General features: G+C 38.9%; 6 protein-coding genes across 10 annotated transcripts in view; 2 read left to right on the top strand and 4 right to left on the bottom strand.

Moving 5' to 3' along the window:
- Positions 1-18429, bottom strand: part of LOC121329964 (cell death regulator Aven-like) — a 74932-nt gene extending 56503 nt beyond the window's left edge. For 2 of the 3 annotated variants that reach the window (XR_005951828.1, XM_041276112.1), the window contains exons 1-2: positions 18225-18429; positions 12632-12808 (exon numbers count right to left, since the gene is read on the bottom strand). Coding sequence is in view for 2 of the 3 variants with exons in the window: in XM_041276112.1 (XP_041132046.1) it covers positions 12632-12808; positions 18225-18302 (255 nt within the window). In the remaining variant the exon portion in view is untranslated. Of the gene's footprint in view, positions 1-12631; positions 12809-16977 lie in introns of all 3 variants that reach the window. The other variant, XM_041276110.1, reaches the window with a different exon arrangement.
- The window catches only part of LOC121329963 (muscarinic acetylcholine receptor M5-like), a 30405-nt gene extending 6118 nt beyond the window's left edge, over positions 1-24287 (top strand). Inside the window, exon 2 of the mRNA XM_041276109.1 lies at positions 20238-24287. Coding sequence (XP_041132043.1) covers positions 20321-21889 — 1569 coding nt within the window. The 5' untranslated portion in view covers positions 20238-20320 and the 3' untranslated portion in view covers positions 21890-24287. The remainder of the gene's footprint in view (positions 1-20237) is intronic.
- A 1752-nt stretch (positions 24288-26039) lies between these two features.
- Positions 26040-29714, bottom strand: LOC121330338 (fibrinogen-like protein 1-like protein). The gene is made up of 2 exons (XM_041276790.1): positions 29568-29714; positions 26040-27935 (listed from the first exon to the last, which is right to left on the bottom strand). Exons 1-2 carry the CDS (start codon positions 29710-29712, stop codon positions 27241-27243), a joined length of 840 nt encoding a protein of 279 aa, XP_041132724.1. The 5' UTR covers positions 29713-29714; the 3' UTR covers positions 26040-27240.
- Positions 29715-32477: 2763 nt separating this feature from the next.
- Positions 32478-36151, bottom strand: LOC121330394 (ER membrane protein complex subunit 7-like). The gene is made up of 5 exons (XM_041276883.1): positions 35772-36151; positions 34591-34710; positions 33844-33982; positions 33251-33331; positions 32478-32879 (listed from the first exon to the last, which is right to left on the bottom strand). The coding sequence occupies exons 1-5, from the start codon at positions 35993-35995 to the stop codon at positions 32730-32732; spliced, it is 714 nt and encodes a 237-aa protein (XP_041132817.1). The 5' UTR covers positions 35996-36151; the 3' UTR covers positions 32478-32729.
- Positions 36152-39789: 3638 nt separating this feature from the next.
- On the bottom strand, positions 39790-50636 carry LOC121329811 (KATNB1-like protein 1). Of its 2 annotated transcripts, none has more exons than XM_041275682.1 (10): positions 50414-50636; positions 47465-47587; positions 46751-46791; positions 45204-45480; positions 43679-43794; positions 43455-43505; positions 43283-43372; positions 41991-42095; positions 41379-41472; positions 39790-40650 (listed from the first exon to the last, which is right to left on the bottom strand). In XM_041275682.1, the coding sequence occupies exons 2-10, from the start codon at positions 47579-47581 to the stop codon at positions 40618-40620; spliced, it is 924 nt and encodes a 307-aa protein (XP_041131616.1). In that variant the 5' UTR covers positions 47582-47587; positions 50414-50636; the 3' UTR covers positions 39790-40617. The 2 variants fall into 2 exon arrangements, with proteins under 2 accessions (XP_041131616.1, XP_041131615.1); XM_041275681.1 differs by having other exon boundaries at positions 39793-40650; positions 47465-47594; positions 50414-50634.
- On the top strand, positions 49820-97964 carry LOC121329810 (acid phosphatase type 7-like). 2 transcript variants are annotated; one of them, XM_041275679.1, is made up of 14 exons: positions 49820-50093; positions 56021-56172; positions 57843-58043; positions 59794-59976; positions 60193-60218; positions 63027-63124; positions 88496-88558; positions 89789-89903; positions 91038-91151; positions 91972-92038; positions 93008-93075; positions 93419-93490; positions 96695-96832; positions 97137-97964. In XM_041275679.1, exons 2-14 carry the CDS (start codon positions 56064-56066, stop codon positions 97200-97202), a joined length of 1320 nt encoding a protein of 439 aa, XP_041131613.1. In that variant the 5' UTR covers positions 49820-50093; positions 56021-56063; the 3' UTR covers positions 97203-97964. The 2 variants fall into 2 exon arrangements, with proteins under 2 accessions (XP_041131613.1, XP_041131614.1); XM_041275680.1 differs by lacking the exon at positions 49820-50093 and adding an exon at positions 55813-55893.
- Positions 97965-144179: the final 46215 nt, after the last annotated feature.

Raw genomic sequence — 144179 nt, 5'->3', positions numbered from 1 at the left:
TCCGCCCCTGGTCCGAGTGGATTTCCAGGGGAACCCCAAACCGGTAAACGAACCCCTTCAGTAACAGAGGTATTACTGCCTCGCCCTCTGTAAGGTGCCTGCTTGCGGGAACCGAGATCGCTACATTGGTATCAGAAGTGGACGCAGGTACCCCGGCACACACGACGACTGTATCCTGGTACCTCCGATGACTGTAGCCTGGTGAGCAAGTCCGGGTCGGACTTGAGGCTGGCAGGGGAGAGTGTAGCGTGCTCTTTTGTACAGCAGTATTGGCGCTATGCTTTAGTGCGAGAGGTCCCGGGTTCGCGCCCGCACTCCGCCTGTGTGTGGATTGCCTCGCCCTGTGTGAGGCGCCTGCCTGCGGGAACCAAGATCGCTACAATATATTATAAATCAATTCTAACATCAGACAGTGTTTCACCCCAAATTTTTCAGTGATTTGTAACAGTCACAAATCCACTTAGTGGAGAAAGTCAGTTATGCAGATTGCAAAAATGCAGAAATCAATACACACTTTAACATGAGGTTTCTAAGGCTACGCACACACACACTACAGTTGGCTCGACAACCGTATTTACAAACAGCACTCGCACACACTTTTCATTACTGAAATGAGTGCACTCCCTGTTTAAACAAACCACTGAACCCGGGCCATCATTACATGCCGATCGTGAGGTTTTGTGTGACAACATGGAGGCTGTGTTTTTGTTTATGCTTTTGGAAGAAAGTACTCTACGTAATCGATCGAGAGCTCGTCAAGCACAGCTATGCTCTTTTCTGCAAAACCAGCGGAAATGCTGTTTTGCTTTTTCTGCACTGCTAAATACAGTGGTGACGATCTGCAGTACCATGATGGTAGATCGAAACATTTGGGCAGTCTTCCTACCAGAAGGCTGGTGGGAACGACTCCAAATGACTAGAACAAAAATGTACGCATATTTAAGTAGTCATATATGTGTTTCTGTCATTTACTGAGACATTTCCTGGAGTGCCAGAACACACCGATGAGCTCTTCGGTATCGGTGGAAAAACGAGTTGTGGTCGCATATTGTTTTATTTAAGTTGCAAGACCAAAAATATATATTTGTTTCTTACAACAAAATATTATACTGCACTTTGATTAAATAAAAAAGTAGATGTATACACTGTTTACCATTGTTATTGTTAATCAACTTTGCTCATTAGGCACCTATATTTGTGCGGTTGTAATACACACACAGCTAGTGTGCATTAACTCATTGAATTGAATTCATAACCACACTCGATACTTGTTCCGAACAGGATTAACTAGTGTGGTTGTCACTGCCCTGTGTAACTTTACTGTGTCTGTGTATAGGCCTACAAACCATAATAAAACCAAAAAGGTGAACTCACAACCGCCTTTAGCCTGTGTGTGTAGGTAGCCTTAGTGTGCCCTTTGAATTACTATAATTCAATTAACCTTCGTGAGTCAAAGGGCTGTGAAAAGCAGGATGGTTTTCTACGGAGGACATTTAGGGGGACTGTGCATATCATTCAAAAAAAAAAAAAAAGAAAAAAGAAAAAAGTTATTTTTTTAAATTTAATAAGTCTGCCAATAATAAGAAATTATTGGAGACTATATTATTTGCAATTAAAATACCCTGTTGAAATGTAAATTTTATTTATGCATATGTTTAAAATTTGACATCAATATTCACATACTTAAAAGGATACATAAGGACCTTTTTTATTTTATTGTATTACATGTTCCCATGTGTTGCTACAACTGTTTACATAAGGTTTGTGCATTGTTTTAATTTTTATTTATTTATTTTTACATTTGGACCACTTTAACTTTTACACTGCATTCCCTGCCTCAAGATGGCTTCCCATGTACCTGCATGGACCTCTCAGAACTACAATTCCCATCATCCTCCCGCTCACTGGTAAATCCATCTGAGTTACATATATGAGCAAGAGGATGATGGGAAATGTAGTTCTGAGCAGCCCATGCAGGTACATAGGAAGCCATCTTGACACAGGGAATGAAAAGTGGTCAAAATTTTAAAAAAAGATTAAACAATATACACACCTTACATCAAAAGTTGTAGCAACACATGGGAACAAATAACACAATAAAAGTCCTTATGCACCCTTTAAGTACAGTGGTGTACTATACATCTGTTCATTATTCCCTTTACAAGTTTAATCTTTACATAAAGGATATATGGTACAGTCAAATACATATAAACAATCACATTGTAATGGTAGCTAAAAAAGTTTTAGTTTTTGTGTTTGTCCAAGAATGTCAATGCATTGCCTATTCATAAACAACAAAATGCATCATGCAACAATGCACTTTCACTTCCTGTTTTACAAGTAATAGGGTCCTACATGAGCCCAGAAAAAGTAACATGGATTCAGATGAGGTCTATTTATACTTCAAGCAGATCATAGATGTGAAAACTGGAAAATAAAGATAAATCAGAAAAACAGCAAGGGAACATGTGCTTCAGTTGATGTTGTAAAGAAAGCCGTGGTTAATACAGCTTGAAGCACCATGGCTGCAGAATGCCAGCGCTGTGTCTCCGATTTGAACTATAGCTGCCCAATCTTCCTTTCTGAAGGATTATCACTGACAACAACAACACAATACTAATGATTTAAGACAGATCAATGACTTGAAACAGGGCAAACGTTCAAATCCCGTTAGCTGCACAAAAGTGGAGACAAGGCTCTGTTTCCGCTTCAATTAAAACTTCAGCTTGATTGACTTCATTATATTACTGCTGTGGACTCACCCCTGGAGGCTTCACAGCACACGTTCCTGTTCACCTTAGCCAGGGTTTGTAGTACGAGGCATTAAAATGATGATTATTTTTTTTAAACTCAAGAAGGAATATTACGTCCATTATCTCCCCTACTATAGTTATTGTCTGCTACAAATAATGCAATGATTTAACCTTGGGCAGATGTACGATATGTTAATATATTCAATACCCTTAAGGAGGATGGCAGTGGATTCTTTTAGTTAAGGCTAGTTAATGGGATCATCTGATCATCTATTGTTGTGATGAAGGACTAACAGTTAAACTGTTGTATTACACAGTATTCCTTCAAATTTAAGACACACTTTAACCATTTTTTCCTTCATAAATAGGCTGCGTCTTAAATTCAAGTACAGTAATGTGTGTATTAAAATCAGCAACAAAAGACGTGACTATCTGAGTACACAAATAGCAACGTGACTGACTACCAAGAAAAGACAACAAAGACATCGGCCCAATTTCAAGTTTAAATGCTACACAGGCAGCCACATATAAAGAAGCGTCATTAGCTGCCTGAGGAATACCAAGAGAAGCTTTAACAACTTCATCATTTCTAACAAACAGAACCAACTCGGAAATCGGAAATGCTGATCAGACCCCCGTATTTTTTGACATGCCAAGCACTACCACAGTTCACAAACTGGAAGAAAAACTGTTCCAACTGCTGTGTTTGTAATACGGTCAATGCCGTTGTGATTGCTGGGTTGTCTGTTATGGTGTTGTGTCGATCAGTGTGTCGGTCAATCAAATGATAATTTTGGCAGCTGTATTTAGAGTTTCTTGTCTGAAATTTAGCATACATTCAAGCAAATTTTCTTTAAAAATAAAGACTCACTTTGGGGGGGAAAAAAGACAATCAATAGTACGTGTGTGTGTGTGTGTGTGTGTGTGTGTGTGTGTGTGTGTGTTAGGAAAGCAGTAGAGGCTTTACCTTCTAACAGCTCTGTGCTCACATTTCACAGGCTGTAGCTCCAAACCCCTTCTCTCCATGAACTCAAAATATGGGTGAAGGACCTAGATAAAAATTTAAGAACAGATGTGAGAGGAATGCAGTAATGTTCAATATTGCATAAACCTATGCAGAAAAACCTCTGCACTCTCATTTATATCCGCCATTACTCACCATATTACTCATTTTTGTTTCCACTACAATGCGAAGCATGTCAGTAGAGCGGAATAAAGCACTCCATTGCATTCGGAAAGATTAGTCATGAATACATACAGACCAGTCCAGATAGAGTCATTCATTTGCAATTTAGAAGCTTCTACATATTTATTTTTCACATAATATATAATATTTTCTATTTGCAATTTCCATTGCAATGACTGAGGAATGAATGTACAGTCTTTTAATTGTGAAGTATGAGTCAGAGAGAAAGAGAGGGAGCATGGTCTATCTACTGCAGAGATACAGCATGCTGCAGATCTGAATGTCCTGAAACCGTTGCCTGGAGACATAATAAGAACAGGCTTCCTTGTCATTACCTGATCATATCTATCATTTTAACTTTGCATTAACTGAATGTTTTTGTATGTCTATAGACTGTTTAATGTTCAATCTCTGCATTTGTTGTGAATGTTTTTTGTTTCTAAAACCTATACCAAGTCTTGCCGCTCATCAACATTGCAAGTCCCTTTTCATTTTGCAGTATACAGTTTTGTTTTGGGACAATTTATATTCTCAGTATCCTTGCCTCAGGAAGTCTGTTGCTGCTTCACTTCCTAGATCATTTCAATTGAGACCTATATAGCAAACGCAAGTAAACAACAGGTAAGACTTATGGAACTATTGTGTTAGCTGAAATCACTTTAATAGATTTTAACAGGTTAATTGAACAGAAATTACAAAGAATATATTCAGTTTGGAAGCAATTTCATTTAAAGAAAATCATTACACATTTTTGTGAAGCAACCCAGCTTTCTCCTTTCATGCATATTAAAGCAGCGTACATACTTTACTGCACAGCTGCATTCATGAATATGAGAAACTGAATCTACTTTCCATACTTCCATAATAAAAAGCTTTGTTTTATCAGGGAGGCATACTGCAAGCAATATTGAGGCTGGCTTATCTAGATGGAGCCAACCCTGTTGCATAGAGTAATCCGCTGTTTCCTACATATCTACCTGTTTATACCAGAGAGGAAAATGGAAAGATAAACATGACAGATCCACTTGCCACAAGATTGATTTATTTTTCACATAACACGTTTAAACAAAATCTATTGAAATGATAAGCGTCCCTGGTAAAGCTCTGTGGGTGCATCTCGACACTACTGGACCTCCACATGCCATTCAGCCTCTCCAAGGCAGATGGTGCCAGTTGAGGTGGAGGTTTTGTGATGTGAAGCACAGTAAAATGAGGGCTAAGCTGAGATTAAGTTGGTAACTGGCTCTTCGCAAATCTAAGCCTTGCTGCAAATTAGGGATGTAACAATTCTTTACACAGTCCATTATTAGGTGCTCATTTATCCTTAATATGCATCCTACAAGTATCCTAAAAGTATCAAGAAACATATTGTATCTCAACCTGAATATCGTTCTATGAATTGTATCAGCGACATCAGTGGCTCGTTACACCCCTACTGCACATAGGAGGCCAGAGCTGCTGTGTGGTTGATTTACTTTGCCCTCTAGCTTTGTGAGAAAATGCCAGAGACTGAGCAGAAGCTATGGGAAGAGAATTCAGAGGAAGAACCCGTAACTACAAATGGCATAAAATAAACAAGAACACAGCTTTCCAGGTATACCGTATATTTTTCATGATTTGGAGACAAGACGACAACAGCACGCATGGTTTTACCGAAAGCCCAAGGCACAATCTTATATAACTCTCCCAGGTCCTCCTAACACCTCAGTCCTGTTCTCACCGTCTTTACCACACCCAGATTGCCACTGACCATGGGCATCGATAACTTGGCCAGGATTCAACAAAGTTGGCAGACAAGAAAAAGCAAATAATCCACTAAACCCTCTAGCTGCAACCTCTGCGCAGGAGGTGGGAACCAACTTAAGCTGAGATCACCAAAGCAATTTTATTATAATCAGTTCAGACCCAGAGCTAGTGTATTTAGCAGAAGGTTCAAAATCTTCAGGGTACAGACTCCAAACCTTTCAGAACCAAATAATTAGACATTTATAATTAAAAAACGACAGCAGTTATAGACTAGGGTTAATATTTCTACTTCACTATCAATCTAATATGAAATCCGATTAGCTGTGCAAAAAATAGCTAAGGCGGTTTCTGAGGGCAAAAATTATAGCCAGAAGAAAATCTTTGGGACTCAACCAAATCCTTTGACGCACATTGTGTGCGCAACAATTCTGCAGCCCTGCTTTCACGGACAGATGATCACTATTACAGTGCCTTTTTTAGTTTATCAGGAAGCAATCTGTGAAACAGTAAGCTGTCTAGTGTGCAAACAGGCTCTGTCTTAAATACAAAATAAATAACAAGGCTCAGCTCTACCAGACATAAGACAAACACACTGCACCTAGCAACATCCTCTAATCCCCCCCAACCCCCGCACCTCCCCCAGTCTCATCACACTGATATCGCTAACTACTCTGGCTGCTGATCTGCCTTCCTCACGGCTCTGTCCCTGTGCTAGGTCTCAGTCAGGCATTTCCTTTAGGCGCTGTGCACATCTGCACAAATCTGTCTGCATCCCAAAAGGCAGATGCTCTCCAAGTACAGCCAACAACTGGATTGAACAAAATCACTAGTTCATAAAAATGATTTACATTGTCAGACCCTAAAAAGCTTTTGCACTTGGTCAAAACTGTCATGAAGATGGGATAATGGAAGACAGGGACAATAATTCACTCTATGAATTTAGATATATACTCATTTTGCAAACTTACTGAGTTTAATATGATTTTTGTTATTAAGCATGGGTCCACAGAATATTATTGGGCTAATCATTCAATTAAGAAAGGGCTGATATCAGTTTCATACGGTTGACAATATATATACATTCTTTAATGCAATTAAAGTTAATAATTTGCAAGTTCTTGTTAAATGTATAATGAAGGACATAAACATGGCTCATGTAGTTAATTTCTACAATGACATTAATAACATGAAGCTTCAAATAAAATATGCAGGGCAAGAATTGATTTCTTTTCATCAAGTTGCGTCATTTTTTTCCTGATAGGTCAGTTTAAATGTTAAAAAACTTGAAATGATGGAAATCCCAGTTTAGAATTGCAATCAGGATAAGATTTGTTGAATCTAAAAACAGGTAACAACAAGATCTCACTAATGTATGGGAGTAAAAGTAGGCTTTTTTTTTTTTCTTTCATATAAACTACAGAATTTGAAATCTCTCAAGAAAGAACTGTGGTAATGTTCTACTAAAATTGCCAACATTTATCAAATATCTGAATCCCAATATGTCTGTTTTCAATTGAGTACTAGGCATCAATTGAATCCCAGACCAAAATCTTTGCCAGAAACAGATCTTGAATACTTAATACACAATATGTTTTCTGGGTCAGTTTGAACTCCAAAAGCCCATAACTCTATTAGAAATGTACTTTTATAATCAGCAAGAGCACTATCTATCTGGATTCAAGTAACACAGCTTCACCTAAAAGCACCTGCAGTGCTTACTTAGAAAACACTAGGGGAGTTAAAAGACTGGGAGCTCCTGTATTTAAGAAACAAATTTAATATTGATTGAAAATCAATCCATGGTGGATGGTTCCCCACATTATGGGCACGGCTTTCACAGGATACAGGTGTAAATGTCTACCTCTGTTTTTACATTGAGAGGAAACTATCCTTTCTCAACATTATTATTCTCAAGTATATCACTAAAAAATCATGCAATTCAAACATAAAGATATAAAAATAATTAACATGCTATCAGAAACCTACCTGTTTGTTGAAAAATGAATTTTTAATCAAACAGAAATGTTGGGAAGTTACCATACAAATTTGGACACAGGCATTGGAATTAAATCCAGGCTTATGGCAGGGCTACCCAACAGAGAGCTCTTAAACTGTTACAGAACCCCCAGCAGTGTTTACAAGAAACATGTTATGTTAACTTTGCTGAATCCAGTGTCCATTTTTTTTTCAACATATTCCTGAAGGTTTTGTAAAAAAAGAGTGGCGTATTGTGGGAACAGAAAAACAGCATTGCTGCAGCAGGGAGCGTGGTCTTGATATCTTTAGAATTTTTTTTTTCTTTCTCCTGGCAAACATGCCACAGTAAATGCTAAGAAATGTATAGACCATTTAATTTATGATGTGTGATTAAAAATGTAAAAAGAGACAGCAATATGTTTAAAAATACTGTATAATATTGTGGTACAGACAACACAGGACACAGCAAATTATATATTTATTGCAAACTTTGCAGGGTGAGGGTGCTCTGTAACACTTTAAGCCACATGGGACTCAGAGGGCTCCACAACATGGAGCTTTTGATTTAGAGTTTTGATTTTTTAAGACTACAGGGGCAAATGGTAGTCTTTGATAGACACAAGTACAGTCAAAATGCAAAAGGCATGCTGTTGTGTTATAACATGCCACGTGTTTTGCAATCTGGTTAAAAAAATAAATATGTTTAGCAAAATGTCAGAACCATAATTGTTTTAATCCAAGCCAGGGTATGCCAGCTCATTGTGAAATGCAGGATAATGAACTCACATTTTTAAACTGCAAACACTCAAAACAATTTCTTGAAATAAACAAAGCTCTTATGAGTAACCGCCTGCTGTGGTGTACTGGGCCAGCACCAGCTTTCTACACTTCCCAGACAGAATGCTGTACATTCAGCCCATGGGGTACAGTTTTAAATATTGGGGGGGGGGGAGTAACTATAAAAACACAATGATAGTAGAGTAAAACTAAAAGTGAAATGTCTAAAATGCCCCACAAAATTGTGTCTCTGAGAAAATGGTTACATTTTCCCCCTACTTTAAAGAAAAATACTAATAGTGGGTGTGTTAAGTATATGAGCAGCTCAGTGAAAGAACACACTTAATGACACGTTAAGTTCCACTCCCTCTGAGCCGATCAGAGCTGCAGAGCAGATTTCATTGCTGATCAAAGTGTGTGGGAAAATTCCCGGTCTGAGCCACTCAGTTACTTAACATTTTAACACTGTCAAGCAGACAAACGTTTCATCAAACTTCCCAATAAGCTTCACTCAAGGATCTGAGTGCCCTCTATTGGTGACTCCATCTCGCAAGTTGTATTGCGCTGAGTGAGTGCATAACCTTCCTGTACTGTACTTGGCCTTAGTTTTACACTCTGTCTTCTGAAGAAGGCATGAGCTCCTGCTACTTAAATGTGCAAAATTGTCAAGCTATTTCCAGAAAACGTGCACACCATATGAATAATGGGCAAATGCTTTTCTTGTTAGCCACACAGCTGTACAGCTTGAAGGGCTTCCAGCAGGCTGTGCTTGCAGTCCCTGCTGACACAAGCAGCATGAACTCTCTGAATGGATAAGAAGGGGACTTCAGTGTCCTGTGTCTAAATCTACCACAGATTTAAAAATCAGCGACTTTTACTGGTGGTGCACATGCAACTGGCGTGTCTATTACATAGTGCTTGCACAGTGTACGGTAATCTAAAATTGCCTGTGGGATTCAGTGATTTCCTGTAAGTTGTAGAAACTTTACATTACATTTGCAAAATATTAAAAATGATTCAATGAATTACATAAACAGAAATTGTGCATTATGACACATGTCATTGTACCATTACAGTTTAAAACACTGCTTAATTGAGTGTACGTTTTCTACTGTATTGTAAAACTACTAGGATCCTCAGATAGTGCTCTTCTGACACTAACAACACTATCAGGTTACTGCCTGGTTGTCTGATTGAATACTGAACAGGAATCACATACAAGTGGGGCTGGAAAATCACTTTGTCAGCATTGCTGCTGTGGAGAAAACTCCATACAACAACCAACACAATCAGTGGTTTTCATCTCAAGTACCAGTGTTTCCAGCAAGGACCATCAGGAGCACACGTAACTATGTTCAATCTTAAACAGCTATTGTAAAATCGAGATCTACCCCATTACAATCAGGTTTGTTGTGTATGTTGCCTCATTCTGCTGAAAAATCAATCTAAGCAGCTGATGACTGCAACAAACTCAGCATGTTTTTATTTTTAATATTTTGCAAGTGTTGTGTATGGAATTGGTGACGGCACCTTTAATTGTATAGCTTTAAAATGGGAAATAGCATGCTGCAGCTCCCATGCTCAGTGTTAGTGAACTGAAGATCTGATCTGACAGCATGTCACACAGACAGCTCTTACGATTACACGCTACTGTTTATTGTTCAGTAACAAATTTTAATTGCAGAGTTCGTTCTGCAATATTTACAATATTAAATACACCACAGCAAGCACATTGTCATTTTAGATATTTTCATAAGCACAAACAGAGCTAAATTTACTGAAAGTAAAGCTGCAGTGCATTTCATTTTTAGTTCCCTTAAAAAAAAAATTCTCAGCAGTACACTTCCTAATTACAGTCCCAAATATTTCTGTTCTGTTTCACATTTCTTACAATGGATCAGTTTGAGAAATAAACATGTGTTTTCCCTGTCACAGCTGACCCTGCTTTAGTACAAAACTCACTTTACATTACTGTTTTTCATTGGTAACGGTACTCTTAAATTACCAAGCCTTTTTCTTTGGCTGAATCGAAATGATCAGCTCCTCATCTAACTGGGGAATCTGCTACATACTTAAATCATCCTTAAACTCTCGATGGTAAACAATGTAGCTAAATCTATGATATCTGGGATGCAGACAAAAAATACTGAGTCTATTCGTATAGACTCAAAAAATTTAGGCACGCTACAATTTGACTGGGGAAAGATAACTTTGGTTTATAGAAGTTCACAAAGATATTTTTTTTTCAGCTTGGTAGGGTAACCTTTTCACTTTTTTTTTTTTATGTTGAGCTTTTTGCCGCATTACAGTCCTTCATTAATTATTTTCTTTATTTTAAGTTTCCAGGGCATTTTGTTAATGGCTTGTGTGCAACAAACAAACCTTAAGTGTATTTTTATTTTTCACAACCGTACTTACACACATTTGGTCACCATCACAACTTGCAAGTAACTGGGGTTCCCGTATTCTGCTAGTGTTAATACCTCTCTGCACTTAGAAGCATTTGTATTTGATCAAATTGTTATCGTCCTTCTCGACTTCAGTTTATTAAAACATGATATGCGCTTTTTTTCTTTCTACACAGACCGATGTCATGTCACATTCATAAATATTGACACAACAGGAAGCATTTTTGTGCCTAACCCCGGAAAAAGTCAAAACAATTTTGTAGTCAGATTTGCAACCGTTTTAGTTGCAGTCTGGAGCCCTGCATCATAATTTCACATTTGACAATGATTCAGTGGTACAAAAAGATTGATAAATTATGATGGTGTGATTGAGGGAGCATTGTGGTTGAGGAATCATATCTTCACAAAGAACAACTGCTAAAGTGTACCACAGATCTAGATTACTGTTTTTCACTGCAATTTCACAAGCCCAAGATTAACAGTTGGTTACTTAGTTCGTACACTTACAAGCACCCATCATGTATTTTGTCTCGCTCAGCCCAGGTCAAAGCGTGTTGACCCACATCCTGATGTTGGTTGCTGCCGCCCCAGGTCATCCCAGGTACCTGGTTTCACAGAACACTGGATTGTGACCGGGGTAGCGAGAATCCGGGTCAGGACCAGGGTAGGAACACCAGTGTGAAAGGGGCTCGAGACTCAATGCACAGTTGCTCTTCTGCCTGTGTGGTTTTGAAGCCATCAACAACAGCAAGTCTGAAAACATGACTGATACTGAAAACAGTGCCAAGTCAATTGCTCAGTTGTAGTTATGTGCTGTCTGGTCACATGGGTATTGTACTGGAAGAGTTTAGACATGAATGGAGCATATGTTTATACAAAAATCAAATCTTTATCATTTATTTAATTATGTATTTTATATACAATTTTTTTTTTTTTTTTTTTTATTAACATTATGTTAATGGTATTCTAAAGGTTTTTAATGACTTTGTCTTCCACCGGATCAGTTTCCCCTAACGGAAGCTGGTCGACTTGGCTCATGAGTTGAGCAGAGTCCCTGTCATGCCCCTATTTCCATACGAGATCCCTGTGGAATGCTGACCCGCAGGCTGCTGCCAGCTCTGATTAACTGGCTCTCTTAAACATCATGTTAATGGATCTGGTGCTAACCATTTCCAACTCATACACTGAACATGCTTCTTATTTAGATTCTCTTCTTAAATGCATTTTATTTAGTGCTGGGATGAACTTCCAAACAAGTACATTCTGTTAGATGAATATTTTTATATTCTTCAATTTTAAAATACACTACCACAGCGGCTTGCACTCCGCTGTCCATATAAAATATAGTGTCCTTAAATTGCACAGACAGGGATTTCTTTTTGCTAGCAGTTTTATTTAGTTTTATTTATTCCAGCATTTATTTATTATGTGACATACAAAACTGATGGCAAGGAGAACTTAAGAAGGGTTTGGGCAAGTTTGAGAACTTCTGGTAAACACAAACGTGTTTTAGGGCTGTCATTAAAAAGAAATGGGGACCCTCACGTGATGATAATTTTAGTCCATCTGACATGCTCAACATGATACCTCCCTTTATTTTTATCCAATCTTCACCTTCACGTTTATCATACACTCATAGCCTCCTAAGAAATTTCTGATTGCAGTTGGCTATAATCACACTCTGTATGCTCGATTGTGTATGTAAGTTTGTCTCCATACTAACTCCTGGCAGAGTTTTGGTTTCTATACAAAACAGCAATGTTTCATGGTCTGGTTGTTCCTACCTGCAGAGCTGAGGAGGACACTGAAGTCTGCTCCTCGCTGTGACTGTCCACTCTCCCCAACTCCCTCCTTCTCACTGCCTCATACCAGTCCCATTTCGTAACCTGCTTCCTCCAAGAAAAGACGCTGGGCCCAAAATCTTCATCATCACTGTGTTTCACATCCACCTGTTCCTCAACCTTCACAACAGAGAACACCAGTTATACTCTGATCACGATCACTCATGGAAGTCACAAGTTTCCGTGTGTGTGTGTGTGTACACACAAAACATGGATTAAAACACTAGAAATTAGAATTAAGTATGTTATTTTAATGATCACTTTATATTGCCATTATATCTGCATGAATTTTTACTACAGACTAGGGTGTGTCTTATTTATGCTATAATGAGTCATGAGTGACTTATTTATGGTATGATGAGAAGTGTGATCAGTTTAGAGGAGATTTATCAGGGACCTGATTGTTCAAATTCTTGACACCTGGTCAATTCATAACTTACCTAAACAATGGAAGTTTCTGAAAGGACAGTGCAAGGCTCATGCAAGTTTCAGATATCGTTAAACAGTTGTGACCCAAATCAAAAGAAATCTAAAAGAAATACATTAAATATATATTGTCCAAATGTACTCTTCTGTTTACAGAGTCAGTATAAAGTTTTGATTAAGACAGATCCTATGTGGCTCATACAAGTATGCAGGATTAGCCACATCTAGTATTGGGCTGGGTACTCTTCTACCTTGTCATTTTAGAACACGATAATATATATATATATGAGTGTTCTTAGAACACTGTTTGGTAAATGGAAATCCCGAGTTTTAATTTCTGTTTTCCTTTCTGAGCTATAGCAGGAGTAAAACAAATGGTAATTTAATTCAAGCTTATGTCCCCATCTGCACTGTAAAGATGCCATTCTGACCGTCTCCAGCTGAGCGGACTGGCTGTGCCTTGCATGTGTTTTCTGAATCATCACCATTCTACCATCCTGAATATCACACCACTGAGACAACTGAAGGGATTACAGCCTACACTGAAGTGCACATCATTTCTAACCAATTCATACTGTACCACCTGCCAAAGCATTAAAAAAAAAAAAAAAAAAAAAAAATGCAGAAAATGTATACATTTAAAAGCAAAAATATTCACATTTCAGAGTTTGAGCTAACAGCTGACTGACAAGAGACATGAATGTACTTAAAATAAAAAGTGCTGTGTCACAAATATATATATATATATATATATATATATATACACACACACACACACACACACACACACACACATATATATATATATATATATATTAGTGTCTATAGAAAGTCCACACCCCCTTTCAAAATTTTCACATAGCCTAGAATTAAAATTATTATTATTTATTTTTTTTTATTTATCTACGCATCCCACCACACAACTTCCAAGTGAAAAAAATATTCTACAAATTTGTAGAAAATTAATTAATAAAAACTGAAATAGCTTGGTTGGATAAGTGTCCACCCCCCTTGTAACAGCAATCCTAAATTAGCTCAGGTGTAACCAATTGCCTTCAAAATCACACACCAAGTTAAGTGACCTCCACCTGTGTTAAATTGTAGTGATTCACATGATTTCAGGATAAATCCAGCAGTTCCTGTAGGTTCCCTCTGCTGGGTAGTGCATTTCAAAACAAAGACTCAACCATGAGCACCAAAGGGCTTTCAAAAGAACTCTGAGACAAAGTTGTTGAAAGGCAAAGATCAGGGGATGGGTATAAAAAAAAAAATATACCCAAAGGCCTTGAATATCCCTTGGAGCACAGTCAAGACGATTATTAATAAGTGGAAGATGTATAGCACCACCAAGACCCTGTCCAGATCAGGCCATCCCTCCAAACTGGATGACTAAGCAAGAAGGAGACTGATCAAGCTACCAAGAGGCCAATGGCAACTTTACAAGAGCTACAGGCTTTTATGGCCAAGACTGGTCAAAGTGTGCATGCGACAACAATATCCCAAGCACTCCACAAATCTGGCCTGTATGGTAGGGTGGCAAGCAGGAAGCCATTTCAGTCCATTAAAATTTCAAATTTAGTGAGCCGTCAAAAATCAGTGCTCAACCTGCTGTTTCCAGTTTGAATGGTTTCTTAATGTTTTTTGTAGTGACACAAGCTGCTATCTTCACATAGCCCAAGTACAGGTAGTAATGTATAACCAGACTCCCAGAACAAACCCGTCCTTAGTGATTTCACGTACACCAAGCACACCTGGTAAATGAGCTGTCAGAGAATAGCAGGTGTACGAAGAACTGCTTCCATGACTTCGAAGAAAAACCCTGGAAACTGCTGGTATTAATAACACATAGCACACCCCCAACAGAGTGGCATCTGTAACAGCTTACTGAGATGCTACTTATTGCAGTTTTGCAACGCTGTGCACCGACAGTGCAGGGTTACAAACAGTGTTCAATGCTGCTGCCTCAGTGCTGTTTGAAAAGTTAAGAGAACTCGTTCACGAATAAAGGAAAATTATATACATAATTACAATAATGTCTGTATATCCGGTTCGACTACTTTTTTTTTAATCTTGGTATTTGCTTTGGAGTTTAATTCACACAACACATACACTCTTACCAGGTGCCCCCTTTTCACTTATCCTTCCGCGAGGTGATGGGTGCCCCCGCCCACAATGCTCTTGCCTCCCCTCCCTCTGCCATGGGGTTCAGGTGCTCCGGTTTTGCTTCCAACGCCGCCGTGGTGATCTTGTTTCTGCTTGTCCCCGGCATTTCGCCTCCAGCCACCTCTCCCACCTCCCCTGCCAGACCCTCGCAGGGCCTAAAATTAACTTTTTGATGAACTTTACATGCGTTGCGACGTGTTTGCAATGTTCAATAATGGAACAAAAAATGGTTTTAAAAAAGCAACATTTATTAGAACAATGTCAGTGATCTGTACAAATAACAAGTTCTGTGATCTTGTAAAATGGTACAGTTCACAAAATCAAAAAGGATGAACTATTGGGTGCACCAACAACTTCAGCAAATCTAATTCAAGAAAAAAAAAAAGAGTCTTACGGTACACCATGTACAGGGCTGTGTTTCTTTATTATTATTTTTGCAATTTGTAGCTTTGAAGTTTAATTAGTTAATGACATGTACATTATAGTCATTGACTAGGTAATTCAGAGGAAGTATAATAACTAAAAACTAACAAAATAAATATTAAATAAAAGTAGAAACAATCATTCATAATAAACAAAATAAAATACACAATTTTTCCACTGTAGGACTAATATATAATGCCCTCTAAACTGTAATATTGCCATTTGCTAAATGAAATCACGCAATCTCCTCTTCAGACTCTTCTCCAAGGCAGTTAATCTCCTCTTGTTCGTCTTATGTTTCCATCCTGTTTTCATCACTACACTTTCTGCCATCCATAAATTCTGGTCTCCTGTACCGAAGGCTAGCAACATGCCACAGCTCAATTGCTGGGTTTGGGTCAAACTCTTACCTGTGGAGCTACAAGTTGAACCATGAGCAAGTCTGAGAGAGTATCACACTTCAGACTTGACCGCCAATCACTTTGCACTTGCTTCATTATATTGAAGCCTTGTTTGCATTCAGCTGTGGAAACTGGCAGGCACAGGACAAGATCCAGCAGTTACAGCAGGAGAGCACTGATTCCTGTGCATCCTATGTACCTCAGGCCAGGAGAGCTTCTCCAGTGCCTCTGGTGTGAATGTTGCTTGCTGGTAGATCCTGGACTTTAGAACAGTCCATTGATTAGGGATCTCATCTACATTGACCCCAGAGGAAGTCAATATTGGCCTGAAATGCTCCACAAGGCTTTTGATCGCTGAATCGCCAAAATCTGCAATGTTTGCTGCATTTGGCAAAGTTCTGAAGTCTACCACTTTTGTGGCACAAAAGACTACAGTGCCTACATCCTGGAACCGGTTATCCATGCTGCTTGTCAGACCACCTAACAGTTTGTCCTTTGATAATGCAAAGGAGCTTTCAGTGTCACAGTTTGACAAACTGACACCCTCAAAGTAAGTGTTGGCCATGACAACTTTCAACATGGGGCCAGGCCTGGATTTGTATTTTTGAATCATGGCCTGGGTGGATGGCAGTGCACTGTGAACCTCTGCCACGGTAATTGTTGTCTTTGGCAGCATCTGAGATAAATTGCTCAGGTGAGTTAGAGCATCATGCAGGAAACAGCTAAATTCTGTTCTAAAATCTGCTGCATACCCCGGTCACCTTCAGCATCTGGTAATTGAATCTAAAATGTAAACCAAGAAATCCATATAAAATTACTCATTAAACTGTCAATAAAAGAGAAAGTTAAAATACGATGGTTAAACTGAATATCTACCTGCTCTAGGTGCTGTACGAAGCCCTTGTACCCCCTCAGGAAATAGTCAAGGGCTCTCAGGAAGTGGGAAACCCACCTTGTGCCTCCCACTCGAGTGGGTACGAGCGGTTTCTGTCCAAGGACTCGGTAGCTGCTGATCATGTTTGCCCTGTTCAGTGGGCTGTTATGATAGAAGTAATATAAGCCCATCAAGAGCCCTTCCACTTTCTGGTACAGATTTGTTACCACGAAGCCTGCTGACAACACCACTCTTTGCCCCCATCATGACAGCGGCACCATCAGTACCACAAGCGACCAGCTTTTCTTTCCATAGTTCTTCATAGCCACTAGTGCCATCAACCATTCTCATGAGGGAACATATCGATTCCGATATATGTTTGGCATCTGCCTTTTTCACAGACTGAATGCCTACAAACTGCACTTGCACCTTCCCTGCTTGACTGAGTCACACATACAGCAGCTCCTCTTCCATGACTGCACTGTCTGTGGACCCATCTGACATCACTGACAAGAACTTTGCTGTTTCAATCTTTCCCTGCAGCTGCCTCCTCTCTACCTCTGCAATGTAGTGCATAAAGGCTGGTGCCTGCATGGCATTCCTATAGGTGCTCCCTAGATTTAGCCCTTTCTGTTCATCTAACCTACAGAGATCAAATTACTTACTATTAATTCATAATAGTGGAGGCACTCGCTTTGCTTCTGCACACTAATTGGACTAGCGGGTGCTGAGAGTCCAGCAGCACACAGACACAGACAGAAAGTAAAGAAAGCAAGAGGCAAGAGACAGAGAGAAAAGGGGAGAGAGGGACAGGCTCGCACTCAGCCGTTTACGCTCAAATTCGCTACCACCAGTCAATCTTAGATTGGTGTTACTGAAATGTCGTTACAGACTGACCGCGCCGCTTTGGATGACGTAAGCCCCTGCTGACAGACCCGGAAGACTGGCACACAGGCAGGGAAATGTGTTTAGCGCTACGGCGCATATTTAAAACACAAACATAAAAGAAAAGGCAGCAAACAAAACAAAAATACAGATAGTAATTACTATCTTTCTGGCTCTCAATCTCTCGCTCAAACTCCTAATCTCCCTCCTTACTCAATTGCAACTCGACCGCATACGCACGAGAATAATTAACAAATCAAAACATAAATCAAATAATAATAATGCTGCGGCTGTAAGCTAAAGGTAGATTTTTTTTTTTTTTTTTTTTTACACAATATGTTATAAAATTTAAAAGCCTACTTACTCGCACATTCAGACAATGTGTGAGAAAGGTCTCCCTGCTTTCTGCTGGCATGTACATTCCTGAACGTACCCGCCACATACACGATTTACCCGCAGTTGGCAGGTGCTAATTTTATGCCCTGCCCCCGGTTCCGACCTCTTGGCTCCATCAACATAGCAGTCAGCAGTCCTACCCCTTCCCACACTCATCTCTCACAGAGACAGAAGGAGCATATCCAGGGTTAAACTGTTGTAGTTCAGGCAGTGTCACAGTCAAAACAATCCTTCAAAACAACCACAACTGATATTTCTTTAATTCCTCCATACCGCAGGAATGGTTACACTCAGCGATATGGTTACACATATATATATATATATATATATATATATACATATATATATTATATCTATCTATCTATCTATCTATATATAATCGTAGATAGATAGATAGATATATAGATAGATAGATAGATATAGTTATTGTCTGTACACACAATAAAAACCATGTTCGTTTAAAGATACTAATAGTTGTATAAGGTCTGTACTACTACTACTGACAGTATTACTATATACTTTCTCAAAAATGAATAACATCTTGAACAGAAATGTTATCATTCATAGCGTGTATCTGTTTATTTTTTTACCATATACACTAACATTATTATGAAAATATGCCCTACGTGTCTTCCTGTTTTATTTTACTTGACAACCGACAGAAACAGAATTGTTTGACTTTCAACAGTTAATGACCTTTAATGCATGACAGAAGGAATACCTATGTTGCAAGGGTTGTAGGCTTCTATTTGTAGCATCATTTCCACTTTCAATATTCCTTATGCAGTCCTCAAATCTGGCAGTGTTCAGATATTTTAATTATTTTTAACTATAGTGTAACACACCAATCTGTTAGTCTTACCCCCGCCATGCAACGTGATTGCACTACCCCCCCCCCCTCCCCCCCCCCATAATATAATATAATTATTATGTGTCAAAACCAATATATACTATTTAATTCATTTATTTTCAATATGCGTGAAAGTGTTGGGGGTACTGCAAGCCGGAGAGCACGAACAGCTCCCTCTGCTGGTTACAATTTGTTATTCGTCAGGGTTTCTGAACAGCTGACAGAGCAAGTGTCAAGCCAGTATTGTGTTCTGTACAGACCATAAGAGGATATTCGTTTCTCTTATACTAATTAAAAATCTAAACTAATCAGCAGTAGGACATATGATTAATTTTAGATTATATATATCGTATATGATCTATCCTAGTATACATATATATATATATATATATATATTATTCATATATATATTATATATATATATATATATACACACACACACACACACACACACACACACACACACACACACACACACATAAAAATGTACTGTGACATAGTTAAAACAAACATGGTGATGTAGACAAAATAACCAACATTCATTGAACACTGACAGGACATGGAAAGTACAGATGTATATTGTTTCCTATTCTCCCTTTTGTTCAGAATTGTTTCTAATGCTTCAAATATTGTCAAAATCATGTATTAAGTATTTTGTCTGACTTAAGCTGCTTTTGGGAGCTTTTTTCTCCAGCAATACAGAGAGCGAGTCTATTACTTCTTATCTTTATATTGGGACTTGCTCACTTGTACTATATGTGTGTCTAAAATTCCGGTGCACGTGAGAAACCACAAGAAAGGCAAATATCCCAAAAAACTTTTACAGACCTGGGGGTGAGAATTGATCTCATGTGGTGAAGATTAGCCCAGCCTTTATGTAGTTTGCTAAAAACTAAACATACTGTAAAACAGGTTTATTGGGTTTTTTCAGCACTTGGGATCAGAAAGAAAGGATCCTTTGTGTATGTTGTTGTTTTTCAAATGGGATAATTAATTAATTTGTCATTAATTAATATGTAGACAGCTCTATAATGTGCACAAAAGGTTTCTATCCTGAGGGGTCCACACTAAAAGGAATATACTATATTTACAAGTTGTTTGACGATTATCTTTGTTTTTTCTTACATGTAGGCCCATAACACTGCACCATGACAAGATCTGGTGACTCCGTTTTCTAGGACGCTGCCTGCAGAGAACTCAAACCCTGCCTCATAATGGAGAACTTCACACTAGCCAGTAGCAATGCCTCTAGTCTTCAACATGTGAGCAGCTACAGTCTTTGGGAGATCATAACCATAGCAACCGCTTCTGCCATTGTGAGTCTGATAACAATAATTGGCAACATCCTTGTCATGGTATCATTTAAAGTCAACAGTCAGCTGAAGACAGTCAACAATTACTATTTGCTGAGCCTGGCTTTTGCTGACCTCATTATAGGTGTGTTCTCCATGAATCTCTATACCTCTTACATACTAATGGGATACTGGTCACTCGGGACCCTTGCCTGTGACCTGTGGCTAGCTCTGGATTACGTGGCCAGCAACGCCTCTGTAATGAATTTGTTAGTCATCAGCTTCGACAGATACTTTTCTATCACAAGACCTTTGACTTACAGGGCTAAACGTACACCAAAAAGGGCTGGCATCATGATCGGCCTTGCTTGGTTGGTGTCTTTTGTTTTATGGGCTCCTGCCATTATATGTTGGCAGTACTTTGTTGGAGAACGAACTGTGCCTCCCGGTGAATGTGAGATTCAGTTCTTCTCTGTGCCTGTCATAACCTTCGGCACCGCCATTGCGGCTTTCTACATTCCCGTATCTATCATGACGATATTGTACTGTCGTATCTACAAGGAGACTGAGAAACGCACCAAGGACCTGGCCGAACTTCAAGGCTCAAACTTCTCAGCTGACCCAAGGATTGCGAAACCTCAAAACCCTCTTCTCAAATCGTGTTTCAATTGTAAACGGCAGATGGATGCCAACCGGGATCAGAACGAAACCTCCTGGTCATCCTCTAGCAGAAGCACGGTCTTGAAAGAAGCCCTCGCACCTAACGTCAACGATGAGTGGTCCAAGAATGACCAGGCGACGTCCTTCAATAACTATCCATCTTCTGAAGATGACGACAGGCACAAGCCCATCTTCCAGGCTGCTCACAAGAACCAGATCAGCCGAGGCAGCCAAAACGAAAGCCCTGCAGACTCAGAGGGGAGAGACGACTTTGGTGAAGACCAGCCAAACTTGAGCTGCTACTTCACCTCGCCCGCCAAATACATCAACAATAAAAAAGGGGTTTCCTACAAATTCAAGCTGGTTGCTAAAGACATCAGCCCCCCTTTGAACAAAAACGGCTGTTCCCATCTGGCAGCCTCGTCTTGTTCCTCGGCAGAATCCATGGGACCCTTGGCTTCTAAAAACATCGATCCCAGCCTGAAGAACCAGATCACTAAGAGGAAACGGATGGTTCTTATAAAGGAGAAGAAAGCGGCACAGACTCTGAGTGCAATTCTCCTGGCGTTCATCCTCACCTGGACTCCTTACAACATCATGGTCTTAATTTCGACCTTCTCAGACTGCATCCCCACCTCCCTGTGGCATCTCGGTTACTGGCTTTGTTACGTCAACAGTACAATCAACCCCATCTGCTACGCCCTATGCAACAAGACCTTTCAGAAGACCTTTAAGCTGCTGCTGTTCTGTCAGTGGAATAAGAAGAAGAGGGCCGAGGAGAAGCTATATTGGAACAGCCAGAATCCCACTGCTAATAACAAACTGCTGTGAGTGGCCAGTCAAGACAGAACACAACGCACTTATTATAAATTGGGGTCGAATTGTCGCAGCAGTAGTACAAGGGAAAGGGATTATGCATCTGTTTATTGACTTTTTTGTATTTATTGATATGTATTTTTCTTAATTGTCTGCTGCAAAGGGAAGCAATTAGCTGTATTTGTCCAGATCTGTGGTTGACATTTAGTCTGCAGTACCATATCTGTACTGTAGGTCATTCGTGTGTTTGCAAACAGATAGATGACCATGGTCACCATTCTGAATCTTCCTAACCCTGGCCTGGGTTTATTCTGTTCATGGGCTGTAGTTGTGCATGAACAAAATGTACCCTGACCATGTGTGTAAATATGTATTTATTTTGTCTTGCACCCTCTATCATACACATGTAGGTTTTTCATTTAAAAAGCATTGTGATTGGCTGTTTACTAAGCAACGTCACTAAATCAATCATGCTTCTTACATCAAATTCATTGCAGCATCTTCTCTGTATAACTGCTCTGTTTTTCACCCTGGAAAGCCAGCGTAGCATGAGATACAGAAGCTGGCATGGGCTGGAGGAAGAATAGGTAAGGTTAGAACTCTGCAATTTAACATCATAAAAATTCAATGGCCAACAGCTGGCTTGAAAAATAAAATTGATAGTTAACAGTATGCCCTCCATAGAAAATATATAATTGAATCATTGTCTATAGTTGGTTTCTCTCTAGGCTAGGCAACCTGGCTTTAACACGGGTGATTTTTGTCCTCTAACATTACAACACAAAAGAAATGTGTCTTTAGATCTCAAATTTGTAACTTTTCCCATAGTATCAGGTTACCCAGCCAAGTTTGTGCCCAGAAAATGAGCCTTTGTTAGAGTGGAAAGTGACTGTCCACAACTCTTCCCCATATACCCTCTCTGACCCATTCCTGATTCAGTGTGTTAGGGCTAGCAAAGTGGGAAAGAGAAGGAGGGCCTCTGGGCATGCAATGACATAGAGAGGGGAGGGGCCCAATGTGGATTATCAAACCCACATATACAATGCATATTTCCACTAGATTCAATGATCTGAAACACAAAACTGATCTGCCTATCTAAACTAAAAAACGCCCAGGTAAGGAGTCCTTTCTGAGCTGCAGTGTTACCATCTGTAGAGCTTCAAATGTCTTTTAATGTTTTTTTTGTATAATGTCTGCAGTGGTTTGGAATTCTCATGCTTCAATATTGAGATAAGTCATTTTCCCTAAATGCCTTTCCACCCCACTGAACATAAATTTGAGTTATGTTTCTGTTTTGAGGCACTATTTAATGAACTACCATGACCATGCTCTTGCATTACAAAAATTACAAAACCTTTTATTGGAACATTCAGTTAGCCCTTAATTAAAAACACCTGCATGACGCACCTCAGGAAATGAGGTTGAATGTTCACAAGCAGCAGGCTCCTGGTTATATAACTCACCTGCACGCCATGAGCAGGTGCTCACCTGGGGATCCTCACAGGGTTATTATTTGATTAAACCCACCCTTTAGTAATCTAAAGCAAGCATTAAATAGATCTAAAAGCTAGCTAAGAGACAATATTGGGGATAAATGCATAAAACTCAAAAATGGTGTGACACTGGGAAGAAAAAAGATCCCACTTTGAATGATTATTGTGTCCTGTTCTAGTCACCTCATTCAAAATAATTGCAAATTTCATGAGGAGCTACAGAGGAGGGCTAGGCAAATCACAGGAGCTAAAGGCACAAGCTACTGTATGAAGACAGGTTCACAGAAAAACATCTCTTCATCCTTGGCAGGAGGGATTTAATTGATTAAAATCCTAAATTATAAGTAACATGTACCTAAATCAACAGAGTATGACAAATGAAAGCACTTATTACTAAAAATGAATCCATGTTAGAGTTTACCAGATGAATCATATCTGAAACACTGGGAACTTTAAAAAGAATCTGAAGCTCTTTAGCCTTTTATATGTATGTAAGTGTTTTCACCATGTATTCTGTATTTATTGATTTGTAATCTTTTTTTTTTGTATTTAGCTTCCTAACAGCACTGCTGAGTAGAGTTTAGAGCCATTGAATTTGACAGGGCTATAATGACTGTTGTCATTCACTCGCTGATAAAGCAATGAGAATGTGGTGCCATCAGTCTGCTGCAAAACACTCCATGTGCTGCTAATGTCTGTGCTATGTTGTACATATCTGCATAAACAGAATAGGTGGAATCTTGTTATACTAATGGTTACAGTGACTTTTGCATATGTTCTGTGTATGGTATAGCTAGATATATACAGATGAAATAAAAGTATAATATGTACTCTATTAAAGGGCACATGAAAACCTTTTCATTTTATTGTGTTGCTACAACTGTTTATGTATGTTGTGTGAATTGTTTTCTTTTTTACATTTTGACCACTTTTTTAAACTCTTAAATTGCATTCCCTGCCTCAAGATGGCTTCCCATGCACCCGCATAGACCTCTCGAATTACATTTCCCATCATCCTCCTGCTCACATATGTAACCGAGATGGATTTACCCGTGAGCAGGAGGATGATGGGAAATGTAGTTCTGAGAGGTCTAAGCAGGTACATGGGAAACCATCTTGAGGTGGGGAATATAATTTAAAAGTTTAAAAAAGTGGTCAAAATGTAAAAAAAAACATGTAACACAATAAAATAAAAAGGTCCTTATGTGCCATTTAAGTGGATCTTGGTATTTTACTGTAATAGTAGGGAAGCATTGTTCAAACTTTATTTTACTCAGTTTTACCGTCCCATACTTGTAAATGTATCATGTAAAACTCCCAAAACATAATTTATAAGTAAAACTATGAGAAACTAAGTAGAATAATTTTCGGCTAGTGCCGTCAACACTTATTATAAAATATAAATATGTACTGTAAACTTGCACTTAACATCTAAAATTAAAAAAAAAAAAAAAAGTAAATAGAATTAATGAGCAAATCTGACATGGCACTTTCATTTGTTACAGAAGTCTGAAATGTGCATTTTTAAATATATATATATTTTTTTAAATATATTTAATATATAAATATATTTTCCCTTGAAATCATAATATCAGGTACCAAACTAGGTTAAAGAAAGATATCAGTTTCCACACCTCTAAGTTATACAATGTTGGCTGAAAGCTACTATTTGGGGATTGATAGGAAAGAAGGCGTCAATGTCACTCTCCAGGTGAAATGACCAAGGAAGTGCAATACCACACGAAAGAATAGCTTGCATTCAGATATCAGGTAGTATCAGATGTCATTTTTTTAAATGAAAATACATGTTTACAATAATGTTTTAAAAACTGCACATCTGAGATCAATTTAGCGAACAGAAGTGCACAACAGCCAAGATTTGTGAAACCATTGTTACCTACAACCATTTCAGAACATTGATAACGTTGGATCATAGACCCCAGCAAACAAATCTACACAAGCCACCTCCACCCAATTACAAGCTTTATATTTTATATATATATATATATATATATATATATATATATATATATATATATATATATATATATATATACAGAGTGAGAGTGAGAGAGAGAGAGAGAGAGAGAGATCTTCAGCCTTTTTCAATCAACTGCTGGATGAAGGCCTCCCCAAGGTTCTTCCAGAAAAGCCTGTCTGCTGCGTCCCTCATCCAAGTTGCTCCAGCTTGCCTAATTTCATCTTGCCATCTTCCTGGAGGTCTTCGTCTTGATCGCGTTCTATCTTCCTGGACCAGCGATGGTCTGCTGTTCTTGTTACATGTTCTTCCCACTGCAATTTCAGTTTTTCTGCTCTAATAATAACTTCCTTTTCCTGTCTCTTGTTATTCCCAGCATGCATCTTTCCATTCTCCATTGAGTCATTTGTTATTTTTTGAGTAATTTTTGCATTAAAGGTCCAGGTTTCTCATCCGTACGTTAGCACTGGCAGCATGCATTAGTTGAAGACTTTTCTTGAGGCATAAGGGTAGTGTACCATAATATGTATATATATATATATATATATAATATATATATATATATATATATATATATATATATATATATATATATATATATATATATATATACACACACACACACACACACACATATATATATATAGCCATGTTAATGTATTATTGTTTGTTGCGCCCTTCTTACCAAGAACCCTATAATTATGGAATCTCACAGTATACAAAAAACCACATGGCTTTAGCATAGTGCATTTACCATCAACTATTTAAGGAACAGTCACATAAAAGTTACATTAATTGGCAGCTTTCATATAGTATTTTAAACAAATTGGCTAATTCCCTACAGCTAAGTTTGAATTGAAAAAAATAATTCATTAAATGTATGATATACCCAAACATACTGTTAATCTTTCAAGACTGGCATTTTGTAATGGGATGTCTGTACAAACTATGTTGTTTCTTAATTAACTGTATCTTGTGTTACCCCAGTGAAGGCTGACGATTTCACACACCACATGGCTGTGCTTTTACCAGGTGAGCCACTCAGAAGATGAGCAAGTATATTGCTGCCTGCGGAGATAGACAAACGGCTTTTCAAATTTCATGAGAAGTAGCATTTGCTGCAGACCATTAATTTCTGCTCAGGCATGGCACGTGCATTCCAATTTCCCAACACTGTCACCTGCGATCAAAATGGTGTGGCTCAGGGTGAATTGCTTGATTATCGTAAAAGCATTCAGACATGTGCAGCGGCCGATATGATGAGAAAGGGGAGGGAGATAAAGGCAGAATATATCACTGTAGACAAGATAATACTTACTCCAACGACATCATCACAAAATACTCGCCTCCTGATCATTATTATCGCCCATATTGACGCATAAATCACTGAAAAATCCAAAAATATTTAAAGAAGTAAAACAGACCGATCTCACACATTCTCTCCCACTATGGCACCTCTGCTACAATCTGTAAGTCTGACAAATGTTATAACAAAGGGATGCGGAAACGACTCATAACAAGATACAAGACATTTGAAATAGGAGGGCGAGGTACAAAACGATAGATTTGTCTCAACCGGGGTACACTTTGATTTTTCAAAATGTACCTTGGATGACAGACCCAATCATTCTTTATTAAAGTTTAAAAGGTAAAGTAAAAGATGTGCTAAAGCTCAGTGAAAGCATGGTAAAGCATAGGTAAGCAGTGCAAAGCACAGAGAGGTATGGTAAAGCAAATTTAAAAAAAAATGGCAAATCATTTTAAACTATGGTAATTGCATAGTATAGCCATCGAAAAAGCACTGGAAATCTTTTTTAAAAATACAGCGCAAATATACTGTGGTAAACTTTCACAAGGGATTCATTAACAAGTTAAATATTCAGTTTTAGTTTGCATCACAATTCATCACGACGACAGTTTCCAGGCTTGGTCATCTTCATATACTCAGTGGGCTTCACCATCATCCAGGCATACTTGCAGAGGTGTTCCTTGTTGCAGTCTTTCTGCCAATAAATTACATTCCTACGATTGAGGTTGGCGCCGGCACAGGCGTCGTACCACCAGCCACCCCCCGGCACTCCGAGATACTCCAGCTGGGCACAGTTCTGGTAGTAGTTATCGTTGTCTCTGTCTTTGGTGGTGAACTTCTGGTTGTCATGGAGATATGCCTCTGTATCCTGCGTAAGAGCATCCACTGCAGCCCCCTCATACAGACCCAAGCGGATCTTATACTGAGTTTCCTCTCCTTCCACACAGAAAGGATCATACTCCCCAGCCTTGGTTCCAGCGTCCATGTCAACCAGTTTGATTCCCAGCTTGTATCTCCCGCCCTTGTTGGTTATTTGGTATAGGTACTCGTTCCCAAGCCAGTGGTCTCCACTCACTGCCCCGAAGCCCAGCTTGTAATCGTGCCAGGTCCTGTCGAAGTCCACGCTACTGTTTACGGTGATATGCTGGATAACAGTCCAGCCGCCATTCAGCATGTCACAGAATACCACAATGTGGGATTTCATTGGCTTGATCACGTAGACACCATCCTGGGAGACACCATCAGAGCGCTGCAAGGCCTCGTAGCAGTCACTTGGATAATCTAAAACAAAAAATCATCCATAACTCAGTTGTCTTAAAATTAGGAATACGAAATGAAGGTTAACTTTTATTTTAAATTCAATGACAAACATTTTGACTCAAGAATAAATCAAGACCTTTGTCGTTGAAAAGTAAATTTTTAAAACAAAAGTTAATATTAAAAAAGAAAGTGATTACACACAAAAATAACAATATAATTCAGAAATTGCCAGTCTGAAAAAAATGAGGTCCAGGACTGAGAAAAAAATAAGAAAATATACAATGAGAAAATGTAATTTGAAAAATAAACTTCTAAAAATGTGAATCTTTGATCTGCACATCCTAATCTTTATTGAATTGTTGATCTGCTCAACTGGTACAGGGTATTGAGTTTGTTTCTAATAATCTCTGGCTGTCTCAATCACGTGGGAATCTTCTAATGCACAATGTGCTTTTCCTTTGTTAGATTTATTTATTTAAGATTTGATTAAGATTTTAAACAACTTCAGTTATTTTGTGTTGTGCTTAAATGCATTATTAAATCTCCAGCAAAATCCTATGGGGATGAAAATGATTAGCAAATAATTCTTGGGGAATCATTTCAAGATTCAAGAGGTTTTCTTTATTTTTATAAGAGAAACTGTGTTTGAAAAGGTGTTGTGGACAAGTTTAAACTTTGTATTGTTGCAAAAAAAAAAAAAACCTGTATAACATGTACAATAAAAAAAAAAACACTTTCCTGTTACATGAGTTGAATGAAGAAACTCTGCTGTAACGATATATTTTAGTAAGAAAAATACTTGTATTTTTACACCCCTAATGGTGAATGGAAGAAAACTAGAGCTCTTAACAACAACAGTGTCATCTCTCCTGTTCATCAGATTAGTCGGCTCATCACTTATTGTTCAAACCTGAAGATTATGGTAAAACATAGCTAAGCAAAGGTCAGCATGCAGATACAAACACCAGCAATAAGGTATGAAATCCTGATCCATAAGCAGATGAGAACATGAAGCATATATCACATGCAAGGAAGCTACTGTGAATCAAGATCCGTACATTAGGACAAGAAAATCTGATATACAAATGAACCCCTGCTGTCAACTCATGAGCAATGCCATGGCCATGCATTCTTACCAGCAGCAAACATAAATCAAATGCAGTCCAATAAACCTGAGCTACTCTGACACATTTAGTTTAAGCCACAGTGTCACACAACACTTCAATCTTTTACAGTTTATTCTTCTGGGCAATCAACTTTATCAGAAGGCAGATTCATCCACAATAATTTAGTTTTATAATGCATTTAAAATAAATGTACATTAGTACATGGAAAGCTATGTATTGTATCTTATAACTGGCTTCACAGACCCTGACTGGCACTTAAGGTGAAGGTAATGTAGCTCAGAATTTGTGCTAATCAGGGTCTGTGAAACCAGCCGAAAGACTGTATGGGACACGAATCGCTGGTTTCACAGTCGCCAATTAGCATGAATCTTAGACTACTTTACTTAAGGTAACATGAGGTAATCCAAGCCTAGTGCCAACCAGCCCTTACTTTTTAAAATCTTCCGCTAATTTCAGCTAGTGTTCCAATGGCTACAACAGATACTGAATTTATTTAGAGCTGTCAACAGTCTTAATGGCAACATACCTTTTTGTTCTAAATTCAAAACCAATTTGTATTCTTCTGGAGAGAGGAGATGTGCATTTTCTACAAGAGATGGTTCAACTTGTGCCACAGCCACACAGGGCAGAAATGCAAACAGCACCAACTGCAAACACTGCCTTATATCCATTCTTCAAGCTGAGGTGTACTGAAAAAGAAAACAGATTGTGTAGGTCCATTCATTTCCACCTACCTCTCCAGAAATGAGTCAAATAAATAATGAAATAAACAAAGGATTACTTATAAGCCCTTCTAAAAGTTTGCCACAGTAAATCTGCACTGTATTCTTGCTGTTTATACTGTACATTTGTCATGACTTGCCATGTTTTTAATGTGCTTTAATATCTCTTTGGTCTTTACAAAGCTTTCACAATGCTTTACTGCACTTGTTACTATGGTAAACTTACATAATACAATAAGGTCAGCTTACCTTGTCTACTGAAGCCTGGTGTATTCAGTGTTATTCATTGAACAGGTTCAGCAATCTGTTACACAGCTCTTGCCCAAACGAACACTCCTGTGATTGAGACTGAACTGCAAACTCAGAGTCCAACGAGGCAGTGTCTTCAGTTTATACTTACACAATTAGCACTGGACTTTGAGTCAAGGAATAAAAACATGCAAGTGACATGTAAAAGGGTAAAAGTGGCAACACTTAAAGTCATAAAATAATTCCATCAGTCTTACCTGCAGTTCATTACTTGAATAAGTCACATGATATCTAGTACTACACTCAGTTAAAGAAATCTGTTTGAAAACCACACTGTCAGATACTGTTACACTTCCTTGGTTATTTCATCTGGAGGGTAAAATTGTCCCCGTTCTTTTAATGGCTTTTTACTTATCTTTAACCAACCAGCTGCTTCCCTATTGATTGACTTGCTTTCAGCCAGTAACACGATTTGACCTAAAAGACACTGCTGAGGTGAAATGATCCAAGAAGTGCAAGTGCAACATATTTCCTGATAGTAAGGCAACTATGACCTTTATCCAAATTTAGTACCAGGTACCATCTTTAAAAATAAAAATACATGTTTGCTATAACATATTTCTTTCAAATCTGCTTGTTAAAACCTGTTTTTGTTAGCTCCAACCACTTTACAAATACAAGGCTCTTTCTCTTGTAGTAAAGGATGTTATAATACCTATAGTGAATGGCTTCCTTTTACATTTTACTTGCTCTTGGTCATAGAAGTGAAGCACTGGAACATAAGACAACCTATTTCCCTTCACCAACCCAGTCTGTGACTATTTGCAACACTGTATTTGTGTTGAACAAAAATAAAGGCCATCTGCCCCATAGATTGTGCCAAACTCCTCTTACAAAATGTGTAGTACAGTACATCCAATATCGACACTGCACTTCATTTCCTTCTCAGAGATATTCTAATATATCTGGTTGACACGGACAAGCAAGGGATGAGAGAAGTTTCTTTAACAAGCAAAACGGAAAAGCTCACATATATGGTCAATCTTAAATCTGAAGTAACTCGTCCAATAGATCTGGCTATTTTAAGATACTTGGAATGCTTTTAGAATGGAAGTTGATGTTCCTATATAAAACTTTAACTGCAGTTCTAGAATTCAAGTCTGTACAAAGGTAACACACATGACCTAACCTGTGAACTGTAGATGTATGTGTGGCATCTGGATAACTGCCAAGCTTAATTGCTTGATGATGATATCACTGGTCTTATCTATATTAGCATCAGCAACAAAGTATTTCTTTACAGCAAAGAGAGGGGGTACATTTAAACAGAAATGCAAATATCTGGTATAAGAAATTAAACAAACCCATCTCCTGAAGTACATAGCTCAATGACAAATGGTAAACATGTACAGTGGTTTGCACCCTGATTAGCTTTAATTTTGGACTTTCATTTGGCTATTGTGTCACCAGGGTCTGAACAGGAAGAAACTTATAAAACATCTGAAGAATTAGTTGCAATCATTGACACACTGATACCTCTGACACATGAATCTTGCCATCAGAACCTCTTGCACATGGGAATGTCCCATGAAAAACATGAAGTCCCTGATGTAATGCAATGAAAGCAAACAAATCAGATTCTGTGGCAGTCCAACACTTCTAAATCAGCCTCAGCAGAATGGTCCATTCTGAGAATAGACACACACTGCACTGTATGTTATACAAAAGTCTATCATCAGAAATATGATCATGTTCGGAGGTGCTAAACACCCAATAAAAGTGAAATGCTTCCCAGATTACTTTGAGAATTATACAGAATGATCCTGGGCTCCCACCATTGTGCCAACTTTCTTTACCCCCCCCTTGGGAATTTTAGCTGTAGGAACACAAGGTTAGTCCCCTCTTAAATTGCAGAAATGAGCAATTGCTACTGTAAAATGTTTTTACAGGTACCAACCGTCTAAACACTGCATCTTTAAATCTCAAAAATCAACAATAAAAACCAAACAAAATGATGATTACAATTTTATTATCTTTTTCATTTAAATAGTTTTACTACTGTACAAGAATGCACAATAATCGTTTTATAAATGATCTAAACCATTATCCTGGATCAATGCAGGCAAATAAAACTCTCCAAAATTAATATTAATTTAAAGACATTTTCATTTTCAGCTTTTAAACATATTCACGTAGGTGTACTTTATTACATAGGCATCTCAATTTTGTTAGCACTGTTAAAAATATACAATTCAAAGCTACTGTATTGGTTACACTGTGATGTACATCAAGCAGCCTATTTAACAGTAAAATAAATTAATGATAATAAAAATTTAAATGTTTTATGGTACAACCCGATTTAGCATAAAACTGGGGTGGCAAATGATGCCAAGAACACCCCCGAGGAACATTTAATAATATTTTAAACAACTGGGGTATTTAAAAAGAAACAAAATAGACAAAACTGGTTTATACTGTAAGCAATTCATTTATTTACTGGAGGGGTGTATACTGGAGCTGTTCCTAGCATCATTAGCTTCTCTAACTTGTACTGCAACAGATCTACACAAAGAGACTTGAATTTGCTTTTAGTCTCAACAAAAGAACAAACAAAAAAAAAAAACCACAAACACAGAAAAAAGGAGGAATATAAAACAAACTAAATAACGTCATGCCAGGCAGTGTTTCTGTGCATTTACGTTCCTAGTTTCAAGGAACTACCTCCTCTTCAATTGCCCACTTTTTCCTGCTTTAATGCTGTTTCCCGACTTGCCAGAGCCCTTGGAGGAGAAGAGTTTGGTCATGAATTCAGACACATCAGGTAACTCGGGATTAGGGTTCAGCATGTTCATAGATTGCTCCATCTCCTAAACAAAGAAGAAAAAAAAAGTGACGTACAACCTTTCTCTTTATTCTTGAACTTGTATTTAACATTATAAAGTATGATGTTACGCATCGCAAGGCATTCTGGACAATCTGTTTCAACTAAAACTAAAATGCAGAAATAATAAAAAATAAACTAAAAAACAGCATTTAAACTGTAACCACAGACTACTGGCTTTCCAATACAGTACATTAACCTATGCATTAGCTGGCCAGATCTGCAGTGTTAATTAAATTGTAGACACTGGAATTTTGAAGTCAGTATATGGTATAAGCATGATATCACAGGTCAGATTCCTTTTTAAAAAGTTTTGGTTCTCTTACAAATATGAACTTATTGAAATGCACAACTCACCCGTCGCATCTCAGGATCATTGGTGTTGACCACCTTGGGCAGCAAGACGATAATCAGTAATGGAAGGACCATCATCATAACCTAGAGAAGTTACACAGTCAGATTAAACTTAAACAACCTCCTTCATGCGGATATCTGTGCACTGCTTAAACTGGCTGACACTTAGCATCTATACAGAAAAAATGGCTTTTGTGGAAACTGTTTTAATGTACAACAGATATACATTCATACGGTATATATCAATATCTTATTCTACATAAAAACAATACATTAATGGGAAATCAATGTAACAATTGTGTGTGTATGCATACTGATTGTCACAAAAACTAAATAGAAATGCAACACCTTAAATGAAGTGGATATAACCGTGTAGGATCTACAGCCCAGTTCAGGGCAAGAATTTCCCAACATCTATACATAATATTAACTTGCTTACCATAGGAGAGGTTAGTTGCATTTCAATTTGGATTAGTGGCAGAAAATTAAATCTGGATACACATTCTTAATCAAGCAAACTAATGCTTTGAAATGACAGAGAAAGACACATTGATTCCACCCCCCTCCCCTCCCCTCTCTAATTCTACAATGCCTACCATTGGGTTCATGAGGAAATCTGTCCACCCCCACGTTTCACGCTTATTGAAATAGGAATGTGGGCCAGAGGATCTCATCTGCAGTGGGTAAGGCAGCCGCACTACTTCAGATGTTTTAATGAAATTAACCATTCTGGCCCTGAAATTGAAAACAGATTAAATGTGACTAGGATTGCAAGGAAGAAATATTTCTACTTGCAATTAAATTTGTACATTAACAAGTTTTACAAAATTCTGCATAGAGATTTTTTGTGTTCCTCCAGATCAGAAACACCATTATTGCATATATTATATGCAGTTTTTTTTTTTTTTTTAAACTTACAACAGCCTTATTATTATAATTACTTCCTTCTAAAATATGTGCTACAAACTGATCATTGGTAAGCTCCCAGAGTTACTTAATCTTGGAATACAAATCACACATTTGACAGGAGATGATGCCAGCTTACCATGAATAAGGCCAACCAGATAGTTAAGGTTATGTATTTAGGGGAGGAGCTTTTTCTGTCTTACAGCAACACTGCACATTATCTGGCAGCTGGGACAGAGTTGAACAGTCCCAGTCTTACACTGGGCTCAAGAAAAGACTATGAACAAGTAATTATGTCTAACAATGCTCAAATCAAGGGTCACATATTTGTAAAAACAAAATGATTAAATCTCAATATTGGAGCAACATAAATCTGTCCACAAAGTTAACCACATCTGATGTAAAAGTTGCAAATGAAACAGGGTTAGAAGCCATACCTTATTTTGCCTTTTGATGTAATGTCCACTCGAACTGGTTCAAACTTGTATGCTGGTGACACAATCTCTACTACATAGGAACCCGAGGGGACATCATTGACAGCAAAACTTCCATCGGTTCTAGGGGAAAGAACAAAAAATATTAATTCTGGAAATTTTAATATAGATAATTCAACTCTACCACCCCCAAAACAAATACTTTATATTTACTAAACAATTTACAGCTTTCTTGTTACAATCTAATGTATACGTTTCTGGTGAACTGTTTTTTTTTTTTTTGTCTGCGCTACAGTGGAGATGTCATTCACAACTGCCTGCTGATGCCGGTACTTCAGTAGCATCGGGAGGATGCTTGGTTTGTTCACAGACTGACAGGCAAAAAACAATAAGGCTAGTAACTGGAGCAGCTCAGTAGAAAATGCAGGCAGCAGCCGTTTTGGGTTTCTTGCAATCAGTACAAATTCTACTGCCTGCAAGAACCCAACAAAACACTACTGTCTAGTCGGGGTTGTATAAAGATAGACATTATTGGAGAAAAGGAAATACGTAGGCCGAGTTATATTATAAATTTGTTTTCTGCAGCTATTGGCAGCAGCGAAATCAGCTGCCGCCAGTAAAAATTGTTTACATCACTGCTATATTTATAGTAGATAAACTCAAAGCCGCTGTCTGCCTGTTTAGATTAGGCCTCTAGTCATGACTAGTAACTTGCCTTGACTAACACAGCAAAAAACGAAAATAGTGAGAATCTGTAACTATCTCCGTTAAGAGACAGCGTTACAGAATTACAAACGTATGGGTGCATTTAGTGTTTCAAAATAGATTAGCCCGAGTTTGTTTTCTGCGACTAAACTAAGCATTTCGCTTCCTTAAATATTGCAGTGAAGCGAAACGAAAACAAATGGGGCACAAAACGCAAGATACGCACAAACGCAGCAACAACGTTTCTATGCCAGTTTCATTAATTTGCTATTCTTATCCACAATCGCTACCAGTCGCAGCTGCAAAGCAAACACTGAATACAGTTGTGTGGCATATCAAAGATGCGAATATCTGAGCCTGTGTGAAAAACAAAAGCTCCCCGACCGAAATATCATTCACTGTTTACTGCAACCGGCATCACTCTTCCAGTACAACACGGCTGTCAATTACACGTTAAAAACATCACAACGGAGACGTACTTTAAAAAGCCGACGTGGTCTTCGCCCTCGACTAGGACTCGTGCTGTAGAGACCCAGTCTTGTGCTTTGACACCCGGCACGACGCACCGGCCTTCGATCTTGAAGCGGTCCCCGTTTATGGGAGCGCCGACACTGACGGACTCAAACTCGCCGAATCCCTGCGAAACCGCTGCCAAGATTTGAAAAAGAACACAAAACAGCCAGGTGGTGCTCCGTTGCAACATGTTGAGGGTTCCTGGCAAAATTAAAGTTGTACTAACTGAAGAAATTCAATTAAACAGTATCGTCAACAGCTGTATATCCCTTTAATCACCGACAAAAATCAGCTGCCTGCCACCATTAGTATTCCTTCCTCCCCTCCAGCAACGTGACGCAGCTTACGCAACGTTTCACAGAACTTTATTGGTACAATACAAAAAACAAAATTTAGTAAGGATAGAAGTAGGCTGGTTACTTTTAAAAAAACAAACAAACAACAACAACAACAACAAAAACAGTACACACTGAATATAAAATATGTTTAACAATTGATATTACATCAGATATTTGGTGTGTCCATTGACAAAATACTGTAGTCTAAAAACACGTCTCCTCGAAATTTATAGTGTTTTAACTAGCATTTGTTTTCGGACAGATATACAATGGTTTTCCATCAGTGCTGCTCAGTTAAATATTATGAACTGACTATCAAACGCAATACAACATAATGTCCAACAGGTGTCATCAGTGTGCATCCCACAGTTACGGTATATCACTGTAAAGCCAAAGGGACATTAATCTGCATGTTGCTAGAAAACGTAGAATAAAATCGGTAACTGTGTAACAGTAATGTGTAAGTAGTAAGTTGCGTCTGCTGAACTGAAATGTTCAAGCGGCTTTCAAAAAGCACGACTCGCTTTATCCATCACTGTTAAGTTATATCAAATGAAAGCCTTTATCTGACACAAAATGACCGCTGAAAACCCAACTTGGGAACCTAAACGTAACATACCGTTAACACACCGTTAACATACCGTTGCAGTTTAACATGACCGTTCTAATGCTTCAGCATGGTAAAACCAGCTTTTATTTTATTTATTTTGGTAATTTCTAATATTAGACTCTAATGACAATACAACGTTATGTTTAAAACAGTTGATGATAGTAAATCGGTTTTCTTTCAAGGAATATAATATAAATAATTTTGCCGACCTTAATGCTGCTCCACTGGCATTGACTGACAAGTTAATAATTAACAATCGGGAATGAACCGATTAGCACTTATGTATTTGCCGACACCACCTACAGTGCCTCTAGAAAGTCTACACCCCCTTGAACTTTTTTTCCCATTTTGTTATGCCAGTGCCTCAGAGCTTCATGCATTTAAATGAGGATTTTTTTCACTTATCTACACACCATACTCCACACTGTTAAGGGGGAAAAAGTTTTTATTGAGAAAAAAAAAAAAAAAAAATAAATATATATATATATATATATATATATATATATATATATATATATATATATATATATATATATATATAAATACAAAACTGAAAGATCATAATTGGATAAGTCTCCACCCCTCTTAGTTATTACTTGGTAGAAACACCTTTGGCAGCAATTACAGCTGTGCATCTGTTCTGATAGGTCTCTATCAACTTTGCACACCTAGATTTGGCAATATTTGACTATTTTTACAAAACTGTCAAAGCTCTGTCAAGTTCCTTGGGGAGCGTTGATGGACAGCAATCTTGAAGTCACGCCATAAATGTTCGATTGGATTTAGGTCGGGCTCTGACAGGGTCACTCAAGGACATTTACCTTTTTGTTCCTTAGACACTCCAGTGTAGCTTTGACTGTGGGTTGTTGTAATGCTGAAAGGTGAACTTCCATCCCAGTTGTATTTTTCTTGCAGAGGGCAGCAGGCTTTCCTCAAGGACGTCTCTGTGCTTTGCTCCATTCATTTTCCCATCTACCTGACAAGTGCCCCAGTCCATGCCGATGAGAAACCCCATAACATGATGCTGCCACAACCATGCTTCACAGTAGGGATGGTGTTTTTCAGATGATGCACTGTGTTCGGTTTGCGCCAAACTTAACATTGTAATCAAGACCTTGGTTTCAATGGGTAAATCGTCTCGTTAAATAAATAAATACAATTAAACAAAATTTTGACACCTTGTGGAATGGGTACCTTGAAAGTGAGCCTGTGAAGGGTCTGCTTTAAGACTTGCTTTCAGTTTTAAATACAAATAAAACCTGTTTTGAGGAGGATGTATTAGTTAGACCTGTCTTATGAGCCTAAAGTTTCTGTTGTAAAAGAAACAATATTCTCATGCATGCCTGTAAATGGTTTGCAGTAGTCCATACTGGCACATTGCTTTTAAAATGATATAATAGAAAATATGAATTTATTTATTAGATTTCACATGGATACTTTATTAATACATTCTGCAACCTTAGTTCCCAGTTTTAAAAGGTAAATCATTGACTTCTATAGTACTTGATTCAATTTAGAAACTGAACAGAAATGACAATTTACCTTAAATTTAACAGCAAATTACCTTCATACTAAAAAGAAGAAAATATGTTTATTTTCACAGAACATTTCCTTAAAAAAAATTTTTTACATTAAAAAAAGTAAAAACAGATATTTTCCGTTGTTTTAATAGACCACATTTCTTTAAAAAAAAAAAACCCAAAAAACATGGGTAGCGTTGACTGTTAAAGACAGTCATCTAATTACGTTAAAACTGAAATCCCAGAATCCATTGCAGGATTGCTGATTGCAAATAGTAGTGTTTTAACAGTGTTATTGTGTGTTAAATGTGATGTGCGGTTGCACAAGTATATGTACATTTACATGTCCTTTGTGTTCCCTCATCATTTTATGTGTTTTGTTCATGGTTTGTGTGGTCACCATCTTGTGGTATGCCAGATCTTGGAGTGGGCTACCCTTCTATTCGAATCTATACTTTATGTTGAATTTATTGCTGGTAGTGTCGTTGCCTGTGAGGTAAATCCCAGACTCGATTTTTGCTGGTTGAAACTTGATTAAAAGAGAAGCAGTTATATTAAGAGTTAATTTGATAAACTTTACAAGTCATTTGTTTTTATAGTATATTTCTGTAAATTTACATTTAAATCTCTAAAAAAAAAAGCTCTATTGTATATAAAAATATGAAGTATTATAATTTTTTACAGTGTTACTGGCAACCCAGCTGCCAGTGTTTTACTGTAAAAATATTTTTTTACAGTATGATACTGTTTTTTGTATGGTCTGTTAGTGGCAGCCCAGCTGCCTGTTTTTTACTGTACATTTTTTGTTTTGATTTACAGTGTGATAACATTTATTTTTTTTTTTTTTACAGTATATTACTGGCAACCCTGCTGCCAGTTTTTTACCGTATTTATTTTATTTTTTTTTTTACAGCGCGGGTTTGAAGATCAGGTCACAAGTGGAATGATCTTTCTGCAAAACTAAACCTCAGCAGTTTATTATGCACTCAGCCCGTTGTCAACACAGACTTAGTAGGAAGAATTGTGTTTATAATAACAGCAGAGCTATTATCCCAGAAGACCTGCAGGGACACAGTGTGTATTAAGAATAGGTGTGATGATTAGAGTACACCGCTATGCCAGTTTGGCAGGTTCCCTCATAATGACTCCAACTTGTTTCAACCTGTCTTTCTCAAGTGAACCATCTGCAGTCAGCAAGTCATTGAAACATTATCATCACACAGCATGATGGTTTTGAATTACTGCTTATGTTGGTAACTCCTGCACCCACTGTGGTAGGACCCCTTGAGTTTATAGCACTTTTATTTATTTATTTGAAGGTCACAAGAAAATAATCAAAACTCCTTGTTAACCACACACACACACACACACACACACATCTTTATTCAAACTTATAAAACATTTGTTTGCACTTTGAAAACTCTGCTTCTCAACACAACACAAATCATTGATTGATGCAATGCAGTGGCATTTCAGTCCATTAAAAAAAAAAAAAAAAAAAAAAAAAAAGTCATACTCAAGCTCAAAACACATAGTTTAAAAAGTAATTAGTGCTTATCTTGTATGCTTTGTATCAGTATCTTTAAAAGTGCAAGTTACTTTAAGTTCAACGGAGGAAGCAATTCTAAATATATTAAATTAAGACAGTTTTGCTCACTCAGATGTGCTGAATCAAATACATAATTTTGTGTCCATCCACTTAACATCCAGGTAACATCTTTGCTGGTCACATACAAATAGTGTAGGAAGCACAATCCTATCTTTTTTTTAAAGTCACTAATTGTAATTCTTGCATGACGTGACACCAAACATTTTGCAAATTTATTTAATCTTTGAATGAAAGAACATAGTAGTATATACATTTACAGTTAAGTTTACATGATCAGACAAATTGTAAATGTTCTAATAACTTCAGATTCTGTTTAACATTCAAGTTCAGGGCTGCCGAGTTGAAACCTGTGTTACAATAATTATTACATTCATCTGTACAAATGCACTGTATGGCAAAATATGCTGTAGTGAAAATAAACTGGCACTTACAAGGCTTATTTTTATCATTATTTTGTTTTTAATAGCCAAGTTCTTACCAATGTCCTGACAAATATGGATTTACAGTGTGTGCCTCCTGGCAAGTCCACCACTTCAATATGAAGCAGTAATTCTCAATGAACTTAAGGCTTTATACAGGGTAGGAGAGTGGGGAGATCTTTGAACCACTCTTGGTAGTGTTCCTGGAAATGCGACCATGTGATCCATTTAAACCGTATCACTGTACAGCTGAAAAGCAGCTTTGTGACGGCAAGTTCTGGGAGTGGTTACTTTCTCTAAGTGTTTCACATATACTTCAGCGCAGCTGTGATAAATAGGATTCAACAGTCTGAAAAAGAAAAACAAAACAATAAGCTTTATAGAGACAGGATCAGCTTCTAAACATCAATTGTAGAATTGCTTCCAATTATCCAAATGCTTGGATACGTTGTAAGATTTTTAATGACAACACAAGTACGATAAACGCTTTAGTGTTAAGTTCCTACAGTTAGAAAAGTAATGACAAGGCTTACAGAAAACTTGCCTAAATGTATACTGCATGTTTCCTTCTGCTTTCACTGAACGTATTAAATCCTATAGAAATAATAACATTAGAAGATCAAGCTTAAGAGAGCTCCGATTGAAATAGCATGTGCAAATGCACTTGGAAACATGAAGGAGGTGGCAAAACGTGCTAATCACGCTGACGACTGGTTATGTTGAATACATTGCTCTTGTTGTCTTAGACGCATGAAGGGAACCATGATCAAGACTAGTGAGCTACTTACCGTTTAATGTTATTCAGGTTTACTATACATGCATATTCTAAGGGTGGGAATTTTGATATCTGTACCTTTGCTGATTGTAACCAGCGCATTCTTCCAACTGCTTTACAGATTAATTGAATGAATTGCTGCAAAGTAATGTGGTAACGTTTTTTTTGAGTAACAAATATTTATCAGATTACTTGAAGTGCTATTTATTTAAGCACTCTAGTTCACCCCTAATAAATTCTGACAAAACCAGAAACAAATGAACAAAACCAGATTTAAAAAGATATCATATTAGATCCCTTACCTTTGCAATTTCACCTGTAGTTCCTGGAACAAAACTCAAATGACTTCCTTGTTCCCACAGTTCTTGTAATTGCTGCTTCATAATCTGAATATTCCTAACAGGGAAGCACACACCTCATTAACCTCATGTGATACATATCTTTTCAAATGAATTGCATACCCACATACCAAATTGAACTAACCAACTCAACTATTATTATACATCAATTTATTATATTTCACCATCAAGATCTGCAGCACGACCAAGATTTGAACCAGCAAACTTGTGATGGTATGATTCACTCTGCACTCTGGATCAGCCATTGAGGACTCCTATGCCTACTTTTATTTGGATATATATATATTTTTATTATTTATGTATTTATTTAATTAATTGGTTTCAAAACCTTTACCATTTAAGATAACCAGCTAACAAAAGGGATAAGATCAGGTAAGAATAATTAGGATATGTTCTGCTCAGACTGGCTGGAAGACAAAATTTCCTTTCAGAAATACTGATAGACAAAATAACTGTTATACAAAATGAGTAAAAGGCAAACAAACAAAATTATCAAGCAGCTTCAATACTATAATTTACTTTTATGTTCATTTGAATTAGCTTAAGTAAACTTACCCATCCTCTGGATGGCTATCGCAGGCATTTGTTCCATTTGCAGATAACTCAGGCCACCATTTCTTAATGACAGACTGCACCCAGTGTAACCCAGCTATCAGGTATCTGTAACACATAACCCATAACTCAGCATCTGGTTCATCTTCACCTATTCCACAAAGTTCTGAGCCCAACCCCTGAATGTGAAATACTGCTCTTAACAAGGTTCACATCCTCTACCAAGGATATTAAACATATTATACACTGTGACCTACATTAACATTTTCAGGTAAAGGGTTTCAGCCCAACCAATTAGGTAAGAGATCATGCAAAAGCATCACCTGCACTTAGATGGCCAAAAAAGTCCATTCCAGTGCAGCTCTTTGTTCCAAACATGTTCTAAATTGTTTAATTGAACCAACTAACCTCTATCTAAATCCTAAAGTAGATCGTGATTTCATTTGACCTGTTAAACCTGTAGTGGAGTGGCCCTCCAGGACTGTAATTGGGCACCCCTGCTCTAGAACTTGTGCAAAGAATGAGTGGTTCTCAAAATACAGCAAAAAAATTGAACTGTGACACATTGTTCAAGATGCATCCCTTTACATCCCTGCTTTCTCCCAAACAAAAGCCTTAAAATCCCTATCAAATAGTACCTCATTTCATTGTTTTTTAGAATATACCAACAGAGAGAAAGTAAACACTGGCTTTAAAATGTGTTAGTTTATGAAAACTTTTGTATTTTACATTGACACTTAATAAAAAAAAAAAAAAAAAAAAGTTTGTCCTGTACAAGTCAGTAAGGCTGCCATCATTAGTCTCAGTTTAGTTTACTACTAGTGATATCACATGCTAGGGCCAATAACCATTAACATACCCACTGCTGGGGTTTTTAGGGTGCAACTGCGATATGGGTGTTTAAATAATTATTTAAACCCTTTTACAGTAAAATATTGTGGTCAGATGACCAGATACTCCAAAAACAATGGTATTATTTTAAAGTTTATACCGTGATTTAAGAAACAAACAAAAAACACACATATGGTTTGGCTGTTGTATCTCAAAGAGAAATGTGATACCCAAATTATTCTGTTAATTTGGGTTTGAAAAAGACCTCCCAAATTCAGCATTTATTGTGTCACCATTTTATTGTGTTATCAACATCCCATGTAACCCCTAGCAGTAAAGGGGTTAAACCTCACTTCCTGCAGGTGGTTTACATGTGCAGAACTGGTATGCTGAAAAACCTTTGAAATGCAGGGACTAAAATATATAGTGGCATCAGAATGATAAACAGAAGCAGGGATACTTACTCTTCAAATCTACTTTTAAGAATATCTTTAATTAGTGGTAAGAGGTCAACACAGCAGCCAATAGAAATAATTGGTTTCTCCTCTTGAAGGCTAGAAAATAAGAAAAAAAATATATAAAAAACTGATTTTAAAACAAATAAAACTTTAAAAAACTATTTCCTCAAAACCTCACCTTTTTGTTATTACAGGTAGACAATCCGCCAGCACACCAATATCTTGAATTCTAAAGCAACAGAGAAAAAAAGAAATACTCAGAGACATTAATGTGTTTTTTCTTTAATACAATTGGATAAACTGTATTTGGCTGGGAGGCAGTCACATACAGCACACGCACACACACTACACATGCAAAACAGTGCCTGCACTTGGAGTTCACAGACATGCTCTTTCAAATACCTGATGAGGTATGCCACCAGTTCACTTGCATTTCTTCGCCAAAGACTCAGTGCTACATTTAGCCTCAAATTTCTCCCAAAAAGTACTTGTGTCATTGTATCATGATCCTTAGATATCTGTTCAAAACAAATACATAGATACATATTTTAGGATGGCTTAACCATCACAGATCATGCCATTGCCTCTTGAATGTGTAAGAGTCCAAGCTGCGTGGATTCTGGTCCCCAAATATGATGGTTTGAGAAGATTTGTCAAGATCCTCGAATCCATCTGTTTGGTGCTCTTCCTTGTACACCCATACCACGTACAACAGCGCACCTGCCCAACCCCCAGCATCAGCAGTACGTCAGTAGTTTAAAAGATAGTATAAATAAAGTACTGCATCTTTAATGGGCAACTATGCAAATTATTTACATATTACTTGAAAGAGAAACTCAATTTACATAACTGAGCGTAAGTCATATCAGATTTCCCATATAACCTGTTAATGTACAAATATACTAACTACGCTAACTCCTTTACGTATGTTTCTAAGAAGCAAATATAGAGATAGAACATCAAAACTTAATAAATTAAATGACAAAGTTGAGCCTTTTTCAATGTCTTCACTGTAAGTGTCATTTATTATTTCTAAATTTAGAAATAATAATTGTTATGGAAGAGAACTACAGTAATAAAATATGAATTTGAAATCAAAAGATTCTCAGTGAGACTAGACACAAAACATCTGTCCTATTTAGTTTCATGTAAGAATGTATGAAATTAGACAAATATTTGACACATGGGTTTTAAACAGTTTCACTTTTAAGAAGTTGATATATCCTGGGCTTGAAAATACATTTCCCATTAGCATAACAGATTGCTAGCAGCAGTCTTGTCCATTCAGAAATTTGACAACACAAAGCAGAGCCACACCTCCGGGGCCTTGCTCCCCTAAAATGGTGCAGCTTACTGTAAGCAGCTTGCTAGTATAATCTAATCAGCATCACAGCTACTCTACAGTAATATTGCCAAAAAGTTAAATTCAGTACATTAAATAAAGAGGCTTAATATCATTACACATCCCTTCAACATATTAGAACCAATGGGATTAGGTTACAATATCTGACCAATGCTGATTAGCATTATGTGAAGCAACAGCTAAGGATCAATCAATCAACCAATCTTTATTTTATATAGTGCCTTTCATAGTGGAACACCATCACAAAGCTCTTTACAAGATGCAGTAATTATATGAAAGTCCATTATACTTCAAATACAGAGAAATGTATACTGTAATAAAGAAGTGTACTGTTCATGAATATGTGCAATTTTGTTAGACATATTCATTTACAGTACTCCATCTGGGGGAAGCCATTAACAAAGCAAACAAAAATTAAGTAAGAGCCACTCATTTAAACTGTGCTCTTGCACAAAAAAAACTTAGCGGGGCACAGTAGTACCTGTAAAATCATCTAATTCTTAAGAAACCAAGTTTGTAATAGGAATGCAAAGGCTCAAGTGAACTGGTTGGTGTGCAGTCTACCTCAGTGAAATAATCGCTGTACTTGGAAGCAGCACCCTCCATCTTAGTGGAGTCCCCGGAGTTCACTGGGAAGGTGCAACGGTCCTTGTGTAGTTTTTCATACAAGCTGCTTGCACATGCCACTTCATTTTCCTTGTTTGCCATGTCACAGGCCCTGCTCAGAAGGGGCTGCTTCCGTCTCCCACAGGGGTTCACAACCTGATGTCTGCTTTTTCTTTTGTGGGACACCACCTTCTTCCCCTTACAGGAGCTGTTTGCAGTTTGACCAACTGGAGATCTAAGAAACAAACAAAACAAAATGTTCAGGTTAGTAATATTGTGCAGACTTCATTATTAAAAGAGTGTAGCTTTGAGTATTCAATAGCAACAGTGTGAAGGGCAGTGATGGAAGAAACCTGGCTGTTTGTGGATCTTATCAATCAGATTTGGAACTAAGTAAGTGGAAAAAGAGAAAGTGTTTTATTGCAGTGCTGCACATATTGTGTTTGTTCTTTTTGTTTACTGAACTACATACAATTCCTTTCTTGCTGGACGACACTTTCTTGTGCTACCTGCTCTACACATGTGCCTGTGTCTGATGAGAACATCCTGCTCCGATGGCAGCATTCAATTCATTCAACTAGTCTTAAACTCTGATAAAGTAAAATCAACAGTGTTCACAAAAAACACATTTGATATGTAAAATGTATATGTTCTTGTATTAAACTAGTAAATAAATTACAAATATTTGGTTAGACGGGAATTTCAATTTCACGACACGTCGATATGCTAAAAAAAAAAAAAAAAAAGTAAAATAGAAATTGGGTTATTTTTCTAGACATAAACCCTGTTTTTCAGTACAAATCATTTTGATTACTTTTTTGTCACTGATTGACTGTGGTGACATTGAGTACCTACTACCACAGTCTTAAGGAAGCTGAATCCTTTGTACCATTATGCATTGAGATTTCTAACCAATCTGGGGTATTCTGTTTATTATTGTAATTTCTATAGTTGAGGACCGTAACTATAGAAATAAAAGTAATTTGAAGCTTTGTGCTTATTAAACAAAGAAATGTAAGTGGCCTGGGGGGGAGGGGCGCACAATATTAGCTTTCCATATCTGATGGCTAGTACTGGATTTTAAAGTAGGCACAGGTATGAAGGAAGTGAGCTGATCCCCAAGGTAAAATGGAGTAATATTGAGGTGTATTTGTGGAGCTTTTTTTATAGGGCTCGCAGACTGTGAGCATTACATTTAAACAAGAACACCAGACAATTAAAGATAAACATTTAGAGTATACGATTCAGTCTCCAGCTACGTCAGCATAGAGACAATACCTAGTCCTCTGAAGATAAAGCTTTTTAAAAACAGTAAATACGCAGTTCTAAACCAAAACATGAGATGGCGACAGTTTGCTTGAGTATCTAGTGTCTTCCCTTCCTTTGAAATTCTCTCTCAACCCTTCCCATTGTTTTAACTATGGGTTTGGTTACCACACTACTGACCAGCTGCACTCTACTTTAAAACTTGTCATGACTAAGAAAGCATGCAAAAATGCACTCACCTCTTCTTATTATTTAACTCTTCCTTTTTAAAAAATGTAACCTGTAAAAGAAAAGGAAACTAATTTAATTCACTGGAGCATCTTTGAAACCAGTTTTGTACCTTAACAGCCTAAATGTTAATCTATGAAGGTACCTCATCACCACAGTGCATGTGAACTAGTCAAACCTGGGTCTGGTGGCTATACATGTCACGTAAAGTAGTCTGTTCCCCAATTCAAACAAAGCAGTTATATGCAGGTTGTTTCTACAAGTGAGACATTTCACTCTGATGACAACACATTGTAAACAAACTGTACTGCTGATAGTCTGCTGTCAAGAACATATGAACATAAGAAAATCTACAGAGGACATTCAAACATATTTGCTTGTCCAGTTCCTATAGTAGAAGGTAACTGATCTCAAAATTGGGTCTTAAAGGATACCACTGGTTCAGTATCAACAACCTGACTAGGTCTCCTACCCTCTGTCACAAGTTTATCTCCACTGTGTACTCTGGTCCTGGTTTCTGTGCTTGAAGTACAAGTAAGGGTTAACTTTGTCAAGACATTTTAAAGACTTCAATCTATTCCCCCATACAGCAATTCAGTTCTTTCAATGTATCTGTCCTATTTCTGCGTAACTTTATATATATATATATATATGATATCTTTAAATCCCGCAGCACAAGTAGTTACTCGAAGTTCTCAGTGACAACACACTTTAACATACAGTACCTCCTTCATGTTCTTGTTGCCAGAAGGTTGCATTTTTTGTTTGAGAAGTTCATTGGGCCGGCCCTCCTTGATGTACTGGAAATCTCTTTTTTCAACATTGTGATCTCCAGATGCCATAATAACCTAAATCCTTGATAGAAAATTTTTTTAAAATGCCATTAGGGTAAGGGACGACCTTTAAGATATTACGTTACTAGGGATTCAGGGAATGTTAGTGTTCTTATTTATAATGTCGCACTATAAACAAGTTTCAGTAACATTACATTAAAATACAGCAGAATCTGTAATTATTTTCCCCATAACAAAGTGAGATAGGGATCGAATGATTCTTGGTGTTAGATCTCCCTCCCGACCTGTGCCGGCACTGTGTAAAGGGAACAGAGTATCCTGGACTAAAAGGCATGAAATTTATTCCCGTGGATAGGTGGAAGTCGGCCAGCTAGAAAAGGACCGGAGCTACGGTCCTTGAACGGGAAACTGCGTGGCAGCCACAATTGGAAAAGCGGATGCGCTCGTTAACCAAGGGGTCACGAGGGAGGATGAAAATAGGGGTTGTAGCAAAGTAATCTGTTCCTTTGTAAATGGTTAAAATACAACCTAAAAGGAGACCCTGAGTCTGTGAGAAACGTGAGTTGTGTTTGTTAGTCTGTCTAGTAACCCTGCCTGTTTGTCTGTTTTACTAAAGAATACTTGTGTGAGGAAAGAAACTGGACTTTTGGTTTCAGGTCAAAACCGCAAATTACAAATGTATCACACACATAATTTATTATTTACAGGTGTTTGCCATAAGGCTCTGGACGTTAATTACTCAATAAACACCCTTGCACTTGAATATCATTGTCTATATGTTTACTCAGCACTGCACTGCATCACCTGTAACCACTCACCACTCTGTCACACAAAGTCATACACTTTTCAAACCATATTTTAATGTTTTTAGGGATCTTAATTTCACCAGTTGTTATCTGATTGTAATAATTCCACTGCAAAAAGTAATTGACAATTTATAAACAATATTGTAGAGTTCATCTTTAATTTGTTGTACAATTTATGCAAAGGGCGGACTCTTATGGTCCAGAAATGGCTTGAAAAATGTAATTTGACATAAGTTCGATGGAGAGGACATATTTAAAAGGGAGATTTAAAAGGGGCCCCTGTGAATAGCAGTTAATTTACAAGAAAAAGCTAACAAAAAAAAAAAAAACAACAGCTGTGAACTCATGCACAAGGATTAAAAACATGTGACTGTTAGGCAATAGTCATGTGTTAGTTAAAAGCTCATCACATACTTAACCATCAGTAATGTATACTGTTTATACAAATATGTGAAAAAGAAAAATAAGACAAAGTTAGTAGTTTAATGTAAAACCAGGTCATACTCCCTCTCAAACCGGCTGGCTTATCGGATGCATCCTAAGATGACCCACAATGCCCTTTTTTCCCCACTGCTGGATAATAAAGAGCAATCAGGCAGACTTGAGGAACTCGGATTACTAGTTGCTACTTGGCAATAGCTAATAATCTACACCCTGAAACTGTTCTTTTAAAAAAGAATTACACTATTATTTATATTTCCCCAAGCCATGTAAAAACTGTACTTTAATTAAAACTATGAACACTGAAACTTATGGTAACCGTCAATAGTTTTGGGGGCTAGTTCACGTACAGTATGAGAAAACCAATTTCAAAACTCCAAAAAAGGATGAGCCTACACTAGGGTGACACACGTCTTGGTGCAGACCACCTGTTGACAAGCTAGACACCGCCTGTCTTAAAGACTGATAGCCAACAAAACAGCTCCAGGCACCTGCTGTAGGCCGCCACCTGTTGTAGGTATCTAGTTTCATTCATAACCAAAGGCTGGTCCTATACTAAAGAACAGGTTCAATTAAGTAACGACTTACTAATATTTACTGTAGTACTCCTTAAAATGTAAAAATGCAGAATTACGTGTCTTTCACTTCAATCATACATTTTGTACTGCAAGTGAAATAAAAGCATCACGGGCTCCTTTAAGACTGAACATCTGTGCCTCTGTTTTTTGGCAGGAGGAATGGCAAACTACACTGAACCATGGTGAAACTAACCACCGACTGCACAGCACAGTACAGTACGGTACGGTACTATACTCGTCAGGAGGACATCACATCAGTAACACGGCAAAGCAAGACAGTTAATATTAATATTCCCCTTAAACAAACAAACGTGCTGTTCAGACAGTACACCTGCAACGTGTAAAACACACATAAACTGAATCATAAATCTACTTTTCTCCAGACCTAAATGTAAAATTCTGAAAATAATTACTTACGGCATATTTACAACAGGTCTGCCCAAGCAAGCATTACCCACAATCCCTGCCGCACAGTGTTGTCAGCTTATGTCATGTTATCTTGAACCTATTCTACAACAATATGGCGCAGTTTAAATACAGAGCTAGACAACCTTTGAGTGCTGAACGATGCAGAGACATGTGCACAACGCCCTAAGTGATATAAATGAAAAATAATTAATTCACATTGCACCGACATATACTGCCTTCTCGGATTCGTCTAACTACCTCTGCAGAAACTACGCTTGGCTTCACTCTGTTATTATTACCGGCATTTCAATAACAACATCTACCAAGGTAAGATGTTTATTATTATTATTATTATTATTATTATTATTATTATTGACAACAAAACCTAATATTTTACACATCGATTTGCAATACAACTAGTGGATTCGCAGTGAAGCAAGGCCTTCCAAAATACTGATGAAAAATATTCCTTTGTTATTGATTGGGTTGTATTTAAACTGCCCCCCCCCCCCCCCCCCCCCAAAAAAAAAATAATAATAATAATAAAAAGACTTACTAAATATTTTTTATAAAAAGCGCAACGCCCAACCAAGTTTACAACAAAGACGCAATTGTTTTATCTTCTGTGTACTACAAAATCAACTTACCGTTACATGTTGTAAGGTTGTTTGTATTCTAAATAGTAGTGCTTCGTTTAGGATTGGTTTCCCACTGTAGTGTATGACCTAATTACTAACCCCAAAACGCCAGAAATTGTAATTCAATGTAAACTACGAAGAACTAAACTGCAGATTCACAGCCAGTGAGCGAAGGCTGCGCAAGTCAAACTAAGGGGCTGCAGAATGTTGTTGGTACTTGGGATAGATCTGTCAGCAGGCACAGTCACACGGATTATTTCGCCCTCTAGTGGCGGACCATGGGAGCACCTGTGAGTGTGACGGCTGTGTTTGATGTTTCCAACCTTCAAAGTCGCCTGACCTAGTGTTAGATTGCGTTTAGGGCAGCCATAACTGCCATTTGCTAAAGCTGCTGTTTGTTTAATTTTTAACACAGGGACATCAAACTGAAAACCGAGGAAAAGGCAAATAACAAACAAGAAAGAAAAACTAGGCGAAAGTAGGTGTGCTGTGCATATTATCTGTACAGTGCACAAAGCCTGTCTATCAACACAACAGTGAAAGAAAATATTTTGCACATTAAATATATATTTGCAACGTAGACCCTTTATTCACTTGAAACCCTGTAACAGTACAGTAAATCATAATGTAAATAATCGATTTAAATATTAATCCAATTGAGATCCATAGTACACTATTATTTATATTTCCCCAAGCCATGTGAAAATTGTACTTTAATTAAAACTATGAACACTGAAACTTATGGTAACCGTCAATAGTTTTGAGGGCTAATTCACGTATAGTATGAGAAAACCCATTTCAAAACTCCAAAAAATGATGAGCCTACACTACGGTGACACACGTCTTGGTGCAGACCACCTGTTGACAAGCTAGAGACCGCCTGTCTTAAAGACTGATAGCCAACAAAACAGCTCCAGGCACCTGCTGTAGGCCACCACCTGTTGTAGGAATCTACTTTCATTCCTAACCAAAGGCTGGTCCTATACTACAGATTGGTTGACTTTATCATGCTTAACCAAGCAAATCTGGGATTTACCATGTTTAAACGGACTTTAACATGCTTTCCCTACGTTTTACTTTGCTATACTACATGTAATTATATTTTTTCCATGGTAAACCACAGTAACCTTTTTAAATGTAGGTACACATTTCCATGCTTGTAATATCTGCTTTTTCTTGTAAATTAACTGCTATTCACAGGGGTCCCTTTTAAATCTCTTAAAACATTAGTATTGTGTTGTTTAAAAATGAATCTGAACTTATTTTCTTTGCATTATTCGAGGTCTGACATCACTGCATCTTTTTTGTTATTTTGACCAGTTGTCATTTTCTGCAAATAAATGCTCTAAATGACAATATTTTTATTTGGAATTTGGGAGAAATGTTGTCAGTAGTTTATAGAATAAAACAAAAATTTTCATTTTACCCAAACACATACCTATAAATAGTAAAACCAGAGAAATTGATAATTTTGCAGTGGTCTCTTAATTTTTTCCAGAGTTGTGTGTGTGTGTGTGTGTATATATATATATATATATATATATATATATATATATATATATATATATATATATATATATATAAACACTAGTAAACATATGCAATATAAACAAAGATCGAAGAATTGTGGTATGCATATCATATGTGACTTCATAACCATAACACCTCGTCAGTCTGTTTTTGTTTCTTACGTTACTGCTTGAAAAAGTTTTATTATTTAAGCAATTTCTATAACCTGTTTTTACCTCTGAGATTGAGGCATGGCCACATTTTACAACATGCTGCTGCAAATGATTAGATGAAGCCTCACATAACCGTGGCTCATAAATACCTTGGAATAAACATCTGTGAAGTTCTCATTTCAATTCAAAATCTGTTCTGTATCTTTGATGAAGAAGCTCAGATATTATGCATCATTCACACACGAAACCCGATTCTGGAGCCTGTTCACAATACAGCTTAAGCATTTGAAGACTGATTTTTCAAAAGTCTGTCTGATTAATTAAATCAAGTCAGATATTAACTGTTAAAACAGTTCTGTAAATATCAAACAGTGTGTTTTGTAAAAAAAATCAGATAGAGCTCTATTAATAAAAAGTTTCTGTAGTATACAAGTTCAAAGTGCAAAGTAAAGTAATACAGCAGAGTAAATCACAGGTTAGTGATATAATGGTACATGCATGGTAAAGTACAATCAGATTGTAGTTTAAGCACAATGAAATCATTGGCTTTTAAGTACGAGCTGCTTTCTTTTATATTAAAAAAATGCCATACTTCTGTTACCATTTACAGCAGTAGGTTTTAGTCAGTCCCTCTTCAGTATCTATGCTATACAGAATAAAAGGGACTGCCTTTCCCCTTACATCGTGTTTTTATTATTCTGAAAACTTCTTACAGGAAAGCTAATATTTTCAGCTTGGCAGTTGTTAAAACATACCCATAGGATATGCTGATGAAGAGGTCAAAGCAGACTGTGGTTGTTTTGTTTGGTCAGTGCATGCGACAGGATGTGTCTTGCAATATAAAAAAAGAAATGCGGAAAATGATTAAATTGAAGCAAAATAACAAGTCAAAAGAGTTGTCACAAAGAGAACTTCTGTAAAAATAGGTAGCTTGTTTGCCCTATTAAGCACCAAATGATTTGTTCTTTGAAAAAAATCAGAACACAAGCTGTGTCCTCCATAATTGTTGGGACAGTGAAGTGAAAATTGTTATTGCTGCTGTACACTCAAGCAATATGAAAATATGAGTAAAAGATGAACATGAGGCAAAGTACAGAATGTCACCTTTTATTTCTGGAGTTTTCAATACATACATGTTTCACCAACTAAGAATAACAGCACTTTTAGAGGTCCATCCGCCCATTTTATGTGAGCATAAGTATTGGGACAATTCAACTTAAAGCAAATATAAGAAGTGTAAAAGTTAGTATTTAGTCGCAAAGCCTTTGCATGAATAACAGCAGTGAGTCTGCGACCCATTGACATCACCAAACTCTTGGTATCGTCCTTTGAGATGCTTTACCAAGCCTTTTTACTGCAGCCATTTTCAGCTGTTGCTTGTTTTGGGGAGTTTCTGACTTTTGCGGAGTCTCCTCTTCAGCAAGTGAAATGCATGTTTAATTGGATTTAAATCAAGCGATTGACTTGGCCAGTCTAAAACTTTCCACTTTTTCTCCCCTGATGAACTCCTTGGTGGCGTTGGCAGTGTGTTTTCGGTCATTGTCGTCTTGCATTGTGAAGCGCCGCACAATGAGTCTGGTGGCATTTCCTTGTACGTTGGTAGCCAAGATGCTTCTGTACACTTCTGAAGTCATTCTGCTGCTGCCATCATTCGTTACATCATCAATAAAGATGAGTGAGCCTGTTGCAGAGGCAGCCATGCATGCCCATGCCATAACACTACCTCCACCATGCTTCACAGATGAGGTGCTATTCTTTGGATCATCTGCAGTTCCCTTTTTTCTCCACACTTGTGCCTTCCCATCATTTTGATAAAGGTTAATCTTCGTCTCATCTGTGCATAAAACTCCAGAACTGTACCAGCTCATCTCTATACTTTTTAGCAAATTCTAATCTGGCCTTTTGTAATTCTGCTGCCGAAGTCTGCTGCAAACAGTAGATTGTGACACTTTCACCCCAGCATTCTGGAAGTTGTTGGTGATTTCACTGACACTTGTTTGAGGGTTTTTTTTCACAGCTATGGTCATTGTTCTGTCATCAACTGCTGTTGTTTTCCTTGGCCGACCTGGTTGTTGCTGATTATTGAAGACACCAGTGGTTTCTTTCTTTTTCAGGACATTCCAAACTGTTGATTTGGCTATGCCCAACTTTTTTGCTATGGTTCTAATTGAGTTCCTCTTTTCTTTTAGCCTCCAAATCGCTTGCTTTTCTTTCATAGACAGCTCCCTAGCCTTCATGTTGGATTATGCCTACTGACACCAAACGCAGACTCCAAAGGCAAAAGCAAAGGATATAACTGAGACTACACATTCACAGCTCTTTTATGTGTAAACAATCAATGCAGTAGGAAACACCTGATCAATTAGAAACACCGGTGAGCCAAATGTCCCAATGCTTATGCTCACATAAAATTGGGGGATGGAACCGTGAAAGTGCTGTTGTTCTTAGCTGGTAAAACATCAGAAATGAACAGCCAGAAATGAAAGGTGACATTCTGTACTTTTGCCTCATTTCATCTTTTAATCATATTTTCATATTGCTTGACTGTACAGCAAAAATAGCAATTTTGACTTCACTGTCCCAATACTTATGGAGGGCACTGTATGTTTGGCTATAAACTGCTGTGTACTGTTTTGAGGACGGTCAAGTTAGACATGCCTGTAGTCAGACCAGTGAGATTCCATGCTGGCAATGAAGCTCAACACATAGAAAATGGAGCTTTAGCATCACTGTGAGTAGGAAATGACACCAAGTAGGCCTAATTTATCATTTTCAGACTTGAATTTCTTATTTTATATTGAGGCATCATAAAAGTATCTGAAGGACTGTATTTGCAGAATTAACAGTTACATGTTGACTTAACTTTTGCGGTTAACAAAATTAGAGTAAGTTATATACAGGTATATAGGTGGATGCCAATTAAAAATGCTCCAAAAATTGCAAAGTAGCCTGTCCTTAAATAAGGACAATTGCACTTAATGGATTAAGATATTTGATATGTTCCCACACCCCATGTAAAGCAGTGGTAGACTCAGAACAGAATAGCAGGTTTAACATACACTCTATCTGGACAATGCACAGGAACATACACTCCTTAATATGAAGCCTTGTATGGGGCCGCAAGGTAACCTAAGATAGCAGAATGGATACCTTTTGCTTAAGTATGCACAGAGGTGCAGAACAATGTCTAGACTTACAGACCTGTCACTGTAAGTATTATCCAGAACCTCTGATCTGTAAAGAGTGTCATTTTGTGTCTCTTGTTAGTACTAACTACATTAACACTGGTCTCCCTTTAAATGTAGCTTGTGTTTTTGTTTAACAATATGCACAGATTTTGAATTCATTATAGCTGCGATTGGACCATGTGAACTACAGCACAGGTACCAATATGCAGAGGTTTATCTGTTGGGTTTGAAATTTTGCATATTGTAAAAAAAAAAAAAAAAAAAAAAAAAACGAGACAGGATATTTGGCACAATAAAAATGAATGTTCTAAAGCTAAGAAAGAAGTGAGAAATTGATTTGGAAATGTGTTTAGCACTTCTTTAATTAAAGACGGAAGTAAAAGTACAGTAGACACAGGTTTCAGCTAGTAGTTTTTTTCCCTCTCCACCACTTTATTTTTGTAACAAAACTTCCTGTTCTCAGCTAGAGTTAGAGCTAGAATAATGCACTGCAAATAAAATCACTGTGTCATCAACAAACATGTCCCATTTTTTGCCAGCATACCATAACATTCAGAAAAAAAGGGAAACAGCATAATCAACTTTAGAAATGTGATCTCAGTTCAACTTGAGTCTGCAGGTTGGTACAGTATGTTGCTTGTTTTGTGTGTTAGATTGTAACCTTTGAGTTGAGTAGTGGTTGTTAAAGTCATGAGACAGGCTGCACAGTGCACTGAATGTTTTCTAACACTGCTCTGTATCTCCAGGCTGACAGTGAGCTCCTAACCCTGGGGAGAGGACAGAGACGAAATGGGCTGCCTGTGGATGTTCTGGGCTTTCTTCTGCTTAGCAGTCAGACCTGTGCTGTGTGTTCCACCAGTTGGGTTACAGCCAGAGCAAGTGCATGTGTCCTATACAGGTAGGTTTCAAGAAACCGTCAGGTGCTCAGGAATGTATCTAAAAGTAATGTTGTAGTTAGTAGTTAGTAGACCCACCATGAATACTGGAGACTTTCAACACTGGGGTGTTGAGGTCTGATAGGGAAAGCTGTTATTACACTACAGTAGTTGGTTCTGTGCCAGACTATAGCCAGTTTCACTGTCCTTCACCTTATATCAGAACTAAATATGTTAGGAGATTTACCTACACTCAAAGCTAGTAATCCACAGCAAAATGAGTAGTTACTTTATTCCTTAGATGTATTGCTTTCATTAACCTTAACTCGAAAGCTACTTGTTTTTACTTACTCTCCTGAGCCTTTCTGAAGTCGAAATACAGTTGTGCTGTACTGATGAGCCCCACAAAGGGCGAAACATGTATGTAGCTACTGTATTTTCACTTTTAAAATGTTGTGACTGTAGCTTTTGTAATGATTTATTTACATATTTCCCTACAACCCATTGTTTTTAAAAATGTATTGCTTTTATTCGAAAGTTGTGTTGAAAGTGAACCAGTGAACAAGTGTTAAACCAATGTTGAAAGTCTCCAGTATTCAACACCTAATCAATTAGAAACACCTGTGAGCCAAATGTCCCAATGCTTATGCTCACATAAAATAGGGGGATGGAACTCTGAAAGTGCTTTTATTCTTAGTTGGTAAAACATATGTGTGTTGAAACAGCCAGAAAAGAAAGGTGATATTCTGTATTTTTGCCTTATTTCATCTTTTAATGATATTTTCAGCAAAAATAGCAATTTCTACTTCACTGTCCCAATACTTATGGAGGGCACTGTACGTTTGGCTACAAGCTGCTGTGTCCTGTTTTGAGGACAGTCAAGTTAGACATGCCTGTAGACCAGTGAGATTCCATGAATCTCAACTCATAGAAAATGGAGCTTTAGCATCACTGTGAGTAGGAAATGACACCAAGTAGGCCTAATTTATCATTTTTAGGCTTTAGTTTCTTATTTTATATTGAGGCGTCATAAAAGCACCTGAAGGGCAGTATTTTCAGAATTAACAGTTACATTCTGACTTAGCTTTTGCGGTTAACAAAATTAAATGTAAGTGTAAATTAAGAGTAAGTTGTATATCGGTATATATTTCTTTTGTTTTAATATACAATTGCCTATATGGTCAGCACCTCACTGGGGTTAAGCATTGCAGTGCACAGATGCTCTCATTACTGTACTAAAAGTTATTGCTTTTTATACTCAGAATGGACAAAAATATGGACTACAGATTATTTTATGGATATGGATTTTGGCTAAAATATAGTCATACACCATATATTTATGCACACGCTACCCAAATGTTTTTTTTGCTCCTTATCAATCAATATTTTCAATGTAAGTATAACTTTAATTGACCCTTTTATTTTGACCGCTATATACTAAGGTCATACCACAAAAGATCTATGTAGATCCGTTGACCAAGGCAAGTGGAACTTTATTAAATACTTTAATATGTATTGATTGTATATGTGCAGATTAACTGGAAGTCTATATATTGTGAAAACAACAACATACGAATATAAAAATATATATATATCAAATCTCTACATAAATGGCTCTACACTCCGGTGTTAATGCAGGGTTTGGGATTTTTATTTTCACCTGCGAGCGTCTGTTTCTTTATTTTGTATTTAGGAGTCCCGCAGTCCATGATCATCACCTGGACAACCTTCAATAAGACTGAGTCGTGGGTGGAGTATGGAGTGTGGGGAGGGAAGCTGTTTCAGCTGACGGCTCAAGGAAGTTTCACGTTGTTTAAGGATGGAGGAGATGAAGGGAGGAAGCTGTACATGCACCGAGTTACCCTAACCCACCTCAAACCTGGCACGGCCTATGGTATGTAAACTGGCCAGCAGTGGATTAGATGTACCAAACTGCAGCATTCTCAGTGTACGCGAGTATAATAAAGGGAAGTGGAAAGTCAACATGTGACTTCCCAGTGTTGAGAGCCTGCCAGGGGGAAGTAGCTATGTGCTTTGCAGTTCTAGAAACAAAGTTAAAATCAGTACTGGGATGAGCTGTGCACAATACATCGCAGGCAGGACTCAACTTATAGAACCAAACACGAGCTCTGTATTTCAACAACATCTGTATTTCCAATTCTGCTTTTTATGGCAACCAGTTACTGCTATCATACCAAGTATTCGTACGTGGCTTTGTGGAGTATGAAGTTCCCTGTTTTGATGGTATAAGTTTGGTATAAGGCTTGTCGCTTCTTAACAAACAATTTGCTCCTACAAAGGGGATCTAAGTTAGCAGAATATAATGAAAATGTTTTTTGGAATGTTCCTAGTGTTTTAGGTCCTGGTAGGCTAACTAAGTACAGCTGACAGTGCTCGATTTACAGTTTCTGATTTGTGATTTTTATTTTAGTTTGAATTATATTTCCTTTTTTTGCTCACCTTTCAGTGATTTCAGCAGGTTAGTTTTATGTATTACATGTTTCCAGTTATGGCTATCTTGTTCCAAGCAGTTTCTCAACCTGTTTTTATATATTTTCTAAACATGCTTTGTATATATTGCCTAAACACGAGGCTGGTAGACAGTGAGTTATATTGGATTGATTTAAACAGTAGCAGATCTAACAACCGGCATCATTTGAATTGTTACAATAACTTTGTTAAAATCTAACAGTGCCTGGAAATCTCATTTAATATATACAGTGTCTCTTGGGTCTGCAATATCTAAGAAGTGATTTGTCAATAAGAGACCATGGAAGTCCCAGTCAGTTTATTACTGTCACACTGAACAAAGGAATTTTACTACTTTTCCTGGAAAAAGATATTCATATTATACAGGCAACTTGGTCAATCCAAGGGCTAAATGGCATGAACTATGATGACAGGTAAAAATGGTGAAATCTGTTCAGTCTGGAAAAAAAAGACATTGTTTAAAATCCTAAATGGCATTGTAATAGGGAGTGTGGATCCGCTCTGAGAGATTGAGAGATATGGAGGAGGGACTGTATTTGAAACGTTGCATCGGTGCTAAGACTTATATAAAAATAAGTTACACTTTTTTACACAACTCCTGTTGCAGTTTCAGTCAGCTGCCACTAGAGTAACAGCAATGGTAGCCACAGTGAGGGGTTGCTCCAGACATACAAACAATGGGACAGCACAAGGGTGCGGTACAAAAAACGAGTGTAAACAAAAGTAACTCTACAAAAAGGCAATACAAAACAGAGCATCTGGCTTCTTTTAGTATTTTTATATTATTTACAAAAACAAATTAAAGAAAAACAAACAAAATGCAACACAGAGTTTACCCATGTGCAAGGCCTCAGCTATGCCACAGAAATATATGACACTAACCCAGGTCACCACTTCAAACAGAGAGAAGGACGAGTGGCCACACATGGAAACTGTGTAAAAGAAAGAGCAAAATGGAAGGTTAAGAAGCGCCATTTTAAGCAGAGAGTAATACATGTGTGTAATAGTTTGCCAGTTAACAGTTAAAACCCTGGGGAGATTGAAAACAACCGAATACCGCTCAGGTGTACTTGCAAGGGCATTCCCAATGCCAGTTACCAGCATTCCTAAGGTTAGTATTATTTTTAAATGGCGGCATGTCTTTGTGTTTTCAGTTTATCACTGTGGCAGCAGTGATGGCTGGAGTGACATCCTGTTCTTCACGGCTATTAAAGAAGGCAGTGACTGGAGCCCCAACTTTGCTCTCTTCGGTGACTTGGGCAACGACAACCCCCAGTCTTTGGCCAGACTTCAGAAGGAAACGCAGCTGGGAATGTATGATGTCATCTTACACATCGGTAAGGTGCAGGAGTCCTTTTCCAGGCTTAGTAACTCTGTCTACAGAGTTTTAAATGATTTACTGGTTTTGCACCTTGAATGACTCTGTTACACCATGTACAAATATGAATGTGCTCCAGTTACCATTTTGTGGTTTTATAAAATATTTGTTAAAAGTACAACTTGAAATTCTAAATGATGATGTATCTCAAACGTTTTTTTTTTTTTTTCCTCAGGGGATTTTGCCTACGACATGGATGAGGTAACTTTTTTATTTTTTATTTTATTTAGCTGAAGTTTTTGTTGTCAGAAGCACTCAATAATTCCAAATCACTACAACATTACGACACAATTTGGGATTATTGTATATGCATATACACACACTGCTTGTTCACTTCATTAGGACCTGTACCTTTAGGCCCTCGTTTGCCCTGATCCCAGCCTTGACACAAAATGGCATAGACTCCACAAGGTGCTGGAAGGTGTCTTAAGAGATGTTAATGTATTCAGTCATCAATGTTTCATGCAATAGGTGCAGAGAGCTAGTTAGAGGATCGTGATGATGAATGCGTTGTTCAAGGTGATCCTACGTATGCTCAATTTGATTGACATCTGGGGATTGTGGTGGCCATGGAAGATGCCTAAAGTCATGCACCTCAAACTATTCATACACAATTGTGGCATGTGGATGGGTGCTTTAAAATCTTGAAAGTAGAAATTGGCATCAGATGCAACATAGTTGGGTGAACTTGATCCACAGTGATGCTTAAGTAAACTATAACATTTGTCTAGCCTACCACAGGGTACAAAAAGGAGAACGTGCCTGTGAACAGGCTGGCTGTAGGGGTGATGTCAGGCCAGAAAAAATCACACAAGCAGGCAGGCAGTACTGAAGTGAAAACTGAGTTGTTGCGGTGCTCAGTGTGTTTTAATGAAAAATAAAAGGTTTAAACTAAAAAACAGGACATGGAACTGGAGACCAAAATAAATAGACAAACAAAATGGATCGACTTTAAGTGGATGAATAGACAAACAAACACGATGAATCCGAACAACTTATATTTACTTTTTCCTTCTCCACACCCGGACACACAACACACAATAAACACAGGGGCGAAGCACATTGTCACACTGCCCCACAACAGGATGATACCGAATCCAATTGGGTAGACAGGTCCTAAAAAAGTGGCCAAGCCGTGTACGTTGTACCCAATACACTTCCCGGGATCCACTGCTTTGCCTCGAGTACATGTGTAAAATTCATTTAGTTTGTTTAAATAAATCAGTTGAACAAAAAGAGATTCTCGTATCCCATTTCGTTCATCTAGACTATTACATTCATGGAAAAAAATCCAAGAAATGAAATGAAACCTCTAATGCTAGACGCCCACTTTAATCAGTGCATTGATCAGGAATGTTGCCCGCTGCGCCAGTACATCATGGAGATTAAAATAGCCACTGGCAGAGACTACCGGGACACTTGAAGACCTGTCTGCCGCAAGAAATCTATCCCAAATATTAAAAAAATAGTTGAGCAATAATCTGAGTGTTTGTGTGCATAGAAATTCTTTCAGACAATTTAAAAACAGCTCTTATTTGTTTACTGTATGATTCTTTCCAACTATATCTGGAATTATAACTGCTAGTTCTAAAACTATTGCTAAATAAAATTGGTTGTTATAATATATTCACTCACTTTTATTATTTAAAAAGAAACACATTACTTCACCTTTGCTCTATGTCATGTTGTCTTATTCTCACATCAAAGGTCAAAAATCAATTGAGGAATACATTTCTTAACTTTTACTTGGGAGCGTCTGTCAGGAGAAGGAGAATGATAAACATCTTATTGTATACAGACCAGGCTTCCTCCCGCAGCAACCCAGGTTTGTTGTTTCTACAACACACCTCTTATGTGTACCAGCAATTCTGTCTCTCCAGGACTGTGTTGAACGATATATCGCTGTGATATGAAAAACATGGGATACAGCGAAGGTGCATTTCTTTTGAACTGTAGAGAGTTCCACAGCACTTTAAATAAAGTTTCCTCTTTCTCTAACAATGAGCTGTTCATTTCACTTCATGAATAATCCTATCAAAATGGACTTCCAAAAAGCATTCTGTAAATAACTCCTGAGCTTTATGAATTGAGCCTATTGTGGTATCACAATGGTTTGGATGCTGTAATAAACTAAATCTGTTAAAGCTGAATTCATTTTGCTAGCTGTTTGTTGTCTTGACTTATTTTAAACTTGAACACTTGTACAGCACATTTTTTTTAAATAGTTTATCTTGTAAGAGTCTTCTGGGATAAACCCTCACTTGTCCAGCTCGATAGCAGTCACTCATACACATAGTGCATTCTTGTATTAAACAGTTTATCTGCAGGTCACAGAGTTACAAACATCCAAACATGGAGTCATTATCTGCTAACTGTACACAGCTCCCATAAACATTTAGGGTTAAAGAGGCAACAATTATACACTGCATGCATATAGTTAAGAAACTCTGAAAGGGGTAACAGCAACCTGATAGGGTCTGTTACAATCTTTTTGAAAACTTTATTTTATTAAAGTGGGTGTGTGGCAGAGTTAGAACTTTGCCTATGTATATTGTGGTGTTTGGTAGTGGTTGGCAAGGATGGGGTTAATTCCTGCCCCTGCCAAAATACATGTGACAGTGTGGCTGGAGCCTTAATTGGGTAATCTTTTCTGTAATCATTGCTGATTAATCCAGCCACATCCTATAAATGGTAGCCCAGGAGTCTATTAGAGGAGGAGGGGAAACCACATGGTTTGCTTGCTTTCTTGCTTTCTTGCTTGCACGGTTTTCTTGAGTCAGTGAAGGCATTGCTCTACTCTATGTTTAATTTGTATTTTTGTGTAAACCTATTATTTGGCCCCGTGCCTGTTTGTTTTATTTTTCTTTAATAAATACGTGCTTCTGCACTTCACTCTGCAGTCTTGGTCTTTGAGTCTCTGTTTGATTGTGCTATCTCTCACAGGTTGCCTAAATGCATATGTAGAGAAATATATTATTTAATAGTAATTGATGTGCTTTTTTATTCCAGGACAATGCTCGAATTGGCGACGAGTTCATGAGACAGATTCAGTCTATCGCAGCGTATGTTCCCTACATGACATGCCCTGGAAACCACGAGAACGCATAGTGAGTACCCACTACCCGCGGGCCTGTTTATCCTATTGCTGGCGCTTTGAGCTGGAGGTATCTCATTGACACATTGCACTGCAGCAGATGTGTGATTGTTTTGAGACAGAAAGAGCATGACTTTTTGTGCCACAAATCAACTGCTTCCATACTTGGGTTTGGCTTTGGAAAGCACAGCAAAACCTTGGGTGTCTAGAAGAAAACAGAAAAGGATTATAAAATTTCTATCATAACAACTTTTTGATAAAAATAATAGAGGTTTTGAATGAAAAATAACACTGTACAGTATATGAAATATGGCAGGCTGCAGGGTCATGCAACAGTTGGAAAGACCACCTTAAAGGTAGACTTTCTACCCTCTGAATTTGAACAATACAGTATTTAATTTGATTGGTTCAGTATTCTTAAATCAGTATTAAATTTGATTGGTTCAGTATTCTTAATCACCATTTTATTACTGTTTCTGCACTCTTGGGTGTTTACCATCTTTTCTCTGAGCCAGTATAAAACTGACCACTAGGGGTCACTTGTGCACCTCTCAGCTGCTTTTATATATCGTATTTCTAAAGGGCCGTTTACACCGGATGCGGTGCCCATGCCGCCTGCTTGCGTGTTGCTCTGCTGTCGCCGCAGTCCACTGTTCACACCGAAGGCGGCAGGGGAAAGTCAGTGGGCGGTCTGTTACGTCACGGCTGCATGTACAAGCAACAAATAGTAAATGCCAGAGGGAAGGGAAAACTGTTTTTATATGGAAGACAAACTTTTTTTTTTTTTTTTAAATAAATCAAGTAATGACCAAAACATTATATATAATAACCTAACTTTAACCTCACACACCATCATAATCCCACCACAATTACCCAAAATATCAGGCAATTGTGTTTTTAAAATAAAATGAAAACATGTTGCTTTTAAAAATTGAGATATTTTCTTTTTTTGTGAGTTTTGTCCTGGTTTGCTGGGTATAGGCAAAGACAGTGCGAGTTAAAGGCATCACTATGCATTGATATTATTGAGCATTATACACATGATTAAAAAATGCAACTACTGTCATCCCGTCATATCAAACTTTTATTTTGTTTGTGGGGGGATGGACTGCAAATGCAGCAACAATCAGTGGTACTGTGCATCTAACAACGTAATACCTGTAACAATGAACAGCGAACAAAAAAGATTATTGCAATCGACCTGCTCTACCAGAGAAAGAAAAAAAATGTAATATCGCTGTGGGTCCATGACACCCTCAAGAAAAGAAAAAGGGACGGCGAATATCATCAGCTGATGCAGGAGCTCTTTTTTGATAGATTTCAAACTTACTTAATGTTGCATTATACAACTCTGGAAAATAAGAAATGAAAACGACGAGTTTTTCCTCCATTGTACTTTTTAAATTTTTTTTTCTTCCTCGCAAAGGAGCCTCCTGCTTCCCCTGATTGGCTGCTGGTAGTTTACGTCACGGCGCAGTGAGACGAAAGTTGAAAATATTTGATCTCCCGCGCGCCACTCTGCGGTGCCTCTTGAGTGTCGATTCCCTCTGCCGCTGCGCGTGACCGCCTTCATTGAAAACAAATGCCACGCCGCGTCCGGTGTGAACGCCCCTTAATTTGACCAAAAAACTGTCCTTGTATTCCTCTTAATTATATAGTGATGGACCTTTTCAGGTTTGCCTTTGTACTTGAATGTTCACCTGAGCCAATGAGAAAGCTCTATTACACTGTGTTGCCAGTCAGAAAGGAAGTATATCTTATTTGATGTAGCATTCCTTATTACAAACTAATAAACTAAACCGCTTGTCCCTGTTTTTGACAGTCAGATTGATGAAATACTAACCTACCAAGAGAACGAATGTAGGCTTTGGCAGGCCATGCGTTTGCACTTCTTCCAATGAAAGAATAGAAGGAACACTCCATTAATGCCTATTCTGTCTCTTAGTCCAGGAGCTTGATCTGAAACCACATTTTCATTACTATCTTACATTCTGACTGAAAAAAGATTCAATAAGTGTGCATACATATGCTTCTAACTGACCTACCCCAGAGCTTCAGAATGTTAGGAATGTAATGGTTTGGACAGATAACTTGTTTATGGATTTTTTTGTATTTGTTTGTAGTACAGGCCGGATTCTCTATCCCTTATAAAAGCTGACACAGTAAATGCATGATAATTTTGCTTTAGGTTTTCTCTTGGTTTTACTATGAATTTGTCATGTTTATTAATATACTTTATCATAACATGGCATAATAAATCTAAGCTTACTTTTGCTTTACTATGCTTTCACATTGCTTTATTATCTCCAATGGGGAATGGACATTATTTTATAAGTTATTGAGAATGTAAGATTCTGAGGATATATATGAGGGTGTCTGTCTGTTTGTACATCTGTTCACCTGTTTGTCACACACATTTTTGAATATATCTCGAGAACCACTTACCCAGTTGTCATGAAACTTAGTATTAATGTAATTTAGTTTAAATTTTTGAGTATCAGTTTCTGGAGCTATAGGGAGTTGTCTGTGTCGGTACATCCGGCCATCTGTATGTCACTCACATCTTTGTATAGATCGGAAAGACAACTTATCCAGTTATGAAACTTGGTATGAACACTATGTAGGTTATTGCGGGGTTACGTGTAGTTGACTATGTCAGTTCATCCATCCATCCATCTGTCTGTGTCACACATACACTTGTACATATATCTGGAGAATTGCTTATCAAATTATGAATAAATAGTAAATTGCAAATTTTTTTTTTTTTTTAATTTAGTCGTTGCCAATTATTATTTTTTATTATTTTCTCCCCAATTTAGTTGTGTCCAATTATATTTGGGCTCAGCTCACCACTACCACCCCTGCGCTGCCTTGGGAGGGACGAAGTCGAACACACGCTGTCCTCCGCAGCGTGTGCCGTCAGCCCCCAGCATCTTTACACACTGCAGACTCACCATGCAGCCACCTCAGAGCTACAGCGTCGGAGGACAATGCAGCTTACAGGCAAGCCCACAGGGGTCGATGGTGCGCGGTGAGCCGAGGACACCATGGCCGACCTAGCCCTCCCTCCCCCAGGGTGGCGCTCGGCCAATTGAGCGCCACTCCCTAGGAACTCCCGGTCACTGTCGGCAATGACATAGCCTGGATTTGAACTTGTGATCTCCAGGCTATAGGGCACACCCGCACAGAGCCTTTTACTGGATGTGCCACTAAGGATCCCTCATTGCTAATTCTTATTCTATTCTGTACATACTGTTCAAAATATTTTACAGTCATCAACTTTGTCATACTGGTGGCTGTAATTTTTACTTCGCAGCGGTTGTGTGTGTGGGGGAGCATGATAGTGAAGGTCTTGTTATACTTTGCTGTTTTTACTATGGTAAAGGCAGAAGTTACCTATCATGATATGTATAATGTATACATTTGAAATTGAAAAAAAAATTACAAAAAATGCAATGGCTGACACTGCCCATAATAATAATAATAATATAATAATAATAATAATAATAATACTGGTTACTTCATTGCTTAAAGACATTTAGTGAGAATAGATACAAATTCCAGAATTATTCAAGGCTGTTCCTTCAGCTCTTAAAAATGTTAATGGTCAACAATTGACGTGTATCTCAAAATATGAAGTGGTGATCTAGCTTAGCTGGGAATGAGCATTACAGATGTTCTGTGGACCTTAATAACACCATTGTGGTCTCTGTGAATTATTAGATACATTCATGTATGAACTTTCCCCACACTGCACTGCATGACATAAACAAGGGTCCTGTCGATGATTCTGCAAGGTGTTTAAATTGTTCCGGAAGAATACTTTACTATTCCTCAGTTATTAGCAGCCTCTATTTCCTTCAAGTTGGGGTGATGAAGATCTGCAGTCAAGTCTGTTCTACAGTGGCCTATACCGTCACCCCTTTTGAAGATGTACCTCAGTTTGTGTATACAAAATAATTTTTCAACAGAGCTCCTGCTGTCAGTCCCATACAGAGTTTGTAAGATCAGATGTCTTGCACAGTATAAAAGAAATACTGAGAGTCTAAAATTAAATGAAAAACGCTTCTGATAGTTTTTAATTCAACACTATTGAGTATTTAATAGTTGTGGATAAAACTGAGCTTTTACATTGATGTATTGTATCATTTTGGAATTCCTCTTTAAAACAACCCGCCTCTTAATGAGGATAGCGAAGAAAAGGCTTGTTTAAACTATTTATTTACTTTGTGTAAAATTTTAAATCAATTGCCAAAAAGTAGTTGGAGATGTCATGGAAGCGAAAGGTGGAGGCGAAACACAAAAGATTCCAATATAGTTGGACTGATGACTATTTTTTCACTGAATTTGACACTAGACAATATGTCTGATTTGCAGTGCAACGATTGCAGTTATGAAAGATTATAACATACAATGGCACTATGACACGATGCACAGAGAAACGTATTCTGAGTTTACTGGAAAGGCTCGTGCTGACAAAGTCACAAAGATGAAAGAAGCTATAGAGTCTCAACGAAAGGTTTTTCTGAAAATGAGAAGAAAAAATGAAAGTGCAGTGGAGGCCAGTTCTATTGTTAGCAAAATGATTGCATGCACTGCCAAACGTTTTTCAGATGGTGAATTTGTTAAAAGGTGCATGTATGAAACTGATCTAGTATGCCCTGAAAAAAGAGAATTTTTCTAAGTTTTTCAGTCTGGCTTATAAAACAGTTGCCGAGTGTATTACTGAAATGGAAGGGTAATATTAACTTTAATGTTACTGAAAAGCTTTTAAGTTTAAGCATGAACAGCACAACCACAGGATAGGAATTTAAAAAAAAACTTCCTGAAGCCATAATTACCCTGGAAGAAACTAACTGGGATTACAAGAGATGGTGCACCATATATGACTGGGTAAAATAGTGAACTGGCTGGCAGGGTGCTGGAAAAAATGTGAGAAAGAAATGCGAAAGAACAAATTCTTGCATTGTACATCAAAAGGGATTGTGTGGAAAAGTTGCAGAATTAGAACATGTAATGAGCATTGTTATCAAGTGTGTGAATTTCATTCACAGCAGGGGTTTGCAGCATTTACAGTTTGGTGCCTTGTTAATGAGTTGGAATCGCAGGATGATGATTTACTGTATTTTACACATGTACGATGGCTGCTGAGTCATGGGGCAATGCTGAAGCAGTTCTTTCACTTGTGTCAAATAATACAGGACTTCATGTTGGAACGAGGAAAAAATATTGTGCACTTGGTAATCCTCAATGGCTACTGGATATTGCATTTCTTGTTGACCTCACTGAGCAAATGAACATTTTAAACAAACTCCAAGGGTCAAAACAGAATGTAACACTAATGGATAAAGAGGTAAAGAGGTGAGAGCTTTCAAAGCAAAGTTGATTTTGTGACAGCAACATGTGTCAAACCAAAATTGCGTTCACTGCGTGCCGAGAGATTCAATAGTTACAAAGATTCATTTGATGATGAAGACTACAAGCGCTGCAGTGAAAAACTAGCAAATCTCATCAAATAATTTGATTGTCAAGACTTCCAGTCTCATCGAAACATCTTTATTTGCAAACCCATTTTCCTGTAATGTGACAACAGCCCAACCAGATCTGTAAATGGAGCTGATCGATTTTCAGTACAAACAGCATCTCGAGCATAAATTCAATTAAGGGCCACAGCAAGATTTCTACCAGTATGTTCCAGTCAATGAGTTCCCCAGATAGTCAGAACTTTTTCACAAAACCCTTTTATTTGGAAGCATTTACATTGGTGAGCAGCTCTTCTTGACAATGAACCTGTACAAACATGGATGAACACTTGTGTTATGATTGTGCAGCTGCCGTGTCGTTTCCCTTCTAGGGTCAGTGCGTTAATGCAATGGAGTCCCACCCCCTTTCTAGCAGGCCAACTTCCCTTGAACCCTGGGAAAGAACTGTCAGGCCAGCTCGTCCAGGAAATTCTGTTCTCGCTGCTTAATGCCCTCATAGGTCGGGAGGGAGATTTTACTAACAAGAATAATTGTATTTCTATCACAATCATTTTATTTTAATTTTTTTATAAATGGTGCTACCCACCAAGTGAACAGGCTTAAGTGGCCGTTTCTGCCTGTTGAGTTTGAGACCTCTGATCTAAAGGGAACTTCCTGCAGGTTTATTAAGGTATTTCAGTAACTACTGTCCAATGAGGGAGCCAGGTTATCAACTGCACAAAGCAATGAGAATTCTGCTTTAGTAATCAATGTAAGTGCAGCCACTTCATGTAAATCAACCTATTGTTCCCAGACGTATGCCAACGCTGTGCAAACTGACTTGGAGCTTAATACTCTTGGTAAAGAGATGACAATTTATTTCAGAAGCAGTCTGGAGGAAATGTTTAACCGCACTGGTAGTCTCAGCAAGGTGGCTCATCCAAGCCATATTAATCCCATCAAACTTACTAGTTTACCTCCTGCAAAATTGCACCATTACCTTGAAAACCCAAATGTTTTTTCAAGAAAATAAAAAATGAATACAGTAAAATTCTAAAAGGCATGCTCAAGATCCCAGGGTCTTACCCGCTAAGAAAGTAGTAAAATGGAGCTCTTGTGTCACGAGTCTGCATTACTGTGGTCAAAGTCTGTTTAGGGCTTTCAAGTTACAAAATGAGAATGAAACAACCTGACTTACTTAAACTGTCTACATTTAAATACCTGATGTGCTATCACCAGTAACTTTACTAGGTCTCCTTCTCCTTTTAAAAAAATGAGTAATTTGTTAAAAGGCTTTGAAAATCAGAGAGCTTGTAAGAAGCTCCCAGCCATTGGATAATTGTCAGGACTGGGAAAGCAAACGAGCCAGGTAGATAATCATCCCTGCCAGGACATTGAAACAAGAAAGGAGATTCAGTCCTGCACACATGTTACAATGTGCAGACAGATAAACACCAGTTTCTTACTGGATCCATTACAGGGAACTAGAGGCGATAAGAAATCAACAGAGGCAACCCCAGTCATGTCTTTAAACTTTGCCCTGTGACTGGGACCAGAGGACACATTCAGAACTGAAGATAGGTAGCACCTTGTGGTGGTATGGAATGGATTGCCAAGCCATGTGAAAATGTTAGTCAAAACCAACTAAAGATTAGTGTGAAGTAGACCAGAAAATATTGAAAGAGATATGGTACGATGATAAAAAGATCATCTTTTTGTAAAAATCAACTGATCTACATAAAACATGCTGTCTAATAAACTTTGAAAATTAAATGTCTGTTCATCATGTGCTCGACAAAACCAAACAAAAGGTTAATAAACACCAGATATGTATCCATAACTTCAAACGTTCGATCAGAAATTCATCAGTGAAGGCAACATTTTTTTTATATTAAAACCAGATATACTTACTCACTGTAGGTTAAACATAAGACACAGTAAAATGAAGCCGTTAAATGGTTTCCCTAGATGTTCTTCCGTGCATTTTATATGCAACTCACCAATATGTTGCATATTTGTAGCTTGCAAGTGAATTGCACAGCTCCACAGAGGAAGGAAGGCATGTTTCAAGTAAAAGAAGTGGCCTTTGCCTTTTCTTTTTCAACCACAGCTTCAATGAATTCAAATCTGGTGGTAAGGCTGAGCTTTTCTAAATCCTAATCTTCAATCAGTCAGAACTGCAGGGCAAAAGATGTGGCTTGCGCCGTTTATTTAAATAACAAAAATAAAATACATATTTAATTAAAAAGCATTGCTCACAGAGCCAAATAAAACAGGTATACATAAATAAAATAACTAACACAAAATACTGTGATCAGGCTGGGTGTAGCCTTCACTGATTGTACTTATTTTTTTTTATTTTTACATGTCTCGCTCTCGTCTCCGAACACCCACTCGGAGTGCAGAGAGCTGCCGGCTTTTATGCAGGTGACCATCTCCAATTGGCAATAAATTAAGCAATGAATTAATAAGGAGACGGCCACCTTCTGCACAAGGTTTTTTTAATTGTTGATGGGGTTTCCCATCCTCACCCACGGCTCTTCACCGTCACATTTAAAAAGATAATAACAAAACGCACGGCTACACCGTCACATTTACTTAATAATAATAATAATAATAATAATAATAATAATAATAATAATAATACAAAACAAATATTCTTTATAGGAGCAGAGCTTTTCCCTACCCCCTTCTCCTGCACAGGGCTCCTAGCCCTGTTACACCCGTGCTACCCACTACTGAGCAGGAGGACTGACAAACAGGCAAACTTAATTTCTTTGAAACTGCCAAGCATAAACAGCAGATATTGCAGCTAAACAGATGAACACTGGAGACAGAGTGCCCAGCCTGGGAAGTCTCACCTGGACTCCTCTCTCTTACCAGTGGGGGGCACTGAAGCACTATGTGGTGAACTAGCCCCAGTCAACATTAGCCCTTAATCCCCGAGTGAAAAGAGGACCAATGAAAACCGACAAAGACATTACCTGAAAAGTCTGTACTTTAATTTTTACCTCTGAATTTATGTTTGCGTGATTACAGATTCATTATTTATACTTACACTGAAGCAGGTTCTGAAATGCTGGTAAATGTTACATATTAAGAATCTAATATTGAGTGTTAATATTTGTGCGAAGGTGGAAGTCAAGGCCATGTCACACCTAATCGAATCAGCAATCTGTTCACAGCTGTCTGTATTTACAATACATCCAAACACATAAACAGGGCACCTCTAAAACATGCACAGTCACGATTTAACCATTAAACTGTGTGGGGAGCAGAACTTGGGATTGGAATTCCTGCACAGAGGGCAGATGCTAATAAACAATGTACAATACAAGTGCAGCAGTTAAAATAATCCAAGGGCTGTAACCCAGGAGTTATTTGAAAGCCCTTCTTATTCACAGTAACTTTTTGGACCATCTGCAAACCCTTGGCTGCCTATTAAAGTTAATGAACACTGAGCTAATGAAAAATGAAAATGAAAAATGAAAAATGATTCTGGTAAATATTACCCGATATAAATTAGTGTAATTTCTCAGCCTTCCTACTTCACATGATGGAACAGCAAATCATTGAAATGCTATGAAAACATGTCTTTAAGCAGCTCAGACATTTCTTGCATCTTTTACAGAGTAGTATGGAGGTTGTGGAGTCCAAAGAACCAGCGTACGTGTTTAACTCCACTAAAAACTTGGTCAAATCTGAAGGAAAAAAATGTGTCTTTTGAAGTATTTATAGGTTTCTTCAAGGAAATACGCTGGTATTACAGTGGTGTCCCAATGGTGTCGAGTGAAAAGGGTCAAAGTAAGATAGGAATCTTAACGCTTATTTTGTACTCAAATGCCCTGTGCACAGTTTGCATATAGTTGCCAAAAACATTCTAGAAGACTCACTGTAGTAGTAGAATCAGTGATGCCAGTATAATTGGTCCGTTAGCTGCAACAATTCCCCCAGAGCTGACTGGTTACAGTATTATAAAAATAGGCTTTGCGTTCAGCCTTTTAATTTCGGTTTGGCATGTCAGAAGAGAAATTCAGGTGTTTGACAAAAACACTGGGAACACACAAGGTATATAATGTATTGCACACACTTTTTAGGAAGTAGACTGACCTCCACAGGATTGAGGAATTTCTTATGCTGCTGCAGGGGTGTCAAACTCACCTGGCAGCAATGGCCATTTAAGTTAGGACTGTTCACTTGGTGGGCCGCACTGACAAAAAAAAAAACAAAAAACAAAAAAACAAAATCCCTCAATATCACAAATGTAGTATAATGTTGAGTACACATGCAATATTAACGAGGCGCGTTGTTTTAAAGAAGAATTTCAAAACGATACAGCACATCAATGCAATTTTATAAACTAATGTTCAGGTTGCCAAAAATGGCCCCGCTGGCCTTATGTTTGACACCCCTGCTTTAGATAAAGGCTTGACCAAGAGAATGCTGGCCATCACATTACCAAAATACCACTGCCATTAAGAATGAGCATTTGTCAGTTATACAATCAAAAGTATACATTTTAACAGTGGCAACATAATTAGTGACTAAAAGATTTATATAAATATGGGGGTCTAATTTAATTTGATTAAAAGCTTTGACTGGTTCTCCATTTTTCCTGTTTTTATTTACTAGCTTTAGGTTCGTGAGGAGGTAGGGCCTAGGTGTTATCAGAGAGGAGAGCCAAAACCTATTGGGGCATACGAATAAATACATAATGACTTAAGCTAGCCTTCTGGGTTGTTTGCAACTAGTTTTGTAACATTAGCTCTATGGAATGTGATGCCAGAATTCCCATTAGGTACACATTATAAACTTGGGATATGTGTTTTTGGTTTCTCCTCATGTTCGTGAGTGCTTTTTTAAACATACTTTTGCATAATTAAACACAGTGCTATGGAGCATGATTCAGTTAGTTTACCCTGCAGCTGCATATGTCTGAAAGTGCTACCAGACAAATGTTTACTGCCTGTTACACTGTTAGTGCCCTCAGCCTAGACACACCCTAGCTGTTCAATATCACAAGGAATCTCTTCACAGAGGTGCTCATGCTTTCAAAGGCAGATACCACCAGAGGTGTTCCCCGTGGACCAAGGGACCCAAACACCTGTATTTATATTACAAACAGTATAAGCACTAAGTAAGGGCTGCATCTATGTGTATTTGTGCTTATATGTGGAACTATTTTAGTGAAGATGAAGATACAGAAGAACGTGAAAATCTAGTGTAAATCAACCAACAGAGATTTGATGTGATAGTTAAAAACAACAACATACCATTATAGTGTATTAATTGGTATGTCAGCCCTTTGAATTTAATGGAAAGGCAAGGGCTTGACGCAATCTGCAAACCACCAGCTTAAAGACAAACGTCTTGCAATTCAACTAAAGGGCAAGCTGTAGTCCAGAGGCAAGTACAGCATTAGTAAGCTGTTAGCTGCTAGGAGGAGATCTAATACCTGTATTTTAAATCTACAGTAACAGCTGGTCATACACCTGACACCTTTTTGGTCAGAAATTGCCAACCTTTCTGTGGACAGCGTTATTGTTAGAAACAATATTTAATGGCAATGGTAGAACAAGGGCAGCTACAGTGGTATGCACTATGGGTGGAATAGTGCATCAATGTGCAACATTTTGACATAGTAATGGCGTCATAATGGTATATACCATATACACACTGGTAATCCATTGCAATACCATGGTACAATACCAGTGTGTCCCAGGATCCCTGTGCAATGTTATTCTAAATGCAGGAAATGGTGTCTGCAAAAAAGTAGTTACTTTCTTAAATACATCTTCTACGGTGTTACTGCCTTTGGTTCTGATGGTTTGGACAGTTTGTGATTCCCTATTTGCTGGTCATTATCTTTAGCAATTCCCTTCCTAATTTAAAAAATCTCAGGCCCAAATTTATAAAGGGGAAAAACCTACTGCAAAAAGCAACGTAATGTGTGTGTTCAGTATGGCTGCACTCATCGTCAAAATAACGACCTATTTTATAAGAATAATTAGGTAAAGCAGGCGATTCTGCAATCAACCAATTTAAATACCCCTCACTGTAATTAGCAGTGTCAAATTACACAACTCTCACAATAAATAGCTGGTTTGGGTCAACCCTGCGTGTGTAGGCTACCCATTCCAAAAGAAAATGAATGGCACACAGAGATCTCAGCCTAGTACTAGCCATGGTGATGAGGATGCTCGGAAGTGAAAATTGAAATTTACCAATATGTAAGTAGAGATTTTGTTACAAGCAGTACTTGTAACACATGGTGATGTATTACAAACTTGAAATACATCCCCAGGACAAATGAATAAAATATGGAATGTGTGGTGGCTCCTTAATAAACAAATGCACCACTTCAGAGTTTGTAGTCGAGGTTGCTTATACATTACGACGCATCACTTACCGTGCTTCACATATTAGTTTGTACAGAATAATTCCATGTAGCGTCCTGGTTCCCGCAGACAGGCGCATCACACAGGGTGAGGCAATCCATACACAGGCGGAGGGCAGGCGCAAACCGAGACCTCTTGCACTAAAGCGTAGCGCCGATACCACTGTACAGAAGAGCCGGCTCTTTTGCAAGAAGCCTGTATCAGGTTTATGTCTTCCTATGTGATTACGTCACTACCAGCCCTGCTGTTGCCTTCCCCCGTGCACGCTACAATATGTTCAGCAACAATACAGCTGCATACGAACAGTCTTCAGTTTATATCTTCTTAAAGTCTTATGCAGTTACAACTCTCCTATTTCTTATGTGTGTCTGTATTTCTAACTCTATGTATGATTTTAAAACATATCTGTATGGTATATATGATCCAAAAAGTATACTTGCTGTAGCTACAAACTAACTGCATCACCAGTCCCTCTGTCCTTTTTTTTTTTTTTTTTTTTTTTTACCGTTTTTCTTTCCAACTTGAATTTAACAATACTGCCTGAACCAGTATTGTTAAATACCAGAATGCCCTATTACAAAAAATACATTCTGAGGGCATTACTAAAATAACGACGTAGGATGAGCCCTCATTGTGTATGAGACTTTTTCTTTTGTGCGCCTCGGAATATCGTTCCAGCTTTTCTTAATCTCCTCCACCGAAGTAAAGGCTCTCGTTAGAACCTTGCTTTTCCACTGTGGGGAAACCTTTTTAGGCGCTTCTAAGAACCTTTTTTACATGGATACTATATTCTATATTTTGCAGACTTTCTGTTTTGTTATGTAAGCTATGAAACGTATTGAAAATTGCAGTTTGCAAAACAATACGGTACCGGTATTATAAACAGTAATTTACAAACTGACTTGGTCAGAATTGTTAAAAAATGAGCTCCTTGCAAAATGTTAGTAAATGATTATCTGTCCTTGAAAACCATGTTTCCTTCTTCCTGCAGACAAGCTCCCAGTTGACCTTACCTTTTATATAGCCTACTGTCTGACTGCGGCAAATTAACACCTGCTTTTCAGAGTTCTTAAAATAATCACGCAAATACGAGGCCCGCAATTACCGGCAGCTTTAATAAATTAGACTGAATATTTAATAGACCTCATTTGCAAAACCCCCTCTCAATTTTAGCGGTTTCATTCAGAAACGCCCCCGAATTACATATGCATATACAGAATTACATTTGCATCAAGGGCTAAAGCGCACAGAGACATTGCCCCCGCAAATCATGTATTACATTTTTTCACAATCATTTACACACTGAAACTGGTTCTATGAACAAAATATCCTAAACCATTAGTTTAGGTACCAAAGAAAGGTTATTTCAACAAAACTATAAGCATTATTCACCCGTTTTCACACAAATTGCAGATTCATTAAACCTTTTTTGCTAAACCCTACATACAATTCTCTTCATAAAGCACAACCTTCACCAATGAAACCTCATGTTTTCATGTGGAAAGCACTGCCATTCAATATATCAAACTCCAATCATTAAAACTCAACACTATTAACAAACAGTCCTCAAGGTGCAATCACTATTATGCTTAATTGTTCAGCGAGCGATCAGAACCTTGACAGGAATAAAAGGGCCACAGGGGAGCTGCCAGCAATGGAGAGAGAGGTAGAGGGAGAGGAAGGGTGCGAATGAGAGGAGGTGGACGAAGAAGAGGAAGAGGAAGAGGAAGAGCAAGAAAAACAATTGTCTCTGATGAAGTTCGTGCGACTTTGGTCGATTATGTTCTTGAAGGAGAAGAAGAGGATGGAACATTATTGTCCACCGTGCCATTGTGGATGTCCTGGCCAGCATGGAGGCAACATCACTCTTTGTACAGCCATCAGCCACCATGGTGTCCTCCAGTACCATGCCTCCCTTGGCCCATATAGCACAGGCCATCTGCTCACATTTCTTGATGGTCTACGGGATGCTGTGTTCCAACAGGAGGAAAAGGAGCTAGGGCGGCCAGAGCAGTCCTGTTACGTTGTCATTTGGGACAATGTCAATTTCCACCGTGCTGCTCTGGTCCGCAACTGGTTCGATGACAACTCAACAGTCTCAGATCTGTTTCTTCCACTGTCCTCACCATTCCTTAACCCATAGAGGAGGTTTGCTCAGCATGGCAGTGGAAGGTCTAGGTCTATTCAACCTTCAGTTGAAATTCTGAAAATAAAATATTGAAAATTCAGGTCTTTTTGTATCATTTTTACACTTGAGCAAACATAATTTACACAGATTACAGTAGCGTGCTGTTGCAAAGTGCAAGATTTATAGAGGTAATACTGAAAAAGTATATTTTATAACAGTGTTTTTCATTGATCTCACCTATGTGTAATGGGTGTTCAGTAGCGTCTATTTATCTGATGGCTTATGTGTGCCATTTGAAGGCAAAGTTACATTTAGATGGAAGATAACATGTTTTAGAATAGAGTGTCTCGTTTTGCCTGAGACTTCTGAGGTTTGGTCAGTACGGTGTGGGTTTTTTGTTTTGTGTTTATAGTTTTGAGTAAATGGAGTATAATTTCAGGAAACGTGTGTAAATGGTTGTGAAAAACTGTAATTGCTTGTTTATGTCATTGCGTGTGTTTTATAACTCCCATCCAAGAATTCAGAACCATAGGCGCCAGTTTTATGGTCGTAAAACATGCGCAATCCTTTTATAAATGTGGGCCTCAGAGTCAGCTTTTATCTCACGCCTTTTCCAAAGTAACTTAATTTTTCATATTTGGTGACAATACACCAGCCACTTTAAACAGGCAAAGCTACAAATAAAAAAAAAATATGTATTGATTTCTAAGATGGAAAAAAACAGAAACCATGTCTCAGAATTCAATTAGAGGCAATTAGGAAGAGCTTCCTCACTGCTTGATGATAGGGTGAGCCAGGTAATTATCAAAGATCAACTGCATCTGGTGTGTGCTGCTCATGAAGAGGGCCTGGCAAGCTATGGCTGTGGGAGTCCAGGCTTGCTAAGCATGACTCATCCAGCACGAGCTGCTGTGAGACCAGGGAGTAGACGCAGGGCTGAAGAGATAAACACATGGCTGTTCAATTGGGAGGCTAACTGAGGTGCTTCGACATGTTACACTAGTAAACATGGAGATTAGTGTTAGTATTAGTGTTAGTAGTAGTAGTATTAGAAGAGTAGTAGTTGTAATGTATAAGTTAGTCTTAAGTGTTAATAGCTGACATATAGGTCATTTATTGGTATTTAAATCAGGGGCAGTGCTGACAAAAGGGGGTATACTGTCTTGGGTTCGGAGCTTAGGGTGTCCCCAAAAATTACAAGATTCTTAAAAAAAAAAAAAAAAGTAAAAGTATTTACATGATAATTTGGTGAGTAAAATAATAATTGCAAGCTTTCTACAGACCCGGTTAGATTAGTTTCTGTTTAAGTCTAAAAATACATTTGAGGGGATGAGGGGGTGGGGTTCCCCAGCCAACATGATGTACCGGTGACCCAAGTTTCTCTCGACAGGCCTGATCAGGGGTATTTAGGCCCAAAATCTGTTGGTTAAATCTGCCTTAAATTTACCTGGCTTTGAACCTGTCTAGATAATACTGTAAGGACAGAGAAATTTACAGAGAAATTATATAAATTCAATATAGCAGCCCCAGAACCATTGCATTGCCTCGGTATTGGCAGTTATGAGGGATAAGAAATGTTGCTACTTTTATTACAGCTGTTCCATTTGCTGTCTAGCACACAATGTACCATTCTGCACTTTCACAATGAAGTACGTTGACAATCGAACTCACCAGTAGTCTCGCTGCACATTTCATACCTGACTGATGGCAGTGTGGATACCTTGGCAATAAGAAAAAGGAGCTGTTTCATTAGTTCATTCTGTTAGCAATGCAGTCTGTAGTCCCTTTTGGCATGATGGTGCGCTACAAGGAATGCTGTCCGAAACACTTTCGAATCTGAACCAACGCATGCAGAGTGCTAGCAAGGGGAATGAGAAAGCTATTCCTACATGATAGTTATCTGTAACAAAAGCTGTCCCCAGTTTTAAATATGGGTTTATTTTGGGCAGTGATTTTGAGCAAAACAATGTGTGTGCAAAAAACCCCCCCCAAAAAAACCAAAAAAAAAACCCAACCTGCCATAACAATATCAATGAGTTGTAGGGCCACCATGGGCAGCCAGACTGCAAACTGTTTCTCTATTCTGGTGGAAAAGGTAGCCAGTCCTGAGTGTTTGACACTCTTCCTTCTGGGAATTTGGGAGGGGACATCTGCAGTTTGTTCTTCAGAATGGTTATCACTTCTAAGACTATTCTTCCATAAAACAATCCATGGTTTCTGCAGTCTTGGATGCAAAAACACCTTCTACTATCAACCCTCTATCAAAAACCGACTTGCTGCAGAGAGATTCAGCTGTTACATGTAACATTATAAAGACACATTTAGAAAAAAAATACAATAACACAATGTTGGAGAACCCAGAAAAACTGACCATGATTGCAAACAGCAAGGGAAATGTAAAACAAAAATGCAATTAACATGACAGTTGAAGCTAATTATTCTAACAATTAAATCAATCAGCACCTAATGAAAAACAAATAGAAATAAAATTAGGCAATCACCAAGAAATACCTCTTCAAACAAACGTGTCGTTTTCAGTAACAGTGCTAAGGTTTGAATGGTACCTTTTTTCTAGAATATAATTAGTCTTTTCCCTGCTTTCCGCTAAGCCTTGCAACCAGGCAAGCCTTTTCTTTTTTCGCAGTTGGGTGTCGAGTCTGAACTGAAAACAGTAGTATGTTATGCTTGGCTCTCTACTCTGATAGTTAAAGCTGACTTCAACATAACATTAATGACTTTGTTTATATTACATAACCAGTTTCAAATGGGTTGACGTACAGAGATTTCATCTGTTTTCTGTTGTGTTCAGAAGTGGCGCAGCCACAGCAGTCTACTCCGATTTCACCCAAACGCCACAGCCAGAGCAACACATGACATGGCAACAGAAATGATAAGCCACAAGGTGAAAAGGTGTGATACTAGCGCTGTAAACCTCTCCCCTCATAGCAGGCTGTTATATGATGGTCCCTGGTTAGTTTATTCACGACGGGATAGTTGCTACTGTTCTACCGCACAAGGATTCTCCTCAGAATATAGAAGGCTCCTTATGCCTTACCAGTAATCTAATTGTGATGAAACAATGGGTGAGTTAAGCAACTGAGAGGCTCAGAGCGACAATTTTTCTGCTTACTCAGACCACTGAGGAAATCTGCTCTGAGCTGTTCAGTAGGAGTGGAACTGAACATGCCGTTAAGTGGGTTCTTTCGCTGCTCTGAGCGGCTCACTTACTTAATACACCCATGGTACGGACATTCATTAGATCACACTCCACAGAATACTTATCTGTTGGTTCTGGCTTCTGGTTGTTTGTTCTAATGAAGGCTATATGTTGTCAGTCATCTTATTTTCATATGCCAGACACAAGTGTAACTTTGTGCAGATACCCACTAACTGAAGCGGCAACTTGAACCATTGGAGATCAGAAAAATGTTCCCTGGGGGTCTGCTTTGGTGATAAAAACCATTGGACATGCATATAAGTGCATCCCGGAAATGTACCAAGGTAAAAACTTTTAAACTGGAATCTCCACTGAAGCAGAAAACAGATGTGAATATTTAACTTTTGCCATTCAAGGACCTGGCCTAGAGGAAATTACTTGCGATTTTGGACTGGGGTTTGGGTTAGTAATTCTCTCAAACAGGTTCCCTTTCAAGTGGAATGACAACCATTACCGAATGGGAAGAGCCTCTCTGACCCCTCAATCACTAAGTATATATATAAAAAAGCTGCCCTATCAGGTTCGTGCTGTGAGGGGAAAGTCCCTCCCACCTCCTGCTGAAGAGGGACGTCTTCACAGTAGAATATCGCCATTTTCTGTCTCAGCTCACTAAGACAACACCTAGATTGCTTTTTGCTCTCTTTGTGCTGGAAATTGGCTCTTTTACACGTTAAAAATACTCAATTTGAGTTTATTACCTGCAAAATCGGATTTGCTATGGTAAGCTACGATGTTTACGAGTATTTTTAGATCGCTAGTTGACTTAGTCTCACTTCGGTTGATTCTACTGAATAGAGCTGGTTTCGACCCCTTTTTAGAGATCTGCGCTAAACTTATACTTTCTTATTAATCTCGTGGTAGCTTTACTGTGCTTGAGTCATGTGAACTATTGTGGTAGCTGCTGTAGGGTGACCTCGCTGTCATGCGGTACCATCCCAGACGCTGATTGACTTGGCTCCAGGTAACATCCAGCTTGGGCCTACGCACCCTTCTCAGCCTCGGGCTCTCTTAGCGCTTATCGCGCTCCTCCTTGGCGCTGAGGCCGATTGACTCGGCTACAACAGCTCAGCACCGACCGCTCTCTTCCTCTGTGCTGACCCCGACGCCAATTGACTCGCCGCCAACCACAACAACCCGACACCGACCGCGCTCACCTCGGTCACCGACGCCAACAGCTCGGCACCGAAGCCTACTGTTCGGCACCGATGCCACGCGCCATGTCAATGTGCTCTGCAGGGTCCTCCGCTGGTTTTCACCAGTGCGACCAGTGTGCAGTGAAGTTCCCCAGGTAGGATTGGCACACTACGTGTGTCTGATGTTTGGGAGCAAATCACGCAGCCAGGACGCTGGCAGGAGAGTTGGACTGCTCCCCTTGTCAACGGTTCTTTAATAGAACCAGACGCAGAAGGACAGCCTTGTCCCCAGGAGTTTCCCATTCTTTGGGGCAGGGAAGAATAAGATCTGTGGTAGCCCAGGGCCTTTCCAAAGGATCACCGGAACCCCGCCTACTACGGTGGCGAGGGAGCGCCCCCATACCCTGGGTTCACCTTCTCCTATCCCACCACCAGGGAGGAGGTGTAAACACCCCTCCATGGAATCGCGGTGCCACCGCTCGAGAGGGCGCTCACTGGGAGGCAGACAATGACCTTGGAGGTTCTGCTTTCCTTCTCCTCGCAGACAAAGGCTCTCCCCTTCCGTGTTGCAGAGCAGCGCTTTGAGGAGCTGGCTCAGGCTGTGAGAGCCCAGCAAACCATGTTGGAGACCTTGCTGCAGGCTCAGGGGAGACAGCCCCCTGCTACCGGGCAGCCCAAGCTCCCCCACTCCCACTCTCCATCTCCAGCCCCACCTAGACCCCCAGCCCTGGCTAGCTTTGATTCACGGCTTCAAGGTCAGATTTGTCCGACCCCGCCACTTCGGTAGGGCAGGCCACAGTGGGGGGATCCATACCATCCCTCCCGCATACCTCTCAGAGGGAGGAGTTCCGTGCCCTGATGCAGCACGCTGCTGCTGCCACGGATGTTTCCTGGCCTGTGGAGCAGGAGGGAATGGGAATCGATTCCTCAAATAGAAAGGGCATCCACAACATACCCTTCCTCTCTGTGAGGACTTTGTGGTACTGGCTCGTACTTCCAGCGGAGTCCCTTCTGCACACCGCCGGAGCCCAAGAAGCTGGCCTAGACACGTTCCCTCCCATCAGGGACACGGTCACTGTGCTGGTGCAAGGGTCCACCTTCACCAGAGAGAATAAAGACCCTACCTGCCCATCTAAGCCATGCAAGACAACTGATGCAAAGCTAAAGAAAGCTTATGCTTCAGTGGTTCTGTCAGTCAGAGCAGCGAACGCCATGTCAGTTTTGGTGCTTTACCAGTCGCAGTTAGCGGCAAGACCGCAGGAGTGGGCAACAGAGACAGATGCAGGGGAGCTTCAGGCAGTGACAGGATGACTGACCTGATGGAGGAGCTAGGTCAGGCATCAGGGAGGTCTCTGGCGGCACTGGTGGCTGTCCCAGGCCAAAGTGGTGGAGACAGAGAAGGCTGTTTTGCTGGATGCCCCTATAACACCGGGGCAGACATTCGGAGCGACTGTGGGTGTGAGCCTTGAAAGGTCCCACAAGGCCACAAGGTTGCTTCAAAGTTTTTGAGCCTTCTTGCCTATCAAGAGCACCCTAGGTGGCCTTCCCAGCCTACTGGGGGGCAGCTGGGCCTGAACAACGTCCTCCACCTCAGGACAAACAAGTGGGCAGATGAAAAGCTGGCGGCAAAGGACCACCCCTGGCCAGTGGTAACCATTTCTCCAGCTAGAGACCGAGGCCGGGGCCTAAAAAAGATGTGCCCCCTCCCAAGGGCTTCTCCCCTCACAACTGGACTGACCACTGGACATGACCCGTTGCAAGGCTGCACCCAGGACTCCTGGGAGCTAACGACTATGAGACGCAGTTATGCTCTGCAATTCCACTTAGGCCCTCCACCCTTCAAGGGTGTGCTCTTTACCATCCTCGGACCAGCGTGCGCGATTCTCCTCCAACAGGAGATCACCAATCTTCAACAAAAGCACGCTGTGTGCTTGGTAAACCCAAGCGATGATCTCAGTGGGTTCTACTCCAGGAAATTCCTGGTGCCCAAGAAGGACGGCTGTTTCCAACCTATTCTGGACCTCAGCGTCCTCAACATGTTCCTCAAACAAAGGAACTTCAACATGTTGACCACACAGCGTATCCTCCAGTCCCTCCAGCCGGGCGACTGGTTCACATCGATCGACTTGCAAGACGCCTACTTCCATGTCCCGATTCGTTCCGCGCACAGAAAATATCTACGCTTCGCCTTTCAAGATTCGGATCTTGAACTACCTGGATGATTGGCTAATTTGTACGCATTCCAAAGCACGCGCCGAGGCGCACACCAAACAGGTCCTAGATCTTGTGATGAAGTTAAGGATCTCCATACATCAACAGAAGAGCAACTTTGTACCATCTCTACAGTGTTCCTAGGGATCAAATTGAACTCTGTGAGCATGCTTGCCTCACTGTCGACAGGGAGGATGCTCTTCTACAGGTCAGAATGTTTCAAAGGTTGTTGGGGCTGATGGCAACCGCCTCAAGAATCCTTCCCCTAGGGCTGCTGCGAATGCACCTGCTTCAAGCTTGGGTGAATACGCTCAAGGTGCACCCGGTCCGCGATCGACACCGGTTGGTGCGAGTGTCCAGACAATGCCGGAAGACACTGGAGTGGTGGCTCTGCCTAGGCAATCTACACCTCAGATATCCCCTCACAGAAGGAAAGTTGTCACCATGGACACCTCCAGCCTGGGCTGGGGAGCAGTCTGGAATGGGAAGGGAATACAAGGTCAGTGGAAGGGACCTTGGCAGCAAGCGCATATAAATGCCCAAGAACTGCAAGGAGTAGCCCTCGCGCGATCTCATTTTCACCAGCAGTTAGCGCACAAACACACGCTGGTCCGGACGGACAACACGACAATGGTAACCTACATAAACCACCAAGGTGGTCTGCGCTCACCTGGCCTTCACTATGTGGTGCACAGACTCCTGTCTTGGATGCACAGAAACTTGTGTTCCATCAGGGCGATTCACCTCCTCTGTGTGGATAACAGAGCAGCAGACCTCCTGTCCAGGGGAGCTCCAGACAGCTTGGAGTGGAGACTGCACCCTCAGGTTTTGAAACAAATTTGGGAGAGGTTACGTATAGTACAAGTCGACCTCTTCGCCACAGCCAAGTCCACTCATTGCTCCCTATGGTTCTCTGTGGAGAGAGAAGGGTGTCTCCTGGGAGTAGACGCGCTAGCCCACCCCTGGCCACAGAGGCTCTTGTATGCGTTCCCTCTGCTACCGCTATTAAAGCGTTGCTGGGGTTCACGACCCTGTGACCTGCCCTATTGAGACAATTCTAACCTTCTTACAACACCTGTTTGATGCAGGAAAATCTGCATCTACTCTGAAGGTCTACTTGACAGCAGTATCGGTGTGCCATGATAAAATTGACTGTGTCCCCTGGGGCACACTTCCTGGCAGTGCAATTTCTTAAAGTGGCCCGGAGGCTCCGTCCTCTGATGAAGAGCATGGTCCATGGATCTGGAGCTGGTGCTGGGGGTCCTTATGGGTCCCCCATTTGAGCCCATGGCCTCAGCAGTGCTGCGCCCTGTTTCCATCAAAGTGGTTTGAGTAAGTGAGCTTCTTGCGCTGTCCATTGATGACACATGTATGGCTTTCACTGGTAATGACTCATGGGTAACATTAAGAACTAACCCAGCCTTTTTGCCAAAGGTGGTCTCTTTATTCCATATTAACCAACTAGTGGTTTTGGAAGCTTTCAGACCTCCCCCGCATGAGTCAGAGGAGGACCATAGACAGCACACGCTTTGCCCGGTCCGGGCTCTATGCTGTTACCTCGATAGGACAGCATCCTGGAGACAGTCCAACCAGCTGTTTGTCTGCTATGGGTCTTGCTCTAGAGGTCAAGCCCTGTCGAAGCAATGTCTAGCACACTGGGTGGCAGATGCCATACGCTTGGCGTATGAACAGACGGACTCCCCCATGCTGGGGGACATTACGACCTGTTCTACCAGGGGCCAAGCGACTTTCATGGCGCCTCCTTTGATGAGCTTTGCAATGCTGCTACACGGACAGGTAGTCAGACATTTGCACGTTTTTACCGCCTTGATGTTGCAAACCAAGCAAGGCCCTCCCTGGGCTCTAGAGTGTTGCAGGTGGCATGCCCTTAGGCGTTATGAGGGCTCTGAGGCTATCGTTGTGGGGCTGTACCATCGGTAATCTGGAGCCACGACAGCTTTGGTACAGCTTCCTATTTGGTAGTGGTTGTCATTCCACTTGAAAGGGAATGTTAGGTTATTACCATAACCCTGGTTCCCTGAAAAGAATGACAACCAGTACCCTTTGAGGACGTGTGACCTTCGATTTTGAAAATGGTGATATGCTACTGTGAGGATGTGCCTCTTCAGTAGGTGGGAGGGACTTCCCCCTCACAGCAGGGTCCTGATAGGTCAGCTTTTTTATATTTATATTTTATATTCTCAGTGATTGAGGCTGTTCCCATTCAGTAATGGTTGTCATTCTTTTCAGGGAACGTTTTCTCCTGGTGGAAGCATTTTTACAGGTCTACGAATTCCTGCGTATGTTACTGTCAGATTCTGGTGAAAGACAGGCATTAAGCACCACACAGGGTTTATAAGGTAACAAGTAGCATGAATTGGTTACAGGTAATGCGATTGCTTTTCTGAGCAATTCATTACAGTTTTATGTTCTTTACATTTAATCAGATTACTTTTCAGTGCCAAAAGAAACAGTTTACTTTTGATTGGAAAGCACTTCCACAGTGTGAAGTCATGGTAACAAGTAAAAATGACTTCTAACATGTGTAAATTTGAACCAAAAAATAAACCAGCCTAGGGGAATCGTCGAGAGAGTGACAGACAGACATGTTGCATAGTGGGTCACATTTTTAACGAGCAAATTCAAAATTTTAGTTTGTAATCAGGAATAAAAAAAATGGACTTCTGATCACTGGGGTTTATTAATGATGTAAATTCTGCAGTTTTCTAACTGTGATTTTTATCCTTTTAACATTGCTACATATTATACATAACAGTGAAAAGAGGTCCAAACATGTGTAAAATCAGTTTTGAATGTTTATGGAGGAGGGTGTGGTCTTAAAATCAACCACTGTTTATAGCATCGAAATATCCTTGTGTTGTGTGATTTGTTTTCCTTTCCACATTGGCAAATGTAATCTAGAAGTAATCAAGAATGCCAGGTCCTCTAATCATTAATTTGTAATAGATTACTTTTAATAGTGATACTGACAACCTTGGCAGAATCACACTAACATTTATTTGGCATTAGGATTGCTTACACAGCCATCCTCAGAAATAAAGAACCACTGCAGGCATTTTGTATACACAATGCATTCTTTTTTTCCAAATTTATAGAAATTATCAAATTAAATCCAAATGCAAAATCTGGTGAAATCCACTGTTTTGTTACCTTACTTTGGGTACCTTTTCTTGTAACAACCAATTCCTCTTCCAACACATGATGGCAGCATCGAGCTACTATTAAACTGAGTTTCAGCAGTTTGCTGTGTGACTGTACTGTGTATTATGTTTAAACAATACAGACAAGATGCTGGTAAAGAGCAAAGACATGATTGAAAGCATTATAAAAAACATGGCAATCTACTGTAACTATGTAGTATAAGCACAGACTGGGATCTATTTTATGCAGTGGCGGATCTAACATTCCTGCCCTAACATTTAAGAAACTGGTGTAACCTTTTTTTTTTTTGTTTGTTTGTTTTGTTGGTATATTTAGTAAATAAATTGTTCTATAAATTACCCTGGGGGACACTCCAGCTGTATTAAATAGCGCCACTATTTACAACCGCCACTGTTTAGATCATTAAAATATATGTTGGTTTGACATTTTGAGGTATTCTGTCATATTATTATTGCTAGTAGTCTTTTCAGAGTTACAACTCGTTAATCAATCTATGAAAGGAAATAATATTTTTCTGGTGTTAACTGACATTTTCTTCATAAGGTACATTTTATATAATGCGCATTATTTGCCAAAGAAAATATTTGTAAAAAAGCACATATGCCTGGGGGATAGAAGCATTCCCCAGACCAAACTAGTGCTGTTTGCAAGAGGCCGAGGCGCGAGCCCTTTCTAAAGGCTCCTTGTTCTGCGTGCTTTGGCTCACTCTGTGACAAACGCACAGCCAGTATAAATCAGCAACTGTAAAGACAGGAAATACCTGTGCTGGATGTGCCTCACCTTGTATCCTGTCTAGAGTAATCCATGTGCTAGGATGGTTTTCTGTCAGTGGCACTTTTGATTTGGGGGTTGTCTGAAAGGAAGAATATATACTGTTACATCTACCCATATTTTCTGTAATCATGTGCTGGGTCTTTATAAACCATCTGGGTAGCAAGAAATAAACCAGTAACTTTGTGTTCCAGTTCCCAATTATTACTGGTCAACTGGCAGAACACTGCAATGGATGGTTATTCTAAAAACACAATTCTGTTTTTTTTTTTTTTTTTTTTTTTGTACAATAATACCTGAAAATAATCGTAATATTTTTAAATAAAAGTAGGCTGCACAAACATTGTTTGACGGTGGATAGTGTTGGTCGCCAGCTTATTTTGAAACCCCTGACCTCAGTATATAAACCACCTCATAATTAAGGCTACTTTTTTACAATTCTGATGTACTGTAAATGTGAAGCTTTCACTATCGATGACATCCTTGTATTCAATACTAAGGCCCCTATCTGCAGTCCCAAACTTACCACTATATTTAATTGCGATTATTAAAAAAGTAAATAAATAGTTAGAACAGTTTATAAAACATCAACAATGGCCCTTCAATATTTGTTCCATGAGTGACCTTAATAATGAGGTGTCGCTGTATTTACCTTCAGATGTCAACTAACACCAACTAACAAGAATTAAAAATACATTCATAATAACAGTATCACTGAATCAAGGCTCCATTCACTCAGCCTTGCCTGACAACCATCATTAACAATGTGGGGATGTGGAACAGTTTTTCAACCTTTTTTCTGCTAATTACTGTGGAGATATTTCAGGCATGTGTTTTGATTGGCTGTTTGTTTCAACCTCTCTTCTGTTTTGTTTTTGCAGCAATTTCTCCAACTACAGGAACCGCTTCAGCATGCCAGGTGACACTGAGAGCCTTTGGTACAGGTAGGAAAACATTCCAGGGTTCCTCCGCTGAATCCAGGTCCCAGTGGAGCCCCTTATACATCACTCTGAATGGGAAGGACGCACGCTGAGTAATCAGCTAAACACACGGCTCAGTCACTGGGAAAAGACCCAAGGGCCGTACTCGTTCTCTGAGGCACATTCTGTACTGTATACCTGGAGGGGAGCAAAGTCTACATATTTCTAGCTATTACTGAACAAACAGGCCCTTCAGACACAGCTCAAATTGAGCTTAAATGTATATTTATATTGGGTTTATTTTTGTGGCTGGTATTTTGTTTAGCTTTCATATAGGTACAGGGGAAGCGACAGCTGTAGTTGAAATTCTAGGTATGTAGGAGCAGAATACTCTACTCTTTCTTCTCTGTGGAGGCTTCGTGTAAGGGGATATGCTGGAAGACGGTCTTGCTATGTACAAAATGTTCACAGAACCACACAACTTCCTATGCCAGGATGCCACGTAATTATAGACTAATTTCTCAAAGTGCTGGACTGAGCTGATGTGCAGTCGTCCTCTTCTGAAAGTCCAGCCCATTCGCAGAGTACAGAGAATACTCGACAGCTCCCAGACACAACCCCTTTTTGCAGGCTTTGGAATTTTCTTTAGCGTGACGCTTGGGGAAGTGCATTGTTAAGAGATCAAGTGCTCTTCTTCAACCCAGATGACATGCAGGCATGCCAGTCCAACCCTGCCCCGCTCCTTCCCTCTCCTGAACACACTCATTTTATCTGAATCAAAACCGAGCTGAGGCAAGGGTGCTAGACGGCACAGCGGGTTCATTCTGTGTCCTTCACAGCTGGAGGCACCGATTCAGCTAAGGAAATTAGCCTGTTGGTCTTCATCACAAAACCACCACACAATTTGGGTAAACTGCCAGTCACTGCTTGTGAGCTTCCTAGGACTGAATGGCAGGCAGAGGATGTTCAGTTCAGGATTGAGGTGTGCTCTCTCTTATGCAGAGCTGTGAGGGGAAGCTCTCATGACATCTGCCTGCCTGCTGGTACTGTGTCTGATTGTAGACAGTGCCATGATCCCATCTTTTATAAGCACTAACTACAAAGTTTTTTAAAAAAAAAAAGTTATTTCTTCAAGATGAACTTGTATTAAACTGATTATTATCAACCTAGGCCACTGAATTGTTTTATTCTTATTCTTTAATGCACCTATTCTCCTCTCTCTCTCTCTCTCTCTGTCTCTCTCTCTCTCTGCAGTTGGAACATCGGGCCTGCTCACATCATCTCTCTTTCCACTGAAGTGTATTTCTACCTTGAGTACGGACTGGATCTAATCTTCAAGCAGTATTCTTGGCTTGAAAAAGACCTAGCGGTGCGCAGTATTTCATAATAAAAGCTCAAATATGAGGTCATTTTACTTTGAGTTTACCCTACAAAGAATCTACTAAGAAAATATATTTGGATTCAATCCATGTGACCAAAAGTCACCAAAATTTGTACTCTACGGACCGACTGAGATTGATAGAAGAGACTGAGGCCCTGTTTGTGGTCACACCACTTTTGCCTCTTATGATGCTTTATGATATTGAGCTCTTCTGTACAGCTGCCCTCTTCAGTGATGTATGTGATGGCATCACATTTTAACTGAATCTGATAAAGTTTGACTTTTGGTTATGAATACAAATAAAAATCTAGGTTTAGGCTCAACCCTTAATCTTTATCTATTATCTATTTATCCATTTATCTTCTTATCACATACCTGGGTGCGATAACAGACCATACACAGAGTTGCCCTGTGACTACTGTAAATTCTGGTGAGTCAGAGATAAGGAAAGTGAGAGGGGAGAGCCTGAAGACACAAGGCAAACCCATCTCTGTGGTTGCTGGACCAGTGAAGCTCAGTGGAATTCTGTTTGAAGTTGGTACAGACAGGTTGCAATGGGCTGTGGTGTTTAAAGGAGTGCTCACCAATGTTTTGATGTCCACTTTATTACCTATTGTTAGTTTTATGGACATTTATTACTGGTTCTATAATTCCAGCAGACATTTTAAATATAGTGCTATAGGCCTGGCATAGTGCAGCTAGACCATTGGAGTTTGAAGTACAACACGTGAAGGAATTAGGTGCCAGGAAGCAGCAACAACTTTTCATCTTTAGTATTGTCTTTGAAATGCAGTCTCTGCACAAGCTTAAAAGAAAACCGGAACTAGTGATAATACTACAAGTGCATTCAGATATTTCAAATAATCCTTAATTTTACAATCTAATACTGTACTGTAGAGATGAATGAACACAGGAAGACTATCTAATAAACTTCATTAACAAGGAATAGAACCTGTTAAGTTTGCCATCACCTGCTGTCTGAAACTGAGGATTCAGATTAATACAACACAGAACTTGTTTTGTCTCTAAACAACAAACACTTAATTTGTTTTTGCATGAAGAGCTTCAATAATTGCAGAGTTTGCCTCTAGCGTATTTAACAGTCTAACAATCCTGTTCCAGGAAGCCAACAAGCCAGAGAACCGGAAAGTACGTCCCTGGATTATCACCATGGCGCACAGACCCATGTACTGTTCCAATGATGATAAAGACGATTGCACCAAGTTTGAGAGTTATGTACGTACCATTATGTGTGTATATGTGTGTGTGTGTGTGTGTGTGTGTGTGTGTGTGTGTGTAAAATACATCTTTACATGGAAATTGATTACATCAAGTTCTTCCTATTATGTTAATGCTGGTCATACTGATTTCCTTTTTTACAGCGCTGACTTCTATTTGGCCGAGATTCTATTCTGTTATGAGACCCTGTTCCAAATAGGACCTTTTCATAGTACTGGCACCTGTAATGTATTATTTAAACCTGTGTTGAGGACATGTATTTATACCACTCGAAATAAACCAAATTAAATTAATTTATCTTTATAAAAAACTAGTATAGCTGATATTTATTTAATTGTTTCCTTTATTGCTGGAATACACCTACTCCATCCTGACTCCATGATAAATAACGTACCCAATAGATGGGAATCAGTGGTCAACTACGTATACTTACCATTGCTGATACGAATAGATGTTTTTTGTATTACATATAAGTAGTTGCATTCAGTACTGGTATATGCTTTGCTTTCACAATCCATTTCCTCAGTGAGCAGAAGATATGCCAGATTTCTTCCTAATGACTGAGCTAATTGAGTTTGAGATATAATGGTTGTGCAGTCCATGGTGTCCATAGGATATGCAATATGGAGAGTAAAGATAGTTTTTTTTACAGTGCCACATGCTCCCCAATGTTCAATTTGCAACCATTGAAAGTTAAGAAAATAATTTCCCTTCTCTGCTTGTATGTAGTTTAGAGTCTGATGTGACAGTTAGTGCTGGTTTGTTGCGTGTTTTTCCAGGTGCTTACTTCAGTTCAATTGTTCTTGTTCTATCCCAGGTCCGAGTGGGACGCAATGATACAACGCCTGTGGCCCCGGGTCTGGAAAAACTCTTGTATGATTATGGTAATGTGACTTTCATGAGATAGAAGTACTGATCGTGATGCCTTTGCATACAACTTGGTAAATCAATGCATTGCTGCTATGTTTCACTACTGTGGTCAGGGGTTTCATAAGCAGGAGACTATAGCTTAGTCCAACCCTTGGTTACATCCAGAACTGAAAAGAGCATTGTTTGTTTAAGATCAGGGCAATATGCACAAAGTAGGTGCATTGGCTCATATGATGATTATTTTCTAGTCTTCTACTTAAGAAGCATTTCCCATATGAATTCATAAAGCGCACATTAGACTTGTGAGTATATGGAGTGGTTTGCTAAGCCATAATGTTGCTGTGAAATCATTGGGATTTTTTTTTTTTCTGAGAACGATCTGCTTCTATGAACGAGAAGAGCACTGTTGGCCAAATGTCCTCCTCTCATTCATAACTTATGTTCTTATTAAACCACTGCACCAAGAAAACGACTATCTCAGTTTCATATGTCAAAGGATTCTGTTTTAAATGGTCTCCAGGCGATTACAAATGGAGGTCTTTCAACAAAAGTTCTACAGTTAGTAAAGTGCACAAGTAATTTGAAGAAACTTTAAACCATTTTAAATGGTGCTTATAAGTTAGAATTTAGCTGGAATAGTTTCCCTTTCATATGTGCTGAGCTTTGTAAGTGTTCCTTTCTAGTTTCTTGTAAGTCGTGTCAAACAGTACAGCATTGTACCGCCTAGATCTTTCCTGGCAGTCCATACAAACCATGAACCATTAAAAAGAACAGCTCTGTGCAAATGTATTTCATTTTCTCACCGACGAGGGATTTAGGGACTGTTTATAAACAGCTATCTAAATTTAGAAGTATATTTTATTAACCTGCATTTCTCTGTTTGTCTTTGCATGTTGGGATTTTTTTTTTGCTCCTGTATAAAATCTTTAATAACCCTAAACTGTAATATCTGGAATGCGTGTTGTTATTTTTTTCTCCTGTAGGGGTTGATCTGGAGCTGTGGGCACACGAGCACACCTATGAAAGGCTCTGGCCTGTCTACGGATTTCAGGTAAATTAATATAGCTGACGTGACGCAGCGCGATAACTATCTCTGCATTTTACAATAAGGCAGATCCAAATTAATATTTGTAGCGCTACCAAGCAACCACCACAGCACTTTCAAACCAAGCGAAAGCGCTCATTATATCACAACAGTTAACCCTTGAGAATTTATAGTATGTGAAACAACAACAACTTACAAATAATGTTGGTCTGTAGTGAATTTGTCATGTGACAAGGACTCCTTTGTATGTATGCACAAATGTTTTGTTTAAAAACGTCAGAGTCTGGTCCTAGGTTTTACAGCCAGTACTACAAATGAACGTTTTTAATACTGTTGTGTTTTTCTCCAGGTCTTTAATGGCAGCATGGAGCACCCTTATGTCAATCCCAGGGCTCCAGTTCACATCATCACAGGATCAGCCGTAGGTATCTTAGTGCTGCTTTATTACAAAGGGTGATAGAACTGTTCACACTAAATTTGTTAGGGAATTTAGTTCCGCACTCGGTAAGAGTCAATTTATTTCCACTGTAGTGTGAGCAACAAAGTTAATTTGGTCTTAGTTTGCATGGCAAATGAACTGAGTTTGCTTCGCTTACTAAACTTCAGTGTGAACAGCAAGGGAACTCAGAAAACAAACCGTACATGTGGATCGTTGCAGCTAGATGAGGAGAAACTGTTTCCCAGCTATTTTTGTGCAGTTGGTTGGCATCATTGCACGTCAAGGGGAAAAATATGGACAATTTAAATAATTTCTAAAAGTATGCTCATTTTTGTTGGGCATCAACATCCAGGCATATTCCTCCAGCTCTTGAACTCTCCCCCAGTGATTGCTTCAATAGCGATAAATGTAAAAAGATACCAAAATGCATTGCAAACAGTGTAAAGATCTGGTCCATTAATCTTAAAAAAAGCAACAACAACAAAAAAACACTTGCACATTGCAATGTGAACACAAATGAACTCAGTCCAAAAACATGGAAATGAAAACAAACTCTGTTTCGCACCCAAACAAGCTCAGTACATTTGCTTTCAGGTAAATAAACAGCCAGCAAATTGGTGTTTCCAAGGCATTTCACAGGAAAACCACAGATAAAAGAATAAACGATAGGACCTATCAAAACTATTCACGAAAAAATCTAATAAAAAAGAAAACAAAAAATAACAAAACCATGACCACATCCCAGACATCAAGGCACTCAGACAGCCAGCATGTTTTAGTTTGAACTTAAACACAGTAATAGAACAGCTATCTCTAATAGCTTTAGACAGTGAGTTTCCAAGGTTCGGTGCAGTGGTGTTCGCGAAGGGGGGAGTTTCTGTAGCTGGGGCATGCATGAAGATTATTCTGTCTGAAATAGTACAATATGTTACAGGCAAGTATAACAAAGCATTGCATCCCTTTTATGTCTAATTAAAAGATCCAAAGACATTCCTGTGCCAATTATTCAAAACAATAAATTGTTGGCACAATGTTGTCATGAGTGATGAGTGTGGCACTTAGTTATATTATTCAGTCACAGGAATTACAAAGCCATGACTTTAGTCTTCAAAGAGCACTGAAGCTCCCTCACGTTGGAGCCTGGATTCAGGGTCAGATCCCTTTAGTACAACCGGCCCCTGAGGCAGCGTTGAGCGCTAGAGCAAGTATTGCGTAATTCAGATTTAATGAGAGGGATGAGAACTGCCCTTGAAATATATTTCTAGAAACGTTGAGATTTCCCCACAATTGAAATAGTTTTGCTATTAAAATGTTGCTAATACTGTATTGGTGTAAGAAAAAGGAGTTTTTTAAAAAGCATTTTCAGCTTCCATCCACTTAAAATATGCAGATGTAGCTTGAACCTCCAACCGCACTGTATTGACGATAATGTAACACCAAGCTCCAGAAAATGAGTTGTAAACTTGAAACGTGTTCCTGTTTACAGGTAAGAACTCAACTTTACTGTGATGAATAAGATTATGTTCATTATGGTAATTGTTGATTTATTAGTTTAAAAATGTTTAGTAAAATGTGACCAAGAGTGAGTTTTTGGAACATTGATAAACAGAGATGTGAGTTTGTGCAATGTATTTAAACACACAAAATAATTTTGAATCTGCAATATATTGTGATTAATTTGGTGTAATAATTGTCTAAAAAGTTTTTTGTTGATGTGTATGTATTTGCACTTTGTTTTAAGTGTGTTGTTTGAATTGAAATTAAAAAATGACACTAAGTTGACAAACCTCAGTGTGATAACATTAGTAAATAACATGAGCTGTGGTGAATTACTAACTTAAAACATTTTCTTGTGCTTTGGATACAGCAACTAAGAGCATCCTCCTCTATTTTTGTTCATCCATTTGCCATTTTCCCCCAACATTACTGTGATCTCAGGCTGTATACAAATGTGTCAGCCAGATCTTTAAACTATGCGCCACGTATGCTCACTTCTCCATTGGTCAGTTTCCCTTGTTAAGATATGTGCAGCTCCAGGATCGGATCAACATCATGGATCGGTGGAGGCTGATCCAGGTCCTCGTAGTAAAAAACCGTCTCATGATCCAGCTCCAGTGATCCCAGATCCCATTTTTCTTCCCATTGACTCCTATACTGACTAGTGATTATGCCAATACATTATCGTGAAATAAAAGTTTTAGTACTCCTGCAATGCGAGGCAGACATTTCCCCATCATTGACAAAGTGAAGGGGACATGTGTCCTATGTAAATGACACCTATGGTCGATGCCACACAGCCAAAAGATTTGCCGCCAAAAGTGGCTTGTTGAAATCTTGGCACAAGAGGACAGTTCACAAAAATGGTGCATAAATCTTGATGACTGCCAGGAATAGGCCATTTTAAAGCATCTCTGATAAACCTGTGGCTCCTAAGATCAGTAGGACAGGGAAGTGGATTATTATCTGTGTTTAACTGGAAAGCAGGGGTAAAGGGAATGTGTTAATGATTAGAATCAAAGTTAGTTATTGTTCAAAACAGATTGAGGATTAATTTTAAAACAGAAACTTCTCTGTACTTGTCGTCTGTTGTGGATTTTATAGCATTGGTTACATGCAAAGAAAAAGTACACTTCCTAAATGCATGTTTAAAAAAAAAAAAACCCCTAAAAAACCCTAAAAAACTGCATACCCTGAGGGTGGCACTCTGGGACCCCACAACCACATTTAAAGTTGATACAAACTCCAAACGTGCAAAACCAAGCTGTAGCAATAAACTGTTATCAAATCTGTAAATCTCCTACTTCTACCGCTTCACAGATACAGTACAAAGTACCTGGAACAGTCCATCCCTGACACAGTGGTGAGCGCAACAGCAAAATCACTAGGTCCAGAGGTGGAGGGTTATTGTTCAGAAACCTTAACACCAAATGTTATGGTCAGGTTTCATGAAATGTGTCACACTGCTTTCAGTAAAGTTATCAACAGCACAGGCATGTGATTCACTTAAGCTGGAGATAAGGCTGACGATTAATATGGGTACTTAGAACTAATCCCATGCTGGAAGTTTATGATTAAAGAAAAAAACCTTAATAGGGATATATTCATTTACGCATTTTCAATTTTTTCTGCAAAAGAAATAGGGTATGTTCATAGCAGTACAGTAACATTTCCATTGCTGCGTTGTAGGGGTGTCGAGAGAAACACGACGGGTTCATTCCTGTACCCAGGGACTGGAGTGCTTTCCGCAGCACTGATTACGGGTACACCCGCATGCAGATCCTGAACAGCACTCACCTCTACCTGGAACAGGTGTCTGACGACCAGGTAAGCTCAACTGCCCTGCAGTCTGCCTTTTGGACCGTTCACAGAACTGCAATCCATATCACTAGCTCAGGAGGAATACTGTGTTTGTACCAGTCACTGCTGCCTACAGCATTGACTTGTACAAACATTCAGCATCAACCACGTGACTAGCTAACCCACGCCATTCTTCACCCCTCTCTGTGTGAAGAAGTGTCCTAAGTCTTATGTCCACCTAATTTCAAACTGTGTCCTCTGGATCAGTGATAAGATCAACCCCCTGTAGAGTTTGCATGTTCTAATAAAGATGTATTCTTGTTCTTTACAGAATGGCAGAGTGATTGACAACATGTGGCTTGTGAAAGAACAACACGGCACTGCTGCCTGGAAATGAATTACCAGCGATAAGAAACCATTTATCCCTAATTTCCTGATCACTTTGCATTTTAACTGCTGTTGATTTTTAAAAACTAGAAACTTGACAGGGATTTAAATGACCTAATAATTTTAAGAATTAAATATATCGATAGAGAAGAATTGTAGAACTATGTAATTTGTTTATTTTATGTAAATTGCAGTCACTGAGTTTTTGCAATGTGATTGTAAATTCTGTCATTTTAAGAATTTACTTTGCAGAAATACATACATACATTAGATCCAATTATGTCTTGATTTATAGACATCAACATGTTTTGGTCAGATGACAATAGAAAGAACACAATTAATTTTGCGCTGCAGTAAATAAATCCAGTCTTTCATTTTTAAATTATGAATGTGTTATTATTAATAGTTATTTTAACTGCTTCAGAAATGGCGTCAATGAATTGAAGGCAAAAAAAAAAAAAAAATCTGTCTCTTCACTCTGGAAATCTGGTAACCCTATTCATCTGTTTAGTTCTACTAGGTAATTAATTGCTGAAGTGCTGTGATTCAGGTATCTATTATTAGCTTGTGTTTTAATTGTGTTAAACCTGTGTTTGAATTGTTGTATGGTTTTGTATCCCTGTCACTATTCAATCAGACTTCTAGACTTGTCTCAAACACACTTTATTGCATGTAAGTTTGACTGAATATAACCATAGAAAATGTAATTAACATCGGCCCTAAAATACTGGGGTGAATCCACTGAAATAATAAAGAAGTATGTCAATCATTATAGGCTGTTTTTGATTTTTTATTGCTAGGTTAAATTTTTATTTTTTTACTGAGTTCAAATTCTCACTAATGAGATTAAGGCTAAAGACAAAAATCTTGTTTTTTTGTATTTATTTTACAAGACGTCATTTGTACAAATCTGATCTGTAGGTACCTCTTTTTTTCAAATGGAACACAATCTTTGCAGAAAAAAAAAAAAAAAAATCAGGTAAAAAGGTAAAACACACGTCACCTGACATGATTCTGTAGTTAAAAACTAATATAATGACCTACATATTTTTGAAGTTACAGCACCACACTGCAAAGAGTTATGGCATTTGGCATATTACATATTACAATTGGTTTAAGTTTTTTTTTTTTTTTTTTTTTTTTAATAAATATTTTTTATATAATATCCTCTTTGGTGAACTCTCTTAATGTAAGGTTTAGAAAGATTTAAAACAGTTTATGTGAACTGTATGCAGTACAAACACTGAAAATAACAGACATGCCCTAAGGGAATACCTTGCTAATCTTACCAAGTCTCCAAGTTTTTCTGAATGCTTTTCATACATTGAAATTATGTTCTTGAACCTCCCAACAAAAACAGTAGCTGTAGCTCTGAGGGGGCTGCACAGTGAGTCTGCAGTGTGCAAAAAAGTGGTTGGCTGATGGCACATGCTTCGGAGAACAGCATGTGTTCGTCTTTGCTGCTCCCGAGTCAGTACAGGGGTGGTAGCGGTGAGCTGAGCTTAAAAATAATTGGATATGGGGGCTCCCGTGTGGCGCATCCAGAAAAGGCGCTCCACGCGGATCTGCGCTATAGCCTGGGGATCACAGGTTATGTCCAAGTCCAGGCTATGTCACAGCCGACCGTGAACGGGAGTTTCTAGGGGGCAGTGCACAATTGGCCAAGTGCTGCCTGGGTAGGGAGGGCTTAGGTCGACAGGGGAATCCACAGCTCACCATGCAGCAGTGACCCCTGTGGCCGATAGAGCGTCTGTGGTTCTGCAGTGGAACCTCCAGATCTGTGTTGTCCTCCAGCACTATAGGTCTGGTCGCCTCCCTGTGGATCTGTAGTGTGTAAAATGACGAACTGGCAGGAGCACGTTTCGGAGGACAAGTGCTGCAGCCTCCATTCCCTGAGTTGCCTGGGGGGGTTGTGAGCGGTGAGCTGAAGAAACAGATAATAATTGGCATACCAAAATTGGGGAGAAAAACCACGGTAAAACATTGGTGACAACTACATTTTTAAAAATTAATAAATAAATAAATAATAATAATTGGATATGCCAAATTGTGAGAAAATAATAAAATGACTGCCCACATTGTCAAACAGGTAACACAGCAATAAGGATCCATGATGTGGTATGGAACAGAAAAGCCAGAGCACTTGTTATGTTTAAAAAAAAAGAAAAAAAAAGATATTGCTCTTCCTTAGTGATTTAGAGACCATATTCCAATCCCAGTGCACTAGATCAGACATTTTGAAAACAGCTTTGAAACAGAGTTTAAAGTTATAAGTGTAAAATGTTGTCAGGATGTTAACAATGAAAAACAATTACAGGTACATTATTTAAACAGTTGTAGCAACACGTGGGGATGTATAACATTGTATGTTATATGGGGCGCTCTTTTTAAAAACATTTATTGACAGTTCAACTTATTTCTTTTCTAAATAAACATTTATGTGTACAAATTGGACTTATTGTACATATTGAATCTTTTGTATGTGTTTGTTTGGTTGAAATAGGGTTCCTCAGAAGAAATTAAAAGAAACAAAGCATAAAGCCTCATTAGTCAAGAGATATTGTGACTTCACTTTGCACTTCCCATCGTACACCAATGTTGTAATCCCAAAATAACCCTGAGAGCCGCCTGTGTCCCTCACTGCTTTTTTTTTTGGTTTAAGTTTACATTCACATTCCTGCTGGTGTGAGTGTGTCCAGTATGAAGCCATTGCTTATTCTACAGTATGTTTGCTGCAGGTCCATGGAAACAGGGACCGCTCACACAGTGAAGACTAGGAATCTAAACTCTTCACCTCGCCTCTCAGTTGTTTAGATAGGTGATTTATTCATCCTTATACAACTTTATATCAGGGTCTTGTAAAATTCTTTCAATATTATTTGCACAGGTAATATTTATTTGATATGTCCATTCATCAAAACCGCAGGACTTGTTTTGCTCATTCCAGGAATGATGACATGACTCCTGCTTGGTGTCATGGGCTATGTACATAAAAACACATTACTGTCAAACAATATGAATCGGAAGCATAACACCAGTTTGGTGTTAGTTTTGTTGTGATAATCACATCAACCAGTAACAGGAACTATGGCTCTATTTTAAATTGCCAGAATTTTCTATAATTATAATAAAATTCACTACTATTTAAAACTAAAGTTCACAAAACTGACATACCACTGGCTTAAACAATCACACACTGATCATTGAACCAGCAGTACCTGGAAAGGATCTGCAATCGCTGTTAATCCACAAATCACGCAGTAAACACAAACACAAGTACTGCAGCAATGTGTTTCATTTTGTGATTGTATTTCTGCTACATGTTGTGCCTGTTTGCAGCACAGTTTGAGAACACAGGAATACTGCGATTAAATGAGCAATACAGTGGCTCTCAAAAGTATTCACCCCCTGGGACTTTTCCACATTGTATTGTGTTACAAATGGATTTAATTAGGAGTTTTTGCCACTGATCAATACAAAAAAAGTCCATAATGTCCAAGTGAAAAATAAAATCTACAAATTGTTGTAAATTAATTACAAATACAAAACAGAAATAACTGATTGCATAAGTATTCACCCCCTTAAGTCAATATTTGGTAGAGGCACCTTTGGCAGCAATTACAGCCATGAGTCTATTTGGATAAGTCTCTACCAGCTTTGCAAATTTGGACATGCAATTTTTGCCCATTCTTCTTTGCAAAATTGATCAAGCTCTGTCAAGTTGGATGGGAACCTTTGGTGAATAGCAATTTTCAACTCTTTCCACATATTCTCAATTGGATTGAGGTCCAGGACATTGACCTTTTTGTTTTTAAGCCACTCCAGTGTGACTTTGGCTGTATGTTTGGGCTGCTAGAAGATGAATCTTCTCCGAAATCCCAGGTCTCTAGAAGACTTCAGCAGGTTTTGCTCCAGGATTTCTTTGAACTTTGCTGCATCCATTTTGCCCTCTATCTTCACAGGTCCTGAAGCAGAGAAGCATCCCAATTGCATGATGCTGCCACCACCATGATTCACGGTAGGGATGGTGTTCTCAGGATGATGTGCGATGTTAGGCTTGCACCAAACATAGCGCTTAGCGTTGAGGCCAAAAAGCTCAATTTTGGTCTCATCTGACCATAGAATCTTCTTCCATTTGGTCTCAGAGTCTCCCACATGCCTTCTGGCAAACTCTAGCTGAGATTTGATGTGAGTTTTTTGAACAATGGCTTTCTTTTTTCCACTCTCCTATAAAGGCCAGTTTTGTGAAGCACACAGGCTATTGTTGCCATATGTACAGCGTCTCCCAGCTCAGCCGTGGAAGACTGTAACTCCTTTAGAGTTGCTATAGGCCTCTTGGTGGCCTCCCTGACTAGTGCCCTTCTCGCCCGGATACTCAGTTTTTGAGGACGGCATGTTCTAGACAGATTCACAGTTGTGCCATATTCTCTCCATTTTTTAATAATGGACTTTACTGTGCTCCGGGGGATATTCCATGCCTTGGAAATGTTCTTATATCCTACCCCTGATTGGTGCTTTTGAAGAACCTTATTACGGATTTGCTTTGAATGTTCCTTCGTCTTCATGATGTAGTTTTTGTTAGGAAATGTTTTAACCAACTGTGGGACCTCCCAGAGACAGATGTATTTAACCTGAAATCATACGAAACACCTTAATTGCACACAGATGGAATCCATTCAACTAATTATGTGACTTCTAAAGACAATTGGTTGCACCAGAGCTTATTTAGGTGTGTCATAGCAAAGGGGGTGAATACTTATGCAATCAATTATTTTCTGTTTTATATTTGTAATTAATTTAGAACAATTTGTAGATTTTATTCTTCACTTTGACATTTTGGACTTTTTTTGTGTTGATCAGTGGCAAAAACTCCTAATTAAATCCATTTTGGTTCCATGTTGTAACACAATAAAATGTGGAAAAATCCAAGGGAGGTGAATACTTTTGAGAGCCACTGTAAACCCTCAGAAGTAATACATAATCCAATCATCCATTGAAATCATGAGCAAGGCCTGGATTGCTGCCTGGAATCTTGTGTTTTAGCAGTTCTATGACACTCGTGAGGACTGATCTATATAACTAAGTTATTTGGTCATTCTTTTCTCGTGGTAAAACCTCAACCTCATTGATTACATGGGACTCCCCCACAGTGACAGTCCTGTTTACAAGTACTGTATTAGTATTAGTATTAGTACTCGTTAGCTGCCACTAGATCAGCAGTGCATGAAGAGTTAACTGTCATAGTTTCCCTGCAAACGAGCAGGTGTGGAAAAAGCATTAAACATGTTACTTGAGCAAAAGTACTGTTACATGGAAAAATGTAATTAAGTAAAAGTCAAAGTATCCTTCTAGAAAATAACTTGAGTAAATGTACTCAAGATTCAGAAGACTAGAATCCCTTAAATGGAAATCCGCCTGAAAAAAAATAAAACCAGTCCTGCAGACCTCCAGTATTTATTCGCTTCTGATATTATTGACCTTTTCCTGCTTGATGGAAGAACATTTCCGTTCTTATTGTACACACACTCTGACACAGTCTGTCCATGTCTACTTCCCAGCTGTCCTTACTGTATCTATTCAAATTTACAATAACAAATAGTTTTTTTTTTTTTTAAACTCAGTCGAAAATCGTGTTAATCAGTGGCTATAGCAACTACTCTATGGTTTTATTAAGAAGTTGTAAAACAAAAGGATACAGACTAATATTCAATAACTTTATTTCAACGGATCAGCAACACAGACATGGTACCCATTCTCTGACAGCACTTTGAATGAACTTTATGAACACAACAGGACGATTACCAATAATACATAAAAAGTAGCCTAACAGCAAATACTGACACTTGGCTTGCTGTACAAACATGCACTCAAATCCTATTTAAACCAAAGAGCCTGAACAGACCACAGATATTTTTTGAGAAAACCGCATTACTCATGGAATACTGAGGTAAACGCTTAGCAAAACAAAGTAGTTCTTCATAAAATCAGGATAAAACTATTAGAAAAATGTAATTTTAAAATTTTGTTTAACTTATCCATATTCTAATAGCATTTGAGCCCTCAGGACCCTTCTTGGCTTCAGCCCGGGCATGTAAATGAGGTTTTAACCAATCACAGGCCAGAATTTCCAAGCACTGACAATGTTTTTGCAAAATTCTAAAAATGCTAATTCAAAAGTATCCTTACCCTTCGATGCTAGGTGCTAGAAATTTCAATATGATAATGCAAAACCTAATTCTAGAAAACTTTAGAAAATGCTGGATTGTCGGTGAACATTCTTAGAGAGTATAAAAAGTTAGGGATTGGATGATTGCTGTCATTACCAGTAAGTCAATATGGGAGAAAGTAAAGAACTATCTGAAGACCTTAGGTAGTAAATTTATTGTTGTCATAAAACTGGAGAAGGATACAAGGTTTCAACTATTGCTTATATTATCAAGAACTACAGGATTCATGGTACTGTCACAATGCTCCCTTGGTCTGGAAAAAAGAAGGTTCTTTCACCAAGAACAAGTAGAAGAATTGTGAGGAAGGTTAATAACAATCTGAAACTGACTGCGAAAGTGAATTGGCTGAAAATGGGACTGGGGTTTCCATTTCAATCATAGGTCGAGTATTGCATAATGAAGGTCTCAGTGGTTACAGGCCAAAGAAAAGGCCACTATTAGGAAAATATCTCAAGGACAGTGGCTTAACGTTTGCAAAATGGCATTTGAATGATGGATATGAGTTCTGGTCAATGGTTTTGTGGAGTGATGAAACAAAAATCAAGCTATTTGGTCATGCTAATAGTTGTTATGTTTGGAGAAAGTCTGGTGAGGCATACAAAGAAAATAACACCATACCTACTATCAAGCATGGAGATGGTAATATTCTTCTATGGGGCTGTTTTTCCTCTAATAGCACAGGAAATGTAGTTCCAATACATGGTAAAAGGGATTCTATAGCATACTGTGACAGAGATCAAATGACGCTTGGTGATAGATCTCCCTCCCGACCTGAGAGGGCACTAGGTAAAGGGAACAAAGTACCCTGGACTAAAAGGCATGACACTTTATTCCCATGGGTAGGTGGAAGTTGGCCGCCTAGACAAGGGGTGGAGCTACGGTATCCAAACTCAATGACCTGGGCGGGAAACGACGTGGTATCTACGGATTGGAGAAGAAGATGCGATCTTTAACCAAGGGGTCATAAGGAAGGATATAAAATAGGGGCGTAGCAAAGTAATCTGTTCCTTTGTAAATGGTTGGATTTGACCTTGAAGGAATATCATGTAATACTGAAAACCGTGGGTGTTTGTTTGTGTTTGTTAGTGTCGGCTGTAACTGTTATTTGTCTCAATAGACTAGCAGTAACACGATCCGGAGCTGTAGCTAAAGCAAGCATCAACCCGGACATCACTTTCACCCCAGCATTTCACAGAGAACTGTAAATTGCACTACTAGCATGCAATATCACTTCACTGTCTTGTGTTTTGTGTAGTGTTGGTGTGTGTAAAAACCTGGACATTTGGTTACACGTCAAACCTGGGGATTACAGTTACAATTGATACATGCCGCTGTATCTCTCCAACATTTATTATTTACTGGTGTTTGCCTTCAGGCTCTGGACAGGCCTAATCAAAGTCCTGATCTAAATCTGATTGAGAATCTTTGGTATGAGTTGAAGAAGGCTGTACACAAGAGATGTCCTCGGAATTTGAATGAACTGGAACAATTTTGCATTGAATAATGGTCAAAAATCACTAAAGAATCATGCCAAAAGCTCATTGACAAATATACTAATCATTTAAAATAGGTTATTATTGCTAAAGGTGCTTCAACTAGCTATTAATTTCATTTTCCTTGTCAGGTATGAATACTTTTGAAGCATTTTTGGAGTTTTGCAAAAAAAAAAAAAACTGAAATAAATAATTGTAGACTATTTCTATTTCTTGTAACTTTTTTCCGCATCCACAAAGGCAAAACTTTTGCTACAAAAGATTTTCCCTATAATTATTTGTCTTTAAGAAATTTCTAGAAGTTATAAATTTCCATTGGGATATGTAAACACACACACTGCTCTTTATGAACTCCCTGGTCATCAGTATGGCTATTTTTAAAAAGATTTTGCAATCAGCCATTATTTTTTACTTTCAATCTGGCTGACTCAGGAGAGACGAAGACTGGACACACGAATCCTCCAAAATGTGTGCCATCAGCCATCCATTTCTTTTCACTCTGCAGGCCAGCCATGCAGCCACCTCAGAGCTGCAGTGTCAGAGGACTGCGCAGCTCCAGGCAACTTACAGGCAGGCCCACAGGCGCCCGGCCAGTTTTCAGCAATCGCTAGTGCACAGTGAGCTGAGGACACCATGGCCAACTTAACCTTTGCCATCCTGGTGGTGCTCAACCAATTGTGCACCGTCCCCTGGGAACTCCTGTCCACAGTCGGCAGTGGAATAGCCTGGACTCAAACCAGTGACCTCCAGGCTATAGGGTACATCTTGCACTTTTCCTGATGCACCACTCGGACGTCTCTGTATATTTATTTTAACAAAAAAGAATGGACAGCTCTGGTTTTACCAGAAAGACAAAGACATTGTGATAACGCTCAGATGATTAAGAGTAAGATTTTGTTGTACATGATGAAAGACACAGGTTACATAAGAAAGTTTATAACGACAGAAGGACATTTGGCCCATCTTGCTCATTTGATTTATAGTAGCTTATTGATCCCAGAATCTCATCAAACAGCTTCTTGAAGGATCCCAAAGTGTCAGCTTCAACAACATTACTGGGGAGTTGGTTCCAGACCCTCACAATTCTTTGTTTAAAAAAGTGCCTCCTATTTTCTGTTCTGAATGCCCCTTTGTCTAATCTCCATAACCTAATAAGAGATCTTCAGGTCTCTCATGCCCCTTAAGCCTGTTTCAGAAAACATTGTTTTGTAATAAGCTTAACCAAATACTATTTTAAAGGGCATGTGCAGATAACAAGGTCAAACAACCGTGGTCACCCGAAGGAGCTGAGAGAAAAGAACTATGTTAGGCTGATGCCTAAAGGGCAGTGAAAGCCTGTTTGCTTTACTCCTGGACCCAAACGAAAGTTTATTAGCAAATAGTCCAGAGTCCGGTAATGATGGAGATGTAAAAGAGACAACGACTAAACAACTAAAGGATTTTGAAAACTTAAAGAGTGTAAAGGCCTAAACCCCTTACATTACAACTAATCTCTACACAAACAGGCTCAAAGCAGCAAGTCCTGAAGCCACACCGCAAGCAGCAGCGTCACTTATAGTCATTTACCTCAGCTGGTTCTTATTTAGTGTTCTTGAAAAAGATGAGGGTTTTAGATTTCATTACCGCTTTGAAATAGGTGGCAGTCTGTCAAGGGAAGCATGCTTGCAGCACAGTTGATTTATCTTGAATTGCGCTTTAATGAGTGGTGTGCTGAAACTAGCTGCATTAATTGAATTGAATTTAATTTTGTTTTGTTTTTTTGGTAATGCTTAGTTGGCAAATATTACATAGTAATATACAAAACCTGATTTTGATCTCAGAAGTTGGGCCTGTTTAGATGGGACACCACAAAGGAAAGTTGTATGCCACAGTGGACGCAATGTTTGTTGGTGACCCAGCTGGGGTTGCTCGATTCCCATTAAGCCCAGCATGGTGTTGAGATGTTAAACACAGGGACCTAGACATTCTGTACCACTCTTGAACATTTCATGGATATTGTGTGGCTTGGCATAGCACGTGCTTCTAATAATCCCAGTCACATGGTGTAGCTGGGCAGAAGGAGAGAGCCCTGCACATTATTAAAAAGGGGCAGTGCAAAGCCCTACTTGTATATGTTGTTGTTGTTGTTGTTGTTGTTGTTGTTGTTGTTGTTGTTGTTGTTATTATTATTATTATTATTATTATTATTATTATTATTATTTGTAATTATGACGACATGGGCCATGTTGTTTTGTTCTTATTTTGAAGGTGTAGCCGAATGCTTGTTTGTTTTGTTTTTGTTTGGTAGTGTGCACGAGGTGGCCGTCTCCTGACTTAATTAGGTAATTCATTTGTTGCTAATCAGGAGATGGTCATCTGCATCTGCACTAGGGGTGGGTGTTGGAAAGGAGGAATGAGAGGGAGCGAGATGATTAAAAACGAAGCTAAAATATAAACATAGTAACAGTGAAAGCAAACTGTCCAGCCTGACCTGTGTTTGGTGTTTTTGTGTTCAAGATTTGTTTTTGTTCACATTTTTTATTTGGCTCTGTGAGCAGTGTTTTCTGTTTAAATATTTTATTTATTTTTGTTATTTAAATAAACAGCGCACACCACATTTGTTTTGCAACTGCAGTACTGCCTGACGTCACCACCTGGCTACCCTGTCACACATGGGAAAACTCAAACACGTCAATAAAACAGAGCTTCACTAAATTGTCCTCCAAAGGGCCAGTCTCTACTCCCCTCCCCTGCCCTCCAGGTCTATTTATTAAATAATAATTACCATAAACTTACATTGATTACATTACAGCTATCATAGTACTTGCTTTGTAATATAGTCCATGTCAACTTGCATTACCATTTTGGTATCTTGAGATCTTGGCATCTAGTTTACAGTCAGGGCACTCTGTAGAGTAGAGTTGCAGTATATACATTAAATACATGGCTCTAATACTCCCTGCAGACATCAACATTTCTTAAAATTTGCAAAGAAGAAATTCTATTTTCTGCAAACAATAATTGTTTTTAAGTATTTGTAGACAAGAAAATGTGCCTTTTCACAGCATTAACTGGTATTTGTGACTACAAATTCTGAATTACTGCAGTTTTATGGAGTCTTCTGCAGTAATTATACATTCTGTAAATAAAAGCTGTTTTTCTGGAGGGATAGGAAAGGGATAGTATTCACTGGCTCCACAGCCCCTACACCAGTTCCTGGTGCATCACCCTGGTCCCTTGGTCCTTTCCAAAGGCTGATATTTTCTATGTGAAAGATTTCTTTTTAACAATATGCCGCTTAAAGATAACATTACAATACCATTACGCATCTAAGAAACCCATAGCAAGACCATTATCAGACCTTAGCAGTACTCACAATTGATTTAGAAATACATATAGAAATATGCTACACATTGTGCCTGTCAGTGGTTTAAAAACAGTAGCATACCAGTATGGACACGGTACCGTGTCATTAGGTAGCTTGGTGATCTCAACCTAGCCCCTAGTGGGCATTATTTTATTCCTCATCCCAAAATAGGCGTAGCACAATTTGAGAAAATTGTTAGTATCTGCTTGAGAGAAGTCCAAGACTGAAATGACAGGCAGGCTGCACCGGCTTTCAGAGCTGTCTGGAACATATGCCTGACTGTAGCCATATCCACTGTCCCTCACCCCAAAACCTATGCGTCCATGTCACAAAGACGGCCAGAGTGGGTGGTGTCAGACCAGAGCCAGGAAATAAACAACAAGAGAGATGTAGTTTGGTGGAGCTGAGCGAATGGCTTCGCTCAGCATTTAATGAGTGAACAGAACAGACAGGAAAATAAACGGTTGTAACATACAAAAATACAGGACACGGCACTCGTTGCCAAAATAAAAAGACAAACAAAACGGACTATACAGACAAAACAGGGTGAGCAGATATTTTAACGATTATGATTATTATTACAATTATTGCTATTACCTCCGTCTCCAATCCCGTTCTCTACTCACCAAACACACAACCCCGAGTGGGTGAAAACATGCTGCTTTTATGCAGCTGTACCGAGACTCGACTGCTAATCAATCATTCAATTGGAGTGGCGGTACAACTGCACGTGAATTAATAAAGTGCAATTCCCCGAGCTCACATATTATTACTTTTTACTTGCACGTGAAGTGCTGTGCAATCCTCGTGCCTAAATACAAATATACATTTTAAATGCTTGTGTTACACAGACCTGTTTATATCCCATGTACAATTGACTATACATCAACATTAAAACACAACACAAAACACAAAATATACACAGGGGCGGGCACTTTGCCACAGTCCAATACAAGGAATATTGTTTATGTATATTTTGGCAATGCAGACAGTTAGACACATTACTTATATTACACCACAGAAAGAACACATCTTGGCCAGCATGCCTGCGTGCTCCTGCAGGTTATATTTAGCTGCACTGGCTTAGCTGTGCTCTGGCTGGGACTCAGCCTGTGGAAGAAATGTTCACAGCAAATCCAATGTGGCAGCACCAGTGCAGTCCCACACTCTTACTCTCAAAGTGTTTGTGATAAACTCTGGGCTTGCTTTCGTATTGACTTCAGCAGCTTTACTGCAGTGCTCTAAATAAAAATCAAATGTTGGATGAGCTATATTATATTTAGCCTTCTCAAAGATACTTGAAACAAATAAAAGTGCTGAAGATGTGGCGGTTGCATGACCACGCAGTCTAGACATTTAATATTAGTTGATACGTGAGATATTCATGCAGTGTGAACTCAGATTCAAAGGATTTTCAATTTGGTTTGTGAAATGGATTTACAATACCTTTTATCATTTAGTCCATCGTTATATGGCTGGCTCTATTTTTTGCACCAATGTCCAGCATGCATAAAAGTAATCTTTTCATGTAATTGTGTTGTTTATTATTTCTGGGTTAGAGAGCTGGACAATATTTGTGTGACCTCGACTGCTTTAGGAGTGTAATACATCCTACTATTCAATATTGATTTATTATTATTATTATTATTATTATTATTATTATTATTATTATTATTATTATTGTAATACAGTCAATGTCTACAGCCAAAAAGGGCTAACTTGTCCTCAATTACTATCTATGGTTGACTTTCCTGTGCAGCAGGTCTTAGGACTACACATATTTCAGGTCCTAATATCTGTTGCACAGGAAGTACATTTACAGTGATGGCGGCAGGCTAAGTGGCCAATAATTCTCTCTTCATACCACTACAAACACAGTGCAATAGTCCTCTCTCCAGGCTTCAGTAATCACTGTCACAGATCTGGCTCTGGAGCTGGACATGTACTGTGAGCCAGAAGCCAGTACGTAAGCAATGAATTTAAAAACAAATAATAGTGCGCACAGCAAAATTACAACAGTATGGTAAAATATATGTTTTTAATTAATAACAAAGATGGCATGCTTTTACAATATCACACTAAATAACAGCTAATCACTAAATACAATCTTAGTTCTGTGTTTAAGTAAAAATAAGATGGATGACTTTTTATTTTATTTTGTTAGTAATGATAATAGCATGTACTAAATATTTTAGAAATGTTGGATTTGGAAAAAAAAAAAGAATGAATATTGAATCATTTACTCTATTTTCCTGTGGAGAAAAACACCAGCTAATTTGACAAAACAAAGAATAAGTAAGAGAATTATGTCTCTCAGGAAGTTGCTTGTTTTAAAACAAAAAACAATGGGCAAGCTAAGCAATACAAATTAGGATAAACTTGGCCCCTGATCTTCGGTTCAGGGTTAGGAATGGACAGGCCATGTTTGCCATGATGGTGACTTGTTTAACTACTTGTTTCTATGACATATTTATACCTTTCACGCATGTGCTTGCTTTTCAGAACCTGGCTCTTTTTTAGAACCATGTCATATCTTTACACGCATGCTTCTTGTTTCTAACTTACTGTTGCTCTTTTTGTGTATGTGAATTGTTTTTGGTTAGATATTACAATGTAAACTAATCAGATATAACAACACTTAAGCTGTCTCCTTCCTCAGAGTTGAAAAGCAAGTGAATTAGCCAATTGCGCTACATTAACCAATCTGTTTCTGTTTTTTAAGGTACAGTAAGATTGTAACTGATATGCAACCATTTTACGATGCATATAGGCACATACAGACTGACCTGAGTTGTCTATAAAATCCTGTTCCATTAATATTATAGTTTAGAAATACTGAATTAAATGTAATAAATTAAATGACAAACTTTTCGACTTGTCTTTGTCATTGTCTTTACTGACTGCTGTTTTTGTCCTTCAGACATTGCAAAAGACTTCTTGTTGAAATCTCTGTCATTGAATTTTATACATTTCTTTTAGTATTTCAAAATTTAGCATAATTGGGTATTTAATTCTTATGGATGGGTATTATAGATGCAGTTTTTCTATGAATTGCCCCCCCCCCCCCCAAGCAAAAGGTGTTATCAGTATACAAAATGCCCCCCCCCCCCCCCCTCCCCCCAACCCCCTCCCAAAAGAACATGCATTAGTAATCTGTGAAATGTACACAAACGAAACGAACGTTCCCATCTCTTCCGGGTTATATATGGAACCGAGACAGAGTATTTAGCAACACTATTAATTATCAGATTTAGTACAAGATATTATGGTGCAAAAAAGATAGACTTAATCAACTCCTTAGTAACCCCAATATGCAAACACAGACAGATCAAATAAAGCAATTCATTACAAGAAACATATGTTTGTCCAAAGAGTTTTTTTGGTAAATCTCCACTCAATGTTGGAATCTTCTATTCAAGCGATGCAGATCTGGGCAATGGCAGGACGTGACAAACCCCACCTGCCCCAGATGTTCTATTCTGGAATTCCAGAGGAAGCACAGAACTCACACTGAACTGAAGACCCCGTTATTGAAACCTGAAGAGGCTGGATCAGTGTGTGTGTTGGTCTCATGCATTGACATGTGAGGACCAGAGGTCATTCAGAGTATGGCAAACCATGGTAAACAAGTCACCACTTCAATCTGTACCATGCAGGTATAGTCTGTTGGACTCTGTGGAACTTTATTGGGGTTGAAGTGAGGTGGAGGATGGAATTAGATGCCTGACCCAATCTATGCTTCATTTGGAATGATGGCTACAAGTGTTAGTTTACATTATTGGACATTTTTGCAATGGTTAACAGCATATCTTGTCTATTAAAACTGACTGCTATCACTGAAAATGATAAGCCTTTATTGCTTAGTTATAAAAAACACTGTGCTTCGCTAACCCGTGGGAGGGCTAGATCGAATGTAGTGCTCTCTGGGGAATCCCTAAAGTATTCTCATGAATACTGAAAATTTAATTTAGTGTTTTTGTCTATGAATATATTTTATATTATAGTTTTTAGTTGACATTAAGTATTATGGGATATCATCAATATTTAAAGATGCTGTGAAAGGGTGGTGGGCAATTCAATGACACAAAAGAGACAAAACTTTATTTGTAACGCCTTTCAGGTGCACTGATTTATTTTTACCTGCAGAGGGCGCTGTTTTCCATGGCCTGATTACTGGTGACAGTAAATGGGACCACGGGGTTACTACATACAAGTGCTCGAAAATAATAATGAAAACAAAAAGCGAAAGAAAAAGGGAAAATAAAACACAGTAACAGAACTACAAAAAGTGCTGCTTACAAAGTGCCCCCACTGCTACTAAGATGGTCAAAACGGGCCTCTGACATACGCTCGGTTATTGTATACACTGAGGTGGCCAGAGTTCCCTATTTTTCTTTAAATTATTTTAAGGCAGGCTGTCTTCCCCAGCCAGGCTTGCCAGGTCCTTGTTTTAAACTGACGTCTTCTGTCAGTATCACTGTCTATTCCCAAACACAGCCACTTGAATGCACAACCAAGAGCAGTACTTATGGGCCGAGCAATCCCCCAAGGCCCGCCTCTCAGCTACTCAGAGAGAGGGAAAGCCCACTCACCCTCTTCCCTACCTCTCTGTGTCATCACCATGACTGACAGGCAGATCCTACGAGGCTGCTGCTCTCTACCTGCAGTATTACGTATGTGCCAGATAGTCAGTCCAGATCTCCCTTGTTACAGATGCGTTCACATAAACAAAAAAAATAAAATGGATGCAAAGTAGGCCTACATAAGATTCAGTATGGTAGATTCAATAAGGTGAAACTTAATTTAATTTTTTGGCCATCGCTTGTCAAAATTCCCATCTTTTTGATCCTTGTCCTTTACTCCTAAACCAAATTATTATGAACAAATACTACACGGTTAATAATAAACCAGTAATAACAGTGTCTTCCAGTTCCCACTTCACAAGAAAAAAAAACAGAAAAAAACTTTTTCAACTATAAAAGCAGACTGAAATTCTTCTAACTGCATGCTCTCCTCTAGTGAAAAACAAGAAGTGTTTTCTTACTGCAGCTCGGTGACCAGCTGACCCGTTTGCACTGGTTCCTATCACTAATAAATTTGTAATATTGAGATGATGCTTTGAGAGTTAGTTAGTGGTTGTCTGTGTTTCAATCTCTGTACAAAGCGCCTCTGTGTGCTGCTGTGCTCACAACTACCTGATACTCCCAGACATGCCTCCACTGCCCACCAGACACATTCTTGGGTCAAACACTGGAAGGTTGTATAGATTTATTTTTCATGTTGCTGCAAAGTTCTGATTAAATCAAATATGCAGATCACTCAATTTGCACGCACTTCACGTTTCTCCAATTGAGAAAAAAAAACATTTGAAAAATGTTGCAGAGGGACTAAGCTGAACTAAATTGCTGCTACAAGATAATATTTCACATTTAAAACATACCCATGTTTATTGTTTTTGGGTGATTTTCATACTGATACAAGTAGAACAGAATAACATGATGAGTCGTGGGTTTTATCCATTCAGTCAACTTAAATTCAGGTTTTAGAATATAATGAGGTTAGACAATGTTTTTTGTGTTCTTTTGGTTTGTTTTTCTTCCAGAGGGTTACAGGTTTAGCTTTGAGGTCTCTCAGTCTCCCTGTAGATTCAAATAATGTTGGTTCCTCAATTGTTTTCATGGGTACGTTCAGTATTGGTCCGGTTGGTTTTGTGTTGCACAGATTTCTTTTAGAAAGAACAAGCTTGTGAGGAAAAAAAGTCTGTGCAGAGTTTAAACGACTTTGATAGGACAATTGAATGTTAGCTGGGGCCTTCAGAGCAACCACTGCAGTTCAAGAAGAATAGAATACCATTTTAAAATGCAGGTTCAGTCTATGAACAGATCTATGGTTTGAACCACTATCTGATGAAACAATTAGCGATTAATTGATTTCTGAGCCTCGATTAACCATTTATTGACCATTTGTCATGCCTCTTATAAATATTATATTACTAACACATGCACACTTTCAGATTGAAGGCATTTGCAAGTCAACACACTTTTCTGAAATCTTGCTTTGAATAATACAGTGTTCCTAATGTTGATTAATGTCTGTGCGGCTGGGTACACCCTGCCCTTGTGTGTATTTTGTTTATTTTGTATTTGTGTAGGATTATTATTATTTAAATGTAGGTTTATTTTGCACTGTTGTTTTAGGTTGGCAGGGAAGGGTTAATTGCCACCCTTGTGCCTGAGCTACTCGTACAGTTTCTACTCGTGCTGGTTTTACACCAGCACTGGCTTTACACCAGCAAGATAGCTGTTCATTGCGTTTGCTTTATTGTCTGTTTGTTTTGGCCATTGTGCCCTTTTGTTTTGTAAAGTATTTTGTTTTGTTTCACATTTTTTATTTAATAACCACACACAACCGTGCTTCACCTTGCAGGACATTGTCAGTAACTTCCTGGTCTGACATTACCCACAAGCTATTGTTGCCTGATATTTAATTAGTAAACCAAGTACTGATTTCACCACAACAATTCTACAATAACAAGGTCAAGTGTAAACAACAATCTATCATATGAAAAAAAAAAATTACAAAATAAAATATAATCCACCTTCCGCTTGAAGTGATGTTTTTTGATTGTACAATTCTGTGCTCAGCCTAACAAAAAGCAATCAAGAGATGATTCCTAATGAGGAGGAATTGACTGCTGTTTTCAGATAGCTTTCCCCAAAAATCCAGAAAAGACAGTGGAAGTCAATGTCCCATTTGTTTTTTCGATCATTAGTTCACTGAAACCTTTCAAAAGTACATTCCAGAATGAGTGTTTCAGGATGGGAAAAACCTCTCCCAAAATATCCTGTTCTTTCTAAGTGTCACAAAACTTAACACTGTGTACTAATATTTAGCCCTACAGGGTTTTTTGTTCTATCATGAACATTTCAGTTCAATTATTGTAAGGCTGTTGGCCTGTCAGTGTGAAGGCTATAACAAGTCCAAGGCAAACATTTGGGCCAAATATCTTAATGTATGCAGGACAAAACAAAGGGGGGTGATGTGTCAATTGTTTTGGTTTATCTACTGGATCAGGCCATGTTTCAAACTTGGCTGCTGTTTGACTGTGGAAGGGTAGAACAGTGTTCTTGTGGAGAAAATCAGAGATATAGACAAGGTTTTTATCCCTCCAGGTACACCTAAAGCATCCTCTAGTTATAGCTATTAAATTTTAAGTGTTTCGGCCTTCCCTATAAAAAAAAAAAAAAAAAAAAAAAAAGGCTGACTGCAACCGAGCTTGACGAATGGATTCTATAACCATGATATCAACGGGACATTTGTCCCTGCATGCAAGCTGAGATCCTTTGACTCTGGCTTGCTTGTTATGCCAAAGCAAAAGTGCACCACACTCGAAGAGCACTCTTTTAGACTCTCTGGAACTCCCAGCTTTAATGCGTGCAGCTCCCACTGTCGCTCGCTTCCAACCAACTCTCAAGACCCACTTGTTCTCTCTTGCTTTCAATGCTCTTTAGTCTGATATCTGTTACTAGCTGTTGTCTAAATTGCTATTTCAGGTTTTTCACTCCATCTTATTCATATGATTCGGTATGATGTATGATTCATATTGTCTATAATTCATATCCTAGCCCTATATTTAATGTAAAATGCCTATATTTAATGTATTTGCATTTTCTTTTTTTTTTTTTTTACTGTTTGTATTTAATGTACTGTGCCCTGTATTTCACTGTATTTAATGTATTATGCATTGTTCCTCACTAGCTTGTAAAGAGCTTTGTGATGGTGGTTCACTATGAAATAAGATTGATTGATTGATCTAAACTGTACAGTGTCATATTATCAAAGGATACTAGGATTTAAATCTGAATAGCAAAGGCAAACAAACAATCTAATTGTCAATAATTGCATTTTCTGAGGTTATATTAAAAAACTTCAGGTAAACTTTTAGTCTTCTGGTTTTTAGTTTGTTATTTCGTTTGACTGTAATGAACGTAAACTGACGATGGTTTTGAGTATTTTTCTGGTTTTCCACTCAGATGAATCTATTTTGGTTCTTCCAAGCTGGATCTTTTCTTTATTTTAAATCTTTAAGCAAACAGTCCCGGCTGCAAAAAGGATTGGAATGGCCAACATCATTAAAACACGATAATTACTTAATTACTGTAATTTTCTTATTAGTAATGTGCTTCATTGCAAATAATACATACACACACACGCACACACACACACAATCAGGTTTTTAAAATCCCTAGCTAAACCCATACCCCCCTCTGTCCTTTCCCTAACTGTCAATCAGTCACCAGTCCAACTGCAACAAGCCCTAATATAACATTCTGTTGATGTTCTAGCCATAACTTTTTTTTTGTTTAAAATTCTCATGTGATCTGACCATTGAATATGACCGATACATATTGTTCTACAGTAAAAGTTGTTTAAATGATACATAAGGTATACTTTATATATATATATATATATATATATATATATATATATATATATATATATATATATATATATATATATAAAATTTAACTGTAATGTTACTTTGAACCACTATACTTGCAATAAAAAAAACAAAATGACAATTACTTATTTGCTTTATTGACCACAAACAATATGGCTACATGGCAAATAAACACAGAAACTGATTATTTTTCCCCATAATTCCTTTGAGCATTTAAAAAAACAGACAGACAGACACACACACACACAGTGTCCTTTAATGTGCAGGTGACCTTAAAACTTGATTTTAAGACTACTTGATAAACTGATCAATTTGCCTAAAATCTGACCAAGAGACTTCATTACCAGAAGCTGGAGATAATAACCTACACATCCCAACAGTGCAAAGGTGACAAAAATGAACTACTTTCACCTACTGGAAGAATAAAAAACATAAAATGTACCTATTATTATTATTATTATTATTATTATTATTATTATTATTACAGCAGAAATAACTTGTGTATTATTGCTTAACTAATACATGTTGTCATATTTCTTTCTATTAGGTGTTATTTTATTTTTTTTTTTTTAACACAAAAGAAGATATTTTCAGCAGTTAATTTTCCTTTTAGTCCTCATTATGACAAACAGTCTGCATGCAACTGTTGAAATGAAATGACCCATGCGCTGGCTCACTGATTGAACCCAACTCGCCTGAACAAACAGTAACTGGAAAAATACTGCAGCAGTTGGAGATCATTACACACCACTGTCAAAAGCAGGTGTCATTTTAAACACTACCAGATGGGCTATAGAGCAGAAAGCAAACAATTTCTGAGTTTAAATGGTGATCTGGAAATGAGAATACTGAGTGCTGTTTAACGGTTACATTTGTTGACCTCCCAATGAGTGCTGGTCTTGTAAAAAGTAAATGTAATCACAATGAGTTTTATTTCTCATTACGAGAGACTGGACATTGTATTGGTTAAAACCACGCAATGCGGATCTGTGGAACAGCCCCATATATAAATACTGCAGTAGTACTTTTCTGAACACAACTTTTATTAATCTGATTTATAGATTGAGAACAAAGGGAAAAAAGGAATGTGCTTTTGGAACTAATCCATAAATACAGTATTACAGAACTAGCTTTTTAAGAAATCACTGTTCCTCCAGCAGAGGAACTCATTGCTCCATTGATGGGCTGACTGGATTCTTCTCATTCAGAAGCTGTTTATGTTTTTTTTATTCTGGTCATTATGAAGTGTACTGCTTTGTACTGTTTTACATACGGCTATTTATCTTAGCACTGTAGATTTTTATATTTAAATGCTATAATTTAGATTATATTCTACACAGTATATAGCAAAGCGCAATATTTTACAAATATTAACTAACATATACATAAAAAATAAGCTGAAACAGATGAGATTGGATCCACATAGTATGAAATGAGTACATCTGAGCTAAAAATTTTAGCAGCAATCTTCCTGACACAAAACACATTTTGGTTTATTTATTATACTTTATTTATTATACACTTTCTCTCTTCCGCCATTCCGTGGCAGTCCTTTAAGCAAACATTTACAGCTCAGCACAGCACATAAAAAGAAACATTTACAGCACAGCACATATTAATTTGTTTCATCCAGTTCAAAGTTTTTAAAGAAGCCTTCTTTCTGTAGGTTTCCGGTCAGCTCAAATGGAAGCTTTCTTCGACGAGACCTGCTGGCCCACATGCAGCCACTTTGAAGGTAGGAGGCTTCGTTTATTGGGCTGATTGAAGTGGTGAATATAAACACGGCTTGAAGGGAAGGTGGTGCTCAACAGCAAAGACAGACCTGCACTTGTTTAAAAGAAGTACAAACGTGTACCAAAGAGCAGAGGTCATGCTCATTTACTTTGAGCATGAGCGACTGAATGCTTTGAGAGCCTTCTAAAACAAAGGCAGCCACTAGTCTGGGTACATCTGGCATATTTCACTGGACTAAGGAGATATGCAATCTCTTTGCAGTGAATGATAACAGCTCACACACACTGAATGCACCTGCAAAGGAGACAGCACTTTTTTGCTTTTTTTTTTTTAGATTTTTGGCCTGTTCACTTCAAACTGAATGAATTTGACTATAGTTTGATACATAATTCTGCATATTTGAAGAATACACACTTGGATTAGAACTTGCGTTACAAAAGTGTTTGTTTAAAGGATTTGAATTGAAAATGAAAGTAAGGTATAGAGTAAAATTAGTCCTTGTCTGGTCACAGCTTTAGCTTTGAAAAGTTTTTTTCACAGTGCAGCAAAACAGATGTGTACAGCTAGTTTAGGAGTCTCCTGTACACATTCACAAGTGCCAAGCCATAAACACTGGTAACAGACTGTAGAATAAATATTCCCTTAACCAATATAACCTCACCTTTCTGTAGGGAAATTATTCAAAAACAAATACTGTTACAGTCTCCATGCAAGACCCTGGGCAGAGCTTAAAGTACTGGAATCATTATCATTATATTCATTAGCAAAGCCGAGTTTGCCATGAACCTGCGTCCTATCCATCTCCTTCCCTGGGGACCTGGGCTCAATATTCATATCATTCTAGTGCAAGTGTCTTCCTGTGAGTCTAGTTTTTCAGGGGGTTTAGTTATCTGACATCTACATTTAAAAAAAAAAAAAACATTATTTAAAATCAGCTTTAAAATGTTTTGCAAACTCAGAAGATGACAGAGAACTTCCACAGCTTCCCTAAACAATCATAATGCTCCACCATTTTAATTCAAAGGGGTGCAAAGCAATTACATTTCTTTTGTGCCAAACATTTAACATTTACCCCTATAAAAGTGTAGCACTGTAAATCTGCACAGTAATTTTGCCATTTTACTGTGCTGTTCTCGTTCTTGTTATACTATGCATTTACCATGGTTTGCTATGTTTAATAATATGCTTTACACCTCTCTGGACTTTATACTTACTAATGCTTTACCATGTTTTCACTAGGCTTTATTACACATTTCTGTGTTTACTACCCATTTATAAGGGTTTGTTTGAACGTTATGGATGGTATATGCAAAAACAGTTAAAATAACAGCTTCTCTCTTCAAAAAGGGGCAGGTTTAGCAAATGTTATGTTGTGCGCAGGGTGAGTCAAAATAAAGATAGTATACAACATTGTAGTTGTCTAGCGGCAGAAGATATGTTAGCAGAACACCACATTTTTTTCAGAAAATCACAGATCTTTAGGGATTGGTGTGTTCCTCTTGCCCTGGTAACAGTATTGTATGTTCTCAGGAAGGAAGCATCATTATCATATCACTACACTGAGATGTTCTTTTTGTTTTTAAACTAATTGCTTTGGACCTCAAGCACCTTTAATTGAACATTCTGCATAAAATGTAATAGTTTAGTAATATGTAATATTGTTTAAAAAGTAGAGAAAGTAGAGAATAGGTATTTGACCTTTGTGGGGGCTAATCATGTTACTTTGTTTACTAATTACTTTAAGCTATTAATTAATTTGAATTATTAATATAGTTCAAATTAATGTGTGTTAATCAACTTGAATGAATACTATATGACCAACTGAACACACAGAATCTATTAGTTGTCTGTTAAATAACCTGAATATTCATTCATGTTAATTAAGACCTCATCATAATCATTTTATTTAATGACGTGTAAAAGAAACACACAAAACACCCTCAACCACAACCAGGTAGGTTAAAATATCATAGCAGTTTATTAGATAATACTAATGGTAAAGAAAGGAAAAACTTAGAAAATCATCACGAGGTAACGATTCACATACAGATCAATGCAGCACCAGTAAACACTTATTCATTGAATGTAGATGCTTCTATATATGTTGTTTCTCAATAACACAATTAAACTACAGTACAGGTAGCATCCTATTGCTTTCCTAGCATTCAGTATAGGTGCAGCATTTCATTCTAACACAGTACAGTCACTCCTCTGTCACAATCTCAGTACAGGCTGCGTGACTCTGCTAGCAAGTGATGACATCACCGGGCTGACAGTTCCCTCAGCTCACTACACAGACAGTGGCCCTGCGTCTAGCGCTCATAGGCAAAATAACTTAAGGTTGCAGATGCAATCCCGGTTCTCTGAAAGAGAAAATAGTCATCAACTAATAGGTATCGCGTCAGGTAATAGGAGCTTAATATAAAAGTTGCCTTTAGGCCTCCGTAACTCTGACATCAGCGCCCCGCCCCTCGGGTGCTGAATGACTATGCAGAGCGTAGGAAGCTCAGCCTCTTTTGCTTCAGGCCGCAAGGGCTACTGAAGTGACCTCGCTGCTTGTTGGCTATTTTCTCTTTCAGAGAACCTGGGTTGCATTTGCAACCTTACGTTCTCTTTCAATTCGAAAATAGCCATCAACTAATGGGTACTGTGTACCAAAGCAGTCGAGAGGGTGACCATGCAGCAGTAGGACAGGATCGGTCTACATGCAAAAAATATACACGGAACAGCGCCTCAGCGTGTCGTTCGAAAGACATATGTCCTAACACTGTTCTATGAACAGAGGGTCTTTGACAGTACGATATCGTACCGGGATACTCTTACCACATGGGTAACGCTGGAGAGCGTACTCAAAGAGTACCACAGTCTAATCCAGACTAACACTAAGTGGTCTCTTCCACTGGTGTAATAGAGTCCAAGACCTAAGCTCCAAAGAGTGGAGCAGAGGAATCCAGCACATTCAGTCTGTAGAACCTCATGAAAGTGTGTGGCGTAGCCCAGCTAGCTGCAGCACATATTTCAGACACTGGGACACCTTGAAAGAGGGCCCAGGACGTCGCCATAACCCTGGTAGAATGTGCCTTCAATTGCCCTGGAGGGGAAAGGCCAGCAGATTCATAAGCCAGAGCAATGGCGTCCACTATCCAATGGGACAGGCGCTGTTTAGACAATGCCTGACCCAGTGCCCTAGAACCATAGCACACAAACAACTGTTCAGTGTATCTGACACCCCTTGTATGGTCAATATAGCACCACAATGCCCACACCGGGCAGAGCATGTGCAACCGTTGGTCGGTTCGTTGGACTTCATAGACACCGAGTCTAGGTGGAGGCCCAGAAAATCAGATTTCTGGCTTGGCGTGAGACTTCACTTTTGCAGGTTCATCCTGAGACCGAGCCGCTGGAAGTGGTGTCTGACCAATGCCGTATGTGCCAGGGCTTACTCCTGTTACTGAACGCAGACGAGCCAGTCGTCTAGATAATTCATCAGTTGAACCCCCATGAACCTGCAGGGGGGCCAGAATGGCTTTCATACACTTGGAAAAGGTACGAGGAGCAAGGGACAGGCCGAAGGGGAGTACGCAGTACTCGCAGAACCTGCCCTGAAATGCAAAGCAAAGGTATCTCCAGTGCCCGGGCTGGATGGGTATGTGAAAGTAGGCATTCCTTTAAGTCCACGGTGGTAAACCAATTGCCTGGCCAAATGGCCTGGACGACATGGAGGTGCGTGAGCATATTGAAATGTAACACCCAAAGGTGTTTGTTCAGAAGTCTCAGATTCAAGATAGAGTGGAACCCATCGTCCTTCTTGGGCACTAGGAAGTACTTTGAATAGAACCCCTCCCTGCAAGAGAAGGGATCTACTTCACGAATGGCATGCTTCAAGAGAAGCACCATGATTTCTATGTTGAGAGACGCATGTTGGAGTGGGTCCTTCACTGCAGTTACGATCACCCACCGAAAGGGGAGTGGTTTTAACTGGAACTGAAGGCTGTAACCAGCCCGCATAGTATTGAGCACCCAACTGTCGATGGTGCTGGTTTGCCAGTATACTAACTGGGAGACAGGGGTTGAAGGCTGCTGCGGAACTGGCTGCGGCTGCATGGGGGGCGCAGTCACTGGACCCTTGCGTCGCTGGCAATTGCCGCCCCCTCTTTGGCGCCAGTTGCCCCTCTTTGCAGGCCGACCGTGCTATAGAGCAGGTGTTGCCAGGCGTGCCGTAGGAGCATGAACAGACCTGGGCGTATGCTGTCGCCCCCACAGGGGGGAAGCCCTAACAGGCAAGTCAGGCTTCTGTGGAAGCAGCTGGTCATACTGCCTTGATGTCTCCCTGGTCTTCAGAGTCTTCTGAAGCAGCTCCTCCACTGCACGGCCAAACATATAGCCATGAGTGATAGGGGAAAGCCGGGCAGCTTGGGAGCAAGTGGCATACACCTTCTTGAGGTGCATCTCTGTTGTCCGACACTGTCTGTTAGGACATTGTAGGTCCTTGGCTGGTCCAATGCCCGGTGCCTGTATGAGGGCTGCAATGGCGGAGTCCACTGGGGGAAGGCTGCCAAGCTGGCACCCTCCGCTCCCTGCATGGAAGAAAAAACCTGAGCTCCAGCCACCGTGCTAGGTGCTGACGCTGGGTTGGACCAGGAATACTGGATCTCCCTGACAAAGTTGGGGAAAGGAGGCAGTGTCCTGTCCTGTACTGGCTTAACCGAGGAGGAGAACCAGACATTGAGCCGCTCGCTCAACCAAAGCCTCAAATGCTGGCCCTGGAGATACTCCCGGTTCCTGTTGCAGCTCGTCCACCGAGTTGCAAGAAGATCCCTCCTGCACAAGCTCGTTGTCGTCACCAGAGAGAGGATGTCCTCTTCATTGTCTGAGATGGCCTCAGGCTCAAACTCAGGCTCAGGTTCAGGCTCAACAGTCAGAACGGGTGACCAGGGAACCGGCGCAGCCATGGTGCTAGGGGCCGACAACATACTCATCATGAGTGACTGTTGTCCCATCACCACCTCCATAAAACAACCAATCTGGTCCATGAGGGCCGAGATCCTGCTAGGCTAGGCCCCTGCTAGAAGGAGGTCCCAGCCCCACTGCCCTTTTGGCTCTAGCTTTTAGGACCTGCCTCTGGAACTTCCCACAGATAGCGCAGAATGCTGTGTCGGACAGAGCCAAAGCAGCATGTTCTGGACCCAGGCATGAAACACAGAATTCATGCGGGTCCTCTGGGGGCATTTTTCAGCAGCAAGGGCCGCATTCATGGAAACCCAACATAGCGCACAGCACTTGTCCGTGTTGCATGGCGGGTACAAATGTGCACAGGACACAGGAGCGGGTATGCGCACGTGGTGCACGATAAGTGCATGGGCACAGAACAGATGCGTGGGCACACAGGCACCAATGTGCATGGAGAGCGCACAAGCCACAGGTGCGCAGATAGATGTACTGGCACGGATGTGCCCGGGTACGGAAGTGCACGGGTATGCATGGGGTGCACGGGCACAGATGTGCACGGGCACGGTTGTGCAGGGGGTGCACAGGCATGGAAGTGCACGGCTACACGGAGGTGCATGGTTATGCATGGGGTACACGGGCACAGGTGTGCCCGGGGCAAGGGTGTGCCCTGGAGTCTTTGTCCTTCTTTACCCAACAGCTGCTTTTGACACCATAGATCATGGCATTGTTCTTGACCACCTTCAGAAGTATGTTGGAATCTCTGGAACCTCTCTCTCCTGGATGTCCTCTTACCTATCCGGATGCGTGCAGTCTGTTTTTTATGCTGGACGCAGTGGTGTTGCAAATGCAGTCACTTGTGGTGTCCAGGATCTGTTCTTTGGCCCCTTCTCTTCAATATCTACATGCTTCCCTTGGGTAACCTCATCCACCAACACAACCTCATGTTTCACTTCTATGCTGACGACACCCAGCTCTACTTAAAACTCAACCCTGGTAGCCCCTCTGCCATTTTCCGGCTCTCTGCCTGTGTTCGAGACACTGAGGCCTAGATATCTGCCAATATTCTTCAACTGAACAGTAACAAATCTCAACTCCTTGTAGTAGGATCTAAAAATCACCTTAAGAATCAAAACATAACTGCCCTGAACCTCAGAAACTGTCTGCTGATGCCTTCCCCACAGGATGAAGCATTGGTGCACTTCTTGACAGCATCCTCTCCTCTGTGGTCAAATCTTCCTTCTACAATCTTCAAAACATCTCCAACGTCTGTCCCTACCTTTCCCTCCAAGATGCGGAGATACTTTGTCATGCATTTATCTCCTCTTGACTCGACTACTGTAACTCTATATGGCACCATAAACCGACTGCAGCTACTTCAGAATGCTGCTACCAGGATCCTTACCAGATGTAAAAAACGTGATCACATCACCCTGTCTCGCCCAGCTGCACTGGCTACCTGTAAAGTTCAGGATTATGTTCAAAACTCTCCTGCTCACCTACAATGCCCTTCATCACATAGGTCCTGAGTACCTCCTCAACCTGTTGACTCGCTATGTTGCTGCCAGCAAGCTGAGTTCCTTCGACTCTGGCCTGCTTGTTATCCACAAGCAAAAGTGCACCACACTTGGACAACGCTCATTTAGTTTCATGGCTCCAACTCTTTGGAACTCTCTCCCAGCTTTGGTGCATGATGCACCGACCATAGCTTGCTTTAAATCAACTCTCAAAACCCACCTGTTCTCTCTTGCTTTCCATGCTCCTTAAGCCTGATATCTGTTACTAGCTGCTGCTACTATTTCACGTATTGTTACTATTATGTATTCTGCACTTTCCACTGTATTGTGCTATTTCATGTATTATGCACTTTCCTCTGCATTTAGTGTACTATTTCATGTATTATGCTACTATCATGTATTATGTACTTTCCACTGTATATCACGTATTATGCATTTTTCTATTTGAAGTACTATGGATTTTCTTGTATTTACTGCATCTTGTAGCGCTTTGTGATGATGTTCAACTATGAAAAGCGCTATATAAAATAAAGATTGAGTGATTGATTGAATAATTGGTATGATAGGTATTATTGATCTTAATTTAAAAAACACAATGATTATCTGTGTGGGAATTTACCTTTAATTAAATAATGGACTAAACAGTGTAAATGGTTAAAATCTGTACCATTTTTGTCTTAGCCTTGAACAATTATTTTGATAATACATTCTATACATGTCTTGACAAATGCTATGCACAGTGAATAGAGACTATTTACTTTTTCAGCATGGTTCTTGGTATGGTTTTAAACAAAACACACAGGTGCAGGTGCAGGTGCAGGTAAAATGGATGACGTTTCCTTAAAATTTATCAGTGTTTATTATATAACAAGGTCAGATTTAATGGGAATTTTTAGTAAATATTATACTGGTACCAGATAATATCATGAAAGTGGTTTTGTGAGGTAGACTAACTAATCCTTATAAAAGTTGGTTAGATGTGCTTGTTCAACTGGATGCTCTGTGAGTGTTACAGGGGGGTACACAGTACTTCTCTACATTGGTTTAAGTAGCTGATATATTGGCTTCCATTCCTGCACACTTCATATATTTTGCAGACAGATCCCACAAAGCTCCCTTTATGTGGATCAGCTCAGTAGAAGGAATAAGAGCCGCTAGTGGTGAAACTGAGCTGTGAATACGGTGCACACGCCAGGGTGAAGACTGCACATGTGAACCGTGAATACACTGCACATGCCAGGGTGAAGACAGCACATATGAACTGTGAATACACTGCACATGCCAGGGTGAAAACTGCACACACGAGCCGTGAATACACTGCACAGCCAGGATGAAGACTGCACATGTGAGCCCTGAATACGCTGCACACGCCAGGATGAATACTGCACATGTGAGCCATGAATACGCTGCACATGCCAGGGTGAAGACTGCACATGTGAACTGTGAATAAACTGCACATGCCAGGGTGAAGACTGCACATGTGAACCGTGAATACGCTGCACACGCCAGGTTGAAGACTGCACATATTCCCCCACAATATCTGGGGAATTGAGGATCAATCAAAGCAACAACAATGCACACCTCAAAATATTTAAGAAAAATTAAGATAACAGGTAACACTTTATATTAGGGTGCTGCTTATTAATGTTTTATAAACGTGTTATAAATATATAATATATGTGTAATAACTATGTCAAAGTGTCAATAAAGTCTTATAGATGGTTTATAACCATGCAATAGCCATAGGAGGAATTACAGTTCAGGTAAAGGCATATTGGTGCGGCACAAAGAGGGGAGAGACTCAAGTCAGCAGTGAACTTTCTTCTGAATGGTTGCTTTGGACAAAAGGATTTAAATGTTTCATTGATCTACTGTATTATGACATTTTGTTCAAGTTTCAAACTGGCACTAAATAATGAAAGCACAAAACTGTCCCAAACACATATGTTTTCACTGAGGCCTCAGCCACTCCAGTCCATTAATCAACTACACAGAAATTCAAGTATACAAAACCACATAATTACTGTTTGGTGCAAAAATGTTTGCTCTAAATACAAGCATGTTACGATATTTGATAACTTACAGAAATACATTTTCAAGAAACTTACAGGTGCCAGATGAGTTGTTTATGCATTACTGTATATGCAGTATTATCTGTAGTCCTTGAACACAATTCTAGTTTTTATGTGCTGTATGATGTTGTAATCAGATACCACTGAATATTAGTTTGTTATAATTATGTACAATAAGATTGAATGTAAGAACGCAAAAGCATTAGTCACACACGCTGCGGTACACTTGACAACCATCGCAGCATGAGCCCAAACTCTGTAGGATTTTGACCAATCAAAGAGTTTTGATAAGGATGCCTTAGCTGCTATAGGATGCCTGCTGTAGGAACTAGGGGTGGAACAAGGACTATTTAACCCTAAGAAATGTGAATGAAAAGTTGTACTGAGCTCACTGCCTGGAGTCAGACCCAGGGATCCTTTGGATTCCTGTATTTAAGATTGCTATTTTGTGTACCTTTTACTGTTTGAATAAAGCAAACCAAACAAGACAATGAGCTTTCCATTAAACGCAAGCGTGCAAAGAGTCAGAGACGGTGTGGCGCAGTAAGGCGTGATGCTGTAAGGAGAGGCAGCAGTGGATCCAACGTGTGAGCAGAGTGAGCAGCCAGCGATTCCTGAGTCTGAGATGGAACAGGTGGTGATGCGACTAGGCAGCAGTGGATCCAGCATGGAAGCAGAGTGAGCAGCCAGCGATTCCTGAGTCTGAGATGGAACAGGTGGTGATGCGACTAGGCAGCAGTGGATCCAGCATGGAAGCAGAGTGAGCAGCCAGCGATTCCTGAGTCTGAGATGGAACGGGTGGTGACACAACTCATCGGCAGCAGGCCTGGTGTGTGAGCACTGAGGCAGCGAGTTGGAGACGGAATGGCATACAGGTCCTGAGTCAGAGACGGAGCAGCACTGATGTGGTTCTTGTTAGCAATAACACACAATAAAATAATATAACTAAATACACCACATCTAACTACAATACCCAACTACATGGATGCCCTTGTGCAGGGTGACCTACTTAAGTACGAAGTTATTGTAATATAGCTAAGAGATTACAATAAAGCTAAGAAAAAAAGCAATACAGTTTTTTGTTTGGGGATTTTTTTTATTTTCTGTTTTTTTGTCAAATGAAATGGTTTTTGCAGTTATTGTGTTTGTTTCTGTAGGTTGCATGCATATGTGCTTTGTATTTGTAGTGTATACGTACAACTAATGTTATAAACTGCAAAAAATGTTCGCCTTGCTTGGTTTTGTAACTAATAACAAATAAAATGGCAGTTCTTCATGGAATTTAGAATGTAGTGGTGCGTAGTGAGTTATCAATTGTGAAGTGTCTCATTAGTATGCAAGCCATAGTAAATATATATATATATATATATATATATATATATATATATATATATATATATATATATATATATATATATATATATATATATATATATATATGCATGGTCATGTGATGCTGTTTAACCAGTCAGAGGTTGTTATTTTCCAAAGCTCTGTTATATATAAAACATGCTGAGTAACCAGGATGCATATATACAGCAAGCAATAAGAATTGAAGAGTAGCTTCTGAACTCAGATGAAAGCACTTTAAAACTTACTATCAAATAATAAAAAATGAATTATTAAAATGAATTAACATTCACTTCTTTATTATTTTTTAAGTCAGTTTCATTATAATACAAGTGTTCCACACTGAAAGATACGTTAGAAATCCATTAAAATTAAAATTTCCCATTATATTTTAAAGGAATACTTTATAGAGCCTGTGATGAGTCAAAGGGTTTTCGGTCTGTGATTCAGCCTCCCGACAGTAGATGGCATCAAACCAACTCGGGACTTCCCTTACCAAGATCTCGTGACCATGGCAAAAGTCATCTTTTGAGGGGCGGCACCTTGGTGAGGGGCGGAAGTACGAGTATGTAAATTCCAGCCACTGGAGTCAAGTGAAGGATAAGGACACTTGTCAGTTGGGGATTGGTGTTCCACTGACTACAGAGGCGGGACATTACATACTAAAGGGAACGTACTACTGTGTTCGGGGTTGGTCCGAAAATAAAATAGGAGGAGTAACGTGTGGAGGGAGAGACTGGTTTGGTGCAGCGGGATTTTTAAAACAAAAAAACACTAACATTTCTTTTGTCTTTTTTTGTTTATGTATGGGTCGCCACGAAGACAATTAAAGACGAGTCATCACGGTTTGTTTTGGATTTCACCCCTGCACTCCTTCCCTCACACCATTTTTGTTTTCTTTTGTTATTTAATTATTTTGTTGTGTATAGAGAATAAAAATAAATTATTTTATTTCTGTACACATAAATTACTGTCTGGACATTCCATTTAATACACTCTCGCCTCACAGAGCCATACATAATAAAATTAATTGGCTAGGCATTTTGCGGTTACAGTAGAGGTGGTATGCATTAAAAGGATTTTTAATTTGCATTCCCAGACAAAACAGTTAATAGCATTGTTACTGATTGCTTTCCAGTGATTGCTGTAATGTGTTTCAAGTTACAAATGCACACTCACCCTAGGAGGTACAGGCAAACACTCCAGTTGTCCTTCTGTTAAATAAGCTGTGCATGTGCGAGAGGGCATTGCAGTGCCTCAATAGATTTGCCAAAACAGAAGGAAATTGAGTTTTTCTTACATACATTCTGAACCGTTAAAATGCTACTGCTTCCAATAACTGCAAATCACATGAATGCTGTGAAACAGTTCAGAAGCTTACAATGTAATTGTAATAGTAATTGTATCATATAATCGATCAATTAGGTTCAATTAGGTATACATTTATTTGCCATATGATCATTATTCTTAGATTTTCAACTACTTTTGGACACACCACTGGTTTAAGAAAGATACAAGTTATATAATATGTTTCTGTATTTATACCTGTGATTTTTGCTTGGTTATTTAGAATAGAGTAAATCTGTTACTGTGAAGTTGCTGTTTATGTTACTGTGGCAAAGTGGTTAGCAGTGTGCAAATGGAGGTGATCAATAAACAGACAGACAATTATAATCCATGTGCAACGTTGTTTAATGATTTTTAATTCCAGTGCCTGACGGCAAAACAAACAGTAAACAATAAATGATGCTAAGTAATACAGCGACTTGTATTACTTTATTTATAATTCTCTGGGTTTGTCCTGAAATAATAGTCCCCTTCTTTATACACCCACATGAAACACAAAACACATACACAAGTCCTTTAGTGAGTGAATTAGTGCTCGTCGTGCAATACAGTTTTCTGTGGTACATGTGCAGTGATGTTGTCCGGTTTGGTGCTGGCCTTTGGCGACAGCGACGGATCATGATATCACAATAAACAAACAGTTTTTAGACATGACAGTACAAACAAACAAAACACTCATGTTTTCGCCAGTCTCCTTTTAGATTTGTTCTAACCATTTACAAAGGAACAGATCACATCACTACGTCCCCTTTTTATACCATCACCCATGACTCCTTGGTCAACAATTGGTTTTGTGTGCCGTAGCTCCTCTCCCTTTCTAGCTGGACGACTTCTGCCTAACCCTGGGAATGAATTGTCATGCCATCCAGTCTAGGGTACTCTGTTCCCTTTACACAGCACCCTCGCAGGTTGGGAGGGAAATCTAACACCAAGAATCATTTGATCTCTGTCACAGTTAAGTTTTATTAATTTGTAACTGGAATTGTGATTGAACAAAATCACATTGTAATTGGAATTTGAAATTCAGCAAACAATTCTGCTGTAATTGTAACTGTAATACTAATTATAAATAACCGCAGGTCTGACCTGAAGGATGTCTGGTCAAAGTCAACTATTGTATGTTCTGATAGCATTTATGGGCCTGTCAACAAGCCAGCATTTCCAGGTATTTAGCAATTTGTAGATTTGACTTTATCTTTTTTTTTCTAGTACAGGCAAAATCTCTGTATACGGTACCTCAGGGAATTATTATAATGTGAGCTGAAAGCAAACATAATTATGATCCAAAGCAATTAAATGTGTAGTACCTGTGAATGTAACATTTCCTCAGAATGTTACATTGTGAGATCTACAAAGTGATGGTACGTATTAGATCAGATTTAAAGAATGATTTTGTTAGCGCTATGTACTTTTAAGCAATAATATAATCATCAACATTTCACATTTACTAGTGTTGCCTGGGGGGGCCAGATTAATAGTTGTACTCTGATGAACTCAGAGTTTACAAATGATTCTGAAAGCTTTATTGAGCAAGGGTGCAATAACAGTAATGGAAATAAGACTTTTACTGCATACCAGTTTCACCCATTCCAGGTTTTATTATGTGATTAATTAGCCCTAGTGTATAGGTAACAAGCTCAGTTGTCTTGCTAAGCAACACCAGGAATGGATCAAACTGCTATGCAATGGAAGCTTATTTCCACCCCTGTACAAATTTTGGGGTTTTAACAAGTCAACAGGATGTGATGGCTGAAACAGAAAATGATACGAAGTGAATCTAAATAACAAGAATACATTAGGTAAGACAACTGCTATTTCCTACCATTATCAAGTTCCCTTTGAATGTTTACTAAGAAAGTCAAGACTATAGAATGAGCAATGTAAGAAGAAATGTAGGAATTTGAACATGGATTTTTCTCTACCAGTCAACGTGTGAGACCTGTGTCATCTGCACAGATAACAGTGGAATCCTGCTTTTGTAACACCAAGGCATTCTATTTAAATTTAAAATTTAAAATTTTGCAAGGATGTTACATAATATTGGTGTTGATTTGACTGTGGCGGCTGCCCTCCAGTCTGATCTTATCGGCTTGGTTGAAATTCCATTGGTATTTTCACTCAGCTCCCTGGAAGCAGCACAGATCATGATCTGAAGCATAATAATACCCCTGGAATGTCCCTGGGTTGGTCCTCTACAGTTTATCTGATATAGATGGGAATTTGGTTAGAAATGTTCTTGGCCTGAAAAAAACCAAAGATTCTAAACTGGGATCTGGCAACTCACTGTGACGATGGGGCGGTCTTCCAAAGCACACCCCAATCAGGTTTTCCTTTGATATTGCATTTTACTGTTTGGGAATTTGTCTGTTTTCCAGGTCTGGCCTCATGAAATGTGAAAAAATGGGACTGAGTGCAATGAGGCACAATGGCACTAGTTGCAGTCAGGCTTCCACTTAACACACAAAGCCCCTGGCAATAACAATCATCCAGTGAGACATCTTCCTTGGCCAGCACAATCCACAGGTTTCAATCCAACTGAGCATATGAAGGGTGATTTCAATTGTCACATTCCTGGCTGCAATCTTCTGTCTAGGTGACCAAGTCACATGTCATAGTTCTGGAGATGCCTATCCCAAATTCAGGCTGTGGTGAAAGATCCCTTATACAAGTTTACCACAGTAATTAGGCAGTTTTAAATTTGCACAGTAATTTTGCAGTTTTCTCATGGTTATGCTATGAATTTACCATAGTTTACCATGTTTTACCATACATTTACCATGTTTTGCTTTCTTAAACTTTGCTATACTTTGTATGGTAAAATTTAATAGGGAAGTTGATAGTAGGTCCTAATAACATGGACAGTGAATTCTAGTATACAAATAATAATAATTAAAAAAAAAAAACATACAACATGGTAATGTTGTAATATAGTGACAAACCAGGGTAAGTTTGTCACTTGCAAGACCTTTCACACTGAATTACAACAAAGAAACAATTAAACAATTACGTTGTGGCTGTCACACTATGCAATATATTTATTTGCAGGTTTCTGATGGACTTGTTATACAGTGTGGTTACTCAGAAAATTGATAAAAAATGTGGCATGTTTGAAGGCAGACATTTTCCAGGTGCTCCCATACCTGTGAAAACTGTAAACTGGGCGTGGAAATTCTGGAAACCTACTTCTAGTTTCTTGGCAGCTGTAACATTCACATTGTTCCTCCCCAGGAGGGCTTTAACATTGAAGCAAATTTGGAAAAATGTCTGGGCATATTAAAAAACTTCTGCTTTGAAGTGAAGGGTTTTTCTCACAATCCTGTGTGGCATAACATTTTGTTTTCCAACTTAGTCGCACAGAGTGGAGGAACCTGGAAAATTCTACAGACAGTGAATCCAGTTTTGGCCAGGCCTTGTTTACTTTAGTGTCAAAAATATATAACTTCTTCCACAGGCACAGTCAAACTGGGCTCTTATGTAAACACATAAATAACAGCCACAAAGACCAATGGTGTGAATTTTATGATTAATAATATTGGCTCCTGAGTTTGACACAGTTTTGCTGAGATGGCAGGATGAAAATCACTGAATATGACTCAAACTGTGTACAGAAGACATAACAGTGTTAAGGGCAATGAGTGATGTTTAGTCAAATATTCTTTTAACCCACATCCTTAAAAAAGGAATGTCCAAGGCTTAAAATAATATTTGATTACCTCTGGGACCCAGCCTGACTATACAGAGGGTTTTGACTGTGGGGCAGTGTGAGGCTCAGGTGGGGTCCTGATACCTGCTACACAGGAATGAACAGGAACAGGACACGGCATGTTTATCTGCAAATATACTTTCACCTGATGAAAGGGCCAATGCATCTGTGAGAGCTTTTCAGAAAGAATCGTCATCTGTGAGAGCTTTTCAGAATGCATCTTCATCTGTGAGAGCTTTTCAAAATGAATCTTTGTGTCTTTTTTAGTTATAATGTGGTTAAAGCTTTGTTGTCCCAATAAAGGTATCAACACCATCATTGTTTCAGTACTTTCTCATCTCTGTGCTTCAGACATAAAATCCTGTGGCATGATAAACAGGTTTCCCTTGAAAGTGAAAAGAATATTTATAGTAAAAGCATAACAATGTTCTCTTGTAATCTTTGATGGCTATGCAGATGCCCTGCAGTGGTAATGGTTTACAATGGCAATGCAATTACCATATAAAGGGACTATGGTAACACATGGGCAGCTACAAAGACAAGAGGTTGCCATTTGAAGAATTGTTAGGTGAAATTGAAATATGTCTAAATATGACCACCCAAGCTCCAAATCTTCACATCTTTTTGTCTCAGTGCAATACCAGAATGCAAAAGCCAATACCAATGCAAAAGGTGGATTATTCACTTGTAAACCTGTAAGAAACTAGGTCAAGCAGACAATTGTTTTGGCTAGTGTTTTGTTCAGGTGAAATTTCATTGTGCAGTAAGGCCACTCAGTGTTCGGTGATAAGAGGAAGTTTGTAACTGTCTGACGATCTGACTGATAGGTTTTCAGAGGTAACACAGCTATAGCAGGTCTTGTGGGTGTCAGTTTGATAAGACGGCATTTCCTATTTAAAGTAGGTTAGCAGTGCAGCGGCATCATTAGACCATCAGCAAGCCTTTCATGTGTCTCCGCTGACAAATGAGCCGGGGCAACACTGCAGGGATACCCTGAGCAAGGAACACTGCATGATAGTGATAGACTTTTCAAATATCTATTGTAGGAATTGAAGGGTTATGTAGGTATGGGATCTGGGCTTATTATAGGGTTAGGGTTACATAAGGTATTTCATCACAATTTAAGCAGACAGACACAATTTACAACACTCTGAAAATTGACTCTGAAAATCACTTTAACTGAATAAATATGTTCATGGTATTGCGTTACATGTGACACTGAATTTCCATGTATACTTTAAGTATAAGAGGTTTTCTAAGAGTGTGTTTGAGTAAGTGGCTACAGAGGGAATGTAGATCCTATGGTAGTAATGAAAACACCCTTTCAAGATGAAAGCTGTTCCAGCTCTCTCGTGTGGGTAGGTAAAACAGCTAAGTACACAAGAAGTTTTACTTTGCGTTGCCCTTCATTACTGTAAATGAAGGCCATTTAGCACTTTTATTGAAGGGCGTATCAGATAACAGCAAGCCTAATGGGGGCTAATGCCGTTTGCTACTGAAATGTAAATTACCAGAAACATTCAGTTTCCCCTGAATGATCTCCACATTCTTTAGATATTCTTTGAAGCTAATTAATTCCATATGGAGCTGAATGGGTATCCTAGGCGAACGCGGGGGAAAAGCTAAACTTGTCCAGTTAACATAGTTTTCAATATTAGCTTGCTAATGCCCTTCATTATTCAAATCCATTTTTAACATAGATAGGAACTAGAAGTAGGACTCCATATTCTCACTGTATACTCTCCTCGTAAAAGTTTACCATGGTACATTTGCATAGTCATTTTTAAAAATGCTTTACTATACCTCTCTCTGGGCCTTAAATGCTTGTCTGTGCTTTACCATGCTTCATCTGTGCTTTATTACACTTTGCTTGCTTTTACTATGGGAGGAATATTAACGTATTGTTCATATCTGTGATAAGTAAAACACACTGGGGTCTATTCAGTGGATCTAAACAGTAGGTGATATAAATACTACCACTGTTTAGATGTGTACCAAGATCAAATCAAACATCTAACACAGCATGAAAGTTTCTTTAGCAGATTTCTGTCTGTAAAGATCTGCAAACTGCCAGGGAGGGTCTAATTTTAATGATTTAAGTGACTTTAGTATTTAGATGTGGCACTGTTTAGTTCAATTGAATAACCTCAGCTGGATTAGCAGAGTAATTTTACCTTTGACTTTGCAGGAGAAAAACAAGTTTGACCTTTGCTCTTGACTTAGATACAGTGGAAAAGGCGTTTGGCCTTTCACAAGTTTGAGGTCTCAATGTCACTATATACACCCTTAACTTTTCTGTGTTCATTCTAATGAAAGATGTAAGCAGAGATCAGTAAAAGAACATTCTCTACTGCTTTGTTCTAGTTTTAAAACATTAGTGGATCATACAGGTGCCAGTCATCAAACAAAGAGCGCTGGAAGTAGTTCAAGATGGAAGTTCTTAGAAGGTTAAATGGTTTGATTCTTGATTCCGTAAGAACAAAACAAGCTTCTCTGAATACAATTGATCAAGTGATATGAGTGAGCAAAATATAATGTACCAGTTCTAAAGAAATGTTCCTTTCTTAAATTATTTTTCTTCAGCAAATGTGACAATATTTCAGGTAATCAGCAAGATTAATGAATGGGTTTGTGAGTAACTGTCACAAGTGACTATAATTAGTTGGGGTTGTGCACATTATGTTTGTTTTGCTTTTCTACTTATTATATTAGTATTTTTTTTACTTGTTATGTTTCACGTTTTATTTTGTTTATTACCCAAAGGGAGGCACATTGTTGCTTATATTGTATTGCTGTGTTTAAGTTATTTATTCTTAAGTATGTGTTATTATTTATAATACAGCACCAGTGATTACAGGGAGAGAAAATTCCCATTCCACAATTCCAAATGCAGCCAGGTGTTTTTCATTTGCAACAATTAACTATCATTGGCAGACCATTATAAAAAGAGAAACAAAAGTACAGAAAGGGAGCATGTGATTCCAGGGTGAATTGAATGGAGGACACAAGAGGTAGTCGACCATCTTGACAGACATGTCTGGATGGTAACAACAATGATTATTTGGAACTCTAAAGGGAATACAGAAGGATAAAGACACGGCAGCCTGATGGAAGTAAGGACTGGTCAGAAACTGATAGCAAAGCTAAGAATTTGTCCTTTAATTATACTGCTGAAGCAGCACTTTTTCATTAAATGAAGACTGTTAATATTATTATGCAGAGGACATTTGACAAATGATTCAAAAGCAAAGACACTTGACAGAAATATTTATTTTTACCAAAATTAATTGTGGTTTACGACAAGGTGTTGTACTCCTTCCCTTCAAGGCACCCCTCCCTCAATGACCGATGCTCTGGAGGAGCAAACGGGCATCAACCAAGTGACAGACTGCTAACTCCCTGTATACAATCGAGATGCAAGTTCCTACCCTACTTAAGCACCAGTGACCGGGTCGGAATACTAAATCAGAGAAGGGAGGGCTGAGATCGGATACATGGTGAATGACCAGGGACACAGAGGGAGTGTGGAGATCAAGTGCTGTTTGTTCTTCCGTTGCAGGATCCTGCATCGTGGTGCTGGAGAGGAGGGATCGAGCTTGAATGGACCTAAATATCAGGAGAATCTTTGATCGGTCACCTCAACTTTACCTTCTGTTGCCGTTTCTACCGGGACATCTTTTGGCAACTTGGATTAAGTACAGGACCTATAGACTTTTTCTAGGCCTTTTGAGGCCCATGTGAATATACTTTAACTATTGTTTAACCAAACTGCTGTTTATAGTCAGGACTGTTGTGGTAATATATTGTGTGGAGTTTAATAAGTGTAATAATAATATCCACCTGAAGTCAAAAGTAGTCTGTTAACAATGTTTTACTTGGTGTACAGTTTTCTGTGTTTTTAGACTAGGTTTTGTATTGAAATATTGTGCAAGCTGGTTTGACAGACAAATGTATAAAGTTATTGATTTGAGTACGGGGTTCTGGTTCAACAAACACATTAGAATAAAAATTGGTGATCTCTCTGAAAGTGAATCGGCCTCTGCATTGCTACTTTTCTTTAAACCATGTGAAAATGTGGGTGTAACATTCTGGGATTTAAAAATAAACTAATTGGTCTAAATAAACATGAAACCATTTTTTAGTTGTAAATCACAGAAGCCTGCCAATTGTTCTTTGGTCCCAGACATTTTGGTTTCTGGTGGGATATGCTGCTGAAAGATTTCTTTCATGACTCATTCTTTACTCGACTGGGAAAAAATGTGACATGGTGTGATGAGTCAAAGGGATTTCGGTCTGTGATTCAGCCTCCCGACAGTAGATGGCATCAAACCAACTCGGGACTTCCCTTACCAAGATCTCGTGACCATGGCAAAAGTCATCTTTTTGAGGGGCGGCACCTTGGTGAGGGGCGGAAGTACGAGTATGTAAATTACAGCCGGTGGAGTCAAGTGAAGGATAAGGACACTTGTCAGTTGGGGATTGGTGTTCCACTGACTACAGAGGCGGGACACTACATACTAAAGGGAACGTACTACTGTGTTTGGGATTGGTCCAAAAGTAAAATAGGAGGAATAACGGGTGGAGGGAGAAACTAGTCTGATGCAGCGGGATTTTAAAAAAAAAACACTAACATTTCTTTTGTCTTTTTTTGTTTATGTATGGTTCGCCACGACGACGATTAAAGACGAGTTCTTACGGTCTGTTTTGGATTTCACCCCTGCACTCCTTCCCTCACACCATTTTGTTTTCTTTTGTTATTTAATTATTTTGTTGTGTATAGATAATAAAAATAAATTATTTTATTTCTGTACACATAAATTACTGTCTGGACATTCCATTTAATACACTCTCGCCTCACACATGGTTATCTATAGATCATGTATTTGTAATTCGTACTGAGCAGAACTCCCTTTAACCTGGTTCAGTAGAACTCCTCATTCAAAAAATGGGGACCCTAAAGCACTGAGTGTCAATTACACTTGTCATACCCTTTTGAAGTTTTGTATTAGTTATAATTGGAATAACTCTCCATTTTATACACATTTTAACCTGGGTACTTTGCTGTTACACAAGAAATAATGACCCCCTGTATGTGTGTGCACTGGTCTTAAAGTGCAGGAACCATTGCTTTAAACCCATTTCCTCACCTCGCTTTTTGCATAGCAACATTCACTTAATAAAGTGTATGCAATCAAAATGTAATTGCATGACATTAATAAGTATATGATGTAGTTCAAATTACAAATGAAATAAACAATAATTAATACTTATCCCTACCACTATAAATGAATAAGCCCATATTACAAAAGTTTCTTAGCTGATGTTTACTACATGTTAACTCAATTGGATATATGTCGGTGTAACAGGGTTAAGCTTTGTTTGCACTTTATTTTGTATTTATAATTTAAGTTGAAATTAATCAACTAGTCCATTTGTTTGTAGCGGAGTACTTTATAAAGCTTCATTAAAAACGAAGACGAGCGCTGGGAGGACGTTCAGGATAATGAGCAGCTCGTGTGAGTATGGATGCCGGGCTGGGAAGTAGGAACGATGGTAGGGGTTTCTTTTGAGAAACTGCTGATTTGTTTGTGAAGCTTATAAATTAACTTATACTGGAAGTGGTGTGTATCCACATATAGCAATTGTAGCGCCTGCGTCACCACTGCTGCAATCGTTTACCAAGGAGTCATGAGTGATGGTATAAGTAGGGGTCGAAGCGACGCAATCTGTTATGCAAATGAACCGAATGGACCGGTAATTCTGTGTTTAAGAAGTGCGTGAGTGTTTTGTTTGTTTTTGTCAATCTGTCTATATCATCTTGTGTATTAGACTAGATGGCTAAACACGACCAGCACAAAACCCAGACAACAACACACTGACTGTTCACTAAAATAACATTGTAAATTCACGACCAGCACTCACTGGGAGAGGTGACTGTGTGTGTGTTTGGGTATTTACTTGTTTATTGTAAATGAGACTGCAACCCATCATTTACTGTGCAATACACATCATTGTATATTGCCAGCCATCATTGTTTATCTCTGTTTGGTCATCAGATCCCTGGGTTAAAATAATTAGAAACCTTTTCACCTGTAGTTTGCTTGACTGTAGTTTATTGTTGGATTACTGCACTGCACCTGCACCTGCACTTACCACAATGCTCACCTTCATAGTTACAGTCTAGACCTTATTCACAAATAATTAAGTAATGTTTTTTGCATGGTGTTTATTAAATTCTGTTTGATTTTAAATGGTGCTTTTGAACAAAAAAAAACAACTAATAAACCAGTTGAAATCAGGTTTTATGATATGCAAATTGAATTTAGTTAATAAAAACAAATATAAACCTTTAATTTCTTATAGCAGTCTTTGAATAGGGACCTACTATATCTGTTTTTGTAGCTTGTGCTTTGTTATTGCCACAGTTTACCTCAGTAACCTTTTTAGAAGAATACAATTAATTGTGTCGAAAATGCATATTGATGGCTCAGGTTCTGCCAAATTAAACCATAAACTGTAGACTATGCATGCAAGTACTAGAATTTACATTTGCAGTATGTGATCAGTTATTATTGTTCTAGCTTATAGAATAAAGCAGGTTCCTTATTACTAGTATAAGACCTGCACCAGGGCCACCAAATAAACAGATGCTTAATGGCTTTAGCAATAACGCTGAGTTGTGGCATCTTAAACCTTTCCAAGTGTCCCACAGCAGGTGCCAATCCCCCTGCAGACGATACATTTCATTTACATTCGGAAGCAAGATGAATATACAATTCAGCGAGAGCTGGGCTAACTGAAAGCTTATTCATCCACGTTCGTTCCGACCCGTCTTACAAGTGTGTGATTTAATATGGAAAAACAACATGCAGGGAAAGGTATGGAGGGCTAGACATGCACATAAACATTTTTACAGCACTTCAATGAGAAGCGCTGGGGTTGAATTTCGTCCTACCTGAAAAGGTCTAAGAAACCACGGGCCGCAGCTTGGACAGTGGTTTATTTTTTCTTTTCATAACCCTGTGGATAAACATTCCAAAAAATGCTGCCAAGACCAGCCTGACCTCTGTAAATAGACAGCAGTGTATTACCTCCGAAACTGCGGTTTTAGTTTATGAAAGGCAGTTCATGAATGTGGAAATCTTAATGCTACTTCATTTTAAAAGGCGGTCTAAGCATAACTCAAAGTAAGAAACAATAAAGAAACATATTTAATAATGTATATATATATATATATATATATATATATATATATATATATATATATATATAGATATAGTTTTATACAGTGCATTGCAGTTCCTGTGTATGCTCGTCTCAAAATATAGTCTTCTGTATTTTCATTCCTAATACACTGTGATACCCTATGACAGAAAGACAATGATTCTTGGTCGAAAATCTCCCTCCCGACCTGTGAGGGTGCTAAGTAACGTAAGTACCCTAGACTACTTGGCCTGACTCTTTGTTCCGAGGGTTAAAAGGAAGTCATCATTTAGAAAAGTGGCACTGCTTCGGTACACTAACTCATCAACCCTGAAGGGAAATGATGTGGCAGCCGTGGATTGGAAGAGTTGCTGCAATCATTTACAAAGGAGTTATGTATATAATGGGTCATGATATAAATAGAGGTCAAAGCGATGTAATCTGTTCCTTTGTTTTGGTTAATGGAAAGTGAATGAGAATTATAATGTAAGTAATACACGCTGCTGTATTACCAACATTATTATTTTTATCATTATTTCAATGGGGGAACAATTGGTTCCAGATCATCAACGGGAGCTGGGTAAGCTTATTGATGTTTTTTCTGACTGGCCTAGCAGAACTAATTTGGTTGAGTTATTTGGTCGACGAAGTGGTGTTCGCAAAGAGGTATGGGACATGCTCGAGCTTGGGGTGATTGAACCTTCCAGGATCGAGTGGTGCAGTCCTATTGTCATAGTGGCCAAGAAAGACAACGCCAACCACTTTTGTGTAGATTTCTGCAAAGTAAACGCTATTGCCAAGTTCGATGCATACCCTATGCTTCGGGTCGATGAACTTCTAGATAGATTGGGAAAAGCAAGGTTTATTTCCACTTTGGATCTGACAAAGGGATACTGGCAGATCCCTTTAGAGAGAAAAACACATTTTCAACACCAGAAGGGCTGTTTCACTTTAAAACCATGCTGTTTAGGCTACATGGTGCGCCAACTGCCTTTCAGAGACTGATGGACCAGGTTTTACGCCCACATCATGAATATGCAGCAGTGTATATTGATGACGTGGTTATTTACAACTCCACCTGGTGAGAGCATTTAACTAGGATTGCAGCCATCCTTCAGTCTCTGAGGGCAGCCCGGCTAACAGCTAACTTGAGGGAATGCGTGTTTGTCAAAATAGAAACTCAATATTTGGGATTTTTAATGGGGAATGGAAGGGGGAGACCCGTAGTCACCAAAATCCAGGCTTTGGTTGGCGCAGTGATCCCTAAAACCAATACTCAGGTGAGGGCACTGTTGGGATTAGCCAGTTATTACCGCAGCTTTATCCCCAAGTATGCCACAGTGGTTAACCCATTAGTTGACCTCACCAAAAAGAATGCTCCAAATTTAATTAAGTGGTCAGCTGCGTGTCAGGGGGTGTTTGATACTATTAAGCGTAGACTTTGCCAGGCCCCCACTCTTATCACACCAGATTTGTCCAAGAGTTTCATCCTCCACACCGTCGGATGTAGGTTTGGGTGCTGTCTTGTCCCAAAAGGTAGCTGGAGTAGAGCACCCAATACTGGGCATCAGTAAATAGATGCTACCTCGGGAGCGCAACTACTCTGTAGTCGAAAAGGAGTGTTTGGCAATTACATGGGCTACAATCTTTACGATACTACCTGCTGGGGCACTCATTTAATCTTGTCGCAGACCACGCCCCACTCAAGTGGTTAAGCACGATGAAGGACAGCAATGCTCGAATAACTTGGCGGTATCTGGCATTGCAGCCCTTCTTGTACCATATGGTACACTGTTGAGGAAAGGACCATCAAAATGCAGATTATTTTTCCTGGGAGGGGAGAGTAATGGGAAAGGTAGATTCAGCCCAGTGTTCCTTCGTCTCCACTCTGAGAGGTGGGTATGTGACAGAGATACAATGAGTTCTGGTTCTCTCGACCTGTGAGGGTGCTAAATAACGAAAGGAGAAGTCTCTGGATGGGCTGGCCTAACAGTTCGTTTCCGAGGTAGGAAAGTTGGTCAGCCTGGAAGGAAGTGAGACCCTGTTGCAGGAACATATTGACCTGGAAGGTAAATGAGGTAGCAGCTACAAGCAATAGATGCAGCTGCAATTGTTTACCAAGGGGTCATCCAGGATAGCATAAAAGGGGCCAGAGAAATGCTAATCTTTTCCTTCGCTTGGTTTAAAATATGAGGAACAAGAAGGACTGGGAGATTGTCCCTTGAAATAGAAAAGAGTTTGTGAGTGTTTTGTTTGTTTGAATGTTTAGTAAAACTCTATGGCAGAGCAAAGCTCTGCCGTTTAGAAATCGGCAGGGATGGGGTTAATTTCCCCTACCTGCCTGGGTTTATTATGTTCAGGTGGCTGGGGTTGATTAGTTGATTAAATGATTAACTTAATTAAAGATCAATCAGCGCCCAGCCACCTGACATAAAAGGAGGCCTCTGCTTCTCATTTGGGAGGAGGGAGCTGAGGAAGCAGGTTGGTGATTTTTCTTTGTAACTTTTGAAACCAGTGAAGGCTTTGCCCAACCTGGAAACCTTTATTTTGTAAGTTTTGCTTGGCCTTTTGTTATTTGTGTTTAAATACTGTTATTTTTGCCCTTGTGCACTTTTATTTTTGTGTTTTTTTTATAATAAAAGTATATTTTTTTGAACTGCAGTCTGTCTCTGGGCCTCTATCCACTCGCCAGCCTGCCACAAACTCTGTGTCTTTTTGTAATCACTAGACAGCTAAGCACAAATCTGGAGCTGTCGCCTTGGGCCAGCACTAAACCAGATCATCACGGCACTTTTCACTCACTGTCTCATTATCACGAGCACTACAGCACGCACCCGGACTGGTGACCGTGTTTTGTATTATTGTGGGGAGGATAAATACTGTGTTATTATTTTGGTTGTGCAGAACAGTTTGTGTAAATACCCTCCGTGCTTTATGCATAGGTGTGTATTGCAGGAGGTTTATTGTTTTGGTCACCAGACCGGGAATTACAAAATAAAGTCTTTCTAACTGGATTACAATTGTCTGCCTGTGATTATTACTGCACTGTATCACCCATCACCTGTACACAATCAGCAGCCACTTTGCCACACACTTTAAGCAAGCAATATTGTAATTCTGTGTTGCCTCTCAGATGTTGTATGGAGCTCCCCTGTACACTTGAGAGGTTTGTTAGTGCAAAGCTGCAGAGAGCCACTAGAAGGCTCCATTTTGGCTCAGTCTTCAGAACAGCCAGCTGTTTAAACATTCAACAGCAGACCGTGCAGTTTAAGGGCAGTCTGAAACACAACGGAACCCAGAAACTGAGACATCCCATTAAAATATAATGATAGCCTTTATTCTTCCCATTCTTCTGAATAACTTCTACCTTGTGTGTTAAGTCGTGTGTGAACCAACATTGAACCAACAAAAAAAAAAAAAAAAAATTGAACAATGGTAAAAAAACGATTTGGAAACATAAGTTAGTTGCATTTCTTCTTCTTCTTCTTCTTCTTCTTCTTCTTCTTCTTCTTCTTCTTCTTCTTCTTCTTCTTCTTCTTCTTCTTAATAACCTAATCATGTACTTTATTAATTGTGAAATCATTCAT

The sequence above is a fragment of the Polyodon spathula genome, chromosome 17 (assembly GCF_017654505.1).
Source record: "Polyodon spathula isolate WHYD16114869_AA chromosome 17, ASM1765450v1, whole genome shotgun sequence".
Classification (NCBI taxonomy): domain Eukaryota; kingdom Metazoa; phylum Chordata; class Actinopteri; order Acipenseriformes; family Polyodontidae; genus Polyodon; species Polyodon spathula.
Note: the sequence above shows the minus strand (reverse complement) of the source record. Positions and strands in the feature narration are given on the sequence as shown.

What these genes read in the sequence shown, in the direction of transcription:
- LOC121330338 (XM_041276790.1), bottom strand. Translation starts at nt 29,712, where the DNA reads ATGGATATAAGGCAGTGTTTGCAGTTGGTGCTGTTTGCATTTCTGCCC. An exon ending in TTTGAATTTAGAACAAAAAG is followed by an intron (nt 27,936 to 29,567) that starts GTATGTTGCCAT and finishes TTTTTGTTTTAG; the next exon opens with ATTATCCAAGTGACTGCTAC.
- LOC121330394 (XM_041276883.1), bottom strand. Translation starts at nt 35,995, where the DNA reads ATGTTGCAACGGAGCACCACCTGGCTGTTTTGTGTTCTTTTTCAAATC. An exon ending in ACATCAAAAGGCAAAATAAG is followed by an intron (nt 33,983 to 34,590) that starts GTATGGCTTCTA and finishes TTTCAATTTCAG; the next exon opens with GGCCAGAATGGTTAATTTCA. An exon ending in ATGATCCTGAGATGCGACGG is followed by an intron (nt 32,880 to 33,250) that starts GTGAGTTGTGCA and finishes TTCTTTGTTTAG; the next exon opens with GAGATGGAGCAATCTATGAA.
- LOC121329811 (XM_041275682.1), bottom strand. Translation starts at nt 47,581, where the DNA reads ATGGCATCTGGAGATCACAATGTTGAAAAAAGAGATTTCCAGTACATC. An exon ending in GAGTTAAATAATAAGAAGAG is followed by an intron (nt 45,481 to 46,750) that starts GTGAGTGCATTT and finishes TTTGTTTCTTAG; the next exon opens with ATCTCCAGTTGGTCAAACTG. An exon ending in CTTAAAAGTAGATTTGAAGA is followed by an intron (nt 42,096 to 43,282) that starts GTAAGTATCCCT and finishes TATGTGTTACAG; the next exon opens with ATACCTGATAGCTGGGTTAC.
- LOC121329810 (XM_041275679.1), top strand. Translation starts at nt 56,064, where the DNA reads ATGGGCTGCCTGTGGATGTTCTGGGCTTTCTTCTGCTTAGCAGTCAGA. An exon ending in GGCTTGAAAAAGACCTAGCG is followed by an intron (nt 89,904 to 91,037) that starts GTGCGCAGTATT and finishes ATCCTGTTCCAG; the next exon opens with GAAGCCAACAAGCCAGAGAA. An exon ending in GCACCAAGTTTGAGAGTTAT is followed by an intron (nt 91,152 to 91,971) that starts GTACGTACCATT and finishes GTTCTATCCCAG; the next exon opens with GTCCGAGTGGGACGCAATGA.